At 37.1% G+C, this 144,179-nt stretch overlaps 3 protein-coding genes and 1 pseudogene across 11 annotated transcripts in view; all 4 read right to left on the reverse strand.

Moving 5' to 3' along the window:
* Nucleotides 1-15,510: 15,510 nt before the first annotated feature.
* Nucleotides 15,511-72,238, reverse strand: HSPA4L (heat shock protein family A (Hsp70) member 4 like). Of its 2 annotated transcripts, none has more exons than XM_003899171.5 (19): nt 71,879-72,238; nt 60,692-60,749; nt 58,945-59,085; nt 56,150-56,272; nt 53,587-53,686; nt 52,941-53,074; nt 50,677-50,921; nt 50,463-50,539; nt 49,345-49,496; nt 48,783-48,889; nt 46,444-46,577; nt 37,637-37,836; nt 31,132-31,230; nt 28,949-29,086; nt 26,625-26,750; nt 25,898-26,005; nt 22,120-22,239; nt 18,822-18,983; nt 15,511-16,904 (listed from the first exon to the last, which is right to left on the reverse strand). In XM_003899171.5, exons 1-19 carry the CDS (start codon nt 71,983-71,985, stop codon nt 16,713-16,715), a joined length of 2,523 nt encoding a protein of 840 aa, XP_003899220.1. In that variant the 5' UTR covers nt 71,986-72,238; the 3' UTR covers nt 15,511-16,712. The 2 variants fall into 2 exon arrangements, with proteins under 2 accessions (XP_003899220.1, XP_003899221.1); XM_003899172.5 differs by lacking the exon at nt 71,879-72,238 and adding an exon at nt 70,810-71,242.
* On the reverse strand, nt 38,772-40,419 carry LOC108586086 (annotated as a pseudogene).
* A 7,959-nt stretch (nt 72,239-80,197) lies between the features above and the next one.
* SLC25A31 (solute carrier family 25 member 31) lies at nt 80,198-113,441 on the reverse strand. Of its 2 annotated transcripts, XM_017959038.3 has the most exons (7): nt 112,705-113,441; nt 99,004-99,131; nt 88,525-88,642; nt 85,682-85,836; nt 84,108-84,233; nt 83,184-83,307; nt 80,982-81,096 (listed from the first exon to the last, which is right to left on the reverse strand). In XM_017959038.3, the coding sequence occupies exons 1-7, from the start codon at nt 112,934-112,936 to the stop codon at nt 81,089-81,091; spliced, it is 891 nt and encodes a 296-aa protein (XP_017814527.1). In that variant the 5' UTR covers nt 112,937-113,441; the 3' UTR covers nt 80,982-81,088. The 2 variants fall into 2 exon arrangements, with proteins under 2 accessions (XP_003899219.1, XP_017814527.1); XM_003899170.5 differs by lacking the exon at nt 83,184-83,307 and having other exon boundaries at nt 80,198-81,096; nt 112,705-113,426.
* A 12,813-nt stretch (nt 113,442-126,254) lies between these two features.
* The window catches only part of INTU (inturned planar cell polarity protein), a 108,910-nt gene continuing 90,985 nt past the window's right edge, over nt 126,255-144,179 (reverse strand). For 6 of the 7 annotated variants that reach the window (XM_017959035.3, XM_017959033.3, XM_017959032.3 and 3 more), the window contains exons 12-16: nt 144,129-144,179; nt 142,438-142,535; nt 138,332-138,521; nt 135,341-135,498; nt 126,255-126,916 (exon numbers count right to left, since the gene is read on the reverse strand). The exon at nt 144,129-144,179 is cut by the window's right edge and continues 432 nt beyond it. In XM_017959035.3, the coding sequence (XP_017814524.2) occupies nt 126,805-126,916; nt 135,341-135,498; nt 138,332-138,521; nt 142,438-142,535; nt 144,129-144,179 (609 nt within the window). In that variant the 3' untranslated portion in view covers nt 126,255-126,804. The remainder of the gene's footprint in view (nt 126,917-135,340; nt 135,499-138,331; nt 138,522-142,437; nt 142,536-144,128) is intronic. The other variant, XM_017959036.3, reaches the window with a different exon arrangement.

Raw genomic sequence — 144,179 nt, forward strand, 5'->3', positions numbered from 1 at the left:
ATACAATTATTTTCTCCCATTTTGTAGGTTGTCTGTCTACTCTGTTGATTATTTCTTTTCCTGTGCAGAAGCTCTTTTGTTTAATTAAATCTCATTTGTCTATTTTTAAAAATTTTGTTGCATTTGCTTTTGGGTCTTCATCATAAATTCTTTGTCTAGGCTAATGTCCAGAATGTTTAGGCCAATGTTTTTCTCTGAGATTTTCTTCTAAGAGTTTTTTAGTTGAGTGTGATGGCTCACGCCTATAATCCCAGCACTTGGGGAGGCTAAGGCAGGTGGATGACCTGAGGTCAGGAGTTCGAGACCAGCCTGGCTAACATGGTGAAACCCCATTCCTACTAAAAATACAAAAAATTAGCCAGGCATAGTGGCGTGTGCCTGTAATCCCAGCTACTCAGGAGGCTGAGGCAGGAGAATTGCTTGAACTCAGGAGGGGGAGATTGAAGTTAGTCGAGATCACACCATTGCACTCAAGCTTGGGCAACAAAAGCAAAAACTCCATTTTCAAAAAGACAAAACAAAACAAAAAAACAGAAAACCCCAAAACAAAAACAAAAGTTTTTTTTTTTTTTTTTTTAGTTTCAGGTGTCATATTTAAGTCTTCAGTCCATCTTAATTTTTATATATGGTAAGAAATAGGGGTCCAGTTTCATTCTTCTGCACATGGCAAGCCATTTTTCCCAGCACCATTTATTGAATAGGGTGTCCTTTCTCCATAATTAATTTGTGTTGACTGTGTCAAAGATCAATTGGTTATAGGTATGTGGCTTTGTTTCTGGGTCCTCTATTCTGTTCCATTGATCTATGTGTCTATTTTGTACCAGTACCATGCTATTTTAGTTACTTTCCCTCTTCCCCTCTTCTCCCTCTCCCTCTCTTCTTCTTTTCTTTTCTTTTCTTTTTTTCAATAGAGTCTCACTATTGTCACCCAGGCTAGAGTGCAATGGCACGATCCCAGTTCACTGCAACCTCCACCTCCTGGGTTCAAACAATTCTTCTGCCTCAGCCTCCCGAGTAGCTGGGATTATAGGTGCCTCCCACAACACTGGGCTAATTTTTTTTTTTTTTTGTATTTTTAGTTGAGATGGAGTTTTACCATGTTGGCCAGGCTGGTCTTGAACTCCTGACCTCAGGTTATCCCCTACCTTGGCCTCCAAAAGTGCTGGGATTACAGGCATGAGCTGCCATGCCTAGGCTGGTATTGATTTCTAGTTTTATTCCACTGCGGTCCAAGAAGATACTTGATCTCTGGTTTTTTTTTTTTTTTTTTTCTGAGACTTGCTTTAAGGCCAAGCACATGGTCAGTTTTGGAAAATGTTTCATGTGCAGATAAGTATATATATATGTGTGTGTGTGTGTATATACATATATACACACACAGTTCTCTGAGTGTCTTATATCTGGATGTCTAAATGTCTCCCATGGCTAGGGAAGTTTTCTTGAATTATTTTCTCAAATATATATATATATATATATATATATATATTCTGCTGTTGTTGGATGGAATGTTCTGTAAATGTCTATTAGGTCCTTAGGTCCATTAGGTCTCCATCCAGTTTAAGTCCAGAGATTCTTTGTCGATTTTCTGCCTTAATGATCTGTCTAGTGATGTCAGTGGGATGAAGTCCCCCATTATTATTGTATTTCTATCAATTCATTTTCTTAGTTCAAGTAGTATTTGCTTGATGAGGCTGGGTGCTCCTGTATTGTATGCATATATGTTTAATTAGGTTAAATCTTCTTGTTGTTTTGAACACTTTAGCATTATATAGTGCCCTTCTTTGTCTTTTTTTTTTTTTTTTTTTTTTGCTTTTGTTGAATTAAAGTCTGTTTTTTCTAATATGAGAATGGCTATTTCTGCTTGCTTTTGCATTTTTCAGTGGAACATTTAGTCCATTTACATTCAAAGTTAATATTGATATGTGAGGTTTTTTTCCTGTCATAGCATTGTTAGCTAGTTGCCATGGAGTTTCAATTATGTAACTGCTTTATAGGATCTGTGAGTTTTGTACTTATGTGTTCTTTTGTGGTGGTGCATATTGCCCTTTTGTTTCCATGTTTAGAACTCCTTTGAGCATTTTTTTGCAGGACTGGTCTACTGATGACAAATTTCCTTTGCATTTGTTTGTCTGGGAAAGACTTTATTTCTCCTTCACTTATGAACTTGGTTTGGTAGGATATAAAATACTTGGCTAGCATTTTTTTTTTTCTTTAAGGAGGCTAAAAATAGGTCCCCAATCTCTTCTGGCTTGTAGGGTTTCTGCTGAGAAATCTGCTATCAGTATGATGGAATTTTCTTTATAGGTGGTTAGTCTTTTCTCTCTTGGCCAGTCTTAGAATTTTTTCCTTCTTGTTGACTTTGGGTAGTCTGATGACCGTATGCCTTGGTGAAGTTCTTCTTGCAATGTATCTTCCAGGAGTTCTCTGAGTGTCTTATATCTGGATGTCTAAATGTCTCCCATGGCTAGGGAAGTTTTCTTGAATTATTTTCTCAAATAGGTTTTCCATACTTTGTACTTTTTTTTTTTCTGGAATATCTATGACTCATATTTATTTAAGACCTTATTTTAAAAAATTATTTTAAATTTTTGTCTGTCTAATTAGAAGGGCCTGTCTTTCAGCTGTCAAATTCTTTCTTCCACTTCGTCTAGACTGTTGTTAAATATTTCAACTGTATTTTGTAATTCCTTCAATTAATTTCTCATTTCCTAAAGTTCTGTTTGGGTTTTTAAAATGATGTCTCAGCTTTCATATCTTGAATTGTTTTTCTGATTTCTCTGTGTTGGTTTTCAGCTTTCTCTTGAATCCCATTGAGCTTCTGTAAAATCTACTTTGAATTTTTTTTTTTTTTTGAAACAGGGTCTTGCTCTGTCACCCCAGTCTGGAGTACTTTGAGTTCTTTATCTAGTATTTCAAAGAGTCTGTTTTGGTTGGGATCTGTTGCTGGAGAGTTAGCATAATCCTTTGAGGGTGTTGTATCGGTTTTTTTGTTTTTTTTTAAATTACTTTCAGTGTTGTTTCTCTTGTTTTTTCTCACTGGAGAAGCTATCTCTCCTTATATATATATTTTTAACTTGCTTTCATTTCATTTGTTTCTCCCTTGAAGGGATGTCTATAATGTATTTTGTGTAGGGTGCTTTGGTTTTGGTTTTGGGTAATTTTGGTGGCAGAGTCTAAGTTGCCTGGTTATAGATAATTTTTATATGGTGGCTTTTCCAAACACTGTAGCAGCAGGGTACTGGGCATATGAGCATCCTCACTGGCTCCTGTGTGGCTGGGGTGGAGGAGGTGTTAGGAAACTTTTCTTATTCTCCAGAGTTGCATGCTTGTGTCAGCAGATTTCCTATTGTGTTGTTCCATTTAACTTCCAGGCCAGTAGGTGATGCTTATGGTAAGAGTCAGTTGTGGCTGATGCAGATGGGTATATACTTGATCCTTCTTTACTGGGAGAAACCCTCTGTTGCTTCAGGCATGGGCTATGGAATGTACAGTGGTCTGAGCTCCCTGATAAGACCTGGAGAAGGGCAAAGATGGGTGGGATCAGACTGGGCAGGCCTGCGTACAGGTTCTCCAATGGCAGCAACAGGCACCAGCTCCAAGTGGGTGGGGGGTTTCCAGTGGGTGGATCTCCACGGACCCAAGTTCTCTGCATGGAAAAGGGGCAGTCTAACCTCCTAATCTAGGAGTGGGTGCTCCAAATGCCTGAAGATATGACCAAGCATTGAGTGGATAGAGCATGACTGCAACTAAGATCTGTGCACCTGAAGGGGTGGGATGGCTCAGGCTCCTAATCCAGGTGAGTGGGTGAGCCAAATGCCTAGAAATATGTCTCAGCAAGGAGCTGAGAAACTGCTGCTGCAACAAAGACATTGCAGGGGATAGGAGGGGTAGCTCAACCTCCTAATTCGGGGAAGCAGGTGTGCCTCAAGCAGTTACAGGTAGTTAAACAGGCATGAGTGGGGCAGGAAAGGGATCTCCTGCAAACCCACTAGGAATGCTGGGTGATGGTTCAGCAGTTATTGCATTGCCTATTTAAAAGTGATATATTGGCAGTTGGTGCCAGGGAGAGGCCATTTCTTGATGGTCCACACCTGTTGCACTAAAGTGTTAACTGAATGCAGATGCCGGGGAGAGGCAACTTCCTGGGCATGCATATTAAGAGAGAAAATGGCAGAGTAGGATGTTCCAGGGGCACTCCACTGGAAAAAGGAAGAAAGTCTCAGATGGGCGTACATACAACTTCCTAAACACACTGCACATGTTCACCTCCCAAGCAAAAGGAGGGCACTGTGCATGCAAGCAGCCCATCCTAAGGGAAGAGTCATGGGAAAAAGGTGAGCCTATAAAGTAGGATCACAGTTAAATGTCACACTTGACCTTCAGGTGCCAACTTAGGTCTCTTCCAAGTGAACTTTCCTTTCTTTCCTCTTCTAAAGCCTTTCTAAATAAACTTCTACTCCTGCTCTGGAACTTGCCTTGGTCTCTTTTTCTGCTTTATGCCCCTCAGTCAAATTCTTTCTTCTGAGGATGCAAGAATTGAAGTTGCTGCAGACCTGTATGGATTTGTTGCCAGTAACTCAGATACCTTCCACTGGTAACAAAATCAGGTATAGATAAGCCCAGGGCAGGAGCAGAGAAACTGCTACCACAAGAGGGAAAGCAGGGGTGACTCAAACTCCTAATCCATGGGAGTAGGTGTGCCAAATGCTTGGAGTTACATCTGGGAGTGGAGCAGAGGGAGTGCTGTTGCACTAAGTTCTTTGTGTGTGGAATGGGAAGGTGGCTTAAACTCTTACTCCAGGGGGCAGGTGCACTGAAAGCCTGGAGTTACATCTGGGCATGGAGCAGAGAGTGCACCACTGTATCAAGATCTGTGCACAGGAAGGAAAGGGCACCTCAGGCTCCTAATCTAGGTGAGCAGATGCCCAGTGACCTGGAAATGTGTCCACTGGTGAACAGTGAACAACTGCTGCTATAACAAAGTCTTTGCAGGGAAAGGGATGGGCAGCTCAGGCTGCTAATCCAGATGATCCAGTGCTCCAGATTCCTGAAGATATGCCTGGGTGTGGGGGCCAAGAGGGCCCTGCTGCACCAAGTTCTCTACACAGTAAGGGAGGGGCAACTCTGTCTCCTAATCTAGGCTACTGTGTACTCTGAATGACTGAAAATGTACCCTGGCAAGGAGTGGAGGTACTACTGGTGCAATAAGGTCTTTCCAGGAAAAGGGAGGAGCAGCTCAGGCTGCTAATCCAGGAACGTGGTTGCTCCAAATGCCTGGAATATGCCTGGGTTTGGAGTGGAGAGAGTGCCACTGTACCAAGATCTTTGCACAGGAAGGGAAACGTGACTTGGGCCGCTAAAGTTACTCTGAATGAGTGGGACTACGAGTGTACTGCAGAGAATGCACCCCTGACACTGATGTCTTTGCAAGGAAAGAGGAATTTGACCCATTGCTCCCAATCCAGGCAAGACAGAGTGGAGTCCACCTCCCACTCCTTGTAACTGGTGGGGCACTCTTCCGACTGACCAAGGGAGCAGGTAGGGTACCCAGACACATGCAGACTGGTTCTAGCTTGCAAGGCTGTCTCTGGTTTCAAGTCTCGCCACCCATGATAAACCTCAGCGTCAGCAACTCTCCTGCCGCTCCAGTCCTCTAGTCCTGCGGTGGTAGGGAGCCCAATTCCAACGACTAGTGTTGGGGCACTCTCCATACTCGCCGCTGAATTCTGGCCATGTGGACCATTTCCTGCTCAGAGCATGTGCTCCAATCCCCAGACAGAGACTAAAACGCCTGCAACGGCCCCTTCTGCCACGTGGCCAGTGACTGACTTTGTATAAGCCCCAGTTAAAGATTGCGTCCTCATCTCAGTTCCAAGTCCAGTAAAATGGCTGCAGCTTTTCCTGGTGTCTGTCTCTTAGCCTCTCCCCAGGTTATCTCCCGGGGTTTGAGAGAAACAAGTTATTCTCCCTTGGCCTGAATTGCACGGATTCCTAGTGGAAAGGTGAGTCACGGAAACTGGCTCTCTGCCCCTCTCATGTACTGGAGTGTCACTCACTTTTATCAGCCAGAGACTATCATGGGGGCCACTTGTCCACCTTCTCCTCCTCAGGATCTGGGGTGTCTTTTGCTATTCCCGTGAATTTCCGTGTGTGTGTGTGCGTGTGTTTTAGCTCACAGAGTGGATCTTTATGCATTATTTTGCTATTTCCAAGTGGCTGAGGCACACCATCTTGGGAAAATTCCATTATCAATTTATGCCATTAATTCCCTCCAAGTTCTTTTGGTTTGTTGTCTATCTCTACTTGGATGAGTATGTCATTAAATCATCATTTTCAGTATATGCATTAAAGCATATAAACTAACACTTTAGTTGCATGCTACCAAGTCTTAGATGCAGCTTCCATTTATTTAAAAATTGTATCCTTACTATGTGCCAGGCATCCTTGTAGTTGTATGGGAAAGATAAAAATTGCTGCCCTTATGGAGTGGGAAGATACATTTTACAGTTAACGTGTATACATACATGCACACACACATATATATAGGGATAGATGCAATGGGAAAAATGGAGTATATTAAAAAGAAGTTGGAGTTTAAGGGGTACGGTTGCTAAAGTAACTTAATATTGACTGTCATTTGAAGTATCTTCTAATTTTCAACATGATTTTACATTTCTAAAAGTTAATTCTTTCAATCCAAGCATATGGACATTTGGCGTGTCTTGGAGTATCTACATAATTTTTTAAAATTAAAAACATTTCAAAACTGGTATTTATACATATTAGTGGAGTGTATGTGGTATTTTGTTACATGCATAGAATGTGTAATGATAAAGTCAGGATATTTAGGGTATCTGTCACCTCAAGTATTTATCATTTCTGTGTTGGGAACATGACCAGTTCTCTGTTCTAGTTACTTTGAAATATATGCGTATGCTGTTAACTATAGTCACCATACTCTATTTCATAGGTGATTTCTAATCTTGTCTCATACGGTGATTTCTCTTGTCTGAAAAACTATTATGATCTTCAGTTTTAAGTTTTGCTTTGTGGTCTACTATAATGAATTTTTGTAAATATGTTATTCCATGTGTACTTGGAAAAGTTTTACCTAATAGTCCAGTGACAGTTTATTATATATTACTGAAAAGATCCAGCTTTTAAATTTTGCTCTATTCTTTTACGTATTTATTCACCATGCCCGGCTTTTAAAATTTTTTTGTGACAGGGTTTCACCATGTTGCCCAGCTGGTCTCAAACTCCTGGGCTCAAATGATGTGCCTGCTTCAGCCTCCCAAAGTGCTGGGATTACAGACGTGAGCCACCGCACATGGCCTATTACTATTCTTATGGGTTTCAGCTTCTCATTGTGAATTGCTTCATATATTTTGAGGCTGTTTCAGAGTTATAATCCTGGTGAATTGCTCCATTTATCATTGTTAAAAGCTTACTCTTTATTCCAACACTCCCTTTATTATTTTACCTTAAAATCAATTTTAAGGTAATTCCAAAGCAAAATCAATTTTATCTGATTGTCACACTTCTCTTTTGATAGATTTTTAGTATATCTTTTCCCACCTATTTTCAACTATTACATCATTATGTTTAAGAAGTGTCTGTAAACCGTATGTGTGTGTGTGTTTTTTTTTTTTTTTTGGGATTCTCCTGCCTCAGCCTCCCAAGTAGCTAGGACTACAGGCACACGCCACCACACTCGGCTATTTTTTTTTGTATTTTTTAGTAGAGATGGTGTTTCACCATATTAGCCAGGCTGGTCTTGAACTCCTGACTTTGTGATCTGCCCGCCTCGGCCTCCCAAAGTGCTGGGATTACAGGCGTGAGCCACCGCACCCCACGCCTGGCCCACATGTGGTCTTTAAACTGGCAAGTTTATGGTACTTACTGTAACTACTTAGATATTTGGATTTGTTAGTGATTTCTTTGCTTCTCTGTTGCCTTTAACAGGGTTCATTTTATTACACATTGTTTCTTCCCTATTTACCTAAATTTAACCTGATTTTTGCCTAATACACAAATACTTTCAGGTTTATACTGCTTTATCACCACAGCTGGACACAACTGGCTTCATACTGCCTTCTGGCAACTGCAGGATGTCTGAACTGTCTTGAACCTATTTCCTTACCTTTTAAAATGGTAAAATTTTGTGGATACAGTATTGGGTACTTACAGACATTCCTTCTTCACCTCTGAAAGGTTACCATCTCTTAACCTCATTAATCACTAGGAACAGGTTTTTGATTTAAAGCAAAACTCTCTCTTATTCTTCCAAATTCAGGAGTTAGTGAAATAGGAATGAACTGCCAGTTACTCAGCCTTCTAGACTTTACTTGCATTTCATTGGAAAGTTTAAAGTGCATAGGCGTATAAACACTTTTCTGGATTGAGGCTCCAAATCCTTCAAATTTCCCAAGTTGTCCAACCACAAAAAAATTAAGCACCAAATGCTCCAGTCTAGACCAGGGGACCTCAGCCATTTTCTTATCCCAGCATGCTAAGCTATTTGACACATTTTTATCAGGAACAGCAATCCTCAAAACTGAGGAGCTATTATCAGAATCACTGGGGCAGGAAGCTTCCCTTTGCCTGTTGAGAATTTCTAAAGTCTTCAAATTCATTTATTCCTGGGTTCTTCTCTAACAACACTTCCAACATTAGCAAAGTACTATTTTAGTTTTCAGAATCAATAGTATCTGAAGGTTTGAAAATTTTGCCAGGTTACTTAAAAACCCTCATTGCCAAGTACATTTTTGTAAATGAACTTGATGATCTGTCCACAGACCATCATCAAATCAATACAGTTCAATAGGTGAAAATTAAATCTCAGGTGTGCAAAATTCATGGTTCAAGGAGTAGGTAGACATATTTATTATAATTACACGATTGTTAACAATGTGTACTGCCATCCAAAAATGAACTACATTTATTGCTACTTTGTTCACTAGCATAAAGATGCAATTTACATACATAGAAAATATTTTATATGCTTTGATACTGCCATGTGTAAACATTCTTATGGATATGTTTGTGAACTAAAATTCTATGACAAATATATATTTCTAGAATGTTACCAACTTAAGATCATAAACCATTCTCATGTCTGCTTATTAAAGCTAAAGGGTCTATTACAGGTGAATCTCAATTATTTTTATAGAAACATCACTTGATAACAATTTCCTGCATTTCAATGGTTGCTGTTTGTATTGAAAACAAACTGGAAAATTGAGAAATCAAATGTAGTACCTCTCTTAAAAAGAGGAATTGTTAACAAGTAGGAACTAAACTGCCAAAAGTTATTTTCCATAATGACTAGAGCCAGTCATTACATACATAAATTATTTTATTTTTTATTTTTTCCTTGAGATGGAGTCTTGCTCTGTCGCCCAGGCTGGAGTGCAGTGGCGCGATCTTGGCTCACCACAACCTCCGCCTCCTGGGTTCAAGCTATTGTCCTGCCTCAGCCTCCAGAGTAGCTGGGATTACAGGTGCACATCACCATGCTCAGCTAATTTTTGTATTTTTTTTTAGTAGACATGGGGTTTCACCGTGTTGGCCAGGCTGGTCTCAAATTCCTGACCTCAGGTGATCTGCCCAGCTTGGCCTCCCAAAGTGTCAAGTTATTTTAATAATGGTTGGAGAAGAGAAAAGATGACTTGGATGCCACCTTACGAATACTAAACAATTCAGTAACCTCATTAAAAATTGCTTCTATTTGCTGTGGTATTAAATAACAATGGCTTTATCCTACTAAATATAAAAACCACTTTTAATGTGAGTCTCTTTCCAAGACATTAAATCATAAAAGTTTATTTCAGGGAAAAAATACAACACTTTAAAGCTTCCTTTACCTAGATTTCCATTTCTAATTACTTTTTTTTTTTTGAGACAGAGTCTCGCTGTGTCCCCCAAGGTTGGAGTGCAGTGGCAGGATCTCAGCTCACTGCAACCTCCACCTCCCGGGTTCAAGCAATTATCTTGCCTCAGCCTCCCGAGTAGCTGGGACTACAGGCGCCCGCCCCCACACCCGGCTAATTTTTTGTATTTTTAGTAGAAATGGGGTTTCGCCAGCGTTCAAGTGATTCTCCTGCCTCAGCCTCCGAGTAGCTGGGACTACAGGCATGCACCACCACAGCCAGCTAATTTTTTGTATTTTTAGTAGAGACGGGGTTTCCCCATGTTGCCCAGGCTGGTCTCAAACTCCTGAGCTCAGGCAATCCACCTGCTAGGATTACAGGCGTGAGCCAATGCACGGGGCCTCTAATTACATTTTAAATCTACATTCTGGGTAGATTCATATAATTTTAAGAACATTTTAAAATACTCAAGTCCCCAGAAGCAAAAAATTTAGGAAACTAAAAAAATAAGGAAGATGCACAACACATGTACATAACCAGACAGCAGCAAAGAATCAAAGGTGTTTAACAGCTATTCTGAATTTCTAACCCTTGTTATTCTGTCAAATTGATATTTGGATTAAAAATGAAGGATGTTGTTTGCTTAATAGGCAATACTCACAAAATTGACCTCTTTTGGTCCAGAATTAAAGTATTCCAAGGCCAGAATACTATATATATATATATATATATATGAAGACACACACACACACTCCAGAATGCTACTATTAAATGACACAAATAACATGGCTTATCATACGAATTTAAAGCCAAGAAACCCTTAACAGGAAGAATAAGTATTAAAAGGAAACAAAAATAAAATTAACTATCCAAGTGACTGGATTATCAGTGAAACTATTTTTAAAAAACCATGAACAAAAAGATCTAAAGGATAATAAAAAATAACAAATACTTGAGAAAAATACAGTGATTATTTAAGAGTCTAGAATTGGATAAGAGGATAAAGCAAGATAAAAGAAAGACAAAGATCATTTTTATTTATAGTTTATATGCTATAATGCAATTAAATTATTTAAAATATGTTGAATTTCACCAGTCTCTTTACAGGATAGGTAATTTTTAGGTGTCAATGACATTTTCCTAATAATCATCCTGTGACTTAGGGCATGATAATAAATTAGAGATTTCAAAGCAAAGAGCATACTATTAATTTTTTTTTGTTATGGATTTTGACTTGCCTGACTGAACCAAATGTACATTGTTTGAATTAGCTTTGTTTCTTTGACTTGGGAGCAGCACCAAGTCATTTAGTAACGTTTTTCAGCAAACCTACTTTTTCTTTTAATACTTATTCTAACAACATGTTAGAAGTATCCTTAGGGATAAGGAAGATGAAAGAGCCATCACCCACTTAACACTGATCACTTCCATAGACATTTAGGTTTCTTCTTTTCTTCTAAGCGGTTTCAGTTTTTTAATGTTCTGAAAATTCCAGGTGCCCTTTTATTGTTGGAAATAATTACCTTTGAATTTAGAAAAAAATTTGTAATGACATCTGGCAGCATTATAAATCCAAAGCTGTTTTGTTAGAAAACATGAATATATAAAAGAACATTGACCGGGTGCCATGGCTCACACCTGTAATCCCAGCACTTTGGGAGGTGGACGTGGATAGATCATTTGAAGTCAGGAGTTCAAAACCAGCCTGGCCAACACGGTGAAACCCCGTCTTACTAAAAATACAAAAATTAGCTGGGCATGATGATGGGTGCCTGTAATCCCAGCTACTTGGGAGGCTGAGACAGGAGAATTGCTTGAGGCTTGACCCCAGGAGGTGGAGGCTGCAGTGAGCAGAGATCGTGCCCTCCAGTCTGGGTGACAGAGTGAGACTGTCTCAAAAACAAAACAAAAACAAAAACAAAGAATGTAATTTTCATGCATTTTAAATTAGAGATGTGAGTTAAATAGCTAAAGTTTCTTTTTGCTTGTTTTGTTTAAAAGCCTTGCTCTTTGATCTGCATTAGATTTTTGTTACTTTTTATCAAAAGAAATTATATGCTTCTTAAAATTATTTTATATTCTTACTTTATATTAAATCAAATGTTGGGCAAAAACCGAAAGGTATAATGTTAAACCTGCTATCTTTTTTGATAAAAAAGTATCTTCTGAAACTGACTGCTTTACAAAGATTAGTTTGCTAAGTGGACTGATTTTTGCAAAACATACTGTAGTTAATAAGAGGATAGTATCAGAATTAATCTTTATAAGCATATCCCTCTCATGCCACAGGAAAAGTCATCAAGGGCTATTTAACCAGTGTTACCAGATTTTAAATGTATATTGATATGTACAATTAGCTATGCTTCTCGTTAACAGTTTATACAAATATCAAAAAAACAAATTCTGCTTGCAATTCAAAACTTTAGATTAACCACAAAATAACACTAACTTTAAAAGCAAAAATTTTTGCTGGGTACGTGGCTCACGCCTGTAATCCCAGCACTTTGGGAGTCTGAGGTGGGTGGATTATCTGAGGTCAGGAGCTTAAGAGTTCAAGACCAGCCTGGCCAACATGGCAAAACTCTGTATCTACTAAAAATATAAAAATTAGCTGGGTGTGGTGTCATGCACCTGTAGTCCCAGCTACTCAGGTGGTTGAGGCAGAAAAATCGCCTGAACTCAGGTGGTGGAGGTTGCAGTGGGCTGAGATCATACCATTTCATTCCAGCCTGGATAACAAAGCCATACTCTGTCTCAAAAGAAAAATGTTTTGTAGACTTTTAAAAACTGAGAAAGTTATATTTTACCAATCACTTAAGAATCATTTCTAAATCTATAATTTGTAAAATTAATGCAATGACTTTAATTGTGGACTATCAAATACCAACTATTTACTACAAAACAGAAAATCCTAATGGGAGAGGCTTATTATTTTTCAAATTTATGAAAATGGAGGAATGGTTGTATGTATTTGGAGTTAAACCAAAATCAGATAATTTGATTACTATATTCAGATGTCTACTGCCTTTAATAAATATAGATTTTTCAAACCAGTTAAAAGATGGGCTAATTTGGATTAAGTGCTTTAACAGTGACATGTTAAATTGAGCCCCAAAATTCTCTTTAAAGACTTCTATCATGGAATTAATCACAAATATACTAAAAATTGATACCCCCCTCCAAAAAAAAAAGTCTAAGAAACCTTTACTTCTCACCTTTAGCTCTTACTATACTGAAAATTGACACCCCCCCCCCCAAAAAAAAAGGAAAAAAGTGTAAGAAACCTTTCTTTCCTTTAGCTCTTCTTAGTAAATGACTTGTTATTTATTTATTTATTTATTTATTTATTTATTTATTTATTTATTTATTGAGATGGAGTCTTTCTCTCTTGCCCAGGCTAGAGTGCAGTGGCGCAATATTGGCTCACTGCAACCTCCGCCTCCTGGGTTCACGCCATTCTCCTGCCTCAGCCTCCTGAGTGGCTGGGACTACAGGCGCCTGCCACCACGCCTGGCTAATTCTTTTGTACTTTTTAGTAGAGACGGGGTTTCATCATGTTAGCCAGGATGGTCTTGGTCTCCTGACCTCGTGATCCACCCGCCTCAGCCTCCCAAGTGCTGGGATTACAGGTGTGAGCCACTGCCTTTTATGTATTTGAGACAGGGCCTCACTCTGTTGCCCCAGGCTGGAGTACAGTGCTATGATCATGGCTCATTGCAGCCTTGACCTCCCAGGCTTAAGTGATCCTCCACCTCAGCCTCCAGAGTAGCTGGGACTACAGGTGTGCACCACCATGCCTTGCTAAGTTTTTATTTTTTCTAGAGACAGGGTCTCACTATGTTGCCCAGGCTGGTCTTGAACTCCTGGGTTCAAGTGATCCTCCCTTCTCAGCCTCCCAAAGTGCTAGGATTACAGGTGTGAGTTGCCGTGACCAGCCTTGTTATCCTTTTCAAAATCAAGTTTATCTGTTATTTCAATAGCCATATTCTTTGCTGTGCTCTTTCTAGTTTTTTGTAAAACTTTTTTTTTTTTTTTTTTTTTTTTTTTGAGAGTCTTGCTCTGTTGCCCAGGCTGGAGTGCAGTGGCACGATCTCGGCTAACGGCAGCCTCTCTCTCCTGGTGATTCTCCTGCCTGAGCTTTCCGGGTAGCTGAGATTACAAGGGACATACCACCATGCCTGGCTACTTTTTTGTATTTTTAGTAGAGACGGGGTTTTTACCATGTTGGCCATGCTGGTCTTGAACTCCTGACCTCAGGTGATCTGCATGCCTTGGCCTCCCAAAGTGCTAGGATTACAGGCGTTAGCCATGGCACCTGGCCAAAACTTAATAATTTTCCATTACTGCTAAGGAATTAAAACATCACAAACTTCTGTTATGTTATTTAACAACTGTTTTTTATAATTACAGTATAACTGGCTATCAAGAGTACAGAGCCAAAGTATACTAATTTATATTAATCATTCTAAATATTCCCTACAAACTTAATTCTTATTTGCTTACCATAGGAAAACACTGTTTTACTATGTATCTTTTAAAATAATTTCTGAAATAATAGCTTTTTATTTTGAAAATCTGTCTAGCATTGCATATTTTAATGTAGATTAAAATTGGACTGAATTAGACTGTCTACCCAAAGCTATATTACAGAGAGCACTCTCTCTCATTAATGAATTAAATAAATACATTATAAGGCTAAATTGCTTTTGAAATTATCTTTTAAGTTGAATAATTGGGTAGAAAAAGTATATATATATGGATGTATTTAAGTTACTAAATGAAGTGTTATATAATTACAAAAATTAGTGGTACTATCTGACGAAAACACAAAACTAAAAGTGATTTCAGAGCAGGAATGGAAAATGTCAGGATATACTAGAAAATTTAGATGTATTAATAGAAAAGTTGTTCCCATATTTATTCCCAGGAAGTTTCCGAGGCATAGCTCCTAAACAAGTGAGTGGATATTTTAACTCAAACAAAACCTTTAAAGTCCCTACTTGTATTGTTATATATTTGCTTTCATTATCTTCATGCCTTTCCTGAAATGAATCTATACATTCAACATACAAATAAAAAGCATCTGTTTTTAAAAAATGTATTTAATCACCTATTTGATATACCTATTTCATTTTAAGAGAATTAAGAGAAAGTTTAAAGACTAGAAGTTTTAAAAATATATTGTTTATATGATTTTTTAATGCAAAAAAGAGATTCTTCCCCTCAAAAGACTGAATAAAAATCCCTGCAAAATGCACTACTCCATACTCTCCATTAAGTGCCGACTACATTGTAGAAACAAAATCTCTCGTAGAGAACTAGTTGTGAGAAATAATGACTATCCCTAAAGATATTATACTCTCAATTTTTACAACTTAAGTCAATATTTAGTTGTTCCTAATATAAAGATTTAGCTCTGGGAGAAAATGAGCCTTTTGAAATTTTAACCTAGGTCAATCTAGTTGATTGGCATTAAGGACATAAGGGCTCATACACTTGTCTATGCTTCTGTCTCTTGTAGGTCGAAACATCATTTCGGTCTGTTCCCATACTTAAAACAGTTTCAGGTCTCTGGACAGAAATTAACAATGTGAACAAGTTTGGTGATGAAGCACAGATAAAGTCCTTAAAATGCATCTTAAGTTTACAGTCCCTTTTCCCATTTAATTTGTATAAGCACCACCAAAACTGGAGCCAAGGTTTCAAAAGGTAATGTTAACAGCAGGAACTATAATTTAATCACATCATACAACACTATGTAACATTCTATATTTTTGCCTGTTGATATGTAACATAGTTAAGTTTATTACAAACATTATTTCCTAAGACTTACGGTATAAGTGCTCCTTTTCAAGTATTACCACTTAATAGTGTTTAATCTACAAGGTAACATTAGGTAAATCAATGATAAATGTATATAATGCAATACACTGTGCCACTTCTCCCTACCCTGTGTTAAGGTATTATTAACAAAATCAATTAAGAAAAAAACAAGACAACTATTATAACTGAAACAAGGCTATGAACATCACAGATGCATGTCTGAGTAGATAAACAGCATTTCCCCTTAACATGAAGGTCATTTTGTCACAGACTCCTGTGTCTTTAGGCTAGCATTGTTTTAGCAGCAGCTAGTCTTCAGGACAAGATCAAAAATTTCAAGCAAAAAAGATGAGTTACTCTGAGAAAACATCAATCCACATTACTAATAAAAGAAGCAAACTGCTGGTTTCACCTTAACATAAAATCGGGTGTGTTCTCTTTCACATGTGATTTAGTTCATTTATGTGATGATAGCAAAGCTTTGGAGTTCTGTGGTACATCAATGAGATGGACTAATTTGTTGAGAAAGCTCTTATTTGTTTTAATATTTAAATTGTAACAATACAATAACTAGAAAAAGGTCAGTGCCTCCGTAGCTTTCAACCCCATCAATTTCCATTTGTTTTTCAAAATAAAGTTGCAATGAAATCTATGCATCTGCAACAATAGTGCAATAAAGTATCCTTTCCTGAATAAAGGAATTGAGGTTTATCCCAGTAGAAGCTTTAAATAAGGTAGACTGTTGCCAACTATGTATCAATTCTGTTATGTTTGATATAAAATGTATCTGGAAAGCTTAAATTGTCTTGTAAATCTAATTCGGCTAAAGCTTCATGTAAGCAGCAATGGAAATGAACAGAAGTGCACTCAATATAAAACACTTTTCAAAACTACTCCAAAAAACAAATGACAAAAAGAGGTTAAGAACAACTGAACATCTGTTGTGTGTACCAGATGTAAAAGATGGACCCCGTGGTTACTTGCACTGTTTGAATTATGTGAAGGTAAAATTAAGACTTAGTCCACTTCCATCTCTCCGGAGGATTTAATATGCTGTGAGCTGTCTTTTGTTGAATCTGATTTCGTTTCATTTCCACTCTGTCCATCCATTGGGCCATTGTGTTCACTATTAGCTTTTGCTTTGTCTTCAGGAACTTCTACTTTTGGTTTGGGCTTGTAAATGATGGGGTTACAGAAATTATCCAGTTCCTAAAGACACGAAGAAATTGATTATATTAAAATGATTACAGAACAAGTTACCATTAACTTTCTAAATTTCACATTAACTTTCTGAATTTTCACATAATTCCACCTTTCTGAATTTGTGTTAGCTCAGCCAGATAACCAACTGTTTTCTTCAAATGCCTCATGAAAGATTTACCTTCTTTGTTAGTATATGTCTGTGGCAGTCAAAAATTATTGAATCGTAAACAATTATTTTTTGTACTTAACCTTTCTAAAACTTGTTTCTTTATAATAATTCAAATATAGTTTACTTTGGCAGGAATAATTTTTAATTCTTCCTTTACATTATGTGTAATGCTTTGCTATGAGAATTACATCAAATAACACCTATTTCATAAATCGAAAATTTTCAACATTTATATGAAAACAATTCTAATAAATGGAATCATACAAATACACAAACAACTTTTTTTTTTTTTTTTGAAAATAGCTGAGTAGCCTCTTCTGTTGAGGGAAAAAGTGCCATGAAAGTAAACTGCAACTTAATAATTTAAATGAAACAATGTTCTTCAATTTCCTTGCTTTTTACGTACAAATAGAAGAACACTATACAAACACTACTTAAATTTAAAAACCTTTGAAGATCAATGTCACAAAGATTGGGGCAGGGACGGAAATATAGGGATTAACATCCTAGGGGGAATGTTTTAGTTGCAAACTGCTCTTGTCACACTCCACATCTCATCTCATTAGGAGTAAAATATATATTATAGCTTCTTGGCAAAACTTTGTTAGAATAAAAATATTTTTATTACGCATTTATTAAAAATACCAGCTTTTGTTAAAAAAAAGAAAAAATCACATATCCCAAAACATACTGAATGATATTTTTAAAATCCCCTGAAATTCCATCTCCTACAAATAAAGAATATTAACCTTTGGTGGATATCCTTCTAGATGTATATTCATGCATACGCATACATATAAACAAATCTATGAGCACACATATTTATACAAATGAACACATTTTATTTAGGTTTTGTAATTTAACTTAGCAATACACTGTATACATCTTTATATCTAAATAGATATCTCTATATGTAAAATGCTATATTTAATGGCTGCATAGTGTTGTATGGATGAATCAATTTATTGATCTAGTTTCCTAGTGATAGGTATTTAGATGCCTTTTTATTTTTTTAAATAGACAGGGTCCTGCTCTGTCGCCCAGCTGGAGTGCAGTGGCACGATTGTAGCTCACTGCTGCCTCAAATTCCTGGGCTCAAGGGAGCCTCCTGCCTCAGCCTCCTGAGTAGCTGGGACTACAGATATGCGCTACTATGCCCAGCTGATTTTTGTATTTTTTGTAGAGACAGGGTTTCGCCATGTTGTTTATGCTGGTCTCTAACTCCTGGGTTCAAGCAGTCTGCTTTCTCAACCCCCACAAAGTGCTGGGATTACAGACAGGAGCTGTCTCAACCCCCACAAAGTGCTGGGATTACAGACATGAGCCACCACGCCTGGCCAACATTTTCATTGGCAGTGTTTTTTAAACTGAAAAGTTTATCTCAGAATAAGATTTTACCATGAAAATTTATACACTTCAAACTAGGTCAAAGACAGACTTATACTGAAAAATTCTGTAATGAAGACTTAGAGGTCTCATCCAACCTATAAATCTGAAATACTTAATCAAAAGTTGCCACATTGCTTTTATTTCATTCTATATTACTCTTGAAGTTTAAAAACCAGCCTTGTATGACAAATTAAATCAATTACCCCATACCTAAAATCTTAATTTTTTTAACTAAATAAAAAATTAGCCTTAAATTTCTGTTCTTCTAAGTTCTTCTGCAAGTTGATTATTTGCCAAAGTATGACTCTCATTAAAAAATTTTAATCCTTGAAACCATTAAAAAGGCAATTTTGTAAACTTCTTACCTTTGACTTTCCTACTATTTCTGAAACTTTTACCACAGGATCTTGAGTGAGACTTAGTTTGTTTTGTGCATTCATCTTACTATTCAGCCAACTCATGGCATCACTGATATATTTTTCAACCTTTTCCATTTCAGCAGGATCCAGATGGTCATATCTTTCATCCTATTAAAAAAAAAAAAAAGCTTGACTGCATGTAATGATTTTTCAGGTAGCACCAGTTTATTAATAATTTCTACTTTAAAAATTTAGACTCTTATTGACTGTATACCTCAAATGTATTCATCTGAAGAAACCACATACAAGTAACACAGAACTGAAGAGAATGGGATAAAAGATAAAATCAGTGTGAGTTTAAAAAGGAAAGGTTCTCTGAAGAAATCACGTTTGGGAAAGAATGACTACTAAGGAATACTCATGGAGAAAGCACTTAGCCAAGAAAGAAGCTGCAACGAAATGGAATGTGTAAAGGAGAAATAAGGTGAACAAGGCATATAGCAAATTAGACACAAAATTATGAATATATAACAGAAAAGTATGTTAAATTCTTGATTAGAAAAATGACAAAATTCTTTCTGAAAAAGAGAAACTGCAGTTGTCACATGTAATAGACAACCAAGTAGTCATGGTTTAGATTAGTAGTGATAGAATCAGAAAGAAATGGCAATGAACATACAGAAAGAGAATCTCCTGATGGATTACAGTTTGGACACAGAATATAAAGGGAAAGAGAATGTAAGAACACTCCAAAGTCAAAGAAGTGGGAGGATGGTGATGCCATTTTTAAAACCATAAAGCTATATATATGAAGGAAAAAAACCCAAACAAACAAAAAACCCATAAAGTTCCCTCAGATACCCAAGTCCTCTTTCTGCTTGTATGATCAGAAATTATGCATCAATCATCTGACTCAGTTTCTAGGTTGCCACATTTTCTTGAATTTCTTCCTATGTCATGGATCACTTTTTAAGTTTCTTTTGCCAGTTCATCCTCATTCATCTCTCTACCTACATGCTTAAAAAAAAAATGCTTATGTTTCAAACACCTGATTATGTCCCCACCTCCTCTTCCCAGTTTTCTTCATCTCAGCAAATGGAAACTTCATTCTTTCAGGTCAAAATCCTTGGAGTCGTTTTCAACTTATTTGTGATAGATTTACATCAAATCTATCAGGAAATCTTAAAAGCGTCTACCTTCAAAATAAATGGAAAAATCTGACCACTTCTTGGCTCCCCAACCCTACTCTCTGGGTTCGAGCCTCCATCATTTCTTGCTGGTATTATTCTAATAATGTCTTAATCTGTCTCTCTGCCTCCAGATCCTTAAAAAAAAAAGCCAAATGTTATTACTCCTGTGCTCAAAAACCTCCAACAGCTTCCTATCTCAGAGTAAAACCCAAACTTTTACAAGGGCCAACAGACCCATTTATGATCTGGCAACTGCCACACTTACCCCTATTTTCAACCACACTGACCTTGCTGTTCCTCTAACATGTTCTCCCCTTGGTGTTTTGCAACTGCAATTCTTTGTCTAGAACATTTCTCTTCCAGTTATCACATATCTTTGAGTTTTCACTTCTTCATTTCTCTCCTAACATGTGTATCACCTTATTAGTACACCCTTCTGACAAACTTCTACCAACTCTGGCAGTCCTTTACTTTTTCTTCAGCTTTTTATTACTATCTGATATAACTTACAGTAATTTATTGTCCACTTTTCACTATTGAAGCATATTAAAAACAAGTTCAATGTTTTGTTTGACACTATAGTTCAATCACCTAGAAAATAGCCTAGCACATAATAAAAACTCAAATGTTTGAGCAAAAGTGAAGTCTTGCCTTGTGTGAGATAATATCTTAAACCTGTATATTGAAGAAGATAGCTAAAGCCTGGGGAGAACTGTGCCACTAGTAATTATACCAGATTTAAAATATTCTTGGTGTTTTCATTGGGTTGTTTCTTCTTTCTTTTTCATTATCCTTACATTCTATCTGTGCCTATAAGAACAATTTGAACACTGATATTAACAGGCATATTTACAATCAATACCTGAATTTTTCCTTTAGGTCTGCTGGACTGCAGTTTTTGTTTCACAAAACTCAAGAATCTCTTACTTCTAAAATAAGTAACTCTTTTCCATTTTGTGTAGTGGGAAGCAATATAGTTGCTGAGAATTTGTATGTTGATGTCAGACTGGTTAGGTTTGAATGTTGATTCCATCATTAACTACTTGGGTAAACCTCAGTAAGTTGCTTAAGCATTTCTGTTTTCTTAGTTGTAAAATAAAGATAACATTAACTTTGTATAGGATATATCCTGGTGAGATAATCCACACAAAGTACTTAAAATTCATGACATGCTCAATAAATGTAAGCTATTTTCACATGTTTGAGTATTTCTGGTGCTGGTCTCTTCTTCCTACTAATGCACGTTTAACATCAATGACAAAAACTAGGGATTACAGAGAATATTTCCTTAGAGTGGGGATCAAAAAACTTGTACCATCAGCTAAATCCAGCCACTGCTTATGATTTTTTAAATAAAGTTTTTGGGAACACAGCCATGTCCATTAGTTTGCATACTGTCTATGGTACTTTTGTGCTACAATGGAGATATGAATAGCTGTATAGACACGTAAAAACTGTAAAGCCTAAAATATTGTTTGTCTTAAAAAAAGTCTGATAACTACTGATTTAGAGGAAACAAAACAATAAGCTTAATTTTCTCAAATTTTATGGTTATATCTAAATGGAAATATCATCTGTATAACTACATATTTGAGACTTAAAGACAGTGGAAAGATTAAGGTTATATAGATTTGAATATGTTTATAAAAGAATAAAGCATACAGGAGATTATGGATGACTAATGGACTGGAGGACAAAAAGCAACTAAAAGAAAAATGAGCCAAGAAACAAAATAATGGCTAGCAGAGTCCAGTCTCAAAGAGGCCCATAATTTAAAAAAAAAGTCAAAGAGGTCCTCTGTTTCACTACATAAAAAACATAAAAATGAAATCGCTAAGAAGAAAACAATGGATTTGGTCACTGGGTTATTTTATAATGTAGTTTCAGGAAATTCTAAAAGATGAAAGCTCCGTACCTTCACTGTATTTCAAATGTATCAGAATCCTTAAGTGAAATTCTCCAATAAAAAAGTAAGTTTTAAATTTGGTATACAAAGTCTCTGGAATTTGATAGCTACAACTGATATAGCTTTGTAGCTGAGAACTTTTAGATTTGCCCCATTCTATGTACCATGCACATGCCATCGTCAACAATTGGCTTTATGAATTCAATACCTTGTTTCTATAAGCTTCTATCACTTTCATGACAAGTTGGATCTTTTTTCCCAAGTCATTTAAGGCTTTTGGTCTCTCTTCATGCTCCATGTACTTCATTTGAATAGGCTGGCCATATTTCTGTCAACATGAGAAATTTTTAAAGAAGAAAAATTGTTATTATTTGAGTTTTAACAGAAAACTTTTATAGGGCCCTTATAGGATGATAAATAGAAAAGATGGACAGATAAAAATATGTCCCCTCTTATTTTCCTATATGGAAGCGAGTTCCAGTAGCTGCTTCCTCAATCCTACACACGGATGCCTTCCTCACACCTTATCTCTTTTTCTCACTCATTAAGATTACGTCTTAGCTTCTCCAATCCGAAATCTCAATCAAAACTTTAATTCCTTAAAAGCTGGGTGTTAAAACTTTGTAGAACTATTAAAATAAGAAAACCATAAAAACTATACTGCATGCAGAATTTGTAGATTTGAAACTTGGTATCAAATACTCAAAACCATAATATAACCCTCTATGTACAACATAATTACTGGGACTGATAATTATTATCAAGTAAACATTATTTGTATATTTAATCAGTAAAATGAGTACTGTAGTATATGTAGGTTTTTCCCCTACATGTCTTGGAATAAAGAGTTTCTAAATGTTAAAACAGACTGTAGTTTTGGGAAGGGGAGCACATTAGAAGGATAAAATAACTATTTTCTTTTAAATTCTTTATATACTTAAATAAAAATCGGCTTATTTTAGAACAATTTTAGATTTACAGAAAAGTTAAAAGGAAATTATACAGAGAGCAAGCACCAGACGCTTCTCTATGCTTTTCTCTAATGTTAGCATCTTAGGATACATTTGTCAAAACTAAGAAACTACCACTGGAGCATTACTATTAACTGAACTACAGTCTTTATTCAGAGTTCATTATCATCTGTTCCAGGATACCATTACTAAATTTGGTCTATTCATATCATATTCTTTATAGTTTAAATGTTTTTGAAAGCGAAGCAAGTAGTGCTTTTTTTTTTTTTCCATTGGGACAGGGTCTTGCTGTGTCACCTAGGCTGGAGTGCAATAGCAACAGCTTACTGTAGCCTCAAACTTCTCGGTTCAAGTGATCCTCCTGCCTCAGCCTCCCAACCTGGAACTACAGGCACATACCACTGTGCCTGGCTAATTTATTTTTTTGTAGAGATGGGGTCTTGCTTTTTTGCTCAAGGCTGGTCTTGAACTCCTGGCTTCAAGTGATTCTCCTGCCTTGGCCTCTCAAATTGCCAACATTACAGAAAAAGTAAAACTTGTGAAAATTTCTGTAATACTAATTTCTATGGCTACTTATATATTTGAAGCAGAAGAATCCATGATAGGAACTGCTGGGATTTCCAGTTATTTCTACTGGCCTCTGCTGCTTGGCTTGTGTTTCTTTTTGAGAAGGAGTTTCACTCTTGTTGCCGAAGCTGGAGTGCAATGATGCGATCTCAGCTCACTGAAACCTCCGCCTCCTGGATTCAAGCGTGTCTCCTGCCTCAGCCTCCTGAGTAGCTGGGATTACAGGTGCATGCCACCATGCCTGGCTAATTTTTTGTACTCTTAAGTAGAAATGGGATTTCACCATGTTAGCCAGGCTGGTCTGGAACTCCTTACCTCAGGTGATACACCCACCTCGGCTCCCAAAGTGCTGGGATTACAAGTGTGAGCTACTGAGCCTGGCCGGCTTGTGTTTCTTTTAGGGAGATAGGGATTAAAAACCACCAAGAAGATATGGTAAAGCCTAGTTTTGCTATCATAAACTTAGGTTTTCTAATTATTTCCTTTGGAAGTAATTTGTTGGCATGAAGGTAATTTTTTGCACAATATTAACTTCTTTTAAGTTGAGTAACTTCTTTTGCACACCCTCCCCCACCTCATGCCTGTCCCAAGTTGTAAAGGGCCATCTTTTCCCATATTCTAAAAATCCTTGTTAATGTCATCATGTAGCATCTATGTAATCCCTTGCTACTCAAAGAATGGTTCGGGGACCAGCAGCATCAGCATCACTTGGAAGCTTGTTAAAAGTGGGTCCACCTTGTATCTACTGAATCAAAATTTCCATTTCAGTAAGCACCCAGGTAATTCATATGCACATTAAAGAACTGCTATGATCTATACTAAGAAGGAATGACTGAAAATTTCCTTCATCCTCCCAATATAGACTTTTTTTTTTTTTTTTTTTTTTTTGAGATGGAGTCTCACTCTGTCGCCCAGGCTGGAGTGCAGTGGCGTGATCTCAGCTCACTGCAAGCTCCCTCCTGGGTTCACGCCATTCTCCTGCCTCAGTCTCCCAAGCAGCTGGGACTACAGGTGCCCGCCACCATGCCCGGCTAATTTTTTGTATTTTCTTTTTTTTTTTGGTAGAGATGGGGTTTCACCGTGTTAGCCAGGATGGTCTCGATCTCCTGACTTTGTGATCTGCCCGCCTCGGCCTCCCAAAGTGCTGGGATTACAGGTGTGAGCCACAGCGCCCAGCCCAATATAAACTTTTAATCTTTTAAGTATTTTTTCCAGATTTGGTAGCAAGTATGGAGAAAGGAGTCAACAGTGATCTTTCCCTAAAATAACACCACTGACCTAAAAAAGGAGATTTTGTGGCCAAGTCTCCTTATTTGTGAAAGGACGTTAAAATTCAAGAGCAGTGGTACTATTTTTTAAGTCCTTGGCTGGTCAGGTATCCCCATGAGCTACACTGTGAAAATACAACAGGCCACTGTAGTATTACTCCCTAACATCAGACAGTTAAGAGTCAGAGGAGCAGGGGAAGAGGATGACTCCCTTAATGGATAAGAAAGGGTCAAGATGATATACTTATCACTTCTTAAAGACATGCCAGTAGTATTTAACTTGTGCAAAAGTAACACTGATCATCTATAAACATTTATATTTTGACATTATGACTATACAATATCTGATTTCAATTATGTAGCACTGCTTGCCTCTCAAAATGCTTTTAAAATTAGAACATTTCCTCTTATACATTTCTGATTTAGTAATTTTTCATGTACTTACTAAAAACATACCGATCCAGCAATCTCACTACTGTGTATATATCCAAAGAAAATAAAATCAGTATGCCAAAGAGATATCTGCACTCCACGTTCACTGCAGCATTATTCACAATAGCCAAAATACAGAATCAATGTAAGTGTCCATCAATTAAAGGTTGGACAAAGAAAATGTGGTATGCATACACAATGGAATACTACTCAGCCTTAAAAAGAAATAGATCCTGTCATTTGAGACAATTTAGATGAACCTGGAGGACATTATGCTAAGTGAAATAAGCCAGGCACAAAAAGACAAATACTGTATGATCTCAAAGGTTGACTCTAAAAAAGGTAAACTCTTAGAAGCAGATAGTAGAATTGGTGGTTATCAGGTGGTATGATGGAGAGCTATTGGTCAAAGGACACAACATTTCAATTAGACAAGAGGAGTAAGTCCAAGAGATCTACTGTACATATATACATAACAATATACTGTACATTTGAAAATTGCTTGAGAGAGTAGATTTTAAGTGTTCTCCCTCCCAAAGAAACATATGTGAGGTAACTCATTTGTTAAATAGTTTGACTTAGCCATTCTACAATGTGTGCATAATCAAAACATCATGTCGTACACCATATATACAATTTTCCCCTCAATTAAAAAATTAAAAATTAATAGAACATACACTGTGCTCTTACACCCTAATTTTTAGAAAAAATTACTGATTTACACTAACATGGACTTTAAAAAATGTACCTTTAGTTCTTGAAGCTTATCCACATAAACTTGTTTAGGTTGGTCCTCTCCATCTTCATAAAGCCAGTTTTCTGTGTCTTCCAGTATTACAGACAGTTTATTCATGTCCTAGTAATATATTTGAGAGACACTAATTAAAAATACTTTCCTAAGAAATAAAAGTCATCATTGGGCCCAGTGCAGTGCCTCATGCCTGTAATCCCAACACTTTGAAAGGCCAAGGTGGGAGGATCGCTTGAGCCCAGAACCAAGAGACCAGCCTGGGTGATATGGCAAAATCATGTTTCTACAACAAATTAAAAAATTAGCCAGGCGTGACAGCACGTGCCTGTATTCCCATCTACTTGTGAGGGTGAGGTGAGAGGATTGCTTGAGCCTGGGAAGTAGAGGTTGCAGTGAGCTGAAATCGTGACACTGCACTCCAGCCTGGGTGACAGAGCTAGATGCTATCTCAAATAAATAAATTTAAAAAAAGTAAAAATTATGGAAGGACAGAATGTTTTTCAAGTATAAAATATTAAATTTCAAAATTTTCTAACTTCTTATTCAAAAATATGTTTTTAACCATACTTCTGCAACTTGCAAAAATAACTAAGAACCTTCCCCATATGGGCCCAAGATTGGCAACAATAACAACATTTGGTACATTTATTTATGTAATTTGTACTAGCATTCTCAAGTAAACATTTAAATAGTCCTCACAAAAAATTACAGAATTTAGACTTACTTCTGGAGTGATGAATTTTTCATAGACAGTGCCCAGCCTGTCTCTAAAATCATATACATATTCTTCAACGGCATTCTTAGCATCATTTCTTTCTTTCTCTAACTTATCTTGCATAATCATCTTCCCCTATTCAAAAAGCTTCAGATTAGTTGTCATAAGAATACGCATTAGGGAAACAGAAATCAAAACCACAATGAGATACCACTCCACACTCACTAGGATGATTACAGTAAAAAAATAAGTATTCATGAGGATGTGGAGAAAGTGAAACCCTTGTACACTGCTGAGAGGAATGTAAAATGCTGCAGCCACTATGGAAAATGTTTTGGCTGTCCCTCAAAATGCTAAGTGCAGAATTTCAATTTCACTCCTAGATACACCCACAAAAAAACTGAAAGCAGAGACTTGAACAGATATTTGTATGTCAATGTTCACTGCAGCATTATTCACAATAGCCAAAAAGTAAAAACAAACCAAATGCACACTAATAGATGAACGAATAAAAAAAGTATATAAACGCAATGTAGTATTTTATTTCATTTTAAGAAGAAATGAAGTTATGATACGTGCTGAAACAAGGTGAATCTTGAAGTCATTATGCCAAATAAGCCAGACACAAAAGGACACGCATTGTATAATCCCACTTAACATGATTCTTATCTATTGATAACTAGGCAATTCACAAAGACAGAAAGTAGGGGACTGGGAGAAGGGAGGAAAGCAAGTTATTATAGAGTTTACGTTTGGGGTGATGGAATTGTTTTGAAAACAGACAGTGGTGATGGATGCACAATACAGTGAATGTAATTAAAGTCATTGAATTACACACTTAAAAATGGTTATAATAGCAAATTTCATGTAAAAATTTAATGTAGTATACCAAAAACCACTGGATTGTATACTTTAAATGGGTTATGATATGTACATGTATCTCAATGAAGCTGTTAAAAAAACAAAAGAAAACATAACCTATGTCATTCTACATACTCAGGTTAAAATCCTAGGTTCCCTATTTACTATCTTGAGATAGCAGAAAAATCATTTAAACGTAAGTTTTCTTATCCTAAAACAGACGGCATAATTCCATCTAACTCATAGGGCTGCTAATAAGGTTGAGAGAATTCATGTCAAATATTTAGTTAAATGTTTGACACATAACTGGTACTGAATAAAAGCCTTGTGGGGGTGGATATGGTATAGTTGTTATGATATTGAGCTTTGGAGAACAATCACCTGGATCCAAATCTAAAGGGTATTTCTGATCCTGGGTTATTTAATCTACTTGTGTCTCAGTTTCCTCACCTGTAAAATGTAGTTCTCTAACAAAACCTATACTTCATAGGTTTGAGGGTATAAATAAAAAGTATTTATAGATGTTAGTTTATGATGAACAAAAGCAAAGAAATAACCTGAAGATTATAATACTTGAGCAAAATTTTCACTTTAATAAAAACACATGTAAACATAAGAATCCCTTTATAAACTACCATGTATTCATATTTGTGAACTGAAAATGAGATATTCAAAAGTTAAGAAAATCTCATTTTATATACAAAATTTGCTATAACCGTGCTTCCCTACAATTCATTCCTTTGGGAAAGTTTTTCTCAAGACACACAAATTCCAAATTATTCAGGATCTCCAGGAATGCTTGCTTCACATAAAATGCAGCTGTTAACAATTAATGAATAGATGATATAGGTAGATACTACAAAAGCAAGCATTGTAAAGTCAGAAGACTGACCTTTTAATGCAGGCCAAGCTTGTAAAAATTAGGAACTACCACTTAAATGCAAAGTTACAAAATATAAATTACTTCTTACACAGATACTGGTAAAGAAACAACACTCATTTCCTCTAGAGACTGTAACTTAAACATATAAATAGAAAAGAACATGTAAGAAAATGTCAAGAATGACAAAGATTTAAAAAAAAAATTTAATGGATGTCAGAAAACATTTTGAATAGAGATATAATCTTTAAAGACAACACAGGAGAAGAGGGGAACAGCTAATATTTCCCCATATGTTGTCTGCTGGGTGTCATTGTTAAAGACAGGATAAAAGGAAGAATCAATTTCAGAAGTCTTTCCCTATCGAGGAGGCAATACATGTTTTTCACGCAACTAAGATGAAAGCTACACGGTACATAAGGCATTAATACAGCTCAGTATTTTGTAAAAAATAAAGCAGTTTAGTAATTTACTTAATATAATTCCTTAGGAGTTATAAACTAGTGCCCTAAATTTTGGAGATAATCATTGACTTCTACAAAATATCAGAATAAATTACCACCTATTTCAACATCAACTCAGATTTACATACTTCATTTTCAATGTAGCTGTTGAGAAGATCTTGGCCCAGTTGTCTACATAGGCTACTCTGGATCGGTAGATCAATACTTTTGACTTTTCCTTTTTTAAGTGTCTGATTTAATCGGTCTTGTTTGTCTGAGACAGCTGACTGCAAATCCGAAAGAGAAGTATAAATTTCTAAAATTAGCTTAAAAATAGATTTAAGAGGTAAAACAGAAAGTAAAATCAAAACGATTGTGATCTGTTATATTTATTTTAAAGTACTACCTTAAGACTGATGGTATTTTGTAGTCTGGGTATGTTAAATCCTAGTTTCTATATTAAAATATTGGGTTGGAAATGCAAAGCAAAACTAAAATGAGTAGCTACTTCTCACCCATTACGGTGGCTATAAAAAAAAAAAAAAAAAGTGTTGGTGAGGATGTGGGGAAACTGCAACCTCTCATACATTGTTTGCAGGATTGTAAAATGTTGCAGCCATTCTGGAAAACCGTTGGGAACTTCCTCAAAATGTTAAAGATGACAATATTAACAAAACAATGTTAACAAAAATGTTAAACAATTATGACCCAGCAATTCCATTCCTAGGTATATGCCCAAGAAAAATGAAAATACACACCCCTGCAAAACTTGTACATGATTGTTCATAACAGCATTATTCATAATAGTAAAAAAGTGAAAATAACCCAAATGTCTATCAATTGATAGATGGCTAAATAAAATGTGGTATGTATTCATACAATGTCATATTATTCAGCCATAAAAAGGAATAGTGATATTTCCTACAACCTGGATGAACCTTGAAAACATTATGTTTGGTGAAAGAAGCCAGTCACAAATAAGCACATACTGTATAACTATATGTATATGAAATGTTCACAATAGGCAAATCTATTGCCTATTCCCTATGGCTGGCAGGGAGAGGGTTGAAGGGAAATGCGAAGTCACTGTTAATAGATACAAGGCCTCTCTTTGGGATGATGAAAATGTTCTAAAATTGTGATGATGGTTGCACAACTGAATATACTAAAAACTGTACACCTAATTGGATGAATTGAATATGTAAACTAAATCTCAATAAAGCTGTTCAACAATTAGAATTTTGAAAAATGCCAGAAAAAAAGTTTCCAGGTTTTAAATAACTTTAGAATCTAAGATTTAAAATTAAATCTTTATAATCTCTGAGAAATGAATCTATTTGGCTAACCTGCATAGATTAAATTCTATGCAGGTTAGAAAAATCTGTTGAAGATGACAGCTTAAGAGTTATAACCACATTCATCTGGGTGACTGGGGCAAGGTCTCTCCCTTCTGTCTTATTGGCAATCGCTGTCTTAGAAAAATAATTACTCTCAATAAATCATTTATCCTTTAACATTTTATTTCTGAAAGTATTATTTTTTGCACATAGAAAAATATTTTATGATACACTTAGAGTGGTTAATTCTGAGATACAGAGTACAGCTAATATAAGTTTTCCTCATATAGCTTGTTCCATCTCATATTTTTCTGAAACGATTTTTTTCACTTAACGTTAAAATTTTAACTTATGTATTCATACTTTAGAAATACAACGCAGTTATTGGTGAAGCATGAGAAATAATGAATTAAGGAAATAAGGTAAAGAATTTAGGCAATTTTATTGTTGGGTTCTTTGATAAAAGTTTTTTTTTTTTTTTTTTTTTTAAATAAGTTCAAGGGCACACGTGCAGGTTATATAGGTAAACTCATGTCACAGGGGCTTGTTGTACACATTATTTCACCACCCAGGTATTAAGCCTAGTACCCGTTAAGGGGAGGGATCCTCTCCCTCCCTTCCACCCTCCACCCTCCACCCTCCAATAAGCATCAATGTTTGTTGTTCCCCTCTATGTGTACGTGTGTTCAAATGAGATGAAAAAAAAAAGTTAATGAAAAATGTATCTTTTTTCCTACCAAAGAAAAAGTTAATGAAAAATGTATCTTTTTTCCTACCAAAAAAGGTAATTTTGCTGATGTTGTTAGGGTTCATTTTTTAAAAACACAACTGTTAATAAATCATTAAAGTATACTTATTCCGGCTATCAGCTTTCTATACTTTCTCACAGTTCTAAAATCAAAAATATCAAGTGCATTAAAAGAAAGCATTATAAAATACAATAATTCAAAATATAAATTTCAAAAAGACACAACTATAGAAAAAGTAAACCAAACCTTTGTTTTGGCTCCTGTATGATCAATTTCCTCTTCTGGGGTGTGTTCCGCATGACATTTTTGTTGCCCTCCTTCTTCTTGGTCAACCTGCATTTTATCCTAGAAAGAAAATACATAACTGATAATATATGCAGTATCTTTTTTTTTGTTTTAAAAATGTAAACTGCATCTTAGAGTTCAAGCTTGTTTTGAAATGTAAAATGTAGAAACAGTTAAGTAGAAGCTCATTTTTCAAACGAGAATTGCTACAAATAAACAGATTAACAGGTAAGTAAAGTGGAAAGATCTATTTGATGCTATGGGATAAATCTTGTTTGATTTGTCTATGGCTAAGTAATTGCAAAATACATGGAAAATTGTTCTCAATTCAAATTTACAAATAAAGATTCACAAAAGCTTACAAAAAAAAAGAGAACACTCAAGGGTTGGGGGCTAGGGGAGGGATAGCATTAGGAGAAATACCTAATGTAGATGACGGGTTGACAGGTGCAGCAAAGCACCATGGCACGTGTATACCTATGTAACAAACCCGCATGTTCTGCACATATATCCCAGAACTTAAAGTTATAATAAAAATAAATAAAAAAGAGAACATTCAACTTGATATGAAAAATGTTTATAAATAACACAAGAAAATAAAATGAAAAAGATACAAAATCTATGAATTACACAAATACAATACCATATCTTTAAATTGTAAAATGTAAAATAATTAGAAATACCCACTCTGAGTTTTGATATAAATTAATGAAAATTAATCAAATTAATCAAAACTCAAAGTGGGTGTTTCTAAATTATTAAAAGGTACACTTTTAAGATTTTTTTCTTTTTATGTCTAAAAACCAAACTTTCTACCAATAAAATCTCCAAAATGAACTCTCCACTTGGCAAATAATCCCATATATATAATAGATTTTTTTTGGTCACCTTCTTTTTTTTTGAGACGGAGTCTCGCTCTGTGCCCCTGGCTGGAGTGCAGTGGCCGGATCTCAGCTCACTGCAAGCTCCGCCTCCCGGGTTTACGCCATTCTCCTGCCTCAGCCTCCGGAGTAGCTGGGACTACAGGCGCCTGCCACCTCGTCCGGCTAGTTTTTTGCATTTTTTTTAGTAGAGACGGGGTTTCACCGTGCACCGTGTTAGCCAGGATGGTCTCGATCTCCTGACCTCGTGATCTGCCCGTCTCGGCCTCCCAAAGTGCTGGAATTACAGGCTTGAGCCACCGCGCCCGGCCTTTTGGTCACCTTCTTAATCCTATCTGTCACCATCCTCCTGAAGAAAGCTTGAAATGTAGGAATCAGCATAATTTAGGTCTTCAACTACATCTAGAATTAAGGAAATCTGTAATACCCAGAAAGCTATCTTGAATAAAAGTTTATTTCTGCCAAAGAGGAGCTAATTTTTTTTTTTTTTTTTTTTTTTGTAGTTAAAAGGTCAATTATTCTTTGGGGGGCTGAAGCAGGCGGATCACGAGGTCAGGAGTTTGAGACCAGCCTGACCAACATGGTGAAACCCCTACTAAAAATACAAAATACTAAAAATACAAAAATTAGCTGGGCGTGGTGGTGTGTGCCTGTAATCCCAGCTACTCAGGAGGCTGAGACAGGAGAATTGCTTGAACCTGGGAGGTGGAGGTTACAGTGAGCTGAGATCGTGCCACTGCACTCCAGCCTGGGTGACAGAGCAAGACTTCGTCTCAAAAAAAAGAAAAAAGAAATCAATTATTTCTGATATTTCAACTGCCCTCCCCCACCTTACAACCTCCCCAACCCTGTTGATAGGTAAGATAAGTGAAAAAAGTGATAAAGTGTTGAGTTATTAACTCTAACTTTTGTATTACTCAGAAAAAAATGCTAAAGGTCACAATGCCTTATCACTTAGAATTTTTATATTTATTGAAAGAGCTCTTCTATTGTTTACATATTTGTATCTCTCATAGAGAAAAGGAAAATAAACCAGATTAAGTAGTTATTTCTAAAATTTCTTCACATTCAGAATCCAACTCTTCTGAATCACTTAATCCAGCTGTTAATGTATATTTCTATACAATATCATTCTATGTGTCATCAGGAGTATAAATGACCCAGCATTTGTTTAAAAGTTGCTCTAATATGGTCTGTAGTGTTTTCTTATAAGTCACTAATACCTATTCTACAAGACTTATGACTGTATCTTTATCACAACCTGTTTTCGAACAACCAGGACTCATATTCCTTCCTTGAATGCTCCTTAAATGGTTTGTTCACTAAAATGTCAAGAGGTTGCCAACTACCTAGTCATGCCACTAGGAATTTCAACCGAGTTAACAGACGCACAGGTGATGAGAAGTATCTCATGACTATTGTGATGGTCAACAGCAAATATAAGATGTTATCATTTGCAAGACTCATTAAGATACATTTAAAAGCAGAAAATTACACATCTTAAAATGGATATGAAATGCTAATAAACTGTTAATTCTTTGAAATGATTTAAAAATGTTTATAGAAATATTATCAATAGTGGGATAATTAATGGAAGTGCCTCTAGACTCTGGCTTCCCTGACAGATTTTAAACTCCATGAGAGTTGAAACCATCTTTCTGTTTGCTGCTATGGCCAAGCATACATTTTATGTACTCACAGCTATTTGTTAAATAAACATAAAGCACTTAAGAAACAAATCTAGATACTATCATGAACTATAAGGTTTTACCCGATTTGTCGCTTGATTTGCCCTCTCAATTTCACTTTTTTTTTCCGGCTATTCCCCCATTCTCCACACCTATATCCTATACACCAACAACTCTTCTATTTGTTACAACAACAAAAATGAAGGCCTTCCTGTCTCAGTACCTTTCTATTTGTTATTCACTCTGCCCGGACAACTATCTACCTACTCCTTACCCTTAAACTGCCTTTTGCATCCTTCAGACTAGCTTACCTGTTTCTTTCTAAGTGGTTTCCTCATCACTATCACGTAATTCCCACTACACATCCCATTTCCTTTATGTTTATATGCTATCTTTTTGCTTCATGCCTGTCCTCTCCCACTAGACTGTAGGTTACAGATGGGCGGCAACCTTTTCAATCTTGTTTAATCACTGTATCCCTAGTGCACAGAAGAGTCCTGGCTACACATAATCAAATATTTTGAATTAAACAAATAAATAGAAGTAGATAAAGAACCCAAATGGTCAACAATTGGGAAACAGTTAAACTGTGGTACATTAGTAAGATGAATAGCATATAGTTTCTTTGATCCCTAGGTTTTGTGATATAGTTTTAAGATGTGATAATTTTTCTTTTTTTTGAGGACTGTGTTGTCCAGGATGGACTCAAACTCTGGCCCCAGCGTCCTGAGTAGCTGTAACTATAGGCACAAACCAAAGTACCCGGGGCTTGATGTAGCAATTTTTTAGTAAGTACCTGGAGCCTGATGTGGTCATTTCTTAGTAAGTACCCAGGGCTTGACGTGGTAATTTAATATGCCCCTGTATTAATTTTTTTTTTTTTTTTTTTTTTGAGACGGAGTCTTGCTCTGTCGCCCAGGCTGGAGTGCAGTGGCGCAATCTCGGCTCACTGCAAGCTCCGCCTCCCGGGTTCATGCCATTCTCCTGCCTCAGCCTCCCGAGTAGCTGGGACTACAGGCGCCCGCCACTGCGCCCGGCTAATTTTTTCTATTTTTAGTAGAGACGGGGTTTCACCATGGTCTCGATCTCCTGACCTTGTGATCCGCCCGCCTCGGCCTCCCAAAGTGCTGGGATTACAGGCGTGAGCCACCGCGCCCGGCCTAGCCCCTGTATTAAATTATAGCTACAAGAGAGGGGTCAATTTTCTCACACATCATTATATTGAAGTCAGCAAGCTCTATTGTGATTTTTCAGGAAAATCAATGCTATTTTAATTTTGAATTAGAAAATAACACATATAAAATAATCTTTCACAAACTGACCCTCATAGGAAAAAAAAGGCTCCTGCTGATGTTCACTGGTTTATGTCTGGGCCTCTTTATCTACCTCGGAGCCAGCAATACCATCAACTAGGATAGAGTAAAAAGAAGAACTTATTATCTTATTATTCCCCACCCCTTGAAATTTAAACAATTAGCTTCCAGAGTCTTTGAATTGGTTTACTTTTTTGAGGGGAAGGGGAGACTACTTTATAATGGTATTTAAGTCTTTAAACTTCCAAATACAGAATTAAAGACAAAAATCCTAGAAAGAACCATTAAGAAAGTGCACAGGCCGGGCGTGGTGGTTCACACCTGTAATCCCAGCACTGTGGGGGGTAGAGGCTGGCGGATCACAAGGTCAGGAATTTGAGACCAGCCTGACCAACATGGTGAAATCCCATCTCTACTAAAAATACAAAAATTAGCCAGGCGTGGTGGCGTGTGCCTGTAATCCCAGCTACTAGAAGGGTGAGACAGGAGAACTGCTTGAATCTGGGAGGTGGAGGTTGCAATGAGCCGAGATTGCACCACTGCACTCCACCCTGGGCGACAGAGTGAGACTCCGTCTCAAAAAAACAAAAAAGAAAAAAAGAAAAAAGTCTACAGAATATTTTCAACACAGTGTATTCAGCATCATCACTTTTATTAGCAAGGAAAAGAAAATAAATTACAATTTATTCAATATTTATTATATTAGCTGTGGTAGGGATTTAAAAGATTTAGGCTGGACATGGTGGCTCAAAAAAAAAAAAACATACATGAATGTGCTCACCAACAATGACAAGTATATGATCTGTGTTAGTTACCTTTTTCTTTTGATTACATACATTGTAAAAGAAATATTAAAGAACACATCACCTATCCAGAAAGTCCTTGTATGGGAACCTCAACTGCCGGCAAATGTTCTAGCAAGCCAAAAACTATCATAAGCAGGTAAGTCTCTGAGTAACCAAAGCAGAGGTCATAAATCCATGCACTTTATTCACATGTGAACCCACTTAGTTCACATACAGAAATCATCCTTTAAAGTTTGGTTAATTGAATTTCCAGCTCACAAACAGAAGCAGCAAATAAGAAATGCCAGGGGAAGTACAAGATGGGTGCCATACTATTCTTGTTGTATTTTCAGTTCTTAGGATTCACTAATATTATATAAAGAAAATTAAAGGTTTCAGCAGAAATACTTAAAAAAAGATAAACGAGCCGGGTGCGGTGGCTCACGCCTATACCCCCAGCACTTTGGGAGGCTGAGGTGGGTGGATCACGAGGTCAGGAGATCGAGACCATCCTGGCAAACACAGTGAAACCCCGTCTCCACTAAAAATACAAAAAAATTAGCCAGGTGTGGTGGCACATGCCTGTAGTCCCAGCTACTTGGGAGTCTGAGGCAGGAGAATTGCTTGAACCCATGAGGCAGAGGTTGCAGTGGGCCGATCGCATCACAGCACTCCAGCCTGGGCGACAGAGCGAGATTCTGTCTCAAAAAAAAAAACCAAAAAAACACAAAGATAAATGATTATAAACACCTGGTCTTAGAAGGCATACAAAGCACTTCCAATTTCAGTAAAAATAAATTTTAATGGATTAAATTTACATATCTAAGTTATTGTGGATTATAATTTGAAATATTAACTTTTCACCCTTATGTTAATTTATGAAAAACTATCTTCACTAACAGATAAAGACATTTCCTCTTCCTCAATTCAAATAAGAAAGCGATTACAAAATGATACATGGAAAGAGTGAAAGAAAAAACCATAGTCCTTAAATGAAGTAGTTTAAAGGGCTAGTGGTTGAATTCTGATCAATTTGGAAGAAAGATGCATAGTAATTATTAATAAAAACAAAAAGCAACCTTAAAAAAAGGGAGAAACTGTCTTAAAATAGGACAAAAGAAAATCTAGGGCAGATTTCCAATTGTAATTAACAAATGCCATTAAAAATAATGCACAAAAGTAATTCATGAGGAGCGCACATAAAAAGATGAAAACGTTGTGTAATTAAATACAATAAAGTTCTCCTAAGATTCCTTCATCTATAATATCCCCACAGTAAATTCAGTGTCACTCTTTGATAAAGAAAAAATTTAAAAATCTGTACTTTAACATTACTGAATGTACAGCACATTCCTCTGTTTAACTGTCTCAGATGTCCCCCAAATAAACCCTGAAACATTCTTTATTAAGCATGTATTTTCAATCTAAAAAGAATGTATAGTTCAAAATTTATCATTCTGAAGTGGTTTATCTGTAAGCTAAAAATCTAGCCATAATAAAATACATGTTTTAATGGAAGTTAAGAACGTAGGAAAGAACTCCAGATTCACACGCTCCATGTAATACTATGAAAGATGCACCAAACTCTTAAAAAGTATATTACAACGTGAAAGATATAAAGTATTGAAAATAGTATTCCTTAATGCTTTTATCAAAAGACTTTACACTGATTCCCACAGCAGAAAATCAAAGCAAAACCTCAGACAGTAATGTATTCAACTATTAAAGTCCCAATTACGATTAAGATATACCGTATATACTATCTATTACAAGAACATTGAGAAAGAATTTCTACATACCATATTATCTTTGTTTTCATTTTTAAATGAAGTTTCTGTCTCCATTGGAGCATCACTGTGATCCCCTTCCAAATTTTGCTTCTCAATTACTGATGCGCTGGCCACACTGAAGATTCCATGGATGTTAACACGAACTTTAACCTTCACTTTGGAACTATCACCATCAGACTGTGGAAAAACATTCTGAATAGTGAAGCTCCCTTAAGGAAAAAAGAACTCCAATCAGTACGTGAGCCTCAGATTAACTTATTCAATTCATTGAATAATTTGGCTATCATCTTTAAGATGTTGGCAAATAATCATGTTGGCAATAATTATGATCATATCCTGATTGATCACTATGGGGCAGGTACTTCCCCCAGATTATCTTTTATAAACCATAACAAACCTGTTATTAAGTCTCAGGAAGCTTAAGTAACCTGCCCAAAATCATGGAAGTAGGAAAAAAAAAAAAAAAAGAAAGCATTGGGAATTTAACCATGGACAATTTGATTCAAAGGCAGTAAGTTACCTTATAATACTGCTACTCTAAAACCAAAATAACAAAATTCAAATTCTGAATTTGAAAACAAAATAGATATTCCCTTTTTTGATATAAGCTTTACAAATCATAACCATCTTGGTAATTCATAAACAAAGCAATTCCAATTTTTTAATTTTTTTCTATAGCAAAATACCTGCAGAGATTATTATCAATGCTTTAAGAAATCTACTGATGTTTTATTTCTCTAAAGAAATCTCATATATATATTATCTACAGTAGAAGAGAGAATATTAGGCAGTAAAATCAGGTAGTAAAAAACTTGGATGACTTTTTTATGGGTTAAATTTTGCCCCCCACCTGCTCCCACACTGTGCTTAGTACCTCAGAACATGACTATGTGTGTTTTGTTTTGAGACGCAGTTTCACTCTGTCACCCAGACGGTAGTGCAGTGGCATGATCATAGGTCACTGCAGCCTCAAACTCCCAGGCTCAAACAATCCTCCCACCTCAGCCTTCAAGTAGCAGGGACTGCAGGTGCACGCTACCATGTCTAGCTAATTTTTCTGATTTTTAGTACAGATTAGGTCTCACTATGTTGCCCAGGGTGGTCTTGAACGCGTGGGCTCAAGCAATCCCACTGCTCAGCCTTCCAAAGTGCTAGGATTACAGGCATGAGCCACCATGCTCAGACTGTGACTGTATTTGGAGATACCTTGACTTCAGACTTCTAATCTTCAGAACTGAGACAACAAATTTCTACTGTTTAAGCCACCTAGCGTGTGGTACTTTGTTATAGCAGCCCTAGCAAACTAATATAATGTTCAATAATTTTACTGCTTTATACAATATCCTTGAAATATTTATAATATTTGTGCTGTCCCCTTCTTAGTCTATAAAGCAGCACATAGACAAAAATATAAAACTTGAAAATCCTTTTAAATGTTATAAAATAATTTCATTTTATATCTTCTGAAAAGATCACTCAGTTAAAATGGATATTACAATCTCCTATTCTCACTTTCCTTTTTTTTCTATTATTTTTAATTGCATTTAGTCACATCATTTATAAGGGAATATGTTTATAGAAGATGGTTAAGACTGGTTAGTGATTTATTCTTGGGGTTTGCTTTAAAATGAGAAAGGGGGAAGTAGTTATGAGTTCACAAAGAATATTTCAGGATGATACAGGTTGACTGTAAACTCAAAAGGGACACTGACACCAATCCTATAAACGGCAAATATGGATGTAACTGATTTAAGCCTATTGGTTCATTTTTAAAAAGTACTCTTCTTTCTTTAAAGTTAAGTACTATAAATGATTCTTGAAAATCTACTGTGGGCATGATATATTCAGTCAAACTTGCTAGGGGTTGGGGAATGTTTTTGTGACTATCCAATTCAGAGCATGATTGAGAGTTAAAACAGTATTACAAAAAGTAACAGTCATGGTACATAATCAATTCCTTGGACGATACAGCTTCCACAGCTCTCATCATCCTGGTTACCCTTCTTTCCGCTTTCACTTGCACACTCCTTTAACAAACAAAAAACATGAAAGTTCACCAAAATTCTTAAAGTCACAGTTCATCTAGCACTGAATGATAGTAGCTTTGGCATTTGATATTACAAAATCACTTTTCCATCACAAATATTTTCTTCATTCTGGATCAAGGCGAGGTAAACAAGAACAATCAGGTTCCCAAATGCAGAGTCTTGAATTATGAAGTGTCCAAATGAATGTGCATGAGCATGCTGAAAGCTGCCTTCTGCTGGGCTGCAATATACTGCTGCTCAGCGTGATCCTGGAAGACCTTAAAAGAGGGTCTCGAGAGTGCAATGCTAGCTCCAGGATGATTTGTTGAAGACTGGTTCTGCATAAGTAGTTTTCTTTTCTCTTTGTCCAGTTCTGCCAAGATTGCAACTTGTTTTGAAAACCTTGTCCTGAAGAGTTTGCTGCAATTTTCCTATTGTGTTTCAATTATGTCCAGTGGCAACTGGTCAGCACTTCACAATCACCTGGGACGTGAGAACACCGGGACCACCTCACCTTCCAATCGCCCTCACTTTCATATTAATCCAGTAATAGTCATTCTAATTGTTGCCAGTGAACATAAAGTTTAAAATTAGAACATACAGTCTGTCTGGCAGCACAATTTCAATCTACTGATTAAAGTTAAGTTTTTCAGTAAAAAATAATTATTCCACAAACCTTTCAGGACAGTTACAGAGCATTTTATTTTTATAGAGGGAGTCTCGCTGTGTCGACAAGGCTGGAGTGCAGTGGTGCAATCTCAACTCACTGCAGTCTCTGCCTCCTGGGTTTGTGCAATTCTCCTGCCTCAGCCTCCCAAGTAGCTGAGATTACAGGTGTTTGCCACCACACCCGGCTAATTTTTGCAAAGCATTTTAAATACAGAAGTAAAAATGAATTAGAAATATAGCTGTCCCCTCAGTATCTACTGAGGATTGGTCCTGGGTCTCTCTGAGGATGCAAGAACCTTGTACACATAGTTTTGCATGTGAGTGAAATGGGGTCTCACTATACTACCCAGGCTAGTCTTCAACTCCTGGGCTCAAGCAATCCTCTGGTAGTCAAGTCCCTTATTAAAAAAATGACATAGCGCCTCCGCTGTTGATACCCAGGCAAACAGGGTCTGGAGTGGACCTCAAGCAAACTCCAACAGACCTGCAGCTGAGGGTCCTGACTGTTAGAAGGAAAACTAACAAACAGAAAGGACACCTACACCAAAACCCCATCAGTAAGTCACCATCATCAAAGACCAAAGGCAGATAAAACCACAAAGATGGGGAAAAAGCAGGGCAGAAAAGCTGGAAATTCAAAAAATCAGAGCGCATCTCCCCCTCCAAAGGAACGCAGCTAATCGCCAGCAATGGAACAAAGCTGGACAGAGAATGACTTTGACGAATTGACAGAAGAAGGCTTCAGTCAATCAAACTTCTCAGAGCTAAAGGAGGAACTACGTACCCAGTGCAAAGAAACTAAAAACCTTGAAAAAAGAATGGATGAATGGACAACTAGAATAATCAATGCAGAGAAGACCATAAATGAACTGACGGAGATGAAAACTATGACACGAGAACTACGTGACAAATGCACAAGCTTCAGTAACCGACTCGATCAACTGGAAGAAAGAGTATCAGCGATTGAAGATCAAACGAATGAAATGAAGCGAGAAGAGAAATGTAGAGAAAAAAGAGTAAAAAGAAATGAACAAAGCCTCCAAGAAATACGGTATTATGTGAAAAGACCAAATCTACGTCTGATTGGTATGCCTGAAAGTGATGTGGAAAATGGAACCAAGTTGGAAAACACTCTGCAGGATATCATCCAGGAGAACTTCCCCAACCTAGCAAGGCAAGCCAACATTCAAATTCAGGAAATACAGAGAACGTCACAAAAGATACTCCTCGAGAAGAACAACTCCAAGACACATAACTGTCAGATTCAACAAAGTTGAAATGAAGGAAAAAATGTTAAGGGCAGCCAGAGAAAGGTCAGGTTACACACAAAGGGAAGCCCATCAGACTAACAGTAGATTTCTCGGCAGAAACTCTACAAGCCAGAAGAGAGTGGGAGCCAATATTCAACATTCTTAAAGAATTTTCAACCCAGAATTTCATATCTAGTTAAACTAAGTTTCATAAGTGAAGGAGAAATAAAATCCTTTACAGACAAGCAAATGCTTAGAGATTCTGTCACCACCAGGCCTGCCCTACAAGAGATCCTGAAGGAAGCACTAAACATGGAAAGGAACAACCGATTCCAACCATTGCAAAAACATGCCAAAATGTAAAGACCATCCATGCTAGATAGAAACTGCATCAACTAATGAGCAAAATAACCACCTAATACCATAATGACAGGATCAAGTTCACACATAACAATATTAACCTTAAATGTAAACGGACTAAATGGTCCAATTAAAAGACATAGACTGGCAAATTGGATAAAGAGTCAAGACCCATCAGTTTGCTGTATTCAGGAGACCCATCTCACATGCAGAGACACACACAGGCTCAAAATAACAGGATGGAGGAAGACCTACCAAGCAAACAGAAAAAAAAAAAAAAAAAAAAAGCAGGGGTTGCAATCTGAGTCTCTGATAAAACAGACTGTAAATCATCAAACATCAAAAGAGACAAAGAAGGCCATTACATAATGGTAAAGGGATCAATTCATCAGGAAGAGCTAACTATCCTAAATATATATGCACCCAATACAGGAGAACCCAGATTCATAAAACAAGTCCTTAGAGACTTACAAAGAGACTTAGACTCCCATACAATAATAATGGGAGACTTTAATGCCCCACTGTTAACATTAGACAAATCAATGAGACAGAAAGTTAACAAGGATATCCAGGAATTGAACACAACTCTGCACCAAGCAGACCTAATAGACATCTACAGAACTCTCCACCCTAAATCAACAGAATATACATTCTTTTCAGCACTACATCACACTTACTCCAAAATTGACCACATAGTTGGAAGTAAAGCACTCCTCAGCAAATGTAAAAGAACAGAAATTAAAACAAACTGTCTCTCAGACGACAGTGCAATCAAACTAGAACTCAGGACTAAGAAACTCAATCAAAACCACTCAACTACATGGAAACTGAACAACCTGCTCCTGAATGACTAGTGGGTACATAACGAAATGAAGGCAGAAATAAAGATATTCTTTGAAACCAATGAGAACAAAGATACAACATACCAGAATCTCTGGGAAACATTTAAAGCAGTGTGTAGAGGGAAATTTATAGCACTAAATGCCCACAAGAGTAAGCAGGAAAGATCTAAAACTGACACCCTAACATCACAATTAAAAGAACTATAGAAGCAAGAGCAAACACATTCAAAAGCTAGTAGAAGGCAAGAATTAACTAAGATCAGAGCAGAACTGAAGGAGATAGAGACACAAAAAACCCTCCAAAAAATCAATGAATCCACGAGCTGGTTTTTTGAAACGATTAACAAAATTGATAGAGCACTAGCAAGACTAATAAAGAAAAGAGAGAAGAATAGATGCAATAAAAAATGATAAAGGGGATATCACCACCGATCCCACAGAAATACAAACTACCATCAGAGAATACTATAAACACCTCTACGCAAATAAACTAGAAAACCTAGAAGAAATGGATAAATTCCTGGACACTTACACTCTCCCAAGACTAAAGCAGGAAGAAGTTGAATCCCTAAATAGACCAACAGCAGGCTCTGAAATTGAGGCAATAATTAATAGCCTACCAACCAAAAAAAAGTCCAGGACCAGATGGATTCACAGCCGAGTTCTACCAGAGGTACAAGGAGGAGCTGGTATCATTCCTTCTGAAACTATTCCAATCAATAGAAAAGGAGGGAATCCTCCCTTACTCATTTTATGCGGCCAACATCATCCTGATACCAAAGCCTGGCAGAGACACAACAAAAAAAGAGAATTTTAGACCAATATCCCTGATGAACATTGATGCAAAAATCCTCAATAAAATACTGGCAAACCAAATCCAGCAGCACATCAAAAAGCTTATCCACCATGATCAAGTGGGCTTCATCCCTGGGATGCAAGGCTGGCTCAACATACGCAAAGCAATAAACGTAATCCAGCATATAAAAAGAATCAAAGACAAAAACCACATGATTATCTCAATAGATGCAGAAAAGGCCTTGGACAAAATTCAACAGTCCTTCATGCTAAAAACTCTCATTTGGTATTGATGGGACATTTCTCAAAATAATAAGAGCTATTTATGACAAACCCACAGCCAATATCATGCTGAATGGGCAAAAACTGGAAAAATTCCCTTTGAAAACTGGCACAAAACAGGGATGCCATCTCTCACCACTCCTATTCAACATAGTGTTGGAAGTTCTGGCTAGGGCAATTAGGCAAGAGAAAGAAACAAAGGGTATTCAGTTAGGAAAAGAAGAAGTCAAATTGTCCCTGTTTGCAGATGACATGACTGTACATTTAGAAAACCCCATCGTCTCAGGCCAAAAATCTCCTTAAGCTGATAAGCAACTTCAGCAAAGTCTCAGGATACAAAATTAATGTGCAAAAATCACAAGCATTCTTATAAACCAGTAACAGACAGAGAGCCATATCATGAATGAACTCCCATTCACAATAGCTTCAAAGAGAATAAAATACCTAGGAATCCAACTTACAAGGGATGTAAAGGATCTCTTCAAGGAGAACTACAAACCACTGCTCAGTGAAATAAAAGAAGACACAAACAAATGGAAGAATATACCATGCTCATGGATAGGAAGAATCAATATCGTGAAAATGGCCATACTACCCAAGGTAATTTATAGATTCAATGCCATCCCCATTAAGCTACCAATGAGTTTCTTCACAGAATTGGAAAAAACTGCTTTAAAGTTCATATGGAACCAAAAAAGAGCCTGCATTTCCAAGACAATCCTAAGTCAAAAGAACAAAGCTGGAGGCATCACACTACCTGACTTCAAAGTATACTACAAGGCTACAGTAACCAAAACAGCATGGTACTGGTACCAAAACAGAGATATGGACCAATGGAACAGAACAGAGCCCTCAGAAGTAACACCATACATCTATAGCCATCTGATCTTTGACAAACCTGACAAAAACAAGAAATGGGGAAAGGATTTCTTATTTAATAAATGGTGCTGGGAAAATTGGCTAGCCATAGTAGAAAGCTGAAACTGGATCCTTTCCTTACTCCTTATACAAAAATTAATTCAAGATGGATTAGAGACTTAAATGTTAGACCTAAAACCATAAAAACTATAGAAGAAAACCTAGGTAAGACCATTCAGGACACAGGCATGGGCAAGGACTTCATGTCTAAAACACCAAAAGCAACGGCAACAAAAGCCAAAATTTACAAATGGGATCTAATTAAACTAAAGAGCTTCTGCACAGCAAAAGAAACTACCATCAGAGTGAACAGGCAACCTACAGAATGGGAGAAGATTTTTGCAATCTACTCATCTGACAAAGGGCTAATATCCAGAACCTATAAAGAACTCAAACAAATTTACAAGAAAAAAACAACCCCATCAAAAAGTGGGCAAAGGATATGAACAGACACTTCTCAAAAGAAGACATTCACACAGCCAACAGACACATGAAAAAATGCTCATCATCACTGGCCATCAGAGAAATGCAAATCAAAGCCACAATGAGATACCATCTTACACCAGTTAGAATGGCAATCATTAAAAAGTCAAGAAACAACAGGTGCTGGAGAGGATGTGGAGAAATAGGAACACTTTTACACTGTTGGTGGGACTGTAAACTAGTTCAACCATTGTGGAAAACAGTTTGGTGATTCCTCAAGGATCTAGAACTAGAAATACCATTTGACCCATCCATCCCATTACTGGGTATATACCCAAAGGATTATAAACCATGCTGCTATAAAGACACATGCATACGTATGTTTATTGCAGCACTCCTCACAATAGCAAAGACTTGGAATCAACCCAAATGTCCATCAGTGACAGACTGAATTAAGAAAATGTAGCACATACACACCTTGGAATACTATGCAGCCATAAAAAGGATGAGTTTGTGTCCTTTGTAGGGACATGGATGCAGCTGGAAACCATCATTCTCAGCAAACTATCGCAAGAACAGAAAACCAAACATCGCATGTTCTCACTCATAGGTGGGAATTGAACAATGAGATCACTTGGACACAAGAAGGGGAACATCACACACCGGCGCTGGGGGGAGGGATAGCATTAGGAGACATACCTAATGTAAATGACGAGTTAATGGGTGCAGCACACCAACACGGCACATGTATACATATGTAACAAACCTGCACGTTGTGCACAAGTACCCTAGAACTTAAAGTATAATTAAAAAAAAAAAGACACAGTATTTTGCGTATAACCTACATACGACCTCCCAAATACTCTTAAGTCTATATCATCTCTAGATTAATTATGATACCTAATACAAAATAAATGGTATGTCAGTAGTTGTTATATGTAGTAGTGGAATAATGACAAGACAAAAAAGTCTAGACATGTTCAGTACAGGCACTTGGTTTTTCCCTAATATTGGCTGAATCTACAGATGCCAAACTCATGAATACTGATGGCCGACTGTCATAAACCCTGCTGTCATTATAGAAATAAACTGAGCACTACAAATGCACATTTTAAAAAAGAGTATAAATATCTTTCTTTAAAAGTACAGTACTGGCTTAACTGAAATGTCTATTTGTTTCCTTGATTCTAAAATAACACATTATGTATAAAAGGCCAAAATGTTATCGAAAACTTTTTTTTTTCTCTTACCAATTCTTGCATCAGGATAAGGCACTTCATGTAAATTAGTATAAAATGCTTCTAGTTCAAATGGTTCCTTCTTGTGGAAAGTAATGACTTTTGAGAATGGGGCAGGATGGTTCTTACAGAAAACTTCACATTCCCTAAAATGGAGTGGGAAAGACACTCACTTAGAAACAAATAGAAAGTTGCCTATGAACCTATTTACTGAATCCATTTCATTCTTAATCCATTAGCAGCAACTGCAAAAATCTCTGCACAAATAAAAAGAGAAAACAATTATTGATTTTGTTCTAAACATGCATTGTGACAGATTTATGGCTCAAAGTTTTCATGATGTCTATCATAGTAACAGACAACTGTATACTATTAAAAAAAGAAAAATTACCTGAGAATATGTATATTTTAAAGTCAATGTGTAGGGTTTTTTTCCCTCACATCTGAGGGCCAAGTCCTACCCATTAACTTCTAAAATACTTGCCACCTATTACCCTTGTAATTCTGGCTACCTTTAATAGAAACTTTTGTTTGCAAATAATTTTAAACCTACAGAAAGGTGCAAAATTAAAAATAGGACAAGGAACACTTGTATATCTTTTACCTAGATTTGCAACTTTACTCCATTTGTTTCATCATCTGAGTGTACACACTTTCTGTGTATATTTTTCCTGAACCAACTGAGGGTTATACATACATTATGGTCCTTTACCCCTAAAAACGTCAGTGTGCATCCTAATAGGGATATTCTCTGATGCTGAACTATTCATATTTCAATTTTTGTTTTCAGTTGATATAACAATGTCCTTTGCAGTACTTTACCCCACCAAAACAGGGAGTTTTTAAAACCTACATAGCAATTCCTATTCTTAAATCATTTAACAGAAACAGTTTATGACTATTTGTTATAGTGGCCCAGAAACCAATCTTTAATACTATATTATCATCCTATTACTGTAAGTTTGCAAGATTTTAAAATCTTGAATCCTTAAACCTCTTACTCTATCCTAGTTTTCAAGAAACTACCAACACCTTCTACTTTCTTATTGTAGTCATTAGGCTATATTTACTTTTCAATTTAGCTCCCCCATATGTTTTCTCACAATTTTTTTCTGGATCACTTATACCTTGAAACTGAAATTAAATTTTATAGAATAATAATTCTTGCCTCAAAATTGACATTATCTGGGGCAGACAGGCGAAAAAATATTTAAAAAGAAAAAACTGACATTAACACATGCCATTAAAATCCTTTACAAGACATTCAGATAAGGCTGATAATTCGTATTTTTGAAATGTATACAAAAATCTCGTTTTCTTGGGGGTACTTATGTATAGCACACAGAACAAAATTTAAAAAATAACTTCAAAATGTAAACACACCATTATTCATTGTACAAGCTATACTTCTGAAAAGCAGGCAAGTAAAATGTTTGAAATATAAATTTTGATTCTGGTAGGAAAGCAGGCTACCTAAATCCTGGGCAGTTCATGGAAAAAAATGTAAACGTTAACACAAGCATGAAAATATTGTAGCTTATGACAGACAAAAACATTAATAATAGAGTACTTTTTTTAAAAAATATCTTCATGTTCAATTGAAAGTATAGGAGAAAATGAGCTAAAATAGGCAATCTCATGAAAATTAATATGAATATAAACCGGTATCCTTTTAGTGAACAATTTGCCAATATTACTCAAAATAATGTGCATATTCTTTGGCTCAACAATTCCATTCCTACACTGCTATCTTACAGATACACCACGCACAACTGAACAAGGGTATGTGCACAAGGATGTTCTTACTAGCACTGTTTAAAATAGCAAAAATATGACTTAATACTGTAGTGGTTAAATTTATTATGGCACATACAACTATTGAAAAAACAGTTGCTGTGTGTTGACATGGAAAAATAAAACACAATATAATTTAAAAAGCTAAATTGCACTAGAGATTTATAGATAATTCTATATGTACTTAAAAAGTGTATGATTTATTTATGGATAGTCAAAGAAAATGACTGGACAGATAAACTAGCTGTTAAAAATGTTTATGTCTGTAAAATGGGCTAAGAGAGAATATGACAAATGCAGGTCTTTTTTATACTTCTATACTGTGATTTATTTGAAAATGAGCCTTGCTTTACTTTTATAAAAAACACAAATTTAAAAATATGCCCAATTATGATTTATAGGTGATATATCATTTTTATATTCTTTTTTATCTAATACATTATTTAAAAGTATTTGGCAGAATTTTAAGAAGTGTAAATTTCTCTAATTTAGAAAAGTAGGTTTAACTGGTTAAAGATTTACGACAAGCTCTAATCAAGGTTTTAAAAATAACTTACCCAGTTCCATCTTCAAAAGAGGTCTTCCACCTTAATGTAATTGAATAGGGAACAAGGTCTGTTATGGAAAATTCACGCACTTTAAATGCTGGTGAGAGAATCGCACACTGAAAATAAGATACATACCATATTTAAATCAACAAATATAAAACATACCCTAGATTACTCTGATTGAACTGCTTAAGAGTCCTCCTATTACAATTGTTACATTTTAAAAGTTACTGGTTTTTGGCAATGAGAAGTGAAAATTTAAAAGGGCCTGAGTACTCTTTATGTGACCTTACAAAAATTAACAACGTCTTTACTCTAAAGGGATTTTAAATGGGCAGACTGCAAGAATTTGTAAAATTAATATTCTTTCAGTGTCGTTACAGACACACTGTCCTATTATAGCTTAAAAATATAAATGGGAAAGACGTAATACTTATTTATCAGAAATAACTTCAATTTACTTTAGCTTATTGATAAGTGGAATGGAACAGGTAACATTAAAAGGTCCCTTTGGATCTATCACTCATTTCTGGCAAAATACATACTCTACAAAATAAAATAACAATTATACCTGTAATGCACATCCTCTTGCAACAGCTTCATCAGCATTTAATGTGGTACTTATGTCTTTAAGAAAGAATTTAGTGATTTGTTCTTTCACTGCAGGAATTCGTGTTGCTCCTCCTACAATTTCTATACTACTAATGTCTTCCCGTTGTAAGTCTGGAAAATTTTTTTAATTGAGAAAAATGATAGTCTTTAAAAATCTCAACAGAAGGCTTTGTCAAGTACTTTTTAAAAAAGTGGATTGACTTTTTACTTGTCAGAAAATAAAAGGAAAGAAAAATGCAATTTTTAGAAATAGATAACATTTAATAAATATTTATGTGACAGGCAATGCACTTGGTCCAACTTGGTACAGATGAGAGAGTGGCAATAGAAGCACTTCATGGGTTTTAAAGGATCTCTTCAGAGTCCTTCAATTTTCTTATTTCTACCTCCTAAATCCCTATAGAAGATATTTTTGATTACCAAAATCCTTATGAAAAAGCAATCATGTCCCCATTTCTACATAAATTTCATTTTAGAATCATCTATAGTTTATAAACACTTCCAAATAGAACTAGCATGAGTCTTTTTGTTGTTGCTTTCATTTTGTGTTTTTTGTTTTTTTTTTGAGACAGAGTCTCACTCTGTTGCCCAGGCTGGAGTGCAGTAGGGCAATCTCAGCTCACTGCAACCTCCGCCTCCCAGGTTCAAGTGATTCTCTGGCCTCAGTCTCTTGAATAGCTGGGGTTACAGGTGTGCACCACCATGCCTGGCTAATTTTTGGAATTTTAATAGAGATGGGGTTTCACCATGTTGGCCAGGCTGGTCTTGAACTCCTGACCTCAGGTGATCCACCCACCTCAGCCTCCCAAAGTCTTGGGATTACAGGCATGATCCACCATGCTTGGCCAGAACTAGCATGAGATTTATGATATAAACCATAAAAAGAGCCAGGAAGAATTCCTATAAACCCAGAATTATAGTGCCTTACTCTTATGAATAATGAGTTATAATCTTCTCCTCTAAAATGAGAAATATAAATCTTTTTAAATAACAAAGTTTATTCTTTTAACATTATCTACCCCTGCTAAGTAGGCAATATTATGGTACAGTTTTGATAGTCCAGTAATTTCCACTTACTAGCTTGTTCCATTACTGCTTTTAAAGGTGGTTCAACCCTGGCCAAAAGGGAAGCACACAGTTGTTCAAATTGAGCCCTGTGAGAAAATAAAATAAAATTCATTATTCTGGGCTTAAAAGTTGAACATATCTTCTAAAACAACAAAAAAATCAGATATGATCTAAACATTATAAAATAAGTAAACACTTTTCAAACTAAAAACATACGTGGTACCTGTTCATTTTACTAGAAACATCAAGGTCATTCATGAAACACTCAATGTTCAATGGAAGATCTGATGCATTTGCACTCATTAGCTTCTTTAGTTTTTCACATTCCTGATATAAACGCAACAAGGCCCGAGAGTTTTCTTTCACATTTATCTTATATTTGGTCTTGAACTCATCACAGAAGTAGTCTACTAAAGCCTCATCAAAGTTCCTGCCACCCAAATATGGATCAAAGGTAGTAGCCAAGACCTGTTTAATTGAAAAAGCAGAACTGTGTTTTCAGAATTATAGATTCTTCCAAAAAAAAAAAAAAAAAAAGAAAAACCTCTAAAATAAAAAAGTTTAAAAATAAAAACGACTCTAAAAAAACTTATCCAATCACAGGGGTGCTGAATGTGGAATCAGAGTTAAATTATCACTTACATTTAGCCAATGTATTCCCTTATTCTGAATTTTCTACTTTATAGTTACAGATCTATGTATCATAATTAAAAGAATTCTAATTCAGAAATAACTGAATTACAACAACTAAAGCCTCATTATCTCACTCACTTGGTTCTACAACAGCACTGAAAAGACAGACCTAAACCAAGTTTAAGAGAGCAAAGAAACAGTCCCAAGCATATAAACGAGAACAAAACATCCAAGAAAAGCAGATTCAAAGATTAAATATAAAATACCATAATTGGTCAATTTACAGATCAGAAATTAGGCCTTCTGACTATCACAAAACAAAAACAAAAACAAAAAACAAAAAACACAACCAAAAACTAACCAACAGAAAAAACCAGGTAACAATTTAACCAGCTAGTTGAGCAACAGGCTTCCCAGCAGAAGGGAGTCACATAAATTCAACACGATAGTTCTTGAAAACATGGGACCAAACATCTAGGCTCTCTCCCTAGGGTAAAATGACTACTTACAACAGTCACTAATAAAGAATTCTACTGTTGGTGTGGTTTTGCAGCTCTTTCTTTACAAGGTAGGTGGTGGGGTGGTAGTATGGTGGTAAATATCACAGGAGCATATGAGTGCAATCTGCGTGGAATGTTGCCCCACAGACTAGCATGGAGAATCCATGTACGGACCTCTCATGGAGTCTAGGATTACCCAAAATTAAATGCAAAATTATCTTGGTATATAACTAGTACAAGTGTGTATTTTGGGAAGAAGGGCTATAGCCTTGATCAGATTTTCAAAGGGGTCTGTGATCTACAAATCGTATTTCACTACAAAGTTACCTACTAAAAAGGAAGGAAAAAAAACGTTCGTTTTTTTTTTTTTTTTTTTTGAGACGGAGTCTTGCTCTGTCACCCAGGCTGGAGTGCAGTGGCCGGATCTCGGCTCACTGCAAGCTCCGCCTCCCGGGTTCACGCCATTCTCCTGCCTCAGCCTCCCGAGTAGCTGGGACCACAGGCACCCGCCACCTCGCCCGGCTAGTTTTTTGTAATTTTTAGTAGAGACGGGGTTTCACCGTGTTAGCCAGGATGGTCTCGATCTCCTGACCTCGTGATCCGCCCGTCTCGGCCTCCCAAAGTGCTGGGATTACAGGCTTGAGCCACCGCGCCCGGCAAAACGTTCGTTTTAAAGAAAGTCAATATGTAAGACTAAACGCCAAGGATTAAGTCAATTTATACTGAACATTACCCTATATTCAGTCTGAGTCATTTCCCTTTAATTTTTTGATTACAAAGATGTTATTATAGTAATACAAATTAAAACAGAATACTTTTGCAGTGTTGCAGTTTATCTCCTAAGTAAACTCTACTCTGCACATACTAGAGAGAGACCGTAAGTCTGGACAAAAGAATCAATGTAAAAATGATTATAAATCCTAATTTGTAAGAAGCACATAGAAGTAAAATTATGATTAGAATGCTTGGATAGAAAGGTTTCTATAATCAATGGGAATCATTTTAGAAAATGCTTCCTGTAATTATATTTATGGATAATTTATGCTCCCTGATAGATGACTTCATTAATAACCTAACAATAGAAACAACAATAAAAATAGCTAATATATATTACAGCAGCTACCCTATGCCAGGCATTCCAAGAATTTTGTACACATTAACTCATTTTGTCCTGAAAAATTTTATGAGATAGTTACTATTGTTGTTCTCAGATAAACAAACTTAAGATTTAGGGAGATTAAGTAACTTGCTTGAAGTCATAAAGGGGCAGAGCCAGGATTCAAACCCAGCTATTATGGCTCTTTAGTCTGTGTTCTTAATATATGTAAATATAACAACCCATGTATTTACTTACTTTAAGTTTTCCTTTGTTAAAAGCACAAACCGAGACCTGATAGGCAGAATGTCCCATATCAATAAATACTACATTTCTTGGTTTCTCATCTAATGGGGGAAGATCCTGTTTATAAATTCCATATGCCAGTGCAACTGTATAAGAACAAAGAATTATGTTAATTCTAGCAGAGTAATTACTTGGAAAACAAGAAATGTCACTTTGATACTGTACTTTAACATGCAGTACAGTAATACATATTATCTTCAAAGTAAATTAACTTTTCACAATTTGGTTAATAATGTTTTAACTTTACTTTTTCCTTACTCAACTACAACTCTGTAATAGTAAAGATCTGTAAAGCCATTAAGACATTTAACCTCTGCCAAAAAGTTGTACTACAAAGTAACAAGCTTATAAGAATCAGTACATACACATACACACACGTATTTATATGTATATATAATTTTTTTAAAGAGACTGTGTGTAGCTCTGCCTCACAGGCTAAAGTGCAGTAGTATGATGATAGCTCACTGCAGCTTTGAACTCCCAGGCTCAAGCAATCCTCTTGCCTCAGAGTTAAAAAAAAAATAATACTTTGTTATTAATTAGAAAACACTGTAACAGTATTTTGCTTATAGTGATTTTCAAATTGCAAAGTGATTACCTGCAGTAGTTTCATTCATCAGCCTTAAACAATTTAAGCCTGCAACCTGGGCTGCAGCCATCACAGATCGTCTCTCGGCATCAGTGAAAAAGCTAGGAATCTAGTATTTAAAAACAACAGTTAAGTATAATGTTTTACTTAAACATTTTGTCAACTGAAAAATATAAAATAATTACCCTAAAACTTATGTACAGTTTAAGGCAAAAAATGATGTTCTAACTAAAGAGGAAAAATACTAGTGTTTTATTTTTTAAGTCTGACAATTTCTATGCCGTAAAGATCTGACCTAAAGTATGAATACTAATTTAAAGTAAGGTAATATGGCAGGGTTGCCTAAGTTTTGTTAATCTAAATATTTCCTGTGTTAGTCCGATCTATTAAAAATATATTTGCTCATCTTTCATAATAAAAAACTGAAAACTCAAGAGTCTGAAAATGAGATTATAGAAATATATTATGGTATATCCATATAATGGAATCCTATGTAGCTGTTACAAAGAATCAGGTAGATCTGAATTGTTAAGGCATTCTATCTTTATTGTGTTAAAAAGGGCACGTATAACATTACTTCATTATTGTGTGTATATACACCCAACCAGGAGAATATAGTTCCAACTGTTTAAAACAATTATATTTCAAAGGAGGGGAACTATATTGTAGGGAACTTGTGATAAATATGAATTTCCTTTAAAAACCACCAAATAACATTAAAAAATATACATACATACATGCACACACACACATATACATGTATATATAATTTTTTTTTTTTGAAAGAGACTGTGTCTAGCTCTGCCTCACAGGCTGAAGTGCAGTGGTACAATCATAGTTCACTGCAGCTTTAAACTCCTGGGCTCAAGCAATCCTTTCGCTTCAGCCTCCTGAGTAGCTGGGACTACAGGTGTGTGCCACCATGCCTGGCTAATTAAAAAAAAAAAAAAACTGTACAGACGGGTCTCACTATGGTTGCCCGGGGTGTTCTCCAACTCCTGGCCTCAAGCAATCCTCCTGCTTTGGTCTCCCAAAGTACTGGGGTTATAGACTAAGCTGCTATGCCCAGCCCATTAAATACATCTGTATTTAAAAATTAAACTCAGTCCTAAAATGTATAAAGATGTATATATGTATAAACCCTAGTTTTATCAAACTAAGAATTATTTTAATTTAGCATATAGACCAATTTCTAAAAAGCTATTAAGTGTATTTACATATAAAATAACTTGGGATCTTCCAGTTTTAAGTTTCAAATAAGTAGCTTCCTTTAATTTCATTGTTTTATGAATTTAGACATTTCATTGAACAGATTAACAACAGGAAAAGAATTTAAATTTTGCTCAATAAACTTGCTTATCTGATTTGGTATTATCCTCCTGACAAAAATCTAAGTTATAATGCATGGTTCATTTAATATTCATTGAGCACTTACAAACCAGGTACTTTCTAGCTATCAGGAAAATAGTGCACAAACCAGACAAAATACTTGTCCCTGTAGAGCTTACAATGGATCTACTGCACCAACCACAAAGTTAATAATGGTCAAAAGTTTGTATTACTCTGTTCTGACATGTATTTCTGACACAAAAGTAAAAGCAAGTATAATTAAATAGAAATGGATTTGAATTTAAGATGAATCTTTAAAATTTGTATGATTCTAATATATCCTTTCAAGTGGCAGTAAAACAATTATGAGCATGGGCTTGGGAATTAACTATCCGGCTCTAACACTGTATTAGTTAGCTGTGCTGATTTTGGGCAAGTTATTTGACATCTCAGTATCCCAATTTTTGAATCTGTAAAAGTAGGGTTAATAATATCCCTACCTCATAGATTGCTTCTGAGATTAAATGGGTTAAAATGCCAATAAATAGTGCCTGGTCAATGGTAAACTCTATTATTTGCTATTACTAAATGGCTAGAAAATAAAATATTAAGCTCTAATATTTTTCTCCCATTAAAAAATTCCAAATGCCTATGGAAAAAAATTGATTACTAAACTCACTGAAAAGTTCATAATCTGATTCTGTTTTTCTGATGACATGAGACTCCTGAACTTTTGTAGTCAAGTTTAATAGTAGGAATTTATCAATTTAGTTAACATGTAGGTAAAGAACCAGTTGAAGATGTTTAATGGGACCTCAAGAGATAAGACAGGGTAAATAATTTAAATGTTTTGTTAAGAATCCTTAAAGAATTTTTTTCCCCCGATACACAACCTCAAATTCCCAACTAGAAATTTTCAACCTTTGCTATAAAATGTTAAGGTCCTTACAGGTGGGAAGTTAATTGCTATCTGAGAAGATTCTTAGGGATAAATCCCAGATAGCAGCAGTCACTAGTTACATAACAGTTTTTCAAAAGTCACTGCTCATCATAACTGATTTTATGGGAAATTCAATCCTAAACTTTAGCAAGTAAGGCAATTTTTTAAAAAAAGAAAGTCAAATGGATTTAGGTTATTTACTGGATAAGGGCAGAAAGTGTAAGGGAAGAAAAATCTTTCAATATTACATTAATACACTGAAAAATATAATTCAAGGGTATTCATTACTGAAGTAAAACTTACTGAAATCACACAGTCAGCCACTGGTTTCTTCAAAGCATTTTCTGAAGTCTCTTTAAGCTTGGCTAACAGCATTCCAGTAACTTGCTCAATTGCAAAAGGTCTTTCTTCTTCTAAGTACCGCACCTAACACCAAAAGTTGGGAAATTTATTAAGAATGATTTGCTTATCCAACAAATATTTAGTGAGTATCTAACTCTATATGTGATACATACAACATGAAAAAAGACACCCTTGCTCAAGGAAGTTTTATTCCAGAAAGATTGCCATTTTAGAATCATGATCCCATGAAAAACAGTGACTATGTCATTTCTGAGGTTGTAGTACCTCACAGACAGTATTATAACCAAAGTATTTTCAAAAGTATAGTCTCTACCCTCTCAGATCCCGACTTCCCACAAAAACAATTTTTATCATTCATTTTCCAAGTGTGACACAGCAAACAATGAAAAAGGAAAAGATCAAATAATCTTTCTTTTGAAAGTCAGAACTCTCCCTGGGTTTAAAATAAAAGCTTCAGTCATACAGTTTTGGGAAAAGGAAATGAGAACATCATTCTTTCAAGCAGCACAATGTGTTTATGTATATGAGTATGTATAAATATGTATATCAAATGACATAAGATTTACTTTGAATCAGACCTAAAATTGATAAGCATTTGTTTCCAAACCTATTTACAAGTTAAGTTCAAAAACAAGTATTATGCCAAATTACTGCCTTTAAACCAGGTGTGCAGAAAGAAATCAAGCACACAGAAATAAGGGAAAATGAATCATAGTCTCAGTCTGACTATTGGAGGCATGATCATACAGTATTCTTTTGTATAAGAACATTCTATGTAATCCCAGCACTTTGGGAGGCCGAGGCAGGCGGATCATGAAGTCAGGAGATCGAGACCATCCTGGCTAACATCGTGAAACCCTGTCTGTACTAAAAATACAAAAACTTAGCTGGGCGTGGTGGCGGGTGCCTGTAATCCCAGCTACTTCGGAAGTTGAGGCAGGAGAATGGCGTGAACCCAGGAGGCAGAGCTTGCAGTGAGCCGAGATTGCACCACTGCACTCCAGCCTGGGTGACACAGCAAGACTACCGTCTCAAAATAAATAAATAAATAAAAATTTAAAAGTTAGATGAAATAAATTTAAATAAATGTATAAAAAACAAATGTATAACATGCTTGAGGAGTTGAACATTGATTTTCTTAAGTCTTCAAAAGGTGATGTTTCAAAGCTTTTTCTACTATCTTACAGGCACTTACTATGAATGTATAAAATTATATCACTCAAAACTTTGGTTCTGCCTTTCTTTAAAAACATTATTCTGTTTTTCTCAGCCTATTCTCAAAGCCTGATCATTAATTTTCACTTTTAGAAGTTAAACTACTTATAAAATTAAGTAGTTCAAATTTTAAACTGGAGTAGAATAAAACTGCTCTAGGTAACTATTAACCAGAGCTTACCATATCTAAAAGATACCTGAATATTATTTTATCTCAGTTGTTACTATCATAACCCATCCAGCTTCTCAGTTTAGTAACCTGAAAATTTCACCTAAACTATGGCTTCACAATTTGTTCCGTCTTCAACTTCTCATGATGTCTTCCTCAATTATTTTAACAGCCTCCTGTCTCCTTACTAAGATTCATCATCCACCTTTTCGTCAGAACGCTCTTCTAAAAATGGAACTGTGTACATATCCGTAACACATACATCAAGTCTAAAATTACTTACTAAAAATAACTTTCTTAAGAGATAATTTGCACAGCAATAAGTTTATCCTTCTGAAGTGTACAATTCAGTATCTTCACAAAGCTGTGCACTGATCACCATTATCTAATTGTAGAACATTTTCATCACCCAAAAAGAAACCCATTAGCAGTCACTCTCTATTTTTCCTTCCCCTTAACCCTTAGCAACCACTAATCTGACTTTGTTTCTATGAATTTGTCCTACTCTGAACATTCTATATAAAAGGAATCATACAGTATGTGGCCTTTTGTATCCGGCTTCTTTCATCAATTGGCACGTTTTCAAAGTTCATACATGTTGTAGCATATATCAGTACTCCATTCCTTTTTATGGGCAAATAATATTCCATGTGTTAAGATATACCACATTTTGTATATTTACTCATCAGTTGATAGAAACTTGTATCGTTTCCACTTTTTGGCTATTATGAACAAAGCTTTTATGAACATTCATGTACAAGTTTTTGTGTGCACATATGTTTCAATTCCCTTGGGTATAAGCCCAGGAGTGGAATTTCTGGGCCATATAGTAGTTCTGTGTGTTGTGAGGCTAGTGTTTGGAAAAAAATCAGCACAAACATGTTTTGGTTAACTAATGTACAGAATATAAAATTAAAAATTCAGAATCCAAGTTTTACTTGGAAGAAAAATATGCTTTAACATTTATAGTATGTTATAAGATTCTTCTAAATTAGAACTCATTAAACTCATTACAGCAATTAACATAACTTTTGGGTCCATTCTTCTGAATAACATACTTTTTGGGTCTATTCTTTTGAATCCTATATACCTTTATTTTTATCCCCTAAAAGCTATTCTCTTGAGTCTCAATAACCATTTTTTTCCTTGACAATAACAGTGTGATTTGAATGAAAAAATTATCTAAATTAGATCTCCTGGCATTCACTAAAATTATTACAAAAACTATTATCCCTTGGGTGTGTATGTACTGTATCTAGAGGAAAAAGGTCAAACTACAAATAGCAATATTATCATATTGGGTTTCCTTAATTTGAAGATATGTTTGTAACCCTGGGAATATAAAGCTCACCTTAACTCCTGCACTTCCATTAGGCATCTTCTGCAGTTCATAGGGAAGCCTGATCCTTTCAGTCTGCACAATGGGATCATCAAATGATCGCCCGTGAAGCTTTTTGAAGCCATGAATCGTATTTCTTACGTTCGTGACTATCTGTTGGCAGCAAACACTCGTATTTATCAGTTACTTAATAAATGCAAAATAAAATTCTATCCTAATACTTGACAACCACCAAGTTCCTTTATCCTACACATCCAAGTTTAGGATTACACATAATCATTCATTTTTCTGGTTTCCAACTGATGGTAAAGTCATACAATGAGAATGTACACATTTTAACACTTGCCTCCCAAATTCTCCACCTATCCTGGGAATGTTAGGATTCAAAATTACTGTCTTCGGAAGAGAAAGAACAAACCTTTAAAACATTTCAAATAACAAATATCTACAACTCATCTTTTTGGTTTTCCTCAACACTTTTGCTCTAGTGAATCAGTATGAGCTGAGCATCCCAAATCCAAAAATCTGAAATATAATACTTCACTGAGCATTTCCATTGCGCATCATGTTGTCACTTAGAACGTTTCAGATTTTGGAGCATTTTGGATTTCAGGATTTGGGATGGTCAACCTGTACCACGCAAACATTCCAAAATCTGAAAAAATACAAAATCTGAATACTTCTGGTCCCAAGCATTTCTTATAAGGGATATGCAACCTGTATCTTTGATTATTTCTTTCCACTTCCATTTCTGTGTTTTAATTTAAACTGGTTTATTATTGTCTAGTTTTTCTTTTTCTCTCCATATCTAATTCTTTGTGAAAATCTTCATGTGCTAGTATGTTGCTTCCATTGCTGTGGATTGCTCCTAGGCTAGTAAATTAAAATCCCTTCCATGTAGCATAGTGCTAAGTGAAAGTGTCTTAATTTGTAAATGGCTTGCATTTTTGCAAAGCATTTTTTCTTTAACTAGAATATGCAGTTCAAATTACAGAATATTACTGAGATCCAGTTGCTATAATCCTAGTGACCTCTAAAGTCAAATAGACCTTGATCTTCAATTATGAGATGAAAACCATAGGGATGCTGAATTACTATGTTGTTCTCTTTAGCTCCTTGGGAGAAATGACTTTAAAGGTTGCTTTTAGAGACTCTGATTATCTGTGACACACTTAGAAGGTCAGCCAGAATGTGAGATATAAGACCCAGATATATATAAAATGCAAGAAGTAATTGTTAAGGGCTTTTGGTTCAGGGAAGTAATGAAAGTCAAAGGAAAATTGATCTATAACATGGGATGTTAAAAGTCAACGTTCTAATCATAAGGATTACAAAAGCCTAAAAATACAAATACTTCAACAAATTCTATGTAAATTAGTGGTACCACATTGAGTTACTCTGGAAATTAGTTCTTTCATTTTTCTCACCTTATTTTACAAAGATGTTACTTACCTGTCATTCAAATGTATGTTCTAGACAGAATATCCCTCATTATTTCCTGGATGGTCACCTGAGACACCATTCAGGGAAAAACTGATGTCACATAGTAGCACACCCTAACTTCACAACTAAAAAATATTTAAAAAAAATAAATTCAAGAAATATTTTACAACCCAAAGCAAATTATATCTAAAAACAAAGTACCTGTCCTATTTTCCTCACTGTCTTATTCACTCTTAACAATATAACTTATGGAACTTAGTTACCAATATTCAGTTAATTCTTCCTGTAAGTCAAAACATCCACATTAACAATTTACCTGGCTCTTTGCTGCATTTCCAATGGCTCGAGTTCTTGATCCCAATGATATACAGGCCCTAAACCAGAAAAACAAAGTTTGTTCCACGGTACTTTTCTATTATTGTGCTATTATTTTGCTTCTCCTTACACAAAAATAAATTTAAAAGGAGAAATATAACAATATATTATTTTTAAAATAGGTTACGCAAATCAAAAATTTATTTTAAAGCTTCCCTATATAATAAAATGGTGGTCAGAATAAATGTTACAATTAAAAAAAAAAAATCCTAATAGCTGACAATACAATGTTGATCTCCAAAACTGTTTTTCAAATTATATTGATTTATGACCCCTTAGAAGAAAGCTCAACCATGTTGACCAATGGATTTTCAGGGAAGGTAAACAGTTAAAAAGGCCAAATCCTGGCTTTGCCACTTAACCTTGTGCAAATTACATAACCATTAGGTGCTTCGGCTTCTCATCTAGAAGATAGTGATAACATCTGCTCATATGATTATGTGAGAATTAAGAGAATGGATATAGGTAAATTCTTTGAACAATACTTGGCACATAGTAAACATTATGTAAATTATTGTATTTTAACGACCACATTTAAATGTAATAGCATAGAATAATAACATAGAGCAAGCACAGAATAACATCTTCATCAAAATACCATTTCATGTTATGATTCAAGAAAATGTTTCCATGATTTCAGTTATAACTACAAAAAACTACATTCAATCAACAAATATTTATAGGCACTCCGTGTATACAAGTTACAATCCCTGTCTTGGAGAATGTATAGTCTATTGGAAAAAAAATCAATAGAATATATAGAATTAAGAATAATAGTAGCAAAGAATAGAATAATCACTTCTAGACAACAGAGGTGACTTCTTGAATTAAGACTTGAAAGGACAGAAAAATTTAATACCTATTTGTCTTGCAGAAAAAGACATTCCTGATATATAGGTATGTAAGTCTGTTCTCCATGTAGTAGTCAAAGTGATCCACTTAAAAACTAAGATCATGAAACGCTGCTGTTCTCTGATCATGAAATAATCCTCCAGTGGTGTCCTATCTCACAAAGTAAAAGCTTGGGTCCCCCTAACAGCCAATAAAGCCTTTCATGGTCTGGTCCTTGGCTGCTCTACCCTGCAAATTCAATCTAGGAGGCATACTGATCTCCTTGCTATTTCTAGAATACGCCAAGCACCCTTTTGCCTCAGGGCCTTTGTAAATGCTGTTCTCTCTTTCTGAAGTGTTAAGAAAATGCATCTATAAGGCCTGTGCTTTCACTGCTTTCAGGTCTCTGCTCAAATGTCAGCTTATCGGAAACACCTATCCTCACCATCCTATATAAACAACAGTCCTGCTCCTCCCCAACACATACCTCACACTGTTTACCCAATTTTATTTTTCTCCATAGTATGTATTACCATCTCATACAATTCATTTAGTGACTGTATCTCAGTACCAGAAGCCAGAATGTGAACTCCATGAAGGCAAGGTAACAGGTATCCACTGCCTTGATCTGCACTATCTAATATGGTAGCCACAAGTCATGTGGTGCTAGTACAATTTAAATTAACTAGAATATTCAGTTTCTCAGGACTAGTCACATTTCAGGTGCTCAACAGCCACTTGTAGGTAGCAGATATACAGAGAACTGAATATACACAGAACAAATATACAACAGAAAGTTCTACTGGATAGCACTAGCCTAGATCTTCTAGCCTAGATCTTTTTCTAGGACATAATAAAACTACCTAATGAATGGAATAATGGTTCCTAAGGTAATGTTTATTTGAGGACTAGAAGAATGTAATTTGGACTCGGCCACGGAGAAAACAAAAAGAATATAACTTGGCTAGTTTCATAGGACAATTTGATAAGATAGTATCAAGGCCAGATTATATAGTCTCAGGTGCCAGATTATAATCTTAAAATTTATTCAGCTAATGAGGATTAAATTTCAATGAGGATTCATTAAACATTTCTGAATGATGGAGAGGACCCTACCTACTGATATATAATACAAACTGGAGATGCAATATTCCAGAGCAGTGCTTTCCCAGGGCTGAACAACATACTGTTCTGCTGGGGACTACTGGATTTTCAGGGAAAGCAAACAGTTAAAAAGTTAATTTGGTCAATTTAACACATATTTGTTAATAGTTATTATATGCCTGGCACACTGTTAGTTGCTAGGGATATAATAATGAAAGAAAATATGGTTTTGGCTCTCTTGGATCTCACAATGCTATAGACTCACACAAAAGAAAGTAAACCAGGTGCTATAACGGAAGGTGACCACGGTGCTACAAAAGTTTGTAACAGCAAGAATTAACCTAGAGGAGGAGAGTCAGGAAAGGCTTACTCAAGGAAGTAAGATTTTAAGGAAGAGTAAATGATGTGGGATAAAAGTGGTAGAGAGTTTGTTGGAGATCATATTGAACATAGTGTTAACTGACGAGAGGAGAGCAAAAAGTTACCAGTAATCTATATCAGGATGGTGACAGCTGGGACACAAGAAGAAGGAAGAGATATTTAGGAGGAAACTTAAAGGACTTGGTGACAGACTAGATCTTCACCATCCCATATGTTAGCCACTAGCCACCAGCCATATGTGGTTATTATGCACATGAAATGTGGCTAGTCTGAATTGAGATGTGCGTATACAAAGTGTAAAATAAACTCTAGACCATGGGTGTCCAACCGTTTGAATGCAGGTACTTTTTTGTCTGTGGTGGCAGATATCACAAAAATTATGCATGGACCTTTCTTCTAGCTCATCAGCTATCTTCGGTGTTAGTGTACTTTATATGTGGCCCAAGACAATTCTTCTTCTTCCAATGGGGCTCAGGGAAGCCAAATGGTTGGACATCTGTGCTCTAGATTCTAAAAATTTAATACTAAAAAAGTAAAATATCTCAATTTAAAAATATTGATTATATATTGAGATAAAATTTTGGATATACTGAATTAAATAAAATATATTAAAATTAATCTCACTTGCTTCATTTTGCCTTTTTAATGTAACTATTGGAATTTTTTTTTTCTTGGAGACAGGGTCTTGCTGTGTCGCTCAGGCTGGAGTGCAGTGGCACAATCTTGGCTCACTGCGGCCTTGACTTGCAGGGCTCAAGCAATCCTCCTATCTCAGCCTCCTGAGCAGCTGGGGACTACAGGTTGATTTTTAAAATTTTTTGTAGAGATGGGGTTTCACCATGTTGCCCAGGCTAGTCTCCTAGGCGCAAGTGATCCACCTGCCTTGGCCTCCCAAAGTGCTGGGATTACAGGTGTGAGCCACTGTACCTGGCTCTATTAAAACATTTAAAATTACCTATGTAGCTCATATGCTTTTAATGGGCAGTGTTGGTCTAGAGAGTAGGAAAAGGCAAGTGACAAGAATAACGTCTAGGTTTCTAGTCGCACTCAATGAGACAGAAAATTTTCTAAGACAGATAGGTTTGGGGACAGGACAGTCACAAACTCTATTTTGAACACGGTAGGCTTGAGGTAACTTTGAGGCATCCAAGCAAATATATACTTATAACTGAAATGTTAAAAGTGATGATCAGATGAAAGAGGAAATGGAAGTTACTGGTCTTTAGTTGTGATTTGGTAAAAAACAGGAAAATAAGGGTACAGCAGGAATCAGTGGCTTAGATGACATCTTCACATATCTTATAAATAACTCCTTGATTCAACATATTCTCTGCCAGAGTAAAAACTTACATATCCAATATGGTAATGTGTGGATGTTGGCATTCCATCCTAAAACTCATCTATTAGAGAAAATACAGGTTTGCCATTTCTCAGTCTACTTTATAGCCCATCTTGCTCCCAACTCCATTATTTGGACACACTTCCAAATACTTCTAATTTTTCAACAGTAGGCTACCATCATTTGACTACACTGAACATTTTATTTGTAGGTTGATTCTCAAGAGTTTAATTTTTGTTAGAACAGTAGAGCTAAATAAGATTCAGATTCAACTACCATTAAGCGCTGGTTCCTTGAAATATGTTTCATACATGTATCACTTCACAAAGAAAGCTAAACAGTTACCAGTATCAGATATTCTCTGAAGTTAAAAGCAGACAATTTTTAAAGTTAAAAAATCTGTCATTTAACCAGGTTTGGAAATGCCCAGTTTCAAATATATAGAAAACCCATTTCATAAAGGCACCCTTCAAACTTCTTCGATTTTCTTTCAAATACATTCCAGGATGTTACAATCATTAAATAAAAAATATCTGCCAAGTACTTTCAGAAAAACCCAAATAAATTAAACACCTATTTGCTCTCAAAACTTTTACATTAGTAATAGCAAGGGAAATAGACACATTATAACACATATTAGGCTGATGTAAGAGTTTTCACAGAAAAAGATACAGTTTATCCAAGTGTATACAGCATAATCTATATTTACTTTGTATTGATTATTTCAACTACTATTTAGAAATGTCATTTTATGGCTAACATAAAGGGAGGGTTTTCAATGCAGTTTAAATCTATAATATCCAATCTGCTTTTGCTATTGTGTGGTAATCTCAGATTATCAGAAAATACCACGAAATTCTAAACAATGAAGATTTCTAAACGTCCTATGTTCCTTTTAGTAAGAGAGGGGCATAAAAATCAGAGGACAAAATGCTACTTTAAGAAAGCTGTATCTGTATTTTCTCCTTAAAATTCAGGATTTTCTTCCTCTCTCAAAAAGCTTACTTTTATAAGGCCAAGCATGATTAGGTTGGAGAAAATACATACTACCAGAAGAGATTTGTTGCCTAAGAGCTCAGCACTAAGTTTGTTTGCTCCTTATTATTCTCCATTAAGATTCAGTCCTCACTCTCTAAGCTTTAAAAGCAGCCCTTTTCTTTTCCTTGCCAGTTCCATAAAACCACAATTACTCTTCACCCTCTACTATCAGTGTAATCCATAGATTTAAATCACGGGCTGAACAAATAGTTTCAACTATGCTTGCCAAGATGTCTACGGAGCAGGATTTCTCTACCTTGGCACTACTGACATCTTGGCCCAGGTAATTCTTTGTTGGGTCACTGGGGCTGTACTGTGTGCACTGTAGGATATTAGGAGTATTCCTTGCCTCCAACCACTAGATGCCAGCAGTACCTCCTCTTTTGATCTCAGTTGTGACATACCCCAAAATATCTCATTCTGTCAGTTATCGCTTCAGAGGCAAAATCACCTCCAGTTGAGAACCTCTGCCCTAGAACAACATTTCCAAAATAGTGCTCTATGAAACATAGTTCCTCAGACGTTCAAATAAGGTTGGGAAAAACATCCCTTTCTGGGAGAATTTCAATGCTTATGAACAAATTAAAGGAACTACAAAATTCTACAGCAAAGAAAACATCTGGATATTGTTTCTCAAATTATTTGGAAAAAATGTTGCCCTAGAAGAGGGAGGGGGAAGAATGCTCTCAAAAAAGCTCACTGTTGCAATTTGCTTTCTAGCTTGCTATTTAAAAATAAGACCTCTAGGCACATATGATTTAGTACTAACAAAGCTTTCAGCTTTTCATTATGGACAAAGAATTAAACATTTAACAATATATAAACAATAATAATCTAAGAGTTTTCAAATGCTTAGTAAATGTAATGATAAATCAGCTTGAAGCCATTAGGAGAAACCACACAAATATTTACATAGGTAGACAATATTTTAAAAGCTGATTAGGTATACTAGCTACACTAAATTTGATACATTATTTAACTATTATTATATTAGATACATTATTCGAAAAACTCATATTACCTATAATTCACTTGGTTCAAACACAAATATCAATGCATAACAATGTTAAAATTCTTTTGGTTATAATTGCTTAGACCAGGAGTTTGAAAACTACCACAACCTGCAACCTATTTTTGTAAATAAAGTTTTATCACAACACAACTATACTCATTAATTTATAATGACCACATAATAAAAGACTGTCAGTGCTATGTTAAACCTTTTTTTTTTTCAGTGCTTAAGGAAGTCAGTTCAATGTTAAACATTTAGAAATCACCTGGCTTTTCACTCTTCTCAGCAAATTTGATTTAAAAAAAGCAAAGGTATTAACTGAATTTTTGTATGTCACTAGCAAAATATTAATTTGAAATGTCCATAACAGTCAATATATCAATGGGATATTATATAGCTAGCAAAAAGAATGAGGTAAATTAAAGCCATAAGTTTGAGAAGATATCCACAATATTTTGAGGTGAAAACAATTTACAAAATATTTAAAAAATATTTTTTAATGAAAGCAGAATGTAATGTAATTCTGCTTTTGTTAAAAAAAATCCCAGTTACATACATATAATCACATACTCGTATAGCTAGAAACAAATAAAACTTTAGGAGGTGGTTGGGAAGGGATAAAGGGGGAGACTTAACTTTGTGTAATTCTTCAGCATTTAAAATATTTTAAATAAAATATAAGCTCAAATAGTAAAACATATAAAACCAACTCTTGTAGTAAAAAGAATACTTAACAAAAAAAGGTAAAAGCCTCTTCTTCATCCCAAACTGCCAGCACCAGAAAATGCCCATCTATTATAGTTACAGTTAACCCCTGGAGTTTAACATTTTCTATGTGCTGTTGTTTTTAATGCAACAAAGTGATTTCTATTTTCATGCATTTAAGAGGGGTCTCATTCATCTGAAACACAGCATTTAAACAGCATTTTCCCATATTTCCAGATTATTCATACACTAGTAAAGAAATAGGAAATGTTGAAGAATCATGCAGAATTTTGATGATAAAATATACCTAACAAAAATCTTCAGTTTCATTTAAAGAAAATCCATATTCCCTTCTACAAAGTATTCATTACAGACCATAAATTAAAAGCACCTCCTTCATAATTCTATCTCTGAGAAGTATATACCCATTATTAATAGTTTATTGTCTTCCACACTACTTTTTCTCCAAATGTTTACACTAATATTTGTTTTGTTATGTATTTTTTATGAATTTTAAAAATAAACTAAGATTTTTACATGTCCTTAACATGACTTAAAAGAATTACTGGCTGGGCACGTTGGTTCACACCTATAATCCCAGCACTTTGGGAGGCCAAGATGGGAGGATGGTTTCAGGCCAGGAGTTCGAGACTAGTCTAGGAAATATGGCAAGACCTTATTTCTGTTGGAAAAAAAAAAAAATAGTGGGGCATGGTGGCATGCACCTGTACTCCCAGCTACTCAGGAAGCTGAGGTGGGAGGATCCTTTGAGCCCAGGAACTCAAGGCTGCAGTGAGCTATGACTGCACCACTGTACTCCAGGCTGGGCAACAGACCAAGACCCTGTGTCAAAAAAATTTTTAAGAATTATTAAAATAATGTTTTTAAAAAAGATAGTATTTCTTAGAAACTAGATAAAATTAGACTTTTACTGATAGTAGAGCAAAGGTGCTTTCCTGTACAATAACTGCTCAACCAGGTAATTTGTTCCTTTCATCATTAACCTAGTTACACATATGCCATACTTACAACAACGGATACTGGAAAGACATTTGGGTTCTAGGGTCAGAGAGGCCTGAAACAGAGTCCAATTCACTGTTTTACTAATTCTTGGCCAAGTTATTTAACTTTGCTTTACGCTTCTTATGGAAAAAAAGATAGCTAGTATGATCAAACTCATAGAACTGTGATACATATGACAATGCTTGCTTAGCACATAGCAATCTCTATTCCAGTTTACCACATGCTTTAATTTGATACTTAATGACGATTCTTGGCTATCGCTTTTTTCCTCATGTGTGAAACTAATCACCTTGGTATATTTAAGCCTGGGATGGAAATTCTAATCCCCACATCCATACTTAAGTGAACAATAACAGACATGTACCAGACCTTTAAAAACGTGGACACTCAGGAATTCTACTTCTAGGAATTTACTGGAAGGATCAAAAATTTAGTCACAAAGATAGTTATTGCAACACTGTTTATAAAGTATTATAAACAACTTGAATGTCTAACAGGGTATGGATTAAATTACCATGATTATACAGACACTACAACTGATAGTATAGAAATACGTATGTTTTACATAGAAAAAGGTTACTAAACATAGGCTGGGTGCAGTGGTTCACACCTGTAATCCCAGCACTTTGGGAGGCCGAGGCGGATGGATCACCTGAAGTCAGGAGTTCGACACCAGCCTGGACAACATGGTGAAAACCCGTCTCTACTAAAAATACAAAAATTAACTGGGTGTGGTGGTGGGTGCCTGTAATTTCAGCTACTTGGGAGGCTGAGGCAGGAGAATCGCTTGAACCCAGGAGGCGGAAGTTGCAGTGAGCTGAAAACACACCACTGCACTCTAGCCTGGGCAACAAGAGCAAGACCACGTCTTAAAAAAAAAAAAAAAAAAAAGAAAAAGGTTACTAAACATAAAGTATATACTTCCCCTTCTCTTTGAAAACACACAGAAAACCATCTGGAGGAATTATAATTTTTAATTTCATCTTTTAATGTGCCAGTATTTTTTATAATGAGCATATGTAATAATTTTTCAATAAGAAAATGTTCAGAAAAAGTATTTTGTCTCTTCAGTTTATGCATAATTTCTCTCTCCCTCTTCAACAGGAGATGAGAGGCTAGTATAACCACTCCAACTTTACAGAAGGTGAATCTGAATAAATAGGTTAAATTAACTTGTCTTTTGTCCCTTAATTACAGGCCAAAACTTGGTTCTTTTTCATTAAACTGTCCTTCTTGGTTTATACAGGATCCTCTCAACTGTAAGCAATCAAGTATGCTAATGAAAGAAATGTAAAAAGTATGAATGCTGAAAACAACTAAATTGAACATTTCTTTCCTCTTCTCACAGGATCATTTTATAATGTATTCGCATCTTAGAAATATGTCACATTACCTTGATGTAAGCAATTGGAATATGAAAAACATTTTATTTGCAAAGGTAACATTTTATATATGTGTGTTATTAAATACTGTGGTGTATTAGAAAAGTTAAAGGTTATCTAATAGTTACAATTGCATTTTTGCATTGAATTGATGGTTAAATGTCCTGAGGTCTGGAAGGGCTATGTTTTTCCTCAACATCTGGACCCACAAAGTAATACATAGTGTAAGAGAACTAGACTACTATGAAGGACTTTTGTTCAGAAACAACAAAAAAATACACTTTTGAAGTAAATGACAGTGCCCAGCCATGGAGAGAAGACTTGCTGATGCAAGCTAAGTGAGAAACATCCTTTCACTTTAAGAACTTTCTAGTTTAGATTAGGCTCATTAAATCTAGATATTACTATTGGCTTTCTAGCTCACAAATCAGAAATATCACATTACTTCTCAGCCACACAGAACCAGCCAATATGCCTAAGTACAGTAACAAAGAGACTTTTAGAAGACTCTAGAAGCCCACTTTTAAAAGAACTCTCAAAGTCTGGCCGGCCAGGCTCTTTAAAGAGTCACAGGTTCACTCACTACTAAAGAGATTTCTCAGCCTGGAAATGTAGATCGATGTTTCTTACTGTTCTGGTTTCTGATCTTTTGCGATATGGCTTTAAGGACTAAAAGAATGTCCACACTACCTCTCAGTTTTTTCTCTATAGACTGAGAGTCACTGAAGCCAAAGATTGCTCCCATTTTTAACCCCTACTCTGCTGAAGGTGGAGAGTGAAATTTCCGGTCCTTTTCTGGCGAAAGCCAGTATTTGTTGTGGCTTAATACAAAACCTTGCAGAGACGAATTCATCGACTTCACAGTTACTGTTTTGGCCTCCCATTGCGCATAAAAGCCAGAAAAAGATGTAAAAAGTAGAAGAGTTCAAACAGTATTGAGGATTACCCTATCCATGCCCATATATTGAAAATATAAACGTCCAAAACGTTTAAAATTTCAATAGAAGAAATGTGTACATCTAAGAAAAAAGGTATAAAACCTTCTAGAATCTTCCTTGAAAGAAATCAAAGACAGACTGCTTCAAGTGAGTTACTCTTCAATATCTCTTTGCCATATTTTAAAGCTGTCCACAGAATAGTAAATGAGGTATTTAAAGACCATTTGGACACTGACTTTGTTTTAGTATAGCTTAGGTATTATATTTTGGACCATTCAGAACGGTCAAATTAAGATGCCACATTACCTTCCCGTAAAAAGTACTACAAGTTTCATACAGTTGATTTCCTCATAAAATTACCAGTAACAGCAGCCTATAAGCAGCAGCTAGTTTTTCATATTACAGAATTACTTCATTATATTCCTTGCCAACAAACTTCCCAGGCCAGAGAAACAACGGAACATGTGGAAACATGTTTCCATGACATAACGCCGCTCCTAAGCCTTTCATCAAGCGTTCATAATAGAATCACTCCACAGTCATGTTTATACGGGACAGCTGCCCCCGACTCCGACAATTCACTTTGCAGAAACACGCTTTTGGTCCGACCCAACCCCGCCGCATTCCAGCAACTGACGTAGTTACCAATGCATGAGGCCAGTGACTCCCATCCCCAGGCTCTCCCTATCAATGCTCTCCCTATCAATACACCATTGACCTGGTCCTGGAAACCGGCTCCATTACCTCCAGTTCTCAAGGGCACTGGGTTTTGTAAAACCCCACAAGCTTCACTCCTCGCCCTTAAAAAAAAAAAAAAAAAAGGCTTTCGGGGCCAGACGAACCTGCAATTCATCTCTGACGTGTGCAGCCGAAGCTGACTTTTTACTTTTCTGAGAAAAAGCTGTCACCCAGAGGGACGGGGAAAGCAGGGAGGGCAGGATTAAGAACTCTACTCAGCTAGTGCGGGGCTGCTTGCCCGCGGCTGATAATCCCACACAAACCTCGTTAGAGGCCTTTCTGGAGGTTCCGGACGCCAGGGGCTGTCCCACAGCAACCTCTTTCTCGCAAGCAAAAGAGGCGTTGGGGGACAGCGGCACGAGGAGGCAGGGGACGTGCGTGCGTGGCTACAGAAAAAAGAGCTGCGCAAACTAGTGCGGTCCCTCGTCCTTGAAGGAAAAGAAGCTCTGCGGGGCAAGGAAGTCCGACCGCCACCCGGCGGTCTCTAGGGACTGCGGTTGACTGGCTGCACCTGTCATCTCGGGGTTCGGCACACATTAGGGGAAAATCCGAGGAAGCCAGCAGACAGGACAAACGTTAAGGGCGGGAGAGAAAAACGTTTCTTAGGGTCGAGGTGATGCTCAGCAGAGGCACTTACGGGGTACACCTGTCGCTGTACTCATTGGCGATGGTCTCGATGCCACCACTCCTCGCTACAGCGATGTAGCAGTTGAGAAAGCCGAGGTCAATGCCAACCACAGACATTCCGCCGCGTGATGGTCCGGCTGCTGGTGGTGAAGCCTTCGGTACGGGAACCGCGTCCTCTTCTGGGCTATTGCTGCTGGGACTGCGACTCCTACGAGAAGCAAACGAGAGGGGACCCCAAGTCGCAAAGCAGAAAATCTAGGGCAGGGAGTCGGAAACCCGCCGAAGGAGCAGATGCCGTCCCAGCCGCAGCTTGCGTCGCGTCCCGCCGCCTGGGTCTCTCCCTACTGCGGATCGGCCGCCTCCAACCGGCGGTTACTGGGACCTGCGCCTGCGCGCTCGGCCGCCCGGGAGGCGCGCGAGCCTCCGCTCCGCGCCCGAGCCCGCTCCCGGCCGGGACTTCGGCCGCTTCCGTCAGCACTCGGGCAACGGCTGCCCAAGGAGCTGCGGGTTCGAGAAAGATCTGGAAAATGGAGGCTGCTTAGCCATCCGGGGGCGGGAGAAGCGGGAAGGCGGGGGCGGGGAGGATCGGGGAAAGGAGGAGAGGAAGCAGAGTTGGTTCGCTCGCCCTCGCGCGGCAGCAGGACGTCGGGCGGTCGGGCTAGGTGAGAGGCAGGCGACCGGCCGGCTCGGGGCTTTGCAAACGTGTTTTGAGGCACATTTTTGGGTGGTTTTGGCAACTGGAGGCGTGCTTGTCAGGGCGGCAGGATGCTGCCCTGACTGGCGGGCGCCGCCCCCTCACCCCTTGCTCTCAGAAGGGCTCGCCCCTAGGCCTCGCCTCCCCGAGGGGCCCGTGTGCCGGCCTGCGCACTCCCCTTGTGGCTCGAGGCCTGCCGCGCCCGGCTCTGTGAGGTGGCGCGCATTGTGCGGTGCCCGCTGCACCGCCCTGCCCAGCTCCGGGGGAGCTGCTGATCTTGTGCGAAAGCAGGATGAGCACATTTTAGGCTTTTTTTTCTTTTTTCCTCAGCAGGATTTGAAATATCAAAAGTCAAACTTCTGTCAAGATATAAGATTACACTGACAACTTTCCCTCCACGTACCTTTCCTCACACCGTTGTAAAACATGCTGGCCCCGCTGCTGACCCTTGTCTCTGGAAACCAGTTTTACAGGAAAGTGACCTTAAGTGTGCCACTCACACCAGCCAAGTCTGCTTTAGCCTCCAGCCACTGCCCTGTGGTCCTCAAAAAAGAGCCCAGTGTGGTCCAGCGCCCTCCCTCTTCGTTTGATCGGCATGTGTTGCCTGTTTGTAATTAACCAAGTTTTATGTTACACACGAAATTTGGCTGCCCTGTTGCTTTTCGTTCACTTTTACATGTGTGTCCTGTTCCTTCTCTCCCAGTCCTTGGTCTGTTCCCCGTTCCTCCTCGTCCTCTTCATCTGATCTCTGTTCCTTCTCATCCAATTCCTTGTGTTTTCCTGTTCCATTTTGGTTGCCATCTTGAAAATAGGCGTGTTGTTTTTTGTTTGTTTTGTTTGCCAGATTCTTTAGTACTCTGATTATCCCTAGTTGTCCACTTCTTTAAAGAACTCAGATTTTTTGCTATTAATAATGTTGCTACAGTAGCAGCAGCAAGGATGGCTATAGTTCCTGCTGCTGTTAGAATGAACGTGAAATCCATTTTCAAGGGCAATACTGAGGCAACTGGATTGTACAGTATTGCTTGGGCTTTGGTCTCTACATTGAAGAAGTCAATCAGGCCTCTCTTCCCTTCATGAGCACTCAGGAGACGTGGAGCGCCTGGGCGAAGCTGCGCTCTGAGACACCGCAGAACTCAGCGTCTCAGCGGGCAGCGCGTGAACAGAACAGAGATTGGGCGCTGCCCTGCGACTGAACCCTGGGCCCCGGTCCTACTGGGCGCCCGTGGCTTCCACACCAGTTCTCCTCACGCACCTCTTCTGACATCGCCGTTTTGGGGCCACCTCTGTCTAGATTTATTCCAGAAATATCCTGAAATGCTCCTAGTACAATTAATTTATCTAATTCCATTAGTTTATTATTCATGTTGTCTAGAATGTTTTTTTTTCCTATTAAAAATACCACTTAAAATATCAAAGTAAAAAGAAAGTTGAGGCCAGGAGCAAAGTGGTGTTATCATCACGTTCCTTACAATTACTGGCAGGATGTGGTTAAAACCATGACGGGCTTTGGGGTCACACAGATTTGGGTTGTAGTACCAGGCTTGCCTAACTTACTATCTGTAGAACCTTTGGCAAGTTACTTAACGTTCCAAGTCACAGGTTCAGTCTGTTAAAATGAAGACAAATATGCCTAATGGGCTGCTTTTATGATTAAATCATGTAAGCACTGCATCAGCCCCTGGCACCAAACAGTCAATAAATGCTAGCTATGCTTAGCTGCTGTTACAATGTAAGAAGGATCCTGATTTATGTACATTGGTCATGTATCCAGCAACCTTGCTGTATTCTCTTATACTAGTATTTGCAGAATTTCTTGGATTTTCTGTGTATAGAACAATATGGCCTGGGAAATAATGAATTTCTTCATTTTTATTTCTTCTGTTTCTTATTGTTTTGTCTGGATTATGTTCCTTAAGTGCTCCAGTAAAATTTTGAAAATAAACTGTAGTGGTAAGCATCCTTGTCTTGTCCCTAACATTAAATACTTTTGTGTTTATGATGTAAGAAAGTTAACACAATTATCTTCTATTCCTACTTTGCTAAGAGATTTTCTCATAAAATCCACTTACACGCCTGTAAGTGGATACTGAAACTTAACAAATGTTAACCATCATCTAATAACCTGTGTGTTGCTCTTTAATTTGTTAATGCAATGAATAACGTTACTAGAGTTTTCTAACATTCTTGTATCCCTGGGATAAACCAGAAAGGCCATAATGGTTCTGATTGTTTTGGTTTGTAATTATTTTATGTAGGATATTTACATCTATATTCATAAATGAAACTGGCCTTTAATTTTTCTTTCTTTACTGTTTTTATTGGCGTCAAGATTATCGCCTCATAGAAGAAGCCAAAGGGGTTGCCTCTTTTTTGTTCCCTTCTGATAGTTTTGGTAAGAAAAGCCTGTAAACCGACTGGGAGCAGTGGCTCACGCCTATAATTCCAGCACTTTGGGGGCCTAGGCAGGCGGATCACCTGAAAGTCGGAGTTTGAGACCAGCCTGACCAACATGGCGAAACCCCGTCTCTGCTAAAAATACAAAATTAGCTGGGTGTGGTGGCACATGCCTGTAATTCCAGCTACACAGGAGGCTGAGGCAGGAGAATTGCTTGAACCTCGGAGGTGGAGGTTGCGGTGAGCTGGGATTGCGCCATTGCACTCCAGCCTGGGCTACAAAAAAAAAAAAAAAAGGCCTGTAAACCATCTTAGCCTAGTGTTAATGAGGTTTATGATGAATGATTAAATTTCTTTAGTGGTTATGGTCTATGTTTTCTATTATTCTTGAATCATTATTGGTTATTTATATTTTTATTACAAATTTACCATTTCGTCTAGGCTATCAAGTTTGTTGGCACAAAGTTGATTATTCACTTAAAAAATTTCTTCAGTAGTTATATGTACATCTTTTTCATTCTTAATATTGTTTATTTTAATCTCTTCCTTTTCTTGGTTCCTGTCAGTATGCTTTGTTAAAAGAACCAGCTTTTGGTTTTCTTACCCGCCTTAATTGTTTTTGTTTTCTGTTCCATTTGCTCTGTTTCACTCTCTATTTTTGTTTATTCTTTTTCTAGTTCATTAATTTTCAGTTTCTTGTTTTCTAATACATACACTTGAATCCGTAAATTTACTTCTACATACCATTTTAGCTATACTCCTGCCTGAATTTTCAAAGAATTGAAGTTGGAGAGTAGGCAACGGGGATAAAAATGAAACAGGTCAATGGTCACTGGTCTTGTTGTCTAAGGTGTTATCCCAGTTCGTTGTCTCACGACCGAAGGAGCGTGGATGCAAAGGGTGAGATGGGAGCTAAAGTTTAATATGCAAAAGAAGAAAGCTCTGCACAGTGGAGAGGGGAGCCCTAGTGGGTTGCTGTTTTTACAGTTGAATTCAAAAGCTTTTATAAGAAACTCCTCTCATCTCTGTAGCTATTTGAGTAATTTCTCTTATTAGTAAAGCTGTCTGTGCAACTCCCCTTATCTTATGTAGTTGTGGGTATGTCTCTAGGCACGCACAAAGTGCCACTTCTCTTGTTTCTATAACTGGGCTTAATTTAGGTAAGCCCTCCTTCCCCCTGCACAAGTTCCCATGGAGCCCACCGTGTACATGCCCGAAAAGGTGAGGACACTTTTTCCTGGGAGCTGCCAATCACACAAAGAACAAAAGGCTTCTGTGCTGGACCCTGCCTGCTTATCTGTGCAGGTGCAGCCTGAGTTTTCCCTAGGCTGCTCTATTTTTGCCTATAGGTGTGATTTTGTAGGCAGGCTGCTTCTCTGAGGACTAGCCTTGGCTGTGTACCTAACATTAACATTAGAGAAATGTCTTAGGTGCTGATGGGTTTGTTAATTATTGCACCCCAGAATTAAGTAGACTTATCTAGTCACAGTAATACTAATGTTTCATTGGGGTCTTCTCCTATAAACTCATATCAAAGGACAAGAGAAAAGAATATGTGTAGGCTCCCAAGAAAAGTGAGAAAGAGGCTAAATTATTCTGAAATTCAAGATAAGTCACTCCTCTCACCAAAAAGTATGTATTTTTCCTTTCACAGGCAGTGTTTATCTAGGTCTACTAACATGTTTACCGATTTCTTTACTTTGTTGCTGCTTGCATTCAACTTGACTTCCTCTTGAGTTCGGTTTCCTTTCAGCAAAGGCAGGGGTCCCCAGTCCCCAAGCAGCCAACTGGTCAGTGACCTGTTATGAACTGGGCATGGGCACACGGCAGGTGAGCAGAGGGCAGGCAAGCATGACCACCTCAGCTCTGCCTCCTCTCAGGTGGCATTAGATTCTCATAGGAATGTGAACCCTATTGTGAACTGCGCATGCAAGGGATCTAAATTTCATGCTCCTTATGAGAATCTAGTGCCAGATGATCTGAGGTGGAACAGTTTCATTCCGAACATCTTCCCCCAATTTGCGGAAAAACTGTCTTCCATGAAACTGGTCCCTCATACCGAAAAGTTTGGGGACTGCTAAGCAAAGATTTCTGAATGGTGAACTATTTTGTTTGTTTGAAAATATTATTGTCATGGAACTGTTTAATAACTTAGCTGACTAGAAATTTTGACAGTATTTTCCAATCTTTTGTCATCCATTATTGAGTATAATGTTCCTTTTTTTGTCTTTTCTTTGACACTTTGCAATTTTATTATGTCTTTAATTGTAGATTTTTTATTTATTCACTCAGAGTTTTTTGTTAACCTGAAGACAAATAGGTTCTTGAGATTCTGGAAAAGTATCAGGCATTATTCTTTTGTTGTCTCTCATACCCTTTTTCAGTTTCTTCTGGATCTCTTATTAGAATATGTAAAACGTATTCAAACCACTATGACCTTTAGACTCTCCTTTGTCATGTTTTTAATTTCAAACACTGTACTTACAATTTATAGATGTTTTTTCAAACTTGCCTGTCCTTTCATACTGTACTATTTTTATTAAAAAATGAATCTAATTATTTAAAAACTCTTAATCATTTTAAACATTCTATAGTTTCTTTTAGAGTGTTTCATCATATTTTTAGTTCTTGGGGTGCTAATTCTGTTTGTCATGTCTACCACCTTTGCCACACAATGCTTTCTCAGATGACTCATCAGTTCATCTTCATTGAAGGCTAGTTTTTCTGTAGGATTTTTCGTGGCCTATGTTGTAGAAGTGTTTCAGAGAGGTTTTGTATTTGTTTTTGCCAATGCCCCGAGGGCTTCACTGGTCCTATAACAGTTTTAATGGTTTGGCTTGGAGTTCCTGTAGTATATAGTTTAAATATACATATGTGTTCCATACTTGGTTGTGGCACAAGCTTGTGGGGTTTTGATTTCTCACAGGTGGCTTTTTAATTTTTAAAATTGTTAACCCCCAAACCAGAGACATCACAGGTGGGTTCTTCTTTCCCTATTCACTGTTGGGGTAGTTGGCAATTCTTTTCCACTATGATTTGTTGCCTATTTTTCTAGCGTCTCTTCTTAAATAAAACACTCTTTTTAAGATTGTAGCTTTTTTTTCTTTAAACAGTCTTGCTCTGTGGCCAAAGCTGTAGATCAGTGGCATGATCTTGGCTCACTGCAGCATCAGCCCCCTGGGCTCAAGTGATCCTCCCACCTCACTCTCCTGAGTAGCTGGGACTACAGGCATGTGCCAGCATACTTGGCTAATATATATATACACACACACACATATACATAATATATATATACACACACATATACATATTTTTTATATATATATATATTTTTCAGAGACAGGGGTCTTGGTATGTTGCCCAGGCTGGTCTTGAATTCCTGGCCTCAAACCAGCCGCCTGCCTCGCATCCTGGGCCTGGACCCAAGTTTGTAGCTTCATTGGACAGTTTGTGTGGTTGGTAGGCATGGTATGTTTCAGTTTCAACCGCCTACTCTACCAGGTCCCCAATTCCTTAACTCCTATCTACACATGTGGGTGTCAAAATCACCCTTAGTGTCTATTTGTTTCTGAAATCTGTGGGCTGCTACAATGTTAGCTCCCAGTTACCCTCCTGTCCTTGAGTATCTTATTTCTGACATCTCTTGATATGCTAGTTCCCTATTTAAAACAATACAAAACAAAACCAAATCTTTTTGGATATATTTTATCCAGCATGTTCTTGGTGGGGGAGGGGCATCTGTGTCAGCACAATCTACCATATATAAAGTGAGAAAAGAGCAAAGGACTGGCCCCTGGAGAATACTAACATTTAAGAAGTGGTGGAAGAAAAGGAGCCCTTCTGAATCTACATTTCGATCTATCAGCTAATGAGGAATTAAGGTATCAATTTCTTACTTGTGTAGCATAATGTTTATATATGAACAAAGGAACTGTTTCAGAAAATTTAATGTGAGGGTGCCAAAGTTCTAAGTTTTACTAGAAAGCATGAATCTAGAGTAGGAATATAAAATAGCAAAAATCTCTTCAGGGGCTTTTGGCCTCTTACTACCCAGACAATGTGTTATTTTCATTCCCCCCTCCACTTTCTCTAGCATAATGAGAAAGCAATGTAAAATTCATCAAAATAAATGTAGTTTCAGTAAGTATAATGACTATCAACTTAAAAGGTCATCTTGTTTTATGGAGGGTGTATTTTAATAAATTAAGAGAATGAAGCTCTGAGTATGGAATTTTAGGTATTATTTGGGGAGATAGTTTTAGGGCAGGAAATTAAAAATCCTATCTAATAAGACACTGTAAAAGATGCAGTACTCCAGCTCTCTTCTACAGAAAAAAAAAAAGATGCAGCACTAGTCATTTAAGATAAAAACTGTACATATTTTAAATATATTTTTATTCATTTTCCAATGTTGATTTTAAAAAATAATTTCCTTATATAATCACGTTATGATTTTGCTCATTATAAACTCTCTCTCATTAATAACAGTTTAATGTAGTTTATACAGTTTTAGCTCTGTCCAGGCTACTAAGTAATATTTTTACTTTTTGTTCTAACTATACATCTTTTAGGCTTCAAAGAATAGCAATTTGTCTAGCAATTTAGCGATTAAATTCCTCTTTGCCCTCTATCCATGCCAATTCAGGGTTTCGAGCCTTTTTTCCTCTATGCATGCCTCTGTACAAATTGAAAACTTTTATATTATCTTACTCTTTATATGGGAAACTATTCCTCATATTTGGTTATTTTAACCATCTTTCTTTGAACCATTTGATAGTGTAGAAGGAAAGGAAACTATTTTCTATTTTGTTCCTATAACTCCGTTATGTTGACCACTGCAAGAAATGATGTTTAGAGTTTGATGTTTTTCCTCTTAAGTGGTAACACCAATATATTTAAAAGTGTGGTCTGTATTATTGTCCTTGAAATACACTGTCCCTGTGCACGATGAAGTTCACCCACCCCATTTTGCCCATTCACAGCCTCACAAAATCTGTCTATAGTTTATCCCCACTAGCTTAACATCCCTTTACTCATTAGAACATAAAAAACTTGGGGATTTCAAACATACTGTATTCTACAACAGCTCTGAAAAACAAGACAAACTCCCGTACAAAACCTTGGAATGCTGTTTATATCTATCCATTGAGAAATACCTTTCTCTTTAGTTAAGCCAGTTCTGACAAAAATTTTGCTATACTCTGCTTACTAATAAAGTCAGAGTCAGGGAAAAAAATATTTTAACAGTTTTAAACTTCCTTTATTGTCAACAAAATATACAAACTAATTTTCAAGAGGATATTTTTTGTTCTAAGATATATTCACACTAGCAAGATTTTATTTTAAAGATAAACATTAGCAGATAAGCCATTTTTATTTTCCAGTTTCAGTTTTATAATGTCACTAAAGTCATTATCAAATTTTAAATGATCACATCTATAATCAAAGGCTGATACTATAAATATTGTACATAGTAATAACAGCTGTCTTAGAAGAGATATAGAACAAAGCTTATTTGTGCCTAGAGATATGATGACATCTATTGATAAGCTTTTAAGAAATATGTCATACCATATGACTTTAAAAGATGGGAAAACAGGTATACTAAATGAATAGCAATTTAAAAGAAGATACTTTCATTTCTTAGATTTCAGCATTATACGTTTTAATTTTTAATCATAAAAAGAATTTTAAACTAACAAAATATACTACCTATAATAAATGAAATATCACACTAAAATGTGTTTGAGTCTAAGTGGGAAGAAAATCCACATTTATCTGATTTTTAGTATTTAAATCCTTGAAAAAATATATGCTTTAATGCAGAACTAACACTTTAACAAAATACAGACAATAACAACACACTATCAAAATGTATGCAAATGGCAGCTATGTAATTTGTATGTTAAACAAGTTAAATCCATGTATTTCTTAATTTACTCTCCCAGTTACCTACCACCAATATCGATATGAAAGAATTCTTTAATTTTATCATATAATACCAACACCAAAGCACCCCCTGTACCACGAAGAACATTGGAGAAAGCGCCACGAAAAAAGGAATTGATTCCCTCATGTTGGTATATCTTCACAAAGCAGTCTAAGGTTCCTTTATATTGCCGTTTAGCCTCACCACTCTATATAAAGAAAGACAAAGGGTTTTCCATTATCTGAATATCTTTTATCTTAAGATAGTCTTCTATTAGCACTAAGGATAGATAAGATAAATACTGTGTTGAGTAGCACTGTGTTAATAGGCATATATGACTACTGTCCCTAGTGGTTAGAGAACATTCATACTTTTCAGGCACACTTGAAAACTGACCATACATTAGGTGTAACAAATGTCAAAGGATGTCATCACATAGACCACGATTTATCCTCTCACTACACTGCAATCAACTGAGAAATCAATAGCAAAATAGAAAAATGCCATATGGGCTACGCATGGTGGCTCATGCCTGTAATCTCAGCACTTTGGGAGGCCGAGGCAGGAAGATCGCTTGAGCCCAAGAGTTTGAGACCACCCTGGGCAATATGGGGGCAAAATGCCATCTCAACAAAAAATACAAAAAATTAGCTGGGTGTGCTGGCACATGCCTGTGGTCCCAGCTACCCGGGAGGCTGAAGTGGGAGGATCACCTGAGTCTGGGAAGTCAAGGTTGCAGTGAGCCATGATCACATCATTGCACTCTGGCCTGGGCGACAGGGTAAGACCCTGTCTCAAAAAAAAAAAAAAAAAAAAAAAAGGAGGAACAGAGGAGGAAGAACCCTGTGAAAACACAGGAAGAAGATAGCCATTTATAAGACAAGGAGAGAGGTCTTCAGAGGAAACCAAGTCTGCTGACATGTTGCTCTCAGACTTGTAGCCTTCAGAACTGTGAGAAAATAAATTTGTTGTTTAAGCAAAACACTTTTGTGGATGATACCAGCCCTAGCAAACTAATACACACACACAGATATGTAAGACATCATATTCCCACTTTTTTTTCTCTGTACTATTGTGAGATTAGGTTGCAGACATCATGCCCTTTATCCTTAAACACTCAAGTGCATATTTTCTTTTTTTTCCTTTTTTTTTTTTTGAGACAGAGTCTCGCTCTGTTGCCTAGCCTGGAGTGCAGTGGTGCCATCTCAGCTCACTGCAAGCTCTGCCTCCTGGTTCACACCATTCTCCTGCCTCAGCCTCCAGAGTGGCTGGGACTACAGGCACCTGCCACCACGCCCAGCTAATTTTTTTGCATTTTTAATAGAAGACGCGGTTTCACCATGTTAGCCAGGATGGTCTCAATCTCCTGACCTCATGATCCGCCCACCTCAGCCTCCCAAAGTGTTGGGATTACAGGCGTGAGTGCATATTTTCTAAATATTAGGCTCGAGTGCGTATTTTCTAAATATTAGGATATTTTCTTACATATCCAAAGTACAGTTATCAAATTCAGGAAATTTAATACCATTGACCCAATCCATAGTCTACATGCATATTAATTTTCCATTTTAAAAAGTTTCTCAATGTGCTAAATTAGAACTAACTATAGAAAGAGAAGACACACAGACATAAATGGAATAACTAAGTATTATCCTGAAATGAAGTAACAGGTTAGTTTTATCCTGCCAGATTGCTTACTGGTCCTTCCAGGACCATTCTGTAGTCAATAAAAATGAGGATAATGATAGTAACTACACTTCAGTGTTTTGAGAATTTAATGAGTAAAAGTATAGAATTCTTAGGACAGTATAAAGCATATAATAAGCACAATATTACAATTCTAGTTTTCTGACCTCATTATTTTCACTTGCCCTCATAAAACTTATGACCTGGCTATACTGAACTACTTCTCAACCCATATTTCTGTGTACGATTTTCCCCCTATGCTTAGAATGTTCTCTCACTGACTGAAGTAAGCCTACTCACTGAGATTTAGCTCTCTAAGAGACCACGTCTGATCATTTTAAGCGTCTGGGCAACCCTCCTCTATGTATTCCTGGAACCTACACACATTTGTATTTAAACCATTAACTGTTGTCTTCAATATTAGACTATGAATTTGGGTGCAGATTTTGTCTTTTTCTTTCACCAGAGCGTAGCATAGATAAAGCATGCAAATATTTGCTGAATGAATGAATGCAATAAGTACAGGTTGGTATCCCTTATTTGAAATGCTTGGAACTAGAATTTTTTTGAATTTTTTCAGATTTTGAAATATTTGCTTTGTATACTTACCAGCTGAGCATCTGAAATCCGAAAAGCTCCAATGGGCATTTCCCTTGAGCATCATGTTGGTGCTCAAAACATTTTGAATTTTGGGGTGTTCTGGATTTAGGATTTTCAGATTTGGGATGGTCAACTGGTAATAACAATAGAGATCAAATTCATCAAAAATTTGGTTTAGGGATTTATATTTAGAACATAAACCATTACAAACAAGTTTTTGTCCTTGGAGTCAATATTATTTACTTTCTTAAAAATATATTACAATAAACAATGAAATATTTCAATGGCTCATGACTAGGCTCATTCTACTTAATATAATATTTCAGTTAAGATAGACATACTCGGCCGGGCACGGTGGCTCAAGCCTGTAATCCCAGCACTTTGGGAGGCCGAGACGGGCGGATCACTAGGTCAGGAGATCAAGACCATACTGGCTAACACGGTGAAACCCCGTCTCTACTAAAAAACACAAAAAAACTAGCCGGGCGAGGTGGCGGGTGCCTGTAGTCCCAGCTACTCGGGAGGCTGAGGCAGGAGAATGGCGTAAACCCGGAGGCGGAGCTTGCAGTGAGCTGAGATCCGGCCACTGCACTCCAGCCTGGGCAACAGAGCCAGACTCCGTCTCAAAAAAAAAAAAAAAAAAAAAAGACATACTCATCCAATTTCTGCCATAACCCTCTACCTTCCAAGCAATATATGCTACAGGAATAGTAGGCATTTCTGTTTTGATGGTAGGTGAGGAAGAAGCTTTGCTGGCTGATGGTTATTTTAGGATAGGAAAGAATATAAGACAGAATACATCATGTATTTATTTTAGCTAAGTAAAACAAATGATCTATGCCTTTCAGCCAAAATTTCTCTTAAATTTGACTATACCCAAATATCAGAGATATTAAAAACTCAACTAAGCTTAGAAACAATAACATAAAATACCTGCATCATCATACGTCTTCTAACTGTGTCAAAGGGATAAGAAAGTATTCCAGAGCATGTAGTCACAACTTGAGCAATGAAAAAGGAGACAAGAAATGGAGTTTTCTTTGGCTTTGGTAATAAACCCTAGAAAAGAAAAATGTACCAAGTAACTATCCAAATTTCTAAAATATCTTAAATTCGTAAGTTAAAGGATTTTTATAAATATATGAAAGAGGGTCCAATTATACTTAAAATGCAATAAAAAAGCTGGATTTAATAGTAGCAGATCAACAAAAAGTGGATTGCCACACATGACTATATTTCAAAAGTATATTTCAAAAATATAAAGCATATTTGCCATGATAAGAATTTGTTACTAATGCACATAAAACTAGGGAAGATAGCAGACATTGACAAGAAAGAAGTTCTTCCATGGCTCTTCCTTGTGGGGTTGAAAAAAAGTGAAAAAAATGCTTGCTTTAATCATCAACACGTATTTGATGAGCAGCTTTAAAACCTTAAGCTAGTGGAAAAACTTTCCTAAATTTCACTACTGCAGGTGATAACAAAGAAAACTAGAGACAGAGTATGCACATAACATTTTTTGTGATTAAATAAATGTATGAGATCCTGTAATTTTCATTAACATAGCAGTCTAAAAAATACACTAAAAACTGATCTGTCCAGATTTCATTACTTCCTTTTGGAAGCATTATAATGTAGGCATCAAGAACATGGGTTTTTTGCTTGCCTTTAACAAGTAAATTACTTACCATTCCTAGGCTATTTACTTAGCAATTCCTAGGCTATTTATCTTTAAACAAAGGGGGATTTTATTTTTTATTATTTATTTTAAACAACTAGAAATATCTTTATTTTCTTGTTTTTTTTTTTTTTTATTTCAATAGGTTTTTGGGGAACAGGTAGTGTTTTGGTTACATGGGTAAGTTCTTTACTGGTGATTTCTGAGATTTAAGATGTAAAGTACTTAAAAAAGATTCCTAGAACTAAGTAATAGCTAAAAATTGGTAGCCATTATTACAATTTTTCTTTTTCCTACCACATGGAAGTGTTCTTAAAATCTGACATGAAAAGGTAAATTTCAGAACAACCTGGAGAATACAACACAGAATCTAACAGTATCCAGGAGATAACCAAGCTACAGTAGCATTTATTTAATTAATTTGCTTTGCCTACTTCTCAAAATGACAACATTTGATTATTTGCATATAAAAAGTGATAATAGGGTTAATATGAAATCAGAAAAACTGCTAGAAGATGCCTTTCCATATACCAATGATTTGATTATGATGTAAGCTTAATTAGCATGTTTTCCATTTGCAATGTGATGTATAGTGAAAACATCTCAAAAACTTAGATACATGCTTTATAACTAAAGTCAGATCCACACTGCAGTTATAATTTAATTAGGTTATGGCAAAATCATGATTAAGCAGAATTTCATGTCTCTCTTTATTTCATCACTGATTTTTATTTTTATAATTAAAAGTAACATATCTGCTGAAAACATTACTAATTAAATAAATGGGAACCATATATGTAATATGTCCAAGTTAAAGCCCCCAGATTACCTTAACTGTGTCATAAGCTCCAAAATAAGAGGCTCGGTACACAATGATGCCCTGTACTGAAACACCAAACCCTTGGTATAAACCAGCAATTCCATCTGATTTTGCTATTTTCATAATACAGTCACCTAAACCCTTGAATTGTCGCTCTTCAGGACCTAAAATAAAGCCGTTTAAAATTTATTAGCAACATTATATATCCAATAAACACTTTAATCAAAATAAACCTTCACAGATCTAAATGGTCTGAAATTCCCACTTACAAATCTAACAAAGAAGGCACAAATCAAAATCCTCCCATTCTTTTACAGATAATCAAGATTTCAAGTAATATCTCAAAAGAAATTATGAAAAATATTAATCTCTCATGAAAACAATTTACTTCAAACAACTTGCCTTAAAGCATTTTATTAAAGTTACCAGAAGTTACTAATTGAAGTTCAGAAAATAATTTGAAATGGGCCAGGTGAGATGGTTCATGCCTGTAATTCCAGCACTTTGGGAGGCCGAGGCAGAAGGACTGCTTGAGGCCAGGAGTTCAAGACCAGCCTGGGCAACATAGTGAGACCCTGCCACTACAAAAAATAAAAAAATGTTAGCCAGGAGGCTGAGTTAGGTGATCACTTGAGACTAGGAGTTGGAGGTTTCACTGAGCTATGATTGTATTCCAGCCTAGGCAACAGAGTAAGACCCTGTCTCTATTAAAACAAAACAAAACAAAACAAACACACACTTAGAAATGAAAAACTCGACAGGGCACTGTGGCTCACATCTGTAATCCCAGCACTCTGGGAGGCCGAGGTGGGTAGATCATGAGGTCAGGAGTTCAAGACCAGCCTGGCCAAGATGGTGAAACCCTGTCTCAACTAAAAATACAAAAATTAGCCGGGTGTGGTGGTGGGTGCCTGTAATCCCTACCCAGAGGCTGAGGCAGGAGAACTGCTTGAACCTGGGAGGCAGAGGCTGTAGTGAGCTGAGATCATACCACTGTACTTCAGCCTGGGTGACAGAACGAGACCCTGTTTCAAAAAAAAAAAAAAAAAAAAAAAAAGAAATGAAAAACTCTGGGACTGTTGAAAAGCAAAAAGATAAAGCTAAAAACTTGTAAGGATAGTTTAAGATAGTTAACATTTCATATGAAGGGGTCATATTTTTCTAGTATTTTCTGGTTTTATTTTTCTTTTCCCTTGACCAAGAATTCCTTGACAATATTTTAAAACTATTATACATGTACAATGTAATCTTCTAAAAATAAACTAAATCCTCCTGATTTGAAAGAGAAAATAAAACTATGGGACTTAAAGCAAGATAATATTGATTTATTTTACCTTTATTAATAAAAATAAAATTTCAACTTCCAGTTAAATAGATGAAACTCACATTTTTATTTTTGTTCAAACTGCCACCCCTTCTGAGACATTTTCTGATCACTTATTGAAAATTGGTATCACTCTCTTCTAACTTTTTTCCCTAGCATTTATCATTAAGTGACAATATATTTTAGTCATTTATTCATTTATTATTACTTGTATCCTCCACTAGACTCTTAGGTACACGAGGCGTGAGCTCTATGTCTTATATGGGGGGTGCGGTGTGAATATGTGTGCATATATATATACATATACACACTCACACACACCCTGTATCTGCAGGCACCCTGTAATCCAGAAGGCACTCAATATTTGTTGAATGAATCTCTGTACCCTGAAGAAACTCTATTACATTAACAATAATGAAATAAAACAGGTTTAAAGCCAGATAGGCCAAGAAGAGAACATGACAGAACGAAATCCACAAAATTTTGCCAGATGGAGAGAATAGGGAGGAGTGGCAACTCACCAAATAGAGCAGAAAAACCTGAACCTATTTTCTTACAGAGGAAGATATTGTTGGGAAGCAAGCCATTTGATCACAATAACCTCAGAAAGACTTAGAAATCAGAGGAACTAACTACTACTTCCAGGATGAAAGCAAAGGAGCAGGGAGATGCTCAATATCCACAACCTCACCCTGAGCAGCCAAATGACTTACTGTGCTGCCACCCACAGAACTGAACACAAGGTTCCAGATTTAACTGGGCCAGTTGTGCGATCTCTGCAAACACTCAAACACTGCAAAAAGACTCACATAGAGATATTTTACTGTGAAATATAAGATCATCAGGGATAGAAAGAAACTAAAAAGAAAAAACATATACTAAAGGATCCAGGGTAAGCAAATTGGTATCTTAAGAGCAACATCAGAAACTAGAAGTCAGGGTAATTTTTCATAATTGTGAAGGAAAATAATTTTAAACTCAGACTTTTATATATGTCTTACCCGTTTTGAGAGGGTAAGACAAATACTTTTTTTTTTAGATATGTAAGAGATTATTTTATTTTTTTCACTCTTTCTCAAAAAGTTACCAAATAACATACTCTTCCAAAAAAAAAAAAAAAAGGGTGTAATAACAAAGAAGGGAAGATGTGATATTTAAGTAAGGATAGAGGCAAAGGGACTCCCTAGGATGAGACTTGTGCATCTATCCTAGAAAGGAGCCATAGCTGAGACAGGACTAACTGCATGGAAAAAAATCTAGGAAGGGTTTTCTAGGAAGAAAAATGGGACTAAGTTATAAGCAGTTTTTAACACTCACTTTTTTGTTACAACAGGCTTTCCCTCCTTCCCTTTTTTAAGGGAAAAGCAGCAAATAGTATACTTTAGGCCCTATGCCTCTACCATTTGGTTGAGAATAAAGTTTGTAGACTTTATCTGGTAACACTATCATAGCACAATTAATGATAATAAATAACACATGGTTCCAAATGCAAAGAAGGGAAAAGTTAGTATTTCTAAAAATCTCATACCTTTTCCAATATCGACACCTAATCGGGTTCGGGCAAAATCTAGAGGATATACTACACATAAGGATGTTGCTCCAGCAGCTCCACCAGAAGCCAGGTTTGCCAAAAACCACCTCCAGAACTGAAACATATTAATTTAAAAGTGATTATTAAACCACAGAATCTAACTGTTTAAGATACCTGGTAAATTCTTGTTTTTATAAATGTTAAAACAACAGATTTATAAGCTACTTTTATAAAGTAAACATCTATAATAATGCATACCATGCTATCCAAAATATTTTCTCTTCACAGCCACGTAGCCTTTGTTTCATGCAGTCTGGAAGACACAGTTTAGATGCTGACATACTGAAATTCCAGAATATTTTAATGTTCTCCAGCAAAGCAGCCCAAATTAGCAAAATAGGTCACATAATCAACTCTTTACACGCATACTCTTTTTTATTAATAGCTACATACATTCTTAATAATAGTGCTTGCTATGATTATAATATCAGGCACATATGGAGGCTTTAGTTGTGCCCTTTTACTGGGAAGGGTACAGTAAGTAGTAGTATGGCAAAAAACTGCAGTTACTTTTTGCACCAACCTAAAATACTTCATAATGCCCCAGCTTCACTTTGTAATTTAAATAGAATTAAATTTGAATAGCTCAAAAATATATATTTAATTTTGTTCAAATGACAACATGGAAATTGGCAGACATCAATCATAACGTAGTTGTATGGAATTTAAGTTGGCCTCACTGGTCTACTAGTTCACATGAGCTATTGATCAAGTATAATTATTTTTGATCTACATTTAAAATGTGCCCTCCCCAGGCTCAGTAAGATGCTTTTCAACATCTAGTGCTTATGGGAGAAGAAAGGAGTATCTGAATTGGAGCTGTTATGAAAAATCCAGGATATGAGGACACTGCAAGCATTAAATACATTAAAGTGAATAATATTCTAGTCACGCTCAATTTCTTGTTTTATTTTCTGGCTTTTATTTCTAACAATAAAGTGTCAGACAGCTTTGCAATTCTCAGTGTTCTCTAGTCCTGGAATGACCTTCCTTTTTTAAACATAAAAATAGTTACAGCTTCATGCTCTAATTCAAGTTCCACTTCTCTCATGAAATATCTGATCTCCAACCCATCTATTGAAACTGTATATGATCATATCTTTTTCCCATAAACACTTCATCTCTGTCAGAGAATTCAAGTTGAATCCCATGACCAATATGTAAAACGTATTAACATGTTATAGACTCTTATTTTTTTTGAGACGGAGTCTTGCTCTGTTGCCCAGGCTGGAGTACAGTGGGGCAATCTTGGCTCACTGCAGAGACTCTTATTTTTTAAATAGCACTTACAACCATTTTCTACTTTCAATTTATAATTATTTGTGTACATTTATACTCCTACAGACTATAAATTTCCTTTTTTTCTTTTTTTTTTTTTGAGACAGACTCTTGCTCTGTCACCCAGGCTGGAGTGCAGTGGCACGATCTCGGCTCACTGCAAGCTCCGCCTCCGGGGTTCACACCATTCTTCTGCCTCAGCCTCCTGAGTAGCTGAGATTACAGGTGCCCGCCACCACACCCGACTAATTTTTTATATATATATTTTTAGTAGAGACGGAGTTTCACCATGTTAGCCAGGATGGTCTCCATCTCCTGACTTCGTGATCTGCCCACCTAGGCTTCCCAAAGTGCTGGGATAACAGGTGTGAGCCACCACGCCCAGCCCAGACTATAAATTTCTTGAGGTCAGCATTATTTTCCCTTAACAGCTATACTAAGTATAATTCACATATCATAAAATTCACCTATGTAAAGCATACAATTCAATCATTACTATATTCACAGAGTTGTGCAACCATCACCACAGTTTAGAATATTTTCATCCCACCAAAAAGAAACCCCAGGCCTGTTACAAGTCACTCCACATCCTCCCTACCTCCCTCAGTCCTAGGCAACCATTAAATTACTTTTTGTCTCTAATTATTTGCTTACTTGGACATTTCATATAAATGGAATCGCACAAGACACACTCTTTTGTGACTGGTTTCCTTCATTCAGCATAATGTTTTCAAGGTTCATCCATGTAGCAGTATATATTAATACTTCATTCCTTTTTATTGCCAAATAATATTCTATTTTAGGAACATTATCTACTCATCAGTAGGCAATAATGAGAAAACAGAGCAAACATACACATGAAAAGCAGGTAGAGAGAAAGACCAGGTGACTTGGGAGAGAAAGATGAGAGTATAGTTTGGTCCACAGAGGTGCCTGTAGTTGAAATTCAAGTGCCACTGTATCATTACAATAAATCCTCTTTTTCCTGAGGTAATCTGAGTCAATCTCTGCTTCTGAAAACCAAGCACATCAACCAAACAAGATATGTGGCATAAAGATTTATAAAGTAGACCTTAAGTTCTACTTAATCTTTTTTTCTTTCTTGATAAGAAAGAAGGCAGATCAATGATTTTTGGGGTGGATAATCGTGTACTTTATCATTCAAACCAGGACACTTCCGATAGAGAAAGTGGGAGCTATGAAAAAACGACAGGGGCAGGCACAACATGTATAAACAGTATGGTCAATCTATGTAGTGATGGTAAGAAGGATAGAAATAGAGGGAGAAAGGCAGTAAGAATCTGCCCATGCTGAGTGATGATCCTGCATTTATGTAACAAAACCTGTCCCTCCACAAGTAAGATTGAAAATAAAACAGACCCATAAAAGGTAGTATGTATATAAGTATAAATGAGTTTTGGTTGTCGTAAGTTAGTAATTTAAAGTATTACTATATTGGTGTTTTTTTTTCTTTCCCTCAGGCTGGAGCGTAGTGGTGCAATCTGCGCACACTGCAAGCTCTGCCTCCCGGGTTCATGCCATTCTCCTGCCTCAGCCTCCCGAGTAGCTGGGACTACAGGCACCCGTCACCATGCCTGGCTAATTTTTTGTATTTTTAGTAGAGACGGGGTTTCACCGTGTTAACCAGGATGGTCTTGATCTCCTGACCTTGTGATCTGCCCTCCTCGGCCTCCCAAAGTGCTAGGATTAAAGGCGTGAGCCACCACGGCCAGCATATTATATTGCTAAAAGAAGAGGCACAGAGAAGAATCAGGAAGGGAGAAGAAGATGAAAGTCTGAGAGTTCTGAGGAAAAATAATCCTATTTATTTTTAATTGTTGACAAATACTGTGTGAAAAGACTCAATGATGCATCAAACAACAAATGCCCTGAGACCAAAGTTGTTTAAAACAACTTGTCTGGACAGGGAAGAGAGCTGGGAACAGCTCTAGTCTTCCCCATTGAGGGTTGTGCTGAAAGCTGCTAATGGGTGGCTGAGGAGCAGTTTATGCCCAGGCCCAGCTGAGGCTCATCCATTCTAGTCGCCTCAGGTGAATCTAGGAGTTAGATTGGAACAAACTAGCAGAGCAAATGCTTTAAGCTCTGAGTCCTACTCTCCTTATCTGTACCTTTTGCGTAAAAATAACTACCTCAAAGAGTGAAGTGAAAATTCAGTGAAACAATACATAGTAGGCACATGCTTCTCTTACCATTTTTAAAAAAACTTTTTATTTTGAGATAATTTTGGATTCACATGTATCATAAGGAGTAATATACAAAGAGACTATAAATCATTCAACGAATTATCCCCAGTGTACCAGCATATCTGTAGTACAAGAAATGGACATGATAAGGCCTACCCTATTCAGATTTTGTCAGTTTAACATGTACTTAGTTGTGTGTTTATTCAGTTATACACAGTTTTGTCACATGTTCAAATTGGTCAACAGTTCCACGAGAAGGATCCCTCATGCCACTCTTAAAATCACAGCCACTTTTCTCCCCCCTGGCAAACAGTATTCTTTTTTCCATCACTATAATTTCATCATTTCAAGAATGTTATATAAAAGCAATCAGACAGCATATAACCTTTGAGATTGGGTTTTTCTACCTTAAAACCCAAAGTTGGTGCACATATCAAAAGTTTGTTCCTTTTTTGTATACTGATAAAATATATACAAGATTTACCATTTTAACTATTTTAAGTATACAATTCAATGGCATTAAGTATGTCTGCAATGTTGTTTAAACTTTGTCACTATTTCCAGAACGATTTCATCATCCTAAACAGAACTCTGTAACTCATTAAACACTAATTCCCCATCTCCCCTCTCAGTAGTTTAACAGAGGTTAACCACCTGTTAATTTATAATCTGCCTTCTGTTGCTATGAATTTGTCTATACTAAGTACTTAAGTAGAATCATACAATATTTGCCCTATCAAAACTTTGTTCCTAGACAAGAATGTCAACTCTCACCATTTCTATTCAACATAGTGATGAAAGTCATAGCCAAAGCAATCAGGCAAGAGAAAGAAATAAAAGGCATCCAAATAGGAAAACGGGAAGTCAAATTACATGAGTAACTTAACCAAGGAAACCCTAGATATACCTCTCAAACCCTAAATATACCTCTAGACCTGATAAATGACTTCAGTAAAGTTTCCGGATACAGAATCAATGTACAAAAGTCAGTAGCATTTCTACACACCAATAGCATTCAAGATGAGACTCAAATCAAGAACTCAATCCCATTTATAGTAGCCACACACATACACAAAAAAACACATAGGAATACATTTCACCAAGGAGGCGAAAGATCCCTACAAGGAGAACTACAAAACATTGATGGAAGAAATCATACATGACACAAACAAATGGAGAAACATTTCATGCTCATGTACTGGAAGAATCAGTATCATTAAAATGACCATACTGCCCAAAGCAATTACAGATTCAACAGAATTCCTATCAAATTACCAACATCAGTTTTCAAAGAATTAGAAAAAAGCATTCTAAAATTCACATGGAACCAAAAAAAGAGACTGAATTGCCAAAGGAATCCCAAGCAAAAAGAACAAATCCATAGGCATCACATTACCTGACATCAAACTATACTACAAGGCTACAGTACCCAAAACAGCATGGTGCTGGTACAAAAACAGACACATAGACCAATGGAACCGAATAAAGAACCCAGAAACAAGGCCACACACCTACAATCAACTGATCTTTGACAAAGTTGACAATAATAAACAGTGAGAAAAGGACACTCTATTCAACAAATGGTGCTGGGAAAAATGGCTAGCCATATGCAGAAGAATGAAACTGGGTCCCTACCCTTCACCATATACAAATATTAATTCAAGATGAATTAAAGACTAAAATTAAATGTAAGACCTCAAACAAAAAAAATCCTAGACAAAAACCTAGGAAAAATTCTAAACATTGGCCGTGGCAAAGAGTTGGTGACTTAGACCTCAAAGGCAAATGCAACAAAAACAAAAACTGACAAATGGGACTTAAAGAGCTTCTGCACAACATTCAGTGGAGGAAACAGACAACATGCAGAATGGGAGAAAATATGTACAAACTATTCACCTGACAAAGGATTAATATCCAGAATCTATAAGGAACTTAAATAAATCAACCAGAAAAAAACCAAATAGCTCTATTAAAAAATGGGCAAAGGACATGAACAGACATTTCTCAAAAGATGACATACAACTGGTCAACAAACATATGAAACACATAGGAATATGAAAAAATGTTCAACATCATTAACTGATACGGTTTCGCTGTGTCCTCACCGAAATCTCAAATTCTATCTCCCAGAATTCCCACATGTTGTGGGAAAGACCCAGGGGAGGTAACTGAATCATGGGGGTCAGTCTTTCCTGTGCTATTCTCATGATAGTAAATAAGTCTCATGAGATCTGATGGGTTTATCAGGGGTTTCCACTTTTGCTTCCTCCTCATTTTTCTCTTGCCACCATCACGTTAAAAAGTGCCTTTCACCTCCCGCCATGATTCTGAGGCCTCCACAGCCATGTGGAATTGCAAATCCAATTAAATCTCTTTTTCTTCCCAGTCTCAGGTATGTCTTTATCAGCAGCATGAAAATGGACTAATACACTAATCATCAGATAAATGCATATTAAAAGCACAATGAGATACCATCTCACACTAGTCAAAAAGGCTATTAAAAGGTCATAAAATAATAGATGTCAGTCCTGTGCAAAAAAGGGAATGCTTATACATTGTTGGTGGGAATGTAAATTAGTTCAACCCCCACGGAAAACAGTATGGAGATATCTCAAATAACTAAAAATAGAACTACTATGCAATCCTATTACTGGCTATCTATCCAAAGGAAGAGAAATTGTTGTATCAAAAAGACAGCTGAACTTGTATGTTTATCTTAGCACAAATCACAATAACAAAGTCATAGAATCAACCTAAGTGCCCATCAACGGTTGACTGGATAAAGAAAATGTGGTACATATACACCATGGAATACCATGCAGCTTTAAAAAAAGAATGAAATAATGTCCTTGGCAGCAACATGGATGCAGCTGGAGGACATTATCCTAAGTGAATTAATGCAGAAACAAAAAATCAAATACCGCATGTTCTCACTCGTAAGTGGGAGCTAAACAGGGGGTACATGTGGACATAAAGGTAGAAACAATAGACACTGGCAACTCTAAAAGTAGGGAGGAAAAGGGGGAAGGGTTAAAAAGCTACCTGTTGGGTAGTATGTTGACTATTTGGTTGATGGGTTCAACAGATGCCCAAACCCCAGCATTACACAATATGCCCATGAAACAAACGTGCATGTATCCCCTGAATCTATTATTTTAAAATTTTCTTCCTTTCTATTGCTGAGTAATATCCCATGATGTGATTTACCATAGTTTAACCATTTGCCTACTGAAGGACATCTGAGTTGTTTCTAGATTTTGCCTATTGCAAGAAAAGCTGCTATTGAACATTGTGTACACTGGTTTTTGTATAAACATAAATTTTCATTTCTTCAGGATAAATTCCCACCCAAAAGTGTAAACATGCATCATATGGTGGGTGCATGTAGTTTCTAAGAAATCGCCATACTTTTTTCCAGAGTGGCAATGTCATTTCACATTCCACCAGCAATGTAAGAGTGATTTGGTTTCTCTGCACTGTGACCAATTTGGTGTTGTCATTATTGTAGGTATTTAGTGATATCTTACTGTGTTGTATCAATGACTTAAAAATTTTTTAGGTACAATGGCTAAAAGTATCAATGACTTAAAAATTTTTTTAGTTGACAATTGTATATATTTATGGGGTACAATGTGGAATTTTGATATATATTTATATTGCTGAGTGCCAAGCTAATTAACATATATATCGCATACTTAAATTTTTGTGGTGAGAACATTTAAAACCTACTCTTTTAGCAATTTTGAAATATACATTATTATTAACTACAGTCTTATGGTGTACAACAGAGCCCTAAAACTTATTCCTCCTGTCTAAATGAAACTTTGTACCCTTTGAGCAACATCTCCCCATTCCTCATCTCCCGACCCTCCATCCACCCCAGAAACTACCAGTCTACTTTGCTTCTATGAGATCAACATTTTAAAATTCCATATATAAGTGGGATGTATAAAAGTCAGTAGCAGTATTTGTCTTTCTGCACCTGGCTTACTTCATTTAGCTGGTTATTCCACGTCACAAATGACAGAATTTCTGTCTTCTATAAGGCTGAATAATATTCCACTGAATACATACATTTTCTTTATCTATTCATCTGCTCGTGGACACTTAGGTTGCTTCCATATCCTAGCTATCGTGAATAATGCTGCAATAAACAAGACTGCAGATTGTGCAGATCTCTCTTCATCATGCTGATTTCAACTCATTTGGATATATAACCCAGTAGTGGGACTGCTGAATACTGTGGGAGTTCTATTTTTAGTTTTTTTTTTTGAGACGGGGTCTTGCTCTGTCACCAGGCTGGAGTGCAATGGCACGATCTCGGCTCACGGCAACCTCCACCGCCTGGGTTCAAGCGATTCTCCTGCCTCAGCCTCTCTAGTAGCTAGGATTACAGGAATGCACCACCACGCCAAGCAATTTACAGATTCAATGCTATTCCTATCAAATTACCAATGTCATTCTTCACAGAACTAGAAAAAACCGTTTAAAAATTCACATGTAACCAAAAAAGAGCCCGAATGGCCAAGGCAATCCTAAGCAAAAAGAATGAAGCTAGAGGTATCATTTTACCCAACTTCGAACTATAGAACTGGGCTAAAGTAACCAAAACAGCATGGTACTAAGGCCAATGGAACAGAATAGAGAGCCCAGAAATAAAACTGCATACCTACAGTCATTTAATCTTTGACAAAGCTGACAAAAACAAGTAATGAGGAAAGGACTCCTTATTCAATAAATAGTGGTGGGCTAGCCATATACGGAAGATTAAAGTTGGACTCCTTCCTTACACTATATATAAAAATCAACTCAAGATGGATTAAAGACTTAAATGTGAAACCCAAAACTAAAAAAACCATGGAAGACAACCCAGGCAATATCATCCTTGACATAGGAATGGGCAAAGATTTCATGAAAAAGACACCAAAAGCAACTGCAACAAAAGCAAAAATTGACAAATAGGATCTAAACTTAAGAGCTTCTGCAAAGTAAAAGAAACTATTAACAGAGTAAACAGACAACCTACAGAATGGGAGAAAATATTTGCAAACTGACAATGGTCTACTAACTAGCATCTACAAGGAACTTAAAAAAAATTTGCAACAGAAAAACAACCCCACTAAAAAGTGGGCAAAGGACGTGAACAGACACTTTTTTAAAAAAGACATACACATGGCCAACAACCATATGAAAAAGGCTCAGTATCACTGATCATCAGAAAAATGCAAATCAAAACCACAATGTGATACTGTCTCATGGTCAGAATGGCTACTATTAAAAAGTCAAAAAATAATAGATGGCGAGGTTGTGGAGAAAAGGGAACACTTATATACTGTTGGTGGGAGTGTAAATTAGTTGGACCATTGTGGAAAGCAGTATAGTGATTCCTCAAAGAGCTAAAAACAGAAGTATCATTACTGGGTATATACCCAGAGTAACATAAATCATTCTACTATAAAGACACATGTATGCGAATGTTCATTGTAGCGCTACTCACAATAGCAAAAACCTGGAATCAACTTAAGTGCCCACAAATGGCAGATTGGATAAAGAAAATGTGGTACATATATAACATGCAATACTATGCAGCCACAAAAAAAAAAATCATATCTTTTGTGGGAACATGAACAGAGCTGGAGGCTATTATCCTTAGCAAACTAATGCAGGAACAGAAAACCAAATACTGCATGTTCTCACTTATAAGTGGGAGCTAAATGATGAGAACTTATGAATACAAAGAAGGAAAAAACAGATATTGGGATCTACTTTAGGGTGGGGGGTGGGAGGATGGAGAGATGCAAGAAAAATAACTATTGGGTGCTAGGCTTAATACTTGAGTGATGAAATTATCTGTACAAAAAACCCCTGTGACACAAGTTCACCTATAAAGCAAACCTTGACATGTACCCCCAAATCTAAAATAAAAGTAAAAAAACCTCATGTAGCTACATAAGATCCAAATCTTAAACCTTCCAATTCTAAGTCTAGGGAATTTTCTTGGTTACCTTTCTACCTGCGTCCCCTCACCCCGCCCCACCACCCTGGCCAAAGCGCAAAGCATTCAATGAACAACTTAATAAAATAGAACTGTGAAAAAAGGGAATACAGAGCATAAAAGGAAATTTAATGAAGCAGCAAGAAAGAAATGTTCTACAAAGACTTGCTTTTAAAAAACCTTCTAAGATAGCTTAGTTGGCTGAGGCGGAGTGGGAGGTGAGGAATGACAGGGAGAAAAAGACAAAAGATGAGGGGGAAGGGAGATTTTGTAAGAGTGAGGGGAAGATCTCGGGAGTAATGTAGATAGTATAGTGTATTGGATACCACTAAACAAATAGAAATCAGAATAAATGACATGTAGTTTATATGAGTAGGAAAGTTTGAAATTGAGATTTTGTAACCAAGGGAGTACTTACTTTGAAAACCAAAAATTATCCTTGCAATAAAAAGAAATCTCTAGTTTAAATTTATCATTTTCCAGTTTTGCTCAATTTGGACTTCCTATATGCTTTAATCTCACCTAAATATATCTTTATTCTCAAAGAAGAAATAATTTACTTCTTCAGGATATAAATTACCTCAGTAATAGGAACTACGTACTTGTTGATTTCTTTCTGTGCTTAAAATAAGCAGACAAAATGCTGTGTTTCCCCAGTGCAAAACAGTGATAAGATGAAATTACATTAAGTGTAATATTTATTCAAAAAATACTGCCTTGAGACAAAAGATCCCTTACGATTTTTGTAACAATACACACTTATTATTTTTTCCCACTACTTGAGCACCTTCCCCCCAAATAAAACATCACAGTTAAGACAAATCTAACCATTTTAAAGAAAACTGTAGAGATAGTGAAATCTATTTACATTGGATAGGAAATTTATATTGGATGGAAAATTTCTATATTGCAAGGAAAAAGTTAAAAAAATATAATTACCTGTTTTTCTTTATTAACTCCAGACATGAACAGCTGCTTGTATTTGTCCTTAAATGCAAAGTTTAGAGCTTGTGTTGGAAAATACCGAATAACATTTGCCAAATTGCCACGCCAAAAACTGAAGAAACCTATGGAAGGAAACATACAAATACATAAACCTACATTGTATTATTATTGAACAATTGCCATAGTTTTAACAAATTTAGCGATACGAACTATCTAAAACATACTCTTTCTTATGAGAAAAAGTTTTCTAAAATGTGTGTCTCCATTGAAAAATAAAAAGGTAGTGTTAACTCTATTGCACCCCATTCCATTTTTTAAAAAATTTCAAATAAAGAGCTTTGAATACCTAAAAACTAATGGAAAGTGGTATCAGTTGAATACAGGGCTCTTTACTAGCAGAAAAACAGAGCTCAGTAGTATTTGTCAAAGGCTAGTAACCCTTAGGCTCACTCCCAATTCCTGATGTACAACACCTATGGTGGTAAGGCTGTTATACAAATGAGTATGACAGAATATATCCACTTACTGATTTGTACATATACTTATGAGAATGAGAACAGGATAAAAGAATCTAAAGTGCCCTTATCTTTATGATCTGGAACCATTTTTGAATGGGTGTTAAAACTTCTCCAGAAAAGGGATCCATTTCAATTCTAGGCAGTTTCTAGACAACTGAGGAAGAGATTGGAAGAAGTCTTTGAGGCCTGTAATCTCCCTACCTGAATTCTCCAGGGACTGACCAACCTTGGGGAATATAATTCATTGTGTACCCCTTAAAATTCAGGACTATCCTTATGATAGAGAGCTGCCCTAGAGCATGGCAGGCTAGCTCTTCAACAGCCTTGGTTGTTTTCACTAGATTACAAATCGTAAAATGCTTTGGCCTTGCTGTTCTGAACAGGATACCTCTAGCACCAGTTTGGAGAATACCCAGAATCAGTCTTTTAAAAATAAAGATTCAAAAGAAAATAATCTCAGTTAACTGGGGTAGTGCTCAGAATTGAACAAAGATTAGGTAAGTACATAGAGGGAAAGATACTTATTTGTTAAATAAGTAACATTAACCCTGTGGGAAAAAGTAAAGAATCTTGGTGAACCCAAGGCTGAATATAAAGTGACTGCACAAAAACAATTCAGAAGCATATTTAATGGCAAAGAAATAATCTGACTCCAACAGCTGACTCCATCTTTACTCGGGTAATCAACATGTGATGGTAACAACTACTACTTACTGAGCATTCACTATACGAACCAGTCACTGGCAAAGAATTTACATGTATATCATTTAATCAATTATGCTTATTATGTAGGTTCTCTAACAGCACCCATTTTAAGTATATACAAAGTGAAACTTTAAAAAGTTTAAAAACTAGGCTAGGTACAGTGGCTCACGCCTGTAATTCCAGCACTTTGGGAGGTCAAAATGGGAGGACTGCTTCAGTTCAAGAATTCAAGACCAGCCTGGGCAACACTGTAAGACCGCATCTCTACAAAAAATTAAAAAAATAAATTAGCCATGTGCAGTGGCACATGCCTGTAGTTCCAACTACTCAGGAGGCTGAAGTAGGAGGATTTCTTGAGCTGAGGATGTAGAGGCCGCAGTGAGCTATGATCACACAACCACATTCCAGCATGGGTGACAGAATGAGAACCTGTCTTTAAAACAAAACAAAAAAAAAAAAATGAAAAGAAAAAAGAAAAACTGTCTGAGGATTACTAGCCAACCAAGATTTAAAATCAGGCTTTCTGTCTGACTCCAAAACCCTACTCTAGGCCTGGATTTCTGGAGAAACAAATCACAGAAAAGTTCTAAAATTATTATAATAGATGCTTTATTAAAAAAGAAACTGCTCTAACAATTTTTGAACAGGAAGATAATTAAAAAGTTCACAAATACGTGGAAATTAAACAACATGCTCTTAACAACCAATGGGTCAAAGAAGAAATGAATAGGAAAATTAAATCTTGGGATAAAACTGAAACACAACATACCAACACTTATAGATGCATCAAAAGCAGTTAAGAGAGAAGTTTATAGCAATAAATGCATGTGTATAAAGAAGAAAGATCTCAAATAACCTAATATTATACCACAAGGAGCTAGAAAAAGAACAAACTAAGTCCAAAGTTAGAAGAAGGAGGGAAATAATAAAAATTAGTGTTACCGAAATGCCAAGGGTTTAGTCTAGGTCCTGCTGCTCATTGCACAGAAAGTCAATCACAGAGACGATGCGTATTACCAGGGAAGAAGGCTTTTTTGGGTGCTGTGTCTGAGGAGAACAGATCAATCTCAAATCCATCTCTTTCACACACTAAAATTAGGAGTTTATATAGCAGAAAATAAATGCAACTATGTGTGGGAAAGCAAGAATTAGGGAGGAATAAGAAGAATGACTTGGTCAACAAGTAATCAATCAGGCAATCATGACAGGTGAGGGGTCAGTGTCTCAATGTCCAGATGTGGTGATCTGGTAAGTTTCTGTTCCTTGATACTATCTGGGAGGCCCAAAGGTTGTTTTCCTGAGAAAGGAACTCAGATATGACAAATACGAGTTTCTCAAGTTTTAAGACTGAGAAGGTCAATTTCTTGGTTTATTAATGATAAACACTAAACATCAGTTCCATGGGCCAATTGAGCTGGTTTCAATGGCAGAAATAAATGAAATAGAGACTATAAAAAGTAATAGAGAAATATCAATCAAATTAAGAGTTTATTTTTTTCAGATCCAGTGCTGGTTGGTATTTTATTAGAAGAAGATAAACAAAATTGACAAACCTCTAGCTAGACTTAAGAAAAAAAGAGAGGAGACTCATGTAAGTAAAATTATAAGTGAAAGAAGATACATTACCACTAATACTACAGTAATACAAAGGGTCATAAGAGATTACTATGAACAATTATATACCAAGAAATTAAATAATATAGATGAAACTGATAAATTTATAGAAACATAATCTACCAAGTCTGAATCATGAATAAATATTTGAATAAACAATGACTGAATCAGTAATCACAAACTTAACAATAAAGAAAAGCCCAGGATCTGATGATTTCACAGCTGAATTCTGCTAAATTCTTTTTACAAGGCCAACATTACCCTGGTACCAAAGCCAACCAAAATACTACAAGAAAAGAAAATTGCAGGCCAATATTCCAATGAACAAACATGCAGAAATCCTCAACAAAATACTACCAAATTGAATTCAATATAGTGATAAAAGGATCATTTACCACAACCAAGTGGGATTTATCCTTGGGATGCAAGGATGGCTCAACATGCACAAATTGGTAAATGTGAAATACCACATTAACAGAATGAAGGACAAAAACCATATGAGCATCTCAAAAAATGCTGAAGAAGCATTTGACAGAATTTATCTTTACCTAATAAAAACTTTCAACAACTTAGGTATAGAAGCAATGTACTGTAACACAGTAAATGTCACATATGACAAGCTCACAGATAACATCATACTCTGTGGAGAAAAGCTGAAAACTTTCTTCTGAGATCAGGAATAAGACAAAGGGATCCACTTTTGCACTTTGATTCAATATAGTACCTTAAGTTCTAGCCAGAGTAATTAGAAAAAAAAAAAAAAAAAAAAAAAGAAAGAAAAGTATCCAAATTGAAAAGAAGTTAAACTGTCTCTGTTTGCAGATGACATGATCTTACATACAGAAAACTCTAAATATGCCAACAAACTATTAGACTAATAATTCAGTAAAGTTTCAGGGTATAAAATCAACACAGAAAAATCAATCACGTTTCTATATACTAACAATGAACTACCTGAAAAAGTAATAAAACAATATCATTCACAATAGCATAAACAAAACACTAGGAATAAATTTAACCAAAGAGGTGACAGATCTGTACGCCAAAAAGTTTTTAAAAATTGATGAAAGAAACCAAAGAGATCTCCAGGCATTTGGAGCACCCACTCACCTAGATGAGCAGCCTGAGCCACCCTACCCTTTCTGTGCAGAGATTGTGGTGCCGTGGGACCCTCTCTGCTCCATACACAGTCAGATCTCCAGGCATTCAAAGAACCTGCTCACCTGCATTGGCAGCCTGAGTCACCCCACCCTTCCTTTGCAGAGATCTGTGTGGAGGGGGCTTTCTCAGCTTCACACTCAGGCAGGCAGAGCACCTACTTGCCATGATCAGCAGTCTGAGCTGCCCCATCTTTCCTGAGCAGACATTGTGGTGTAGTAGGACTGTCTCTGCTCCACAACCAGGCAGATTTCCAGGCATTCTGACCATCTGCTCACCTGAATCATCAGCCTGGCCCATCCTTTCTCCCAGTAAATAAGGGTTAAGTATATATGTAGCTGTGTTTGCCTCAGTTGACTTAGCTGTACATGCCATCTACTGGCCTGTAGGTGGGATCCCATAGCCCATAGAAGAAGAAAAAATCCTACCTGCATTAAAATGACTACAAAAATTGGAAGCACTAGTGTCCCCAGATGAGAAGGAACAGGGCAAGAAATCGGGCACCACAAAAAATGTGAATGTAGTAACACCACCAAAGGATCACACTAGCTGTCAAGCAATGGTTCCTAGCCAAAATGGAAACTCAGAAATGACTAAGAATTCAAAGCATGAATTGCAAGGAAGCTCTCAACAAGATCCAAAAGACGGTTGAAAATAGACACAAACTTCTAAAGTAATCTGGGAAATGAAAGAAGAGATAAACATCTTCAAAAGAAATCAATCAGATCTTATGGAATTGAAAAGCTTACTTAAGAAATTTCAAAATACAATTAAAAAATTATCAATTGACTGGACCAAGCAGAAGAAAGAAATGCAGAGCTTGAAGACTGGTCTTTTTTAACTAACCCAGTTAGACAAAAATACAGAAAAGAAGAATTTTAATAAATGAACAAAGTCTTTGAGAAATATAAGATTATGTAAAGCAGCCAAACCTACAAGATACCGGCATTCCTGAGAGAGAAAAAGAAAAAGCAAACAATCCAAAAAACATATTTGATGAAATACTTCAAGAAAATTTCCCTAATCTTTGTCCAGATATGAGAAATCCAGAGAACACCTGTGAGATACTGGACAAAATGAACATCACCAAGGCATATAGTCACCAGAATGTCCAAGGTCAACACTAAAGAAAAAATCTTAAGGAGAGCTAAAGGAAAAGGTCAGATCATGTACAAAGAGAAACCCGTCAAGCTAACAGTAGCCTTCTCAGCAGAAACATTATAAGCCAGGAGAGATTGGGGTCCTATTTTCAGCATTCTTAAAGAAAAATTCAAACCAAGAATATCATATCACACCAAACTAAATTTTACACATGAAGAATAGATAAAATCTTATCCAGGCAAGCAAGTGCTAAGAGAATTGGGTTACCACCAGACCAGGTGACAAGAGATCCTTAAGGGAGCTCTACATATGGAAAGGAAAGAAAAATATCTGCTACCACAAAAACACTATTAAGAACATAGCCAAGAAACCCTAGAAAGCAACTACACAATATAAAATACAAAGAAACCAGCTAACAAATTCACAATATGATCAAAACCTCACATATCAAATATTAACCTTCAATGTAAACATCTAACCAGCCCATTTAAAAGGTACAGAGGGACAAGTCGGATAAAAAACAAGATGCATCTGTCTGCTGTCTTCAAGAGACCAATCTCACATGTAACGACACACACAGGCTCAAAGTAAAGGGTTGGAAAAGGATCATGCAAATAAAAAACAAAAAAGAGCAGGGATCATTATTCTTATATGAGATATAACAGAGTTTAAACCAGCAAAAATAAAAAGGACAAAGATGTGCATTACATAATGAAAAAGGTTCAATTCAACAAGAAGATTTAACTATCCTAAATATATACATACCCAACATTTGGACCACTCAGATTTATAAAACAAGTACTTCTAGACTTACAAAAAGACTTAGCCAGTCACACAATAAGAGCGGGGGACTTAACACCCCACCAACAGCATCAGACCATCAAGGCAGAAAATGAGCAAACAAATAAAATTCCACACGACCATTCGAACCTAACAGACATCTACAGAATACTCCACCCATCAACCAGAGAATTACATTCTTCTCTTCTACACATGGAACATACTCCAAGATTGACCACATGCTAAGCCATAAAGCAAGTCTCTATAAATACACAAAATTGAAATTATACCAACCATACTCTCAGACCACAACAGAATAAAAATAGAAGTCAATATCAAGAAGATATCTCAAAACCACAAATTATATGGAAATTAAACAATTTCAGTCAGGCATGGTGGCTCACACCTATAATCGTAGCACTTTGGGAGGCTGAGCTAGGTAGATTGCCTGAGCTTAATTTGAGACCAGCCTGGGCAACACGCTGAAATCTATCTCTACTAAAATACAAAAAATTAGCTGGGTGTGGGGGTGCACGTCTGTAGTCTCAGCTACTCAGGAGGCTGAGGAATGAGAAATGCTTAAATCCGGGGTGGGAATCGCTTGACCCTGGGAGGCCAAGGCTGCACTGAGCTGTGATTGTGCCACCACACTTCAGCCTGGGAGACAGAGTGAGACCCTGTCCTAAAAAAAAAAAATTGAAATCAGCTGTTTAAAGGAAAAAACTAATAATCTGGCTCTTTTGAAGCCTATTTTACACATCACTTTTTAACTATTAATGGTCACTTTGGAAATGGCCAATTCAGCTGACTGGTATGAGATATTACGGGTTTCAGACTAGGAGTTATTAGTTATAATTCTGTAATTATGATTATATTGCTGAGTATATAAAAATGAGTATCATATATAATAGTAGTACAAGCCAGGCATGGTGGCTCATGCCTATAACCCCAATGACTTGGAAGGCTGAAGAGGAAGAACTGCGTGAGGCCAGAAGTTTGAGACCAGCCTGAGTAACACAGTGAGACCCTGTCTCTAAAAAAAACAAACCCCAAACAAACTTAGCTGCCATGGTGGCATGGCCTGTGTTCCCTGCTACTGAGGAGGCTGAGGTGGGAGTTCTTGAACACCAAAACTCCAGGCTGCAGTTGAGTCACGATTGTGCCCTGCAGTCCGGCCTGGGCGATGGAGCAGGACCCTATCTAAAAAAAAAAAGTAGTAGAAAGGTTTGTAACTTTGACTAGTGTAGTGAACATAAACAGAAGGTTTTAATGATAAAGACATCTGGAAACTAACATGAGACCATGATGACAGAGTGTCAGATTTATGACTAAAGAGGTTTGCTAGAGTTGGCTGAAGAATGTGTTCCTTCGAGAAAAATTGTATTTGCACGAATAAAACCATTTATATCAAAAGAAATGTCAATATCTCAATGAAAATTTACAAACAAATCCCTAGAAGTGTAATAGGAAAACTGTTAAAGTAGTACAGTGGCAATTCTTAATGGGTTAGGCCAGAAAAAATATAAAATCTCACATACATAAAATAGTTTTACACAGATGTCACAGAATTCTTGAATTCCCTGAAGCTCCAGGTGTCAGGTTAAGAACTCATGTTTTAACCTCTTTTGCCATAGATCACACTAAAACATCTTATTCTTATTTCCTTCTTTGCCCCTGCTGTACCTTGCTGTTAGAAACTCCAATGTCCCTGCTAAGAGTACAACGCAGGAGGAGCCCCTAAGTAAAATTCTGAATGCATTTCTAACTATATTTGGGAGTCAGGTTTCAGCGTTTTAATTCAACTCTACTTAGATATGCTATGTACTACATAGGTTCCAGTTCCCTTGGATAGATTACAAAATCTACTCTATGTGTAATGCAAGTTTATCCCAAATTATTTCATTTACAAATGAACATCTGGAATACATGTTTACAAATTCAGGAACACACACATACACATTAGTTATAATTACTTGAGCACTAACTATGGTATAGACACACGTTGAATATTTTACATGCATTATCTTCTTTAATTCTCACAACTACCATATCAGATAGGTATAGTTATTATACCAGTATACCGCTGAGGAAACTGGGGCTGAGAAAGGTTAAATAAAAACTGTTCAAAGTTACAAAGTATGGGAAAGGCTGAGACTTGGTTCTAGGTCCATTTAACTCCAGGTCTAGTGTTACTGCACTTCTAATGCCGCTATATAAAAATCCATTTTGGATAAAACAGTACTTTTTGGTTAGAATAAAACAAGGTTAAAGCAGAAGTGATACAATGGCAGGTATGTTTTGACTCTCTAGTCATACAGAATAAATGGATGGTTTCCTAATATAGATCACAAAATTGGTACAGAAATATATAGTGATGTTGACCTCTCTCTCTGTTAAAAGTAAAAATAAATAAATAAAAGTTTAAAAGTTTCTGACCTAATTCCTAAGAAAAAAATTTCTTCGATATTTAAAAAGGATGAGAAAAACCTGCTCTGAACCTAATTTTGAACAAATAAATAAGAATTGAAATAAAAGGGACAGGAAAAAGTTACTGGGCCATTTATTGGCTGGCCTTGCCAAGAACAAGAACGTTAGGCATATTTGGATACATAGTCTAAACCGACTTTTTTTTTTTGCAGAGAAGGTTCAACATCTTTTGATGATATGCCTATCAGTTAAAAAAAAGTCTGCATGACTTCCAAATAGTATACATTAATAAATTATATACCTTTGCAACTATACTACCATATTATGTACATCTGTAAAACATACCCAAAATATAAATTAAAGAATGAGCTAAAGATTTTTCATTTAAAAACTTTTATTTGGTACCTCCTCCACAGCAGACATTTTGTGCCTGCTGGAGATAGCACTAGGAACAATGTTCCTGATCTTACGGAGCTTACATCTTAAGAGGGAGGGACCAGGGAGATAGGTAGCAAATAACTATGTCTGTTAGCAATAAAAAACTGTAAAGAAAAAAACAATATATGAAGATTGGAAATAATAAAAGGCTATTTTGATAGCGTTGTTAGGGAAACTTGAATGTTAGATGATACTAGAGCAAAGTTAAATATTTATTTAAAAGATGAAAAACAATATTTTCAAATATCTTGCTAATTATGATGTTTTCACACCATCATTTGCTATTATCTCAAGGCACTGCTAGGGTGAGATTCATTTTTAAGAACAGTATATAGGAATCTATATTTCAAATACTCTTCTTGTCTCAGGTCCAATTAGACTGTCATTGTTTCTACACTGAATATAATCTGAATGATGAAATAATACGCCATTTCTTGGAGTAAATGGCATCAGTGCCATTGCTTGGAGTAAATGGCATCAGCTATGTCTTTTTCTTGTGGTTCATCATTTGATACTGGTGTTATCCTTGATTTGGTTTTGATGGCAGAATCTTTTTCAAAGTTTTGTCCATGTTTTGAGGATTTAGTTAAAACCTGATAACAGAATCTATAAATTCACTTAATTGGGCAAACATAACCAATAATATATTCTTGAGGAAGGGTGCTTGTCATTCCCTCTACCCTGTATAACTCCCACTCGTTTTTTCAGGATCCCTTAATGTCCTGTGATATGTAACTGACATTGGGCCCAAGCATAGGTGACAATGCCAATTTATATATTAAATATCAGTAAAATTTATTTTGTATTTTACTTAAAGTACATATAAGTAAAATACCTTATATTTTCTTCCCATACTCCAAAATAGCATCTTCAAGATGGACCATAGGATATTAAAAAAACTCACTGTTCTAAGTCTTCAGAAAAATGGGTTTGGGAAACGCTTAGATGAAAGCTGATAAACTCATGACATGAGCTCCTAAAAGAGAAGAGTTCTGATAGGCTTGTAACAATGAGACTGTATGGATCTTTTTTTTTTTTTTTTTTTTTTTTTTTGAGACAGTCTTGCTCTGTCACCCAGGCTGGAGTGCAGTGGCACAGTCTTGGCTCACTGAAAACTGTGCCTCCCAAGTTCAAGTGATTCTTGTGCTTCAGCTTCCCAGGTAACTGGGACTACAGGTATGCGCCACCATGCCCAGCTAATTTTTGTATTTTTAGTAGAGATGGGGTTTCACCATCTCGGCCAGGCTGATCTTGAACTCCTGGCCTCAAGTGATCTGCCCACCTCTGCCTCCCAAAGTGCTGGGATTACAGGCACGAGCCACCACACCCAGAAGATCAGTTCTTTAAAAGGCTACACTTACAATATACTAATAAGACAGTTTCTTTGATTAAACACATATTTACATATGCATATTTTGCTCAGTGAAAAACCAAAATGTTAACTATGGTGACTTTAGCAGTGATGTTATTTTTTTTTTGCTTCTTTGTATTTGCTAATTTTCTACAATAATTATGCATTATTTGCATAATAAAGGTTTAAACAGCGTTAAATAGAAGTACACATACAAAGCTGGAAGGTGATAGAACCAACTAAAGAATATAATAAATCTTTAAGAATAACATAAGGATAAATCCAGAAGTTTTCATAAGCCAAGAAAAGCTTATAAAAGTGTCAAGACACACTCAAAGCAATATTTAAAGCTATACTCAAGGCAAGAATACAGAGATCTATCCTTGTAATAGAAAGAAAGCAGAGATAAGGTAAGAAACTAGAGAGCATCTATATGTGAATTCTGAGTTCATGTCTCTTCCTCCAGCTCATTTCACATTGCCTAAAGAAAGGACAAGTTGTGAATAAAATTAGAGAAAACATAAAAACAATCTTCAGAACACTTGAGATGGGCATGTGCCTTGACTTTCAAAGAAGAAAGAGAAGGCAAATTGCAAGAAATTTATGTTTTAAAATAAGTAAGTTGGTAGGTCATGACCATACCAAAATATGTCAAGCTTGCTTCTACTTTTAAAGAATAATTTGTAATTAACTGCATATTGACATTTTGAAATATGTCAAATAAGTACGTGTACAAGTACACATACAATCATCATAGATTCAACAGCTACAAATACAGATGATACAGGTTGAGCATCACTAATCCAAAAATCCAAAATTCTCCAAAATCTGAAACTTTTTGAGCACTGACATGATGGGCACAGGAAATGCTTATTAGAGCATTTTGGATTTTAAATTAGGGATGCTCATCTGGTAAATATAATGCGAATATTCTAAAATCTGAAAAAATAAAAAAATTCAAAACTTTTGGTCCCAAGCTTTTCGGATACTCAACCTGTATAAATGACCAAATACTATAAGCAGAGTTGCTGACATGAGTTTTTGCAACCATGAACAACTCTTAGTAAACTTCTGAAGAGAAGAAAGTACAATCTTTCCTCTACTTCCTTATATGGTAGCTGCATTACTGGAATCAGTGTATACTAAAACCATGCCCCAGACAATGTGTGTTTATAAGGAAATCAGAGTTAAGTTATTTCTAGGCTTAGAGAATCATAAACATGTTTCACTGCTACACGAATATGCAAGGGGAGATCTAAAAGTCATTCAGGTTGCAGGATAAATCTTCACTGTGTATGACTGGCTGGGATATAGCAGCAGGATGTTTAACATCCCTGGCCCTTGCCTTTCATATCATTGTAATGTACGATTACAACCCTCTATCTTTGTGCTAAATAAAAAAAATTGCCCCACAAGTTTCCAAAATTGCCTCTAGATGGCAATAGTATCCTTGTTGTAAATTACTGATCTCTTAGCATAGGATACACCATGGTACCTTCATAAAGCTTTATATATAACAGAAAACATCTTCAAGTTCTACTTAATGATGCTCTCATCTTGGAAGGTAAAGAAAGCAGGGACCAGGATAAATTTGAGAATGACATGAACTTACAAGAGCCATACTGAATATGTTTAGGTTTAAATATTGTGAAAAACATTTAAAATATAAAATAAATTAGCACTAGTCAGCCCTAACTGATCAGAATACTTCATTTTACCTGACAAAATATTTAAAGCAGAAAAGCCAATAACAGGCCCCTACTTCTCTTCAGAAGTCTTAGAATATAAATGAAGAAGAGACAGGTTCCTTGCTTTTCCTGAAAAAATCTCAGGCGAAATGAGAAGCTTGCTTTAATTAAATGAAAGAGTGAAGAGAGGCAAACTATGAAAGATCCGAGCTTAGCTCCCAGACGATGCATTAAGTTTCTACCCCTTACCCCATTTACTCCATGCCACAGGTCTGGAAGAGTTGTAACCACATCCCTAGCATTCCCAGGGACAAGGTGCTTTTTTGAATGGGACATTATCTGGCCCTAGAACAGGACTAAAAGAAAGGTCTGCGCTGGAGTTGAAACCACTTCATTTCTTGTTGAGAATACACAATAAATAGGTCTATTTCTTTTTAAAAGATCATACAGATTTTTCTATTAAACCCAACTATATGGGTGGATTATAAAAAATATCTGATAAACTTATCCCTTTAGCTAACTTGGGAGCCATTTTGCAGCTATGGCTCACAAGCACTTTTGTTATTTATTCCTTTAAATCATTCCAATATTAATAGAAAAAACTCATGATGAACAAAAATGAAATTTTAAATAAGGACAGCACTTGATGCAAAAAGAAAAGCTGGTAATACTGATCCCATCTTTGTTTTAAACTTGTATATATTGTGTTGGTTATGAATTTTTTTTGCATGACTTGATTTTTTAAAAGATTGTATTAAAATAGTTCAAAGTTTTTTTTTTTTTTTTTTTCTGTTTTTAGGAGTGGAGGTTTAACAGACAAAATAAAGAGAAAAGAGAACAGCTCTCTCTCTAGTGAAAGAAAGGGGCTTCGGAAAGGGAAGGACCCTAAAGTTTTGTTTTTTTGAGACAGGGTCTCACTCCGTCATCCAGTCTGGAGTGAGGTGGCGCCATCTGGGCTCCCTGAAACCCCCGCATCGTGTCCCCCAAGTAGTTGGGACTACAGGCGTGCGCCACCACGCCCGGCTAATTTTTGTATATTTAGTAGACACGGGGTTTCAACATGTTAGCCAGGCTCGTCTAGAACTCTTGAGCTCGAGTTCAAGTGATTTGCCTGCCTCGGCCTTCCAAAGTGCTAGGATTATAGGCGCGAGCCACGGCACCTGGCCTTAAAATACTTTTTATCTTGATGACTGAGGGTGTGTGTGTGTGTGTGTGTGTGTGTGTGTGTGTGTGTGTGTGTGTGTGTGTGTGTGTTTTAGCGTCCCCTTGAATTTTGGGTGTGTGTGTGTGTGTGTGTGTGTGTGTGTTTTAGCGTCCCCTTGAATTTTGGGCAGAACGAAGTGCCTCCTTGGTCTTCAGTAGTTCAAGAATAAGCAGAACCTCTTTTCACTAATAGGTTTGAGAGTACTGGGAGGCCTCAGTGCTTCCATATTTGTACTTCTCTTAGACGTACTATTTCAACAAATACACATACAGTTTTTGAGACAAGGTCTCGCTCTGTTGCCAACGCTGGAGCATAGTGGGGTGATTATACCAACAAATATTTAAGCAACTTACAACACTAGTTATAGCAGAGTGCCTAAGGGCATCTCCCTCAATCCTGGGAGGTCAACCACTTTCCTTCTGGACCTGGTACAGGTGCACCAAGGTGTAAATCGCGCTGCAGCAGATTAGATAAAGATAAGGCAGTGGTTTCCCCTGTACCAGGACTTGGTCAGGACCAAGGCAGCCCTGGAAAAGCAGAGCCTGTTAGGTTCAGAAACTAAATTCTGGAAGGGTAAAAAGCAAATTCATTACCGACAGCTGTAACCATGGTTGTGGGGCCCACAATCGTGCCCCTCCCAGCCACCCCTCTTCTCTGGGAAGCTGATGGGGGCGCCGGGAGAGGCTGACGGGGCGGCCTGCCTTTACGCACCCTGTTCGCGAGGAATCCGCACCAGGCAGTCCACCATGCCTTTGTACCGCGCCTCCGGGCTGATCTGCTTCGACGACGCCTGCACTTGCAGCAGCAGCTTCACCCGCTCGATGGGCGCCACCGCTGTCTTGGACACAGCTGCCGCGACTCCACCGGCCAGAAGGTCCTTCCCGAAAGACGAGGCGTCAAACAGCCGCTTTTCTGCCTTCTTCTTCGGAGGCTCACGATGCATGATGGAGAAGGATATAAAAACTGGCAGCAGTGGCTAAAAATGAGTGTGGGAGCGACGATGAAGGGAAGCTGAAAACCGCTGTAGCATCGTCCTGGCGAGAAAGTGGCTCTTGGGACGCTGGGAGAGCTGCGCGCTGGCGTGGGGCGTTCGGAAAAGCTGCGCAGGCGCTCCAACGGCCTCCAGCCACTAGGCGCCTGACACGTGGCACCTGACACGTGATGCCTGGCACGTGACTCCTGACACGTGGCTTCTGGATGTGCGGTGACGCCTGCGCACTTCTACTAGCGGAGCCTGGGCTTTCTGATGAGGGAGGGGTCCGGAGGCGGTGAGCACCGAGCAGGAAAAGTGAGTGGAGGGACCCAGGAGAGCCAGTTCTGTATGAAGAAATTTAGTAGCTGAGACTAGGCCAGAGCAGTCAACCAGCGGTGTGAGATTAACAGAATTTAGTTGTTTATTTTTATTTTTTATTTGTTTATTTTTTTTGGAGACATAGTCACCCAGGCTGGAGTGCAGTGGCGCCATCTCGGCTCACTGCAACCTCCTCCTGCTGGGTTCTTGCCATTCTCCTTGCTCAGCCTCCAGAGTAGGTGGGACTACAGGCACCTGCCACCACACCAGGCTAATTATTTTGTATTTTTAGTAGAGACAGGGTTTCACCTTGTTAGCCAGGATAGTCTCGATCTCCTGACCTTGTGAGCCACCCGCCTCGGCCTCCCAAAGTGCTGGGATTACAGGCGTGAGCCACTGGCCAGAATTTAGTTTAGTTACCAGTATTATCCCCTTCATTTTCTTAATCGCTTTAATCTGTTATGTTCTCTTTCACCAGAGATGGTTCCTTTGACCTTTCTTGGCATCTTAAAAAAGACAGTCTTATATGTAGTGTGATTCAAGTAATGTTCCCCTTAAATTTCTCCCTATGTGCCTGTTAATCCTTCAAATTCCCTTGGAAATTGCTTTAATCCGTTCTTTTAATTAAGCAGGGATCCTTTGTCTAGTCACTTTCTGTGTCGTTTTGCTGATTGTGCCCCCATAGCATAATACATGTTCTTCTTTTTCATATTGTATTTAAATTGATAATATCCAGAGCAGTGGTTCTTAATCCAGACTGCACATTCAAAGGGATGAGTGGTGTTTTGTTTTGTTTTTCAAATTGATGCTTGGGATTAGGCCCTGCCCATTAAATCAGGACGTCTAGAAGTGAGGCCTGGCATCAGTATTTAAATTCTCCAGGTAATTCTAATGTTTGAAGTAATTCTAATTCTAGGGTTGAGGGCCAATGACCTATCTAGAAGAGTAGTTCACAAACTTTTCGACTGTGGGACCCCTCTTTATTCACTGAAAAATTATTGCAGGCCAGGTACCAGTAATCCCAAAACTTTGGGCCAAGTCTAGCCTAGGCAACATAGTGAGACCCCTCCTTTACAAAAAAAAAAAAAAAAAAAAAAAAAAAAAAAAAGCTGGGCATGGCTGCACAAGCCTGTAGTCCTAAGTATAGCTACTCAGGAGGCTGAGACAGGAGGATTGCTTGATCCCAGGAGTTGGAGGCTGCATGAGCTATGATCTCACCACTGCACTCCAGCCTGGGCAACAGAGCAGGGCCCTGTCTCTTAAAAAAAATTATTGAAGACACAATGAACCTTCTGTTTTTGTTATGTATATTGGCATTTACCACTCAGAAATTAAAACACAATTTAAAAACATTTAATTCATTTAAAATAAAAATAATCCATTACAGGATAGTATAAGTAAGACTTTTAAATAAAAAATGTAGTAGAAAAATAGTATTGTTTTATATTTTTGAATCTCTAATGTCTGGCTTAATAAAAGGCAGCTAGATTCACATTACTGCTTTTGCATTCGGTCTGTTGCAATATCACATATGTAGCCACTGAAAACTCCAGTTTATTCAGGACAGAATGAAAGTGAAAAAGGCAAATAATAGTATCGTTTAAGAAAATACCTTTGACCTCACGGTGTTCCTGTCTCCGTGACACAGAGGGGTTTTCCACACTGCACTTTGAGAACTCATTTAGAGGCGGTTGGCAGATTCAGGTTTGACTTCTTTTGGCAAAAATACTCAGTAGAGGTACATCTAGCCTGTACGTAACATTTGTCTTTTTCTTCCACCTCACTTTTTTCACTTAATATATCGTGGAGATCCTTCTATAATAACATTTAATATATCCCTTTTTACAGCTTGTTTGGTGGTTTTAAATAAATGGAGATCCCATCTTATCACCTCTTACTCTGTAGGACCTGCAGAGCCTTACAACACGTCTATAAAATGTGAGATGAGTTTTTAGCTTTTTTTGAATGTTAGGTTCTAATTTTTCCTTTGTCTTAAGTGTGTTATAACCCTTCTACTAGTACTTGTCACTAGTAAAAAACCATTTAGGTCAGGATTCCAGACCAGGAATGTTGTCAATATTTTGATTACCTCACATAAAATCAATTGGCAAGTCCTACTGATATCATATGTTTGGTGCTACTTCCTTTCCATGGTGGCTTATTCAACTTTTTTTTGAGACAGAGTCTCGTTCTGTTGCCCAGGCTGGAATTCAGTGGTGCAATATTGGCTCACTGAAACCCGGGTTTCAAGCAATTCTCCTGCCTCTGCCTCCCAAATAGCTGGGATTATAGGCATCTACCATAACACCCCGCTAAGTTTTGTATTTTTAGTGGAGACAGGGTTTCACCATGTTGGCCAAGCTGGTCTCAAACTCCTGACCTCAAGTGATCCACCCGCCTTGGCCTCCCAAAGTGCTGGGATTACAGGCGTGAGCTACCGCACCCGACCGGCTTATTCAGCTCTTAACTGGGTTTTTCAACTCAAATCTCTGTTTCTCTCTTTCACACGCAGCAGCCAGATTAATGTGTCTAAAGCATTAATTAATTCCTAGGCTTAAACAAAACAAAGTCTTTCCATTGCATTGACTTCAAAATCCTTTGTCAAATTCATTGTAAATTCAATAAACAATTGGCTTTTTATTAGCAAACATCTGAAAAATGAAAGGTTTCATTCTCCTTCAAGGGAATTTGAAGCATTATCAGGCACATAGGGAGAAATTTAAGGGGGAAATTACTTGAATCACTACAGGTAAGAGTGTCTTTTTAAGATGCCAAGAAAGGTCAAAGGAACCATCTCCGAGGACAGAAAGGAAGTGTTCTGCGGCTCCCCAGGGCAATTTTCTCTTTCTACCCTCCTCTAACATTTGATTTGATAGTTGCCAATGTTTATATCATATTCCTTTATGATATCAAACTTATTTCTGACATGTATTCATCGGTAGAAGACAGACAAAAGTGGAAGTATCAACTTAGAAATGTAGCTTTGTAACCTTTTAAAAAACTTTTTGTTGAGACGGGGTCTCACTCTGCACCCAGACTGGAGTGCAATGGCAAGATCATGGCACACTGAAGCCTTGAAGTCCTGGGCTCATGTGATTCTCCCACCTCAGCTTCCCAAGTAGCTAGGACTACAGGCAAAGACCACCATATCCAGCTAATTTTTAAAATTTTTTGTGGAGATGGGGTCTCCCTATCAAGACAAACCCAAGCTTGTCTTGAACTCATGGACTCAAGCATTCCTTCCGCCTCAGCCTTTCAAAGTGCTGGGATTACGGTAGTAAGCCACTGTGCCCAATAGCTTTTTAACCTTGTTAAGAGCACTAAATCAACTCTTCAATAGGTCGGAGCTGAAAATGAGTAATTTACTGCATTGATTTTACTTACTGGTAAGGGAAGGAAAAAAAATTCTAGTGATTTATGTTAATATTAAAAGTGTAGTCTCTGGACCTTTGTTCTGTTCACTTTGCTCTCTGGAGAAATCAGCATGATTAGTTTCCTCACTTCAGGTTTGCAGTCACCTCAGCAACCCTTTCCTTGGTCACTCTGTCTGCCACATCTTATATCCCCTTCTCTTGCTTCATGATTTTTTCTCTTATCATTTACATATTTTACTTACTTATCTTGTCTGTGGTATGCCTCTCCCATTGGAACATAAACTCCACGAGGGCAGGAATTTTTAGCTCTTTTATTCATTGCTATAGCCTCTGCATCCAGATCAGCGCTTGGCACAGGGTAGATATGCAATAAATACATGTTGGATGAATGCATGAAAAGGCAATACAACTGCAAACAAACCTCCAAATCAGTTTTATTTAAAACTATCAATATAGTATAAAAATAGCTTTAATTACATAGAATATAGAAACACAACTCTGCAAAATTATTTCATACAGTTTTGGTGCATAAAGTTTCAATAACATTTAATAATTTTAAAATATCCAAAGTATAAATTCTTGTTCTCAAAACTGTTTATTGATAAATGATTTTTCTGAGCTTTTCCCCAACATTTTGTACAGTAGCAGGTATGATTATCTGACTACTTGGTTTTCAACCAATGGATATTTAATAATAATAATAATAAATGGTAGCAGTAGCAGCTAACACTTTCATAGCAAGCAATATGTGCCAGGCACTGTTTAGAAAGAATTAACATGTACAATAATGTTCAAAGCAGAAAAACCTAGTAAATTGGTTTCACAGCTTTGCTCATTTGTATTAGAAATATAAAAAAGCAGTTATTACAAAATACTATCTTGCCATTATACAGCATCATCAATGGTCCCTTGGCACAAATAAGAAACATTCCCTTACTAGCTACACTTCTCTGGCAAGACAAAAACAAGAGCTAAAGAAAGGGGAGAGGGAGAGAAAGTAAGTCTAAAATGTAATTTTGGGGGGCTAAAACATGATAATGAGAATTTGATACTTTAAAAAACGCTAGCTATATATCGTTTTTCACATTAATAGTCGGTGGTGGAAGGGAACATTTGCATGATACTAATGAAATTCAACTTAATGTTTCTGTGTCTTCTAAAGCATATTTCTAGGATATCTGCACTATCATCTTGTCCCCCTTTATTTAATAAAGTATTAGGCACTTTATTGTCTGATAATCAGTTTGATGTTTCAGATGTGCTTCTGAACATATTTGGAAAAATAGTCAGCTAAGTTTGCCTACAGAGCTTAGTTCAATATCCATTTAGAAATGAAAAAATAAGATGTGTGATTTTATTTCTTAAAAATGCAGTGCCTCTTTAACATGGAAATTACAGTGCACATCTACAATACAGCAAATAATTTTCTTTTTATTAAGATCAGTAGTCTGCTCTGCCTTTTTATTTCCATTATTGAGTGATGGTCTTATGTTTCTCTGATACCAGGAAAGCAGTTCAACACATCAAAATTTCATTAAATGAAACAAAAAGTACCCTATGATAAAACCCTAAGTTAGTTCAGTTTGTATGAAAATCTGAGGTGATCAACAGCTACATTTATTCATAATTATCAGTATTAGAAGTAGTTCATGGTATTTTCAGGGACATTTCCAGAAATTTAAGACATTTAATAAATTGTTTTGACCAAAGTGTCTTAATACATATATATGTAAACAAGCAGCCCTAAGACAGCAGTTGTGGGTCAAATGGTAGCATGTGACAATATTGTGATCTTAAGGGGAGGGTATTTCAAGCTTTTTTTTTTTTTTTTTTTAAACAGCGCCTTGTTCTGTTGCCCAGACTGGAGTGGCAGTGGCACGAGCTAGGCTCACTGTAGCCTTTACCTCCCGGGTTCAAGTAATTCTCCTGTCTCAGCCTCCCACATAGCTGGGACTTCAGGCACCTGCCACCATGCCTGGCTTTTATTTTATTTTATTTTATTTTTGTATTTTTAGTAGAGACTGGGTTTCACCATGTTGACCAGGCTGGTCTCAAACTCCTGACCTCAAGTGATCCGCCTGCCTCAGCCTCCGAAAGTGCTGGGGTTACAGGTGTGAGCAACTGTGCCTGGCGTCAATCTATTTTCTATAGCATTTCAAGAACCAAGGTTTTTTACCCTAATTTGAATGCCAAAATTAAGGCCCACTAGTCACTAATGGGACAAATATGTAGTGGTTTGCAACTTAAATGCTTAGGTGAGTATCTCTGAAAGTATGACAGAGTGATAATAGTGATTCTTTTAAGACCAAATGAATCACTATTTGTACTGCAAACAGTACACCCACTGTTTTGCAGTTAGTTTTGATTAAGCTGGACAGCTCATGTTTAAGAAAAATGCAGAGGCCGATTTTAGATGTGCTGGTATAGCTTGTCTTCAAAGCTTAAGACCTGAAGAAGAAACAGCTCAGTGTTGGAATGTCTTGGGGGCATCGAACCTCTAGGAGGATCTACAGGTTAAATGTCAAGTAAAAATGCAGTATTGATGTTCTTCCTTTCTCTCAATCTACCAAATTCTCATAGCCACAGAAAATTATCCACCATTAGTTTTCTTTTCCAACTAAAGGTCAAGTAAACTATTGTTCACTAAAGTGTTCCCCCCCTTTTGAAAAAACCCAATGCATAATGATCTATATTTCTAAGATAAAAATTAGTATATACATATTTTTGAGATGGAGTCTCGCTCTGTCCCCCAGGCAGAAGTGCAGTGGCGTGATCTCGGCTCACTGCAACCTCCACCTCCTGGGTTCAAGCGATTCTCCTGCCTGAGCCTCCTAAGTAGCTGAGATTACAGGTGTGCACCACCACGCCCAGCTAATTTTTGTATTTTTTGTAGAGATGGGGTTTCACCATGTTGGTCAGGCTGGTCTCAAATTCCTGACCTCATGATCCGCCTGCCTTGGCCTCCCAAAGTGCTAGGATTACAGGTGTGAGCCACCACCGTGCCCGGCCAAAAATTAGTATTTTATAAAAGAAGTCACCATAGAATTTCAGTTGACTTTTTGAGTGTCTTTAACATGATTTAGTTTAAAAAAAAGATTTACATGCAGCTTTCCTGAAATTCATGAATTATATAAAATGCATGTGTAATATACTTGAATGTGATTTTTTTTTTTTTTTTTTTGAGACAGGGTTTCACTGTGTTGCCCAGGCTAGAGTGCAGTGGCATGATCATAACTCACTGTACCCTCAACCGACTGAGGTCAGGTGATCCTCCCACCTCAGCCTCCCAAGTATCTGGGACTGTTACAAGAGAGTGCTACCACACCCAGCTAATTTTTGTATTTTTTTGTAGAGACAGAGGTTTTGCTATGTTGCCCAGGCTGGTCTTGAACTCCTGGACTCAAGTGATCCACCTGCCTCAGCCTCCCAAAGTGTTGAGATTACAGGCATGAGCCACCAAGCCCAGCTGCTGAATATATTTTAACAAAAACAAAAACAATGAAAGTTGACAAATAGTTAAAAAAAATACATGTATATATATCTTAGTCAAAATTGAGCTTACCTGAAACTTAAAGAGAATCAAATAAATAAAAAGTAAGTTTAATTTTCATCTTTCCCCCCCTTCCCCACAGTGAGGTATGTACTGGGTTAAATTAATGAAAAGTATTTGATAAGGAATAAGTACTTGGACATTGCTAATTTAGGAGGTGACCAATACGCAAGAAGCAAAAAAAAAAAAAAAAAAAAAGAGTGAACAGAGAGCCAAGATGGTCAGAGAGAGGCAGCGCTGCTCTGCAGCTCCCACCGAGAAGGAAGAAAACTGTGAGTGAACTCTGCATCTTCAATTGAGGTACCAAAGTTCTCTTATTGGGACTGACTAGGTGGCTGGCCTGACCCATGGAGAGTGAGCAAAAACAGGGTGGAGCAAGACCCCATCTGGAAGCTGCACACGGCAAAGGCAACTCCCTCCTCCAGCCAAGGGAGATGGTAAAGGTTTTTGCTTCCCCTTCCTGAAAACCAGGCTTTTCCCACAGATCCTTGCAACCTTTAGATCAGGAGGTCCCCTCCTGAGTGCATGCTACCAGAGCTTTGGGTCCCAAGCACAAAGCTGTGCTTGGGTGGGCAGCCACTTTGAGTAAGCACTGAGACACCGGAGTATTTGCATATTCTGGTTCTGGGAACTCCCGTGAGACAGGAGATCTGTTCACTCTCATGGGGAGGGGGCTGAAGCCAGGCAGCCAAGCAGCCTTGTCCTCACAGAACTCCATAAGCTAAAACCCACTGGCTTGGAATCCTCCCCCGGCAGCTAGAAACTGCCTAAGAAGATTGAGTTCTGGAAGTGGGGGAGGAGGTGGGGGAAGGAGGTAGGGAAGCCCACCATCACTGTGGCTCTAATTGGCCAGTTTCCCTTGCTGCTGGCACTGGTGAGATGGGGTGGGACCCGGATTCACTCCTCTTCACTGGACAGGGCTTCCCTGTGAGAATCTCAGCATCCTCAGCCAGGGGTTAATGGACAAAACACTGACAACCCTGAGAGAAGCCCCTAGGAGGAGGGATGGCTGCAGTATCGTGGATCAGTGATCTTAGTCTTTTCTGCCTGCTGGCTCTGGTGAGTCAAGGCAGCCCAGATGAGGGGGATTCCCCTCAGTGTAGCACAGCCGCCCTGTCAAGGGGCAGACAGACTGCTTATTTAAGTGGGTCTCTGACCCTGCTCCTCCTGACTGAGACCTCCCAACAGGAGTCTCCAGACACTTCACAAAACAGGAGCTTTCCGGTTAGCATTAGGCCAGTGCCCCTCTGGGACAGAGCTCCCAGAGGAAGAAGCAGGCTGCCATCTTTGCTGGTCTACAGTCTCCACTGGTGCTATCTCCAGGCATGTGAGAGACCCAGGCGAATAGGGGCTGGAGTGGACCCCAGGCAAACTGCAGCAGCCCTACAGAAGAGGGGTCTGACTGCTAAAAGAAAAACAGAGTGCAACAACATCAACAAAAAAGACACCACAAAAACCCCATCCAAAAGTCAACAGCCTCAAACATCAAAGATAGATAAACCCATGAAGATGAGAAAGAATGCAAAGATATGGAAAACTCAGAAAGTCAAAATGCCTCTTCTCCAAAAGACTGCAACATGTCTCCAGCAAGGGCACAGACCTGGGCTAAGGCTGAGATGGATGAATGTCAATCATCCATCATGCCCAACATGTTAAGGGCAGTCAGAGAGAAGGGCCAGGTCACTTATAAAGGGAAGCCCATCAGACTAACAGCAGACCTCTCAGCAGAAACCTTATAAGCTAGAAGAGGTTGGGGGCCAATTTTCAATATTCTTAAAGAAAAGAATTTCCAACCTAGAATTTCATATCTGGCTACACTAAGCTTCATAAGTGAAGGAGAAATAAAATCTTTTTCAGACAAGCAAATGCTGAGGGAATTTGTCACCACCAGGCCTGCTTTGCAGGTGCTCCTGAAGAAAGCACTAAATATGGAAAGGAAAAACTATTATCAGCCACTATAAAAAACACACTGAAATACACAGATCAGTAACACTATGAAGCAAAAAAATAAATAAGTCAGCAAAATAACCAACTAGTATCATGATGTCAGAATAAAATTCACACATAACAATATTAACCTTAAATGTAAATGCACTAAATACCCCATATAAAAGACGCAGAGTGGAAAGCTGGATAAACAGTCAAAATCCATCAGTGTGCTGTATTCACGAGACCCATTTCACATGCAAGGACACACACACACTGAAAAGGATGGATAAAAATCTACCAAGCAAAAGGAAAACAGAAAAAAGGAGAGGTTGCAATACTTGTTTCTGACAAAGACTTTAAACCAATGAAGATTTAAAAAAAGAGAAAGGCATTACATATTGGTAAAGGGGTCAATTCAACAAGAAGAGCTAACTATCCTAAATATATATGCACCCAATATAGGAGCATCCAGATTCATAACACAAGTTCTTAGAGACCCACAAAGAGACTTAGATTTCCACACAATAATAGTGGGAGACTTTAATACCCCACTGTCAATATTAGATCATCGAGACAGAAAATGAACAAAGATATTCAGGACTTGAACTCAGCTCTGGATCAAGTGAGACCTGATAAATATCTACAGATCTCTCCACCCCCAAACAACATAATATACATTCTTCTTGGTGCCACATGGCACTTACTCTAAAATTGATCATGCAGTTAGAAGTAAATCACTCCTCAGCAAATGCAAAAGAACTGAAATAATAACAAAGTCTCTCAGATCTCGGTGCAATCAAATTGGAACTCAAGAGTAAGAAACTCACTCAAAACCACACAACTACATGGAAATTGAACCACCTGCTCCTGAATGACTCCTGGGTAAATAATGAAATTAAGAGAGAAATCAAGAAGTTCTTTGAAACCAATGAAAACAAAGAGATAATGTACCAGAATCTCTGGGGTGTGGCTAAAGCACTGTTAAGAGGGAAATTTATAGCACTAAATGCCCACATCAAAAAGCTGGAAGGATCTCAAATCGACACCCTAGTATCGCAACTAAAAGAACTAGTGAACCAAGAGCAAACAAACCCGAAAACCAGCAGAAGACAAGAAATAACCAAGATCAGAGTGGAAATGAAGGAGCTAGAGACATAAAAAACCCTTCAAAAAATAAATGAATCTGGGGGCATGTTTTTTTTTTTTTTTTTTTAAAGATTAACAAAATAGACCATTAGCCAGACTAATAAAGAAGAGAGAAGAATCAAATAGACACAATAAAAAATGATGAAGGGGATATTACCACTGATCCCACAGAAATATAAACAACCATCAGAGAATACTATAACAGCTCTGTGCAAATAAACTCGAAAATCTAGAAGAAAGGGATAAATTCTGGATACATACACCCTCCCAAGACTGAACCAGGAAAAGCTGAATCGCTGAATAGACCAATAAAAAGTCCTGAAATTGAGGCAGTAATTAATAGCCTACAAACCAAAAAAAAAGCCCAGGATCAGAAGGATCTACAGCTGAATTCTACCAGAAATACAAAGAGAAGCTGATACCACTTCTTCTGAAACTATTACAAATAACTGAAAAGGAGGGACTCCTCCCTAACTCATTCTATGAGGCCAGCATCATCCTGATATCAAAACCTGGCAGAGATACAACAAAAAAAGAAAACTTCAGGCCAATATCCCTGATGAACATCAATGCAAAAATTCTCAATAAAATACTGGCAAACTGAATCCAGCAACCCATCAAAAAGCTTATCCACCACGATCAAGTTGGCTTCATTCCCAGGATGTGAGGCTGGTTCAACATATGCAAATCAATAAACGTAATTCATCAAACAGAACTAAAGACAAAAACCACATGATTATCTCAATAGATGCAGAAAAGGCCTTCAATAAAATTCAACATCCCTTCATGTTAAAAACTCTCAATAAACTAGTTATTGAAGGAACATATTTCAAAATAATAAGAGCCACTTATGACAGACGCACAGCCAATATCATACTGAATGGGCAAAAGCTGGAAGGATTCCCCTTGAAAACCAGCACAAGACAAGGATGCCCTCTTTCACCACTATTCAACATAGTATTGGAAGTTCTGGATAGGGCAATCAGGCAAGAGAATGAAATAAAGGGTATTCAAACAGGAAGAGAGGAAGTCAAAATATCTTTGTTTGCAGAGGACATTATCCTATATCTTGAAAACCCCATTGTCTCAGCCCAAAAGCTTCTTAAGCTGATAAGCAACTTCAGCAAAGTGTCAAGATACAAAATCATTGTGCAGAAGTCACCAGCATTCCTATACACCAACAGGCAAGCAGAGATCCAAATCATGAATGAACTCTTACTCACAACTGCTTCAAAGAGAATGAAATACCTAGGAATACAGCTAACAAGGGAAGTGAAGGACCTCTTCAAGGAGAACACAAAACACTGCTCAAGGAAACCAGAGAGGACACAAACAAATGGAAAAATACTCCATACTCACAGACAGGAAGAATCAATATCATGAAAATAGCCGTATGGCCAAAGTAATTCACAGAGTCAATGTTATTCCCATTAAACTACCATTGTTATTCTTCACAGAATTAGAAAAAAACTATTTTAAAATTCATATGGAATCAAAAAAAAGAGCCTGTATAGCCAAGGCAATCCTAAGCCAAAAGACCAAAGCTGGAAGCATCACACTACCAGACTTCAAACTGTACTGTAAGGCTACAATAACCAAAACAGCATGGTACTGGTACAAAAACTGACACATAGACCAATGGAACAGAATAGAGAACTCAGAAATAAGATTGCACATCTACAACCATGTGATCTTCAACAAACCTGAGAAAAACAAGCAATGAGGAAAGGACTCCTTATTTAATAAATGGCGCTGGGAGAACTGGCTATCCATATGCAGAAAATAGAAACTGGACCCATTCGTCACACCTTATACAAAGATTAACTCAAGATGGAATAAAGGCTTAAATGTAAAGCCCAAAACTATAAAATCCATAGAAGAAAATCTAGGCAATACCATTCAAGGCATAGGCATGGGCGAAGATTCCATGATGCAATCACAAAAGCAATTGCAATAAAAGCAAAACTTGACAAATGGGATCTAGTTAAACTAAAGACCTTCTGCACAGCAAAAGAAACTATCATCAGAGTGAACAGGCAACCTACAGAGTGGGAGAAAATTTTGGCAATCTATCCATCCAACAATGATCTGATATTCAGAATCTATAAGGAACTCAAACAAATTTACAAGAAAAAAAAAAAAAAAAACCACATTAAAAACTGGGCAAAGGACATGAACAGACACTTCCCAAAAGAAGACATTCATGCAGCCAACAAACATATGAAAAAAAAGCACAATATCACGGATTGTTAGAGAAATGCAAATCGAAACCACAATGAGATACCATCTCACACCAGTCAGAGTGGCCATTATTAAAAAGTCAAGAAATAACAGATGCTGGCAAGGTTGTGGGGAAATAGGAATGCTTTTACACTGTTGGGAATGTAAATTAGTTCAACCATTGTGGAAGACAGTGTGGTGCTTCTTCAAAGATCTAGAACCAGAAATGCCATTTGACCCAGCAATCCCATTACCCAAAGGAATATAAATCATTCTACTATAAAGATACATGTACATGTATGTTTATTACAGCACTATTTACAGTAGCAAAGACATGGAATCAACCCAAATGCCCATCAGCAATAGACTGGATAAAGCAAATGTGGTACATATACACCATGGAATACTATGCAGCCACAAAAGGGAATGAGATCATGTCCTTTGCAGGGACATGGATGAAGCTGGAAGCCATTATCCTCAGCAAACTAACGCAGGAACAGAAAACCAAACAATGTAGGTTCTCACTTGTAAGTGGGAGCTCACCATGAGAACACATGGACAAAGGGAGGGGAACCATACACACCGGGGCCTATTGTGGGGGTAGGGAGAGTATTAGGGAAAATAGCTAATGCATGCTAGGCTTAATACCTAGGTGACAGGTTGATAGGTGGAGCAAACCGCCATGGCACATGTTTACCTATGTAACAAACCAGCACATCCTGCACATGTACCCCAGAACTAAAACTCAAACTAAAATAAAATAAAAGCACATTTTATTTAAGAGGGACTTTTGAAACCTCAATGCAATCATCTCATTTTACATGAAAACTCTGAGCTTAGAGAGGTACAAAAACTTGCTCATGGTCATAGCACTACTTAGCTACAGCACCTGGTCACCTCCTCCCAATCATAATTGTTTCACCAGATATCAGTATGAATTTTGAGAAAAATAAACAAATTGGATAGTTTTCAAGAGTAAACATTTCCTATATTAATCTTATATAAAAAACTTCACATTATTTCAAACTAGTCAATAAATTAACATTATATATCAAAATAGCAATAAGTTAACAATCCCTTCTTTCACATTTTGATCAAGTATATTCTCAAAAGTCTTACAATATTACATTAAGATTTAACATATCAAATCCACCAGCATTTCATATCAATATTTAACAATATTATGTTCAATATTGAAAAGTAAAAAGAAGCTAAATTGTATCTCTTTTTGTATTGATTTCAGCAATTCTGACAGTGTTTAATCCTCTATGCATGTATTTCTACACATCAAGAAAGCACGGCTACAAGGTTAACCCAAAGAACAATTTAAAAGCTATTTCAATGGCAATTTCTGTGACTGAGTCATGAAAACAGACATAAAGTTCTTGAGGTTTTGGATGAAGAAAAAGTCTCCTGCAGAAGAAAAGAACACACTCATTTCAGAAAGTAAAACAACAACAACAACAACAACAAAAACTCTAACTGTCCAATTAATTTTTTGTTTCTGAAAGTATCAGTAGTAAATTTAAAATCCACAAATCTAAATCTATACTAGGGAGAAAGCAGCTAGATTTATTTCTAAATAAATAATATATGCCTTAGGACAATTAGTTTTTATTGCTCTGGAGTGTAATAATCCTATTTTATCAATATGTATTACAATACCACCAAGTTTTTAAATAGTAAATCTAGTTATTACAATAAAGGCAATAGCACTAGCATCATAGGCACAATAGTTATTAAATATTTTATTGCTCTTTACTTTCTAACATTTAATTTTTATTAAAACATTAAATATATGGTAGCTTTTTTTGGCAAACAACTGAATTGGAATTAACATTGAAATTTTATTTGATTTTCTTAAAGAGTCAAAATTTGAATCTATTTAATCAATACTAATTTTTTTTTTAAATTTATTTATTATTATTATACTTTAAGTTGTAGGGTACATGTGCATAACATGCAGGTTTGTTACATATGTATACTTGTGCCATGTTAGTCTGCTGCACCCATCAACTCGTCATTTACATCAGGTATAACTCCCAATGCAATCCCTCCCCCCTCCCCCCTCCCCATGATAGGCCCCGGTGTGTGATGTTCCCCTTCCTGAGTCCAAGTGATCTCGTTGTTCAGTTCCCACCTATGAGTGAGAACATGCGGTGTTTGGTTTTCTGTTCTTGTGATAGTTTGCTAAGAATGATGGTTTCCAGCTGCATCCATGTCCCTACAAAGGACGCAAACTCATCCTTTTTTATGGCTGCATAGTATTCCATGGTGTATATGTGCCACATTTTCTTAATCCAATCTGTCACTGATGGACATTTGGGTTGATTCCAAGTCTTTGCTATTGTGAATAGTGCTGCAATAAACATACGTGTGCATGTGTCTTTATAGCAGCATAATTTATAATCCTTTGGGTATATACCCAGTAATGGGATGGCTGGGTCATATGGTACATCTAGTTCTAGATCCTTGAGGAATCGCCATACTGTTTTCCATAATGGTTGAACTAGTTTACAATCCCACCAACAGTGTAAAAGTGTTCCTATTTCTCCACATCCTCTCCAGCACCTGTTGTTTCCTGACTTTTTAATGATCGCCATTCTAACTGGTGTGAGATGGTATCTCATTGTGGTTTTGATTTGCATTTCTCTGATGGCCAGTGATGATGAGCATTTTTTCATATGTCTGTTGGCTGTATGAATGTCCTCTTTTGAGAAATGTCTGTTCATATCCTTTGCCCACTTTTTGATGGGGTTGTTTGTTTTTTTCTTGTAAATTTGTTGGAGTTCTTTGTAGGTTCTGGATATTAGCCCTTTGTCAGATGAGTAGATTGCAAAAATTTTCTCCCATTCTGTAGGTTGCCTGTTCACTCTGATGGTAGTTTCTTTTGCTGTGCAGAAGCTCTTTAGTTTAATTAGATCCCATTTGTCAATTTTAGCTTTTGCTGCCGTTGCTTTTGGTGTTTTAGACATGAAGTCTTTGCCCATGCCTATGTCCTGAATGGTACTACCTAGGTTTTCCTCTAGGATTTTTATGGTATTAGGTCTAACATTTAAGTCTCTAATCCATCTTGAATTAATTTTCGTATAAGGAGTAAGGAAAGGATCCAGTTTCAGCTTTCTACTGATGGCTAGCCAATTTTCCCAGCACCATTTATTAAATAGGGAATCCTTTCCCCATTTCTTGTTTTTCTCAGGTTTGTCAAAGATCAGATGGCTGTAGATGTGTGGTATTATTTCTGAGGACTCTGTTCTGTTCCATTGGTCTATATCTCTGTTTTGGTACCAGTACCATGCTGTTTTGGTTACTGTAGCCTTGTAGTATAGTTTGAAGTCAGGTAGCGTGATGCCTCCAGCTTTGTTCTTTTGACTTAGGATTGTCTTGGAGATGCGGGCTCTTTTTTGGTTCCATATGAACTTTAAAGCAGTTTTTTCCAATTCTGTGAAGAAACTCATTGGTAGCTTGATGGGGATGGCATTGAATCTATAAATTACCTTGGGCAGTATGGCCATTTTCACGATATTGATTCTTCCTATCCATGAGCATGGTATGTTCTTCCATTTGTTTGTGTCCTCTTTTATTTCACTGAGCAGTGGTTTGTAGTTCTCCTTGAAGAGGTCCTTTACATCCCTTGTAAGTTGGATTCCTAGGTATTTGATTCTCTTTGAAGCAATTGTGAATGGAAGTTCATTCATGATTTGGCTCGCTCTGTGTTTGTCTGTTATTGGTGTATAAGAATGCTTGTGATTTTTGCACATTAATTTTGTATCCTGAGACTTTGCTGAAGTTGCTTATCAGCTTAAGGAGATTTTGGGCTGAGACAATGGGGTTTTCTAAATATACAATCATGTCATCTGCAAACAGGGACAATTTGACTTCTTCTTTTCCTAACTGAATACCCCTGATTTCTTTCTCTTGCCTAATTGCCCTAGCCAGAACTTCCAACACTATGTTGAATAGGAGTGGTGAGAGAGGGCATCCCTGTCTTGTGCCAGTTTTCAAAGGGAATTTTTCCAGTTTTTGCCCATTCAGTATGATATTGGCTGTGGGTTTGTCATAAATAGCTCTTATTATTTTGAGGTACGTTCCATCAATACCGAATTTATTGAGCGTTTTTAGCATGAAGGGCTGTTGAATTTTGTCAAAAGCCTTTTCTGCATCTATTGCGATAATCATGTGGTTCTTGTCTTTGGTTCTGTTTATATGCTGGATTATGTTTATTGATTTGCGAATGTTGAACCAGCCTTGCATCCCAGGGATGAAGCCCACTTGATCATGGTGGATAAGCTTTTTGATGTGTTGTTGAATCCGGTTTGCCAGTATTTTATTGAGGATTTTTGCATCGATGTTCATCAGGGATATTGGTCTAAAATTCTCTTTTTTTGTTGTGTCTCTGCCAGGCTTTGGTATCAGGATGATGTTGGCCTCATAGAATGAGTTAGGGAGGATTCCCTCTTTTTCTATTGATTGGAATAGTTTCAGAAGGAATGGTACCAACTCCTCCTTATACCTCTGGTAGAATTCAGCTGTGAATCCATCTGGTCCTGGACTTTTTTTGGTTGGTAGGCTATTAATTATTGCCTCAATTTCAGAGCCTACTATTGGTCTATTCAGGGATTCAACTTCTTCCTGGTTTAGTCTTGGAAGAGTGTAAGTGTCCAGGAAATTATCCATTTCTTCTAGATTTTCCAGTTTATTTGCGTAGAGGTGTTTATAGTATTCTCTGATGGTAGTTTGTATTTCTGTGGGGTCGGTGGTGATATCCCCTTTATCATTTTTAATTGCGTCGATTTGATTCTTCTCTCTTTTCTTCTTTATTAGTCTTGCTAGTGGTCTGTCAATTTTGTTGATCTTTTCAAAAAACCAACTCCTGGATTCATTGATTTTTTGGAGGGTTTTTTGTGTCTCTATCTCCTTCAGTTCTGCTCTGATCTTAGTTATTTCTTGCCTTCTGCTAGCTTTGGAATGTGTTTGCTCTTGCTTCTCTAGTTCTTTTAATTGCGATGTTAGAGTGTCAATTTTTGATCTTTCCTGCTTTCTCTTGTGGGCATTTAGTGCTATAAATTTCCCTCTGCACACTGCTTTAAATGTGTCCCAGAGATTCTGGTATGTTGTATCTTTGTTCTCATTGGTTTCAAAGAACATCTTTATTTCTGCCTTCATTTCGTTATGTACCCAGTAGTCATTCAGGAGCAGGTTGTTCAGTTTCCATGTAGTTGAGCGGTTTTGATTGAGTTTCTTAGTCCTGAGTTCTAGTTTGATTGCACTGTGGTCTGAGAGACCGTTTGTTATAATTTCTGTTCTTGTACATTTGCTGAGGAGTGCTTTACTTCCAATTATATGGTCAATTTTGGAGTAAGTACGATGTGGTGCTGAGAAGAATGTATATTCTGTTGATTTGGGGTGGAGAGTTCTATAGATGTCTATTAGGTCTGCTTGCTGCAGAGATGAGTTCAATTCCTGGATATCCTTGTTAACTTTCTGTCTCGTTGATCTGTCTAATGTTGACAGTGGAGTGTTGAAGTCTCCCATTATTATTGTATGGGAGTCTAAGTCTCTTTGTAAGTCTCTAAGGACTTGCTTTATGAATCTGGGTGCTCCTGTATTGGGTGCATATATATTTAGGATAGTTAGCTCTTCCTGTTGAATTGATCCCTTTACCATTATGTAATGGCCTTCTTTGTCTCTTTTGATCTTTGATGGTTTAAAGTCTGTTTTATCAGAGACTAGGATTGCAACCCCTGCTTTTTTTTGTTCTCCATTTGCTTGGTAAATCTTCCTCCATCCCTTTATTTTGAGCCTATGTATGTCTCTGCGTGTGAGATGGGTCTCCTGAATACAGCAGACTGATGGGTCTTGACTCTTTATCCAGTTTGCCAGTCTGTGTCTTTTCATTGGAGCATTTAGTCCATTTACATTTAAGGTTAAGATTGTTATGTGTGAACTTGATCCTGCCATTATGATATTAACTGGTTATTTTGCTCGTTAGTTGATGCAGTTTCTTCCTAGCCTCGATGGTCTTTACATTTTGGCATGTTTTTGCAATGGCTGGTACCGGTTGTTCCTTTCCATGTTGAGTGCTTCCTTCCGGGTCTCTTGTAAGGCAGGCCTAGTGGTGACAAAATCTCTAAGCATTTGCTTATCTGTAAAGGATTTTATTTCTCCTTCACTTATGAAACTTAGTTTGGCTGGATATGAAATTCTGGGTTTAAAATTCTTTTCTTTAAGAATGTTGAATATTGGCCCCCACTCTCTTCTGGCTTGGAGAGTTTCTGCCGAGAGATCTGCTGTGAGTCTGATGGGCTTCCCTTTGTGGGTAACCCGACCTTTCTCTCTGGCTGCCCTTAAGATTTTTTCCTTCATTTCAACTTTGGTGAATCTGGCAATTATGTGTCTTGGAGTTGCTCTTCTCGAGGAGTATCTTTGTGGCGTTCTCTGTATTTCCTGGATTTGAATGTTGGCCTGCCCTACTAGGTTGGGGAAGTTCTCCTGGATGATATCCTGAAGAGTGTTTTCCAACTTGGTTCCATTTTCCCCCTCACTTTCAGGCACCCCAATCAGACGGAGATTTGGTCTTTTTACATAATCCCATACTTCTTGCAGGCTTTGTTCATTTCTTTTTCTTCTTTTTTCTTTTGGTTTCTCTTCTCGCTTCATTTCATTCATTTGATCCTCAATCGCTGATACTCTTTCTTCCAGTTGATCGAGTCGGTTACTGAAGCTTGTGCATTTGTCACGTATTTCTCGTGTCATGGTTTTCATCTCTTTCATTTCGTTTATGACCTTCTCTGCATTAATTAGTCTAGCCGTCAATTCTTCCACTTTTTTTTCAAGATTTTTAGTTTCTTTGCGCTGGGTACGTAATTCCTCCTTTAGCTCTAAGAAATTTGATGGACTGAAGCCTTCTTCTCTCATCTCGTCAAAGTCATTTTCCGTCCAGCTTTGATCCGTTGCTGGCGATGAGCTGCGCTCCTTTGCCGGGGGAGATGTGCTCTTATTTTTTGAATTTCCAGCTTTTCTGCCCTGCTTTTTCCCCATCTTTGTGGTTTTATCTGCCTCTGGTCTTTGATGATGGTGATGTACTGATGGGGTTTTGGTGTAGGTGTCCTTCCTGTTTGATAGTTTTCCTTCTAACAGTCAGGACCCTCAGCTGTAGGTCTGTTGGAGATTGCTTGAGGTCCACTCCAGACCCTGTTTGCCTGGGTATCAGCAGCAGAGGCTGCAGAAGATAAAATATTTCTGAACAGCGAGTGTACCTGTCTGATTCTTGCTTTGGAAGCTTCCTCTCAGGGGTATACTCCACCCTGTGAGGTGTGGGGTGTCAGACTGCCCCTAGTGGGGGATGTCTCCCAGTTAGGCTACTCAGGGGTCAGGGACCCACTTGAGCAGGCAGTCTGTCCGTTCTCAGATCTCAACCTCCGTGTTGGGAGATCCACTGCTCTCTTCAAAGCTGTCAGACAGAGTCGTTTGCGTCTGCAGAGTTTTCTGCTGCTTTGTTGTTGTTGTTGTTGTTGTTGTGTAGCTGTGCCCTGTCCCCAGAGGTGGAGTCTACAGAGACAGGCAGGTTTCCTTGAGCTGCTGTGAGCTCCACCCAGTTGGAGCTTCCCAGCAGCTTTGTTTACCTACTTAAGCCTCAGCAATGGCGGGCGCCCCTCCCCCAGCCTCGCTGCTGCCTTGCCGGTAGATCACAGACTGCTGTGCTAGCAATGAGGGAGGCTCCGTGGGCGTGGGACCCTCCCGGCCAGGTGTGGGATATGATCTCCTGGGTGCCTGTTTGCTTAAAGCGCAATATTGGGGTGGGAGTTACCCGATTTTCCAGGTGTTGTGTGTCTCAGTTCCCCTGGCTAGGAAAAGGGATTCCCTTCCCCCTTGCGCTTCCCAGGTGAGGCGATGCCCCGCCCTGCTTCAGCTCTGGCTGGTCAGGCTGCAGCAGCTGACCAGCACCAATCGTCCAGCACTCCCCAGTGAGATGAACCCAGTACCTCAGTTGAAAATGCAGAAATCACCGGTCTTCTGTGTCGCTGGCGCTGGGAGTTGGAGACTGGAGCTGTTCCTATTCGGCCATCTTGCTCCGCCCCAATACTAATTTATATAAATTGATCTATTTCAACTGGAGATAATTCTGCCTGATTTTCTTAAATTTCTGTTCTGCATAAATCTGCATTATCATAATTCAGTATCTTTTGATTCTTTCTATTCCTATAGTCATGAACGTAGTTAACACTCCACTGAACAGCTACATGTGTGCCTAACTGGTCTTCTCATTTCTAGTCTCTCTCATGTGCACATCATTCCATTGGCTGCTCCCAGTTTAATCTTCCAGTAGTACAACTACATGGAATTAAGCTTACACTGATGTTCCCAAGCCTGGTTCATATGATAATCACAAGGGAGCTTACTAAAAATACAGATTCCCACTCTCATAGATTTTGATTTAGTAGATCTGGGGCCCAGGGATCTCAGATTTTAACAAGTGACCCAGATGATTCTAAATCCCATGGACCAGCATATGGGAATTTCTGCTTTGGATAATGTCTGTGAAGTGTGTATCATACAGCTTAATACTACCTGGTACATGTCCACTACCCCTACTCCCAACTAATTCTGTGCCCTTTCCTCCACCAACCTTTACTCCAATTCAAAGAACCTTCTGCAGTGGTCCTAACTTAGGTTCCCAACTTGATCTTTCACTTAATCTTTGTATATGTCATTCCTCTACCATCCTGGCAAACCAGTCTGCTCACTGCTGTGCTGTATAATTTCCATTGTTTGGGTCTTTGTTCATTAGATTTTGCCCCCTCTTCAGAATTCCTATAGCATTTGGTTGTATCACCTAATTCATTTTACATATATGTATATACAACACACACATATATAGGATTTCTCTCTATATCTATATAATATAGATATATAAATATATAGATATTTGAGCATATTTCATAATTCTTTTGCTAGATATAAGGCCCGTAGAGGCAATGACTATGTCTCTGTGTTTGCCATACCGCCCACCGCCCACCAACCCCACCACCAGTTCCACATTTTGCCAGGCACAGTCTCACCTACTCAACCATCACATATTTATCAAGTGACTATATTATGTGCCAGGTACTGTTGCAGGTGCCAGTGGTGGACAAGACAGATACAATTCCAGACCTCATGAAGCTGCCACTGTAATGAGGGTGGGAGGTGGAGAAGGACAAGAAAATAAACAATAAAAGAGTGATATAGAGAATAACTGAGTAGCCACTTTGATGAGAGAAAGAGATCATGGATCCTCTCTGACAAGATGACCTACCTGTTAGCACTGGTCTGAATACCAAGGATGCAGAAGTGCAAAGGTCAAGGGATAGAATATCCCACGCAGAAGGAACAGCGGAAACAAGATTTGATTGGTACTCATGCAGCTGGTGCACAGCAGACAGAAGAGGAAGGAAGACAGGAGATGGAAACAAAGGTGGGCAGGGTCCTGATCGGGCATGGTCTTGTGGCACAGGGCAGAGAGAGGGGAAGGGAAGAAAAGGGAGAGGATGGAAAGAGGGAAAGAAAGGAGAGAGGAGGAAGAAATGAACGAAGCAGGGGAAAAAGGGAAGAGGAGAAAAACTGTGGAATTATTCTTTCAGTGTATTACTAAAATTTAATTTTGTAAGGTAATTTTTAATAGAAAAATACTTGGAAGGGATTTAAAGGAGATACTTAGCAAATAAAATAAAATATATTAAAATATTATAGCTAGATTAAAAATTCCGTGCCTACATTTTAAAATGTTAATCTCCTTTATCAGTTTTCTTTCATTTTCCTAACACTTTACTTTCAAATACTTTTTTTCCCACTTACCCTACTACCCAGTAGGCCATAACTGGTGGTGCTTTTTTCTGATCAGTCCAGTTTCCAGGTGAACATTCAAACAACACACCATGTTCTTTAACAGGGTTAAGAGAAGACACCGACTTTGCGGAACCTGAACGGTCTCTACTATTTAGTCCTTGCTTTTTCTGTAAATTAATAAGTATTGTTAGTATTAACTGGTATTACTAGTGTTACTTTAAAATGTTTTCACAGATTAATTTGAATTGGCTGATCCAAATACTTAAGTGCCTGCAATGACATTCTTCTTATCTGCAGGAAAATTTCTACTCTTCCTCAGTATTTAAATACCATATCCTAAAGGAGGCTTCATGGATAAAGTGTCCCTTGACTTTTCTAGGGAACACTTTGTTCACAGCCCTATGTTATTAGTATGTGAATTATATTATATTAGCAGTTTATAGACCTGTCTTCCACAGTGGAAGATAGAAAATTATAAACTTTTTTCCCCAGGGCACAGACAATATACAATCTTTGTGTGTTTTAAAACCAGCAGTGCCTGGTTCATAGTAGGTGCTTAATACATATGTTCTAAATGAGCAGATAATTCTGTAATAAATTGAAAAAATATATATTTAAAGCAGCATTTTGTCTTCCTTTGACCCATAATCTCTAAATTTCATACTGATTAAAAGCATTAGCAAAACAATGACTCATTTGGACTATAAAGATTTCTTATAAGTTTCAGGCCAAACAGTGGAGTGACCAAACAGTGGAGTGATTCTTGATCCTTTTCTTTCCTTCATAGCTTTTATCTAATCCTTCAACAAATTCTTTTGGTTTGCCCTCCAAAATATATCCAGAGTCCAGAAGCTATAATCATTTCTTGCTTTCAGAATTTTGAAAGCCTCCTAACTGGTCCCTGCCTCCACCCTTGCTATTCTGTTTCCTGTTCTACCCACAGTAGCCTGAGTGATTCTTTAAAAAAAATTATGGATCATGTCCCTTCTTTGGGCAGAACTGTTCAAGAATGTATCATCTCTTTCAGAACAAAGCCTAAAGTCCTTATCATAGTCTACCTGGCCATGCATAAGCTGGCCCTGCTACCTTTGTGATCTCTTCCTCCACTCTCTTCTCAGTCTGCTCCAGCACTCTCCCAGTCCCTAGGGAATGATTTCGGGATGAAACTGTTCCACTTCAGATCATCAGGCATTAGAATCGTGTAAGAACTGGGCAACTAGATCCCTTGCATGGACAGTTCACAGTAGGGTTTGCACTCCTATAAGAATCTAATGCCACAGCTGACCTTACAGGAGGCGGAGCTCAGGCAGTAATGCTCTGCAGCTTTGCATTTGCTGTTCCCCTTGCTGGAAGCTCTGCCCCGAGAGAGCCACATGGCTTGCTCCCTTACTTCATTCAGGTCTCTGTTCAAGTATCACTTGACATGATCAGAGACCTTTCAAAATAGTCACTCCCACCTCTTATCCTTACCATGTTCTATTATTTTGCTTGACACTGGTTCTTCCTAGCATACTATTTTCTAATTCTTTTCTTTCCTCCATTAGAAAATAGGCTTCATGAAGGAAGAAATTTTGTTTTGTCCACTGTTGTATCCCAAGCTCCTAGAATAGTGTCTGGTGCAGAGTAGGTACCTCAATGTTTAAATAAGATAGGGAAAACTAATTTATATTACTAAATATTATCAAATAAGTAAATGAAATATTCCTTTATAACATTTATCAGTTATGTTAAAAAGGAAAATAGGAGCATAAGAACCCAAAGCATATAGGAATATATGGTCAAACACAGTATTTCTACAGAATAACAATTTCTGAGGACTCAAAGAAAAAATCCTATAAGACATAAAATTTTACTGCTGAATGAGCCTGAAGAGAAGATAAAATCTATCCCACTAGCTTCATAGCTAAGGAAACAGGAGGAGGTGAGGTTCAGTCCGGGATTCCTTATTCCTTGTCCAATGTTCTTCCACTTTTAAACCCAAGTTCTTCACAAATTTGGCATCCTTAACACATGTATTGCTATATACATTACAATCATTTTCAGAGAGGTTTTTTGGCTGTATAATGTCACAAGTAAACCTTTATATGTTTTATCCTTTTCAAGAAATCAACACCTATCTTTTCCAGCCATTTAAACGATCTGATATTGTAATTGTATACAGCATTATTATTTATTCAACAGATGACAACATTCAATGAAACTTCATCCTGGATAGAAAAGCAAGCAAGCAATCAACCAACCAAATGCCAAAAAATTTGCATTAGTCTTGTGTCTATAGCTATATCTTAACCCAGCGGTCCCCAATCTTTTTGGCATTGGAGACCAATTTCTGGGGGAGGGATTGTTTCAAGATGAAACTGTTCTACCTCGGATCATCAGGCATTAGATTCTCATAAGTGTACAATCTAGATCCCTCACATGCACAGTTCACAATAATAGGGTTTGCACTCCTACGCGCTGCTGATCTGACAGGAGGCAGAGCTCAGGAGGTAAGACTCCCTGGCCCACCACTCACCTCCTGCTGTGCAGCCTGGTTCCTAATAGGCCACAGACAGCTACTGGTATGTGGCCCGGGGGTTGGGGACCCCTGCCTTAACCCATTATATTCCAAAATACCTTATACTGTTGGCTAAATACCTAAAGAATTATCAAAGTTATTTTAGGAACCAATTGGTAGATATTATTACCCAAGTAATGGTTGAGTCACAGATATGAAATGTGGAAGGTTAATTTACATTACAAATGACTGTATTGTGCTTTGCTGTAGAAAACACAGGTCTACCACTTCCTGAAATAGTAACCCAAGACATCAAATTCAGTATGAAATAAAACCTTGAAGTACTGTGAGTATAAACGTTTTGGCACCCAAGTTAGATTGAGTGACTATTTAAAAAAACTTAATTAAATGAAAACAATGCTGGGCATGTTGATTACAGAACAGAATGCTTAGAGATCTGGAAATTAAACTGGCGGAAAACTGTATTTATAGCAGTGCCCTACCTCTTCAACCAGTGTCTGTTGGAAAACTGCACGAATGGAGAGACAACACTGATGGAAATTCTTTATTAGCTGAGGGTGGATAGAGCCACTTAGCTGCGCCACCTCTTCAAGGGTAGGAGTAATAAAGATTCCTTGCACTGTTTCTAAGGCAACATAATGGAAAAGTGTGTTCTCAGGACCAGATGTCAGTCTTAAAAAGAAAAAATAAGAAAAAAGAAATTTTAGTAAATTTTGAAATATTGGTTCATTTTGAATTTAGTAGACTTCTTACAAGCTTTTATCTACAATATAATATTAGTAGTATAATTAGGGATGGGAAACTGGGCTAAACATTTAATTCCCTCTTTATCCTTAACTGAAGTACAAGCTAGGGTTATTCATTCCCTTAATGGAGGCAAATACTACATGTTATGCAAGGATAAGTAAATATCAATTCATTTGCAAGTAACTTAATCACTCCTTTGCTAAACAACCCAAATTGGCTAACTGCCTCTTTTTCCATGGTTGGTATTAAATAATTCAGCTCGTGTCTGAACCAGATAGCTATAAGCCAGAAACAAGATATCACTCTAGGGTAGACCACATATAAAAATACCTTCCAACAAACTAAATACATTTAAGTTAGTAGCATTAAAGTATTTTACCATGATAGTCAAACTGATGTTCCTGAAGAAAAATCAAATTATTATTACAACCTGAAAAATTTGATTAATATTCTATAATACCATGACAATTCGTGGTAGTATTCTACCACTTCTCATTATTACTATCTTCTTTCTTTCCTATGTTCTCTTAATCATTTTTTACTTTCTTCCCCATCTTTCCTCCCTGGTTTAGTCTCAAACAGGCCAGCAGAACCTATAAATACTGTTAATTTCTACCAGTAGTAAGATAAGCAAAAGAACAATAGTAATAGCAACAACGAAATAATAATAATAATAGTTAACGTATAGTGAATGCCCTCTATATACCAGGGTAGGTGTTTTAAAATACCTTAGTCTTAATTCTCATAATGATATTGCAAGATAACATCCATTACTATCCTCATTTTAGCCATGAGAAAATCAATGGTCAGAGGACTTGGATTAACGTGCTTGAGAGGTCGCATAGCCAAATGGCAGATTTTAGCTGACTCTGAAGCTTGTTCTGTAAAACCGTGCTTTTTCCTCTCCAGGGCTGACTTCTGATTACAGCAATTCCCCTCCTGCATCTCAAATACTCAAGCTGCCCCATTTTAATCCTTCTATGGTAAAAGGCTGTCTGTACTAAAAAATATCATCAGTTGATTTTTTTTTTTCCAGCCATAGCATAGAGACAAGAAAAAGGCATATTTCAGCTCTTAGCCTAGATACTGCCTAGCTCATCCATGCAGATTAAATTATTGTTAAACAGTTAATCAGACAGCATGATCCAAATAAACTTCTTATCATTGATTTATGGCTTTGGAACTCTTTTGAGACCAGGGATAGGGAGGGAAGGAAATAATTTACAAATTCTTCTTTCACTTTTCCACAGGGTAGCTGACTCATTAACAACTGGTGGCTGACCACCTTTCCAGAAACAAAAACTTAAATAAGATGAAAGGAATTATGATTATTTTAACAGGAAAATAATTTAAAACGTACATTTTAATCTGGAGATCTTCAGGTTAAAAAAAGTACAGAACAAAAATTATTCTTTACAAAATAACTTACAACATTATTCTTTACAAAATAAGTTTCTTTTGGGGGGGGGTCAGAATTAACATTTTTGTTATCTTTTACATTGTTCTTTAAAAAATAAACCACAATACAATAAGCAGGTTTAGCTCTTGAAACCATAAACTCACTCAGTATTAATTAAAAGTTTTAAAAATCACCAAATAAGCAATTACCCAGTAGGAAGACAAAAGATTTGTACAAAAAAGCAGATAAAATCAGATTTATTCTTCAGAAAGGTCACTCGTGCAGTAGAGAATGGGTTTAGGGTAGGCCAGGAGTTGGGAAGCTGTTGCAATAAAACCAGGTGAAAGAAAATGGGAGCCTAAACTAGGGCAGTGTCAATAGGGGGGTGAATGGATTCAAGAACTACTGGAATGCAGAATGGGTAGGACTTAGTTACTGAATGAGATGTTTTGTATATGTTATTTTCAATATATTATATATATTTTATTTTACAAAGATAGGTGCATATAGGTTAGAATAATATATTACATCCTGTTTTATATCATGCTTTTAAATGAACTGCATTGTATAAAAACACCTTTGCATATCAATAATGAGAATAAACACACATCTTTGGCACCTTTTAAAATAGGAGAGCCTATGATTTACACCACATGTGAATTTATGTTTAAAACACTGAACTTGAGAGAAAGAGTCTCCTTTTACTAGAGACAATGCCAATATAACATACATATTTTAAAAATTCTGATATGGAGTTAATAAAATTTCTGAGCAATAGTTTTTGTTAAATGGAAGACTAGAGTTTTGTGAGGGTACTTTTGGGTTCCATAAAAGGTTTGGTTCCAATTTATTTGTCTTAAAATCATGTTTAACTATCAAAAATTAAACATTTATATTTGGAGGCATTAAATACTAAATTTTAACGCATCAGATTTCTGATATATTATTTTATGCAGACAAGTTACTTCTTGTCTTAAGAAAAAACGAATTTCCTAACAACTTTGTAACACATACATTTGAACTTATTGTAAAGTGTTTCAGTAGTTAAGAATGTGGTAGCTCTGTACTGTGTGTATGTGTGTGTGTGAATTCTATTAGTATGTGTCTAGTTGTTCAAATAAAAGTAAGCAATTGAGTTTATTACACTAGTTGATCCCACACATGATGTCATAAATACCTGCCAAGGCGCAGGCGGACCTGCGTGTCACCACATAAGTGCATAAGAAGTGAATATATAACATTTCATATTATAATAATTACAGACAGTTTAAGTTGCTAAACATTCTCTCCTCACTCAGTTTCTTTTACCTCAGAATTCCCTACTTGATGCAAGTTTGAAATTATACCTACTTTCTAAAGAGAGTGTTAAGGGACCAGTTCCCTGGTTCCCAAACTCTGAGAGCGAGATATACCGGGAGGAAACTTATTAGGAAGTACTCTTGGGAAAAACAGCTATGGGGTGGAGTGACTCAGCAGAACTGAGCAGAGGGAGAAGATGAACTGTCCTGCAGTGGCAACAAGTCTCAGCCGATACTACTGGGTACTGTGAAGCTTGGCTGGCCTTTCAGAGTTGTCTTCAATTTAGGCAAGGGGCCAAGCCTTTGTACTCACTTATTTATTAGTCATTAGAAGTGGGCTCCTCCCAGGGAGGAGTGTAACCTTAGCTGAGTCAACAAGTTTCCATGTAGGACACAGCCAGGGGAGTGACAAGGCTAGGGATCTGTGAGGCATTAGCAGCCACCATTCTCAAGTGGATATACCCTGAGCTAAGGTGTAACTGGACAGCACACCACTGCATCCACCAAACACTCCAAAAATAGTAAACTTAATTTAAAAATTATATTAAATATACAAAAGAGAGGTTACCTGTGGAGAGATAAAGGGGGACTTCCACATTTTGAAATATTACTTTGTGGCCGGGCATGGTGGCTCACGCCTGCAGTCCCAGCACTTTGGGAGGCTGAGGCGGGCAGATCACAAGGTCAGGAGATCGAGACTATCCTGGCTAACACGGTGAAACCCTGTCTCTACTAAAGATACAAAAAATTAGCCGGGCGTGGTGGCGGGCACCTGTATTCTCCCAGCTACTCGGGAGACTGAGGCAGGAGAAATGGTGGAAACCCAGGAGGTGGAGCTTGCAGTGAGCCGAGATTGCGCCACTGCACTCCAGCGTGGGCGACAGAGCAAGACTTCATCTCAAAAAAAAAAAAAAAAAAAAAAGGAAATATTACTTTGTGTGTTTTTTCTCTCTTACAATACTAATATGGTAATTTTCCTAAATGTGTAATGAAATATTAAGGAAATACCACAGATCTTACCTTTAATATGTAAGATATATCAAAATTACATTTGTTGAGTAAAATACATGTTATAGAATTGTACTTTCTCACTGTAAAACTTCCTGAAAGAGTTTAAGTGAATAAGAAGAAGAAAGTTTCTTACTTCACTGTATTATATATTTCTAATTCTTTTTCTGGAAGGTCCTTTTTCAAGTTTCTCAAATGAAATGGATTTGGAAGAGTAGACTTCTTTTTAGTGACCTGAAAAATACAGTTAAGAAGATTGGTTTATATCTAAGATTGGAATCATATAGCAGAAACAATTTAAAAATTAAACATCCTTCTAAGAGAACTACTTACCACTTGCAATGCTTCTTTTAAGTATTTTTGATGCTGACTTGTACCTCTTGGCTTATCCATGGCTGACAGGGATCCCAGGGTCATGTCCTGGGAGGGCATGATGGTGTTCCCTGAAAACCTCCTACCAGAGCCATTACCAAGTTTGTATGTATGCATACTTGTCTCCCTCCCTAGACTCTGCACTCCTCAAAGTCCGGGGCAGTGTCTTACTCATCTCTGTATCTCCTTTGTGTAGTATGGCCCTTGGCACTTAGTAGGTATTCAATCAACATTTGTTGAATGGCTGAATCTTAAAGGTTAACTCAATTTCTCTGAGGAGCTATTCATGGCTTGGTAATTCTTTAGTCTGTCCAAATCCTTTTAGACTATTTCCTACCAATTTCATCAACTGGGATAACAGGTATGGTACTGATGTGAGTACTTCCAAATACACCCCACTTAGGGGTCCAAAAGTATTCTATTGTTTGGTATGAGGAGATTGCATCTGGTTATTTATGCCATGCTACTAGCATCTCATATTTTTTTTGTGCTCCTTCTCAGACTCCTCATCTGGTATCACCTCCATCTACCCAAATGACAAGTTTCAAAAGTGTTTTGAAAGATGACAGCATCACTAGAATAAGTACAAAGCCTCCCAGGATGAATGTTTTGATAATCATTTGGATATTTTATGGTATTTTCATGGGGAAAAATCAGGAAAAATGATCTGAAAAATGAATACCCTCTTTAGAGTCAACTTTAAAATCTTTAAGTATTACAAAGGCTCAGACTTTAAAATCTATAAAAATGGGATAATACACATATACACAGACACATACACACACACATACACACATTTAGGGTTCTGATTCTCTTTGCTGAACATTTCTTTGGCTATTTAGTCAGATCAGCCCCCAACAGGCCCCACAGCTTGGATGCTCTCTGTTGTCATTGCAAATAGGAAAGAGATGAACACGGAAATTGAAATTAAAGCTTTCCTATTTCTAAGTACTGTTAAACAGATATGGATGTCAAGGAACTCTTGTCTTATTACTTGATATTTCTCTCTCTCTCTCTCTTTTTTTTTTTTTGAGACAGAGTCTCACTCTGTCACCCAGGCTGGAGTGACAAATCATGCAGTGGCACAATCTCAGATCATTGCAACCTCTGCCTCCTGGGTTTAAGCAATTCTTGTGCCTCAGCCTCCCGATGTATCTGGGATCACAGGTGTGCACCACCATGCCTGCCAATTTTTTTGTAATTTTATTAGACGCTAGGTTTTGCCACGTTGGCCAGGCTGGTATCGAACTCCTGGCCTCTACCAATCTGCCATGCCTGGCCTGATATTTCTTTTTCTTTTTGGTTCAAAATCATTGGTTTGCCAGCAATGATTGAAATAACCACCATGTCAAATGAAGAATGGTATGCCACTAAAAAAACTGTCTTGCAATTATAAAACAAGGACTAGAGAGACAACTTAGCTCCCAGAATGTACACACTTGAATGAGTACACACCTTAAGCAAGGTCCCCCCTTCTTCTAAACCATCAGAGCCCTGAGATTCTCT

The sequence above is a fragment of the Papio anubis genome, chromosome 3 (assembly GCF_008728515.1).
Source record: "Papio anubis isolate 15944 chromosome 3, Panubis1.0, whole genome shotgun sequence".
Classification (NCBI taxonomy): domain Eukaryota; kingdom Metazoa; phylum Chordata; class Mammalia; order Primates; family Cercopithecidae; genus Papio; species Papio anubis.

Coding starts and splice junctions, on each gene's coding strand:
- SLC25A31 (XM_003899170.5), bottom strand. CDS start 112,936: ATGCATCGTGAGCCTCCGAAGAAGAAGGCAGAAAAGCGGCTGTTTGAC. Junction 99,132..112,704: donor GCGGATTCCTCGCGAACAGG/GTGCGTAAAGGC, acceptor TTCCTTCCATAG/GTTTCTTCAGTTTTTGGCGT. Junction 88,643..99,003: donor GAGTTAATAAAGAAAAACAG/GTAATTATATTT, acceptor AATATGTTTCAG/TTCTGGAGGTGGTTTTTGGC.
- HSPA4L (XM_003899171.5), bottom strand. CDS start 71,985: ATGTCTGTGGTTGGCATTGACCTCGGCTTTCTCAACTGCTACATCGCT. Junction 53,075..53,586: donor GATGAATGAAACTACTGCAG/GTAATCACTTTG, acceptor GTTCTTATACAG/TTGCACTGGCATATGGAATT. Junction 29,087..31,131: donor ATACAGGAGCCAAAACAAAG/GTTTGGTTTACT, acceptor TCGGATTTGCAG/TCAGCTGTCTCAGACAAACA.